Here is a 144,179-nt window from a genome sequence, read left to right as displayed (position 1 = left end):
TTATCAGACTGGTACCTATGCTGGTTACAGGCTGCAAAAAACAGAGATCAAAACAAGGCAAAACAGAGCAGAGAACCCCAGCTGCACAAGGCCTAACTGGATCAGCGCAACCTCAACACAGGGGTTTTGACATTCAGCGCAGGTAGCCTTCACGGGACCTACGTTGAAATGCAGAACCTCTTCACAGGGTCTATGCTGAAGGAGAAACGAGAGTTTCTCACTGGGTTCTGGGTCACAGTTTGCTGATTAATCTACGGTTTCATGCCAAATAAAAGCAACAAGAAAGGTATAATCAAAGGGATGCTTTGAGGGAGTACTAAGATCTATCACAAAGGATCATCAAATCATTTGTGAGTCCATTGTTCAGATCATAGACAAATCCAGTGATTGGATCAAAGCAGCAGCTGTTTACTTTGCATCTGAGAATAGTAGATGCAGTTCGATTGTTGTTGTTGAGTCTATGAAACAAACAATGATAGAGACACAAATAAAATGACTAAACAGATGTCCCTAGCGGAGTCGCCAATTTGTTGTGGGGAAAAATGCCTATGCAGGACGATCCTATCCACCTAAGGTGTGACAGTGCCTTAGCAACAAACAAAGACAGTTATTCTAGTATTCTTCCTTTATGAATTAAGAATGAAGAGAGATGGATGGACTAACCGGTGTCTTCCGTTTGTCCCTCGATCCGGTTTCTCTTCTCTTTGAGGGTTCCCAGCTACTTGCCTTCTCGCTCGCCCAACTTCAACAGGTCTCTGCAAGATCACAAGAAGAGAACACTACACAAAGACATGGATTCATATTCATAACTAGTTCAGGATTAGAAATAAACTAAACATACTAATGCAATCATACATCGAAGATACACCAGTATATAGGAGAAACCAAGATACCTTTATTGATGAATAACAAGGTTCAGGAAGAGATACAACCAAGAAGGCTCCAATCCAGCATCTCCTTCCCAATAAATGGAATTCCTATATTCACCTCCCTTCAAAGCATTAAGCACCCAATGATTCCAGTCTCAAACCAACAGCAATTCTTTGCAATAACAAAATTCCAGCCTCTAGATCTCATGGAGGAGAGATCCATATATAGATGTTTGGAGAGAGGATGAGTCAGCTTGAGATCTGACTAGTGTCCTCTCCCTCTGTCAGTTCTTGATTCCACTTGGAGGTTCTTGCTTCCACTTGGAGATTGAGAACCTCTTACTCATCACCAGTCGAATTCACTGAGGCAAGTGTCATTGAGGAAGATTCTGGAAGCTTCCTGGGCCTTGACACCTTGTGGAATGAACTTGCCATTTGTCAACTCTCGCTCAGCGCACCCTGGTAGTGCTTCTACCTGCGTTGTAGTGCAGGTAGCCAGTGTTGACTTTGCATTTCAGCGCAGACAGCTAGTGGAGCCACTGAATTGATCCTGAATTGACTTGTTTTTGAGCAGTTTCTGGTGGAGAACTTCTGTGAATTGCTGTGGTTTGTTAGCCTTGTTCCTCTAGGGGTAGGAACAACATGTTTAGGGACTTTGGATCCCTTAGATTATGGACATTTCATGCTCAATGCTGTAAGGCACAAAAATGTCTATAACAATAGCCTATAATATAATGCCTGAATTTGTTTAAGGAATGCGCGATATCTAGGAGTTCCTTCTCGGTCACTGTATAGTTTAACTCTGCCTTTGACAAGTTTTTGTTTATAAAGTATATGGCATAAAGTAACTTTTCATCAATTTGTCCCAGGGCTGCTCCTATTGCTTTGTTTGAGGCATCTGTGTGAATGTGGAAAGGTAGGGCCCAGTTTGGGCCTCTCAAAATTGGGGCAGTCACGAGCTTGCTCTTCAAGGTATCTAGGGCTTCTTGACAGTTTTCCGACCATATGAACTCGACATCTTTACCTAAGAGGCCAAACAAAGGAGAGGCTAGCTTGTTGAAATCTTTAATGAATCTCCAATAATACTCAGCTAAGCCTAGGAAACTTTTGACATCTCTCACCTTTTGAGGAGGTGGGACCCTTTGGATGATGGCAATTTTGTTGGGGTCCACCTACAGTCCTTGTTGAGATATTGCATGACCTAGCACGGTCCCTTCAATCATAAAAAATTCACATTGTTCCAGACTGAGGGACAGGTTCATCTCAATAAACTTGTCTAGAACTTTTCCTAGATTAGATAAAGCTTCCTGAAATTCAAAGCCATAAGGAGTAAAGTCATCCATGTATATCTCTACTGCATCATGAACTAATTCAGAAAATATACTCAATACCGCTCTTTGGAAAGTGGTTGTAGCATTACAAAAACCAAAAGGAAGGACCCAGTATGCAAACGTACTCCAAGGACAAGTGAAAGTGGTCTTATCTTGGTCTTCCAGGCGGATTTGAATCTGATTGTACTTGCTAAACCCATCTAGGAAAGAGAAAAATTGTTTCCCTACCAGACCGTCTAACACTTGATCTATGAAAGGTAAAGGAAAATGGTCCTTTTTAGTGGCTTTGTTCAATTCCTGATAGTCGACATAGATTCTCCACTTACCATTTTTCTTTGGCACTAGCACCAAAGGAGAGACCCATTCACTGTCAGAGATGGGATAGATGAATCCTGCATCAAGCAATTTCTGCAGTTCTTCCTTAACAATATCTTTAAGTGCTGGATTCATCCTCCTTTGAGGCTACCTGACTGGCTTGCAATCCTCCTTGATGTATATATGATGAGTACATACTGAAGGGTGCACTCCCTTCATCTCCTTATAACTCCAGGCGAAGGCATCTAGGTGTTTTCTCAGCAAGCTACATAGTTCCTTCTCCTGGGAAGTGGATAGGGATGGATTGATTTTCAAGGTTCTTTCTGGGCTGAACTCTATATTCTTAACACGGAGAGGAGTGGAGTCGGCCACACAGAGATCAGTTGAGGGGTTGTTTTTGGTTTCTCTTACTATGTCCTCTAATGGTGATACACTGGGAGGTGGATTTTGAATCAAATTTTCAATCATATCATCCTCATCTTGCGGTTTCCCCCCATGGCAATTTCTAATGCACAAAGCGAAGTAGAATAGACTTCATCCTCATCCTCCTCTTCCAACCAAAGAGGTAGATCATGTTCTATCTACAATTGGGCAGGAGGATATAGTATTAACTGTTTGGACATGTGCCCATTCTTTATGGTCATGTTCCCAGCTCGAGAGCTGATGTAGGCATCGACGGTAGCCAACCAGGGTTTTCCCAGAATGAGAGGATACCCAGTGAGCTTTGCCTTTGGCTGGAGAACTAAGAAATCAGCAGGGTACTCACAAGAGTCAATGGAGACCATCACAATTTCCACAATCCCCTCAGGGGTCATGGTGGAGCGGTCTGCTAGCTGTAGCATGGTTGTGGTCTTCCTCAAGGAGCCCTAGACGTTGAGTTTAAGCATTGTGTCCTTTGTCATCACATTAATGGCAGCTCCCAGATCAATCAAGGTGTGTGGGATCATAGTGCCATTGATGTGGACATCAACTACTTGGCTTCCAGGGTCCAGATATTTTGGACAGATTACCTGCCCTAACATCAAGTTGGACAGTTGCCCTTTGACATTAATGGTTGGGGCATCTCTCTTTTGCCTTCATGGATGCCTAAAGCACTTCTTTTTGATCAACCCATTGTAGATATGAACGTATTTTATGGCTTGGAGAAGTGGTATATTTACACATAAATGTTTCAATTCTCCTAGGAGTTCAGTTTCTTCTGGGGTATGCTGGACTATCACAGATAGTCTCTCAGAAAAGGATGGAATTGCTTTTGGTTCACTTTCCTCTTTGTCTTCCTCAACCTCCCTAGCTGGAGGCTAGCTATCTGGGAGAACTTTCCCAGATCGCAAGTTAATTTCCTGAATCTCCACAGCATAAGTTGGGCATGATGGTTCCCCACTATACACTTGCTAAGCCTATCTGTTGTTCAGGTTCGGATTTGGTTGGGCAGGCATTTGGGGTTGCTTTGGTGGGCCAGGATGTAAGGATTGTGGTTGGGTAGGTGGTGGAGGCAAAAGAGTGGGAAGAGAGTTTTACTGGGGCCTCCACCCCTGATGAGGTGAATTCCACTGAGGTTGTGGCTGAGCATAGGATTGAAATGAATGGGTGGCTAGTTGGGCTTGATATTGAGATGTGAAGGACCACGGAGGAGGCGTGGACTAGGAAGGATGAGCAGGAGGGCCCCAAGAACGTATGGAAGTCACTTGGTTGGGGTTGTAGTATGCCTGAGATGTCCCTTGCATCCCCTACTGGTATGGTCTAGGTCCATGCGGCCTCCTTTGGTTTACGTAATACATCTGTTCAGTGACTCCCTCAGCCCCTTGATATACATCTTTAAGTCCGGGTAAGGAAGGGAACTTATCTGTATAATGATTTTCTTCACAGACTGAACAAACCTCTATAGAGTTCAATGGGCATTTGTTCCTAGAATGCCTCCTGGTGCATCTAGGGCAAAAAATGGCCAAAGCCCTCTCTGCTTCCTCTTATTTCCTTTTGATATGCAAGGTATCCATTTGCATGGCAAGAGTCTACAACATCTCACTCTTAAAGTCTTTCAGCATGTTTCCAATTTCTCCTTTAATGGATGAGTTAGAGGAAGAGGTACTGGCTATGGGTTGACTCCCCCTACCTTTCTTTTTGGCTACTCTAGAATGGTTTCTAAAAACAGTCTTTATGTCCTCATAGGATATTTGGTAGATGTATCCCCCGGCCAATAGATGGAGGGTGTCTAAAAGATCTTCCCGGATTCCCCTGAGTAGGACCAGCTTTAGAGACTCATGGTCAAGTGTACAACCGGCCCTTTTGTAACTGAGTTGGAACCTCTCTTCATATTCCTCCAGGGGCTCATCACTTCCTATGGTCATTCGGAAAATTTCTTCTTTAGTATCTTTTGACCTACAATAGTATCGATACTTGTTGTTAAAGGCTTCCTACATCTGAGCCCAAGTTGTGATGCTATTGCCAGGTAATCCCATGAACCAGCACAGTGTTGCATCCTTGAGAGTAGAAGGGAACAGTTTCAATTTTTTCTCATCTTCTGCATAGTCATAGGTTCGACAAATAACATCAAACTCAAACAAAAAGGTGTTAGGATCTTCTATAGTCAGACCATGGAAATGAGGTAGGGCAGAAGGGCTTATATTCTTCATTTTGGTGTCCCCATTGGTCTCTCGAATGGGAAAGGTACCCTCTATTCTCTCTCCATTCCCCCTAGCATTTCTATGTTCATCCATTGTCTCTAAAGGAATGTTTTCTTCTTCTTCTTCCCCTATAGGTTCTTCAAATATGTCTGGCTGTTCACCTAAGGGTTCTTCTTGATCGCAGCCACCGAAGAAGAGAGAAGGTTGGCTGTGTGAAGCAGTGGGGGTGTTGGGAAAAAATTTTCCTAAGTTATCTCTATTCCTACGAGGCATGAAAGGAAATATTTTTGGTTGGTTTTTTGTTTCTTTTCACCACACTAAAAGTACTTGCAAAATTGAAATTGATTGAATAAAACAAATTGCAACTAACTGAAATGAACTTGCTGAAATGAAATTTGCATAATTGAAGAGGAAAGCAAGGAAATGTAGAACTGAAGGAAAAGAAGGACTAGTCTACTTTTGCTGAAATGAAATTTGCAGAATTGAAAAGGAAAGCAAGGAAATGTAGAACTAAAGGAAAAGAAAGGACTAGTCTACTTTTGCTGAAATAAACTATTAGCATAATGTTGCAATAAAAAAAAAAAAATAGAAGAAACCAGTAATCACAGAATACTCTGACACTTCCCCGGCAACGGCACCAAAAAGTGGTGAGCACCAGTATTGCAGCAATAATGATGCAACTCCTAGGCTGCCTACTTTACTCTTATCAACCCAGTAGTTCGTAACAAACTTGGAAGCGACGGTGATGTATGCACAAGTACTAGTTCTTACTGCAGGTTGTCACTTGGTCAGTCGGCGCAAGATCACTAGGAGCTCAAGCAAACTTCTATGGATTTCAGAAGAAGATCTATATGTGATGAAAGGAGAGAAAGACTACTCTACAGCTACTACTCTAACTGCAGAAAGGAGAAAGATTGAAATGTAAATTAAACCAAGTAAATCCTAATTAACCAACTAACACTACTTTTGTAGAAAGCACTATGAAAACCACGAAAAGAATTCCATTATCTATTCAAAGAAGTAAACAACATCTAACTAAGCTATTTTTGGAAGTAAATGAGCAGAAAACATCTTTTTGGATTTTTATGTATTTTTATGTGAATTTGACATGTATGCAATTTCTTGGTTGTGAATGTGGCAGCGAATAGGTGGCGTTGGAGGGTGCTTTTGGGACTTCAGAGGATGTAGGATGGTGTGGTTGGGTCCTAGGAGGTCTCAGGTGGCCTTCTGGAGGATTTTCCCACACTCGGCCCTCAAAAGAAAGCCTATAGGAAAATCTACAAGAGGACATAGGAAATCTATAGGAGGAAAAACAATGTTCTACAGGAGGCCTACAGGAGGAGGCCGAGAGCATTTTTGGTTGTTTTGAGGGTGTGAGAGTGGGTGCAAAAGGTGGTTGAAGGTTGGAATGAGGTGTTAGGGCACCTAGGGTGTACCAAGAATCATCAGGAGAGAGAAATATGATTGGATTTTCTCAAGGAGAGGAAGAAATTCTATGGAAAATGCAGGAAACTAAGGCAGAATTAAGGGGAGACTTGGGCGACCTATAGGGCATGGATCAGATGGAGGATGGGATGGATGATAGGCTGGCCTACTGCTAGAAGAGATCTGATGCATAAACAACTGACAGTCAACCAATAAGATCAAGCAAGCAATGAAATAACTGCATCTAGGAAAACAGAGTTTTGCATCAAAATAGTCTGATCTATGATCTATGAAAGGAAATGCTGAGAAATGTTGCAAGAAAGGAAAGCATGAAAGAAGACTATTCTAAAGAAAGAAGTGAGCATGATGAAGAAGTTTTGAAGCAAAGCAAAACTAGACTATTAACCAACTAAAAAGCTGCAAACACTAGAAGTCCTATGAATGAGGAAAATCTATGTTTTTGGGGCAGCAAGAGGGTCTTTGCCTCAAATCATGGTCCTAAAGGGAGGAAGAGAGGTCAAGGCACTATTGTTAGCCTTTTGAATATTTTCTTTATCATTGCTTAACCTACTATAGAAAGCACAAATGGAAGCAAACTATTGAATCATCAAAAGCAACCTATTCTTAACCACAAAAGAAATACATCTAACAACAACCTAATCTACAAACTGAAATAAAACATATAAACACAAGTAAAGAGGTTCTTGGCTGCTTGGATTGGGCCCTAACCGAAAAAATTTAGCCCTCTAAGGTAACTTAGTGCTAACTCAAAAAGGATTCCATCTTTATTTCAAAACAATAACAAGATTACATGAAATTGTCACAAAATAATAAGCTCGAAGTTGAGCAGAGTTTACATAAGAAAAAATCCAACAAAAATCCAACCCTAGTGAGGCCCTAGGCCTCTCTACTTATACAAATGAAGCTACCAACATCTTCCTTAAAATCAGGGAGGCTTGGCTCCCAAAACTCGAGATAATCATCAGTCATCCTCCACTTGCTCGGCTGCCTTCTAGTGCATGATTTGGCTGCTTGTACTCCAAGCTGAATGAAGGGGAATTCGAAGTGAGGAGTAATAAATGAGGGGGGTTCGCTCCTATAAGTCCTCTCCTTTCTCCACTTCAAGTTATTTCTGCCATATTTCCACTGGATCCTTGACTTTGACCTCGCAATTCATCAATTATCTGCATTAAATACACGTTAGACCACATGGCACAATAACTAACTCAACTAACTCTATAAGCATAAATATAATCAGAAAATCATGTAATAAGCTAAGAGAATGGTTGATTTGACTAGGTTAGGAGGTAAAATGAGCCCATATAATTACCCATTTATGAGGTTCATCAGCAACCTACGTGAAGGCAGGAATAAGAGGGAATTAACCGACATCACAACCATCTCAAGGTGCGGAAACTTGGTTCCAGCATCCCCCCAAACTGCTTCAGGTGAGATTTCAGTTCGCGCTCCACGGGCTGATGCCGAAAGGGCCAGTAGTGTAGGGATTTGTTTGGCTAATTAACATTGAACCTGGGTTAGGCACCCTCAAGCCAACAAATGGTTCTGTTTTTGGGACCGGAATCTGCATAAGAGATGCGTGATGTCATATCACTGGAATCCAACAAAGAAGGTGATCGAACACTGGTTGGATAGGAAGATCCATGAATTCGTGGCATAGGAGAACAGAAACCTGTGACTAATAAACGAACAGTGGTTGGACAGGTACCTTTATACTAAGATCCACGAGATCTTTTTCTACTCTTTTTTGGTTGAGCTATACGAGTGGATCACAAAGCTAGCAGATAGCCAAGGAAGGTGGAAACTTGACGGTCCTATTGTTTGAACTCCGAAGCTAGTATGGAAATCGGAAGCATCTGAGGACAAGATCGCCCACACTGTTGATCATTGGCTCGATCGCGTTATAGGAGGATTTTTGACTGAATTCACGGTTGACACCTCAGTCAGCTACAACGATGCGAAGTGGCACTTTTTCAAAAGACCACGAGGTAAGTACATGAAATCTTTGAATAACTGGATTAAAATGCTATTGTGTGAAAAACGGGTTATGCAACTACCTTGATGTTCAGAGCTATGCGAAGCGGAAATACTTATAGGAACGAAGGGAACAAGGGTCTTGAATATAGTCCATTAATTTCACCTCCGTGAGGTGACGAAGAAGGATAGCAAAGGTTTCTCCGTGAAGTGCTATTCAGTTAATAAGACAAGGATTCCCGCGAATACCACCTCCACCCACACCACCTCCAACTTCACCACCATCACCTGCGACTTCACCCGTACCACCTCCACCTCCACCACAGTTCAGTATGGCGAATTCAGTAAAGTTTCCTTTGTTCAAAGGCTTGGGGAATGAGGACCTAGACCAGTTCTGGTTCATTGTGAAAGCCATGTGGGAAGCTTAGGGCATTACAGATGATCACATAAAGAAGGCGACATTGATTAGTGCTATGCATGATCGCGCGCTAACCTAGTATATCAAGTACTCTAATGATAACCTGAATTTTGGAGTGGAAGACTTCGAGAAAACACTGAATAGAGAATTCAGTAGGCCTAAATCCGAGGCACAGTCGATTGTGGGATTCAAAGAAATCATGATGCAACCAGGTGAGACACCTTGGGAACTAGATGAGAGGTTGAAGTTTACCATCTACGAAACCAACATGAATTTGACAGACAGACAACATCGCGAGTGGTTTGTGGCTTTGCTACTGCCACACTTAAGGGTTGTGCTTTCGCAGCAGAAGATAACAACTCAGGCAGAGGCCTTGGAGATTGTAATGAGACTGCATGAAACACCGATGCAAGATCCAAATCTGGGGGTTCAACAAATCCATGCATAGTTGAAGAATCTATGCCTTGAGATGCAAAATCTGAAGTAGGACAAAACGGATCGACCAAAGGTGCGCGAGGAGGTATGGTGCTAGAAATGCAAGAGTCAAGGGCATGACAAGGACCATTGCTCAGTATTTGCAAACTACATTGTAGGAGTAGGATCAATGCCTTTGAGGCCAAAAGCTCAAGAAGGACAGAGTGCGGGGCCTGCATTGTGGTGCGTTATATGTCATGTAGCAGTAAAACATGCCACATATAACTGTGATTTGCTGCAGAAGTTTGTACAGACACCGCAACAGTTGTTCTACAACTTTTTTAGGTTGGTAGGGCATGATGACCGTAATTGCAAGAGTTATGAATTGATGATGGGTAGAACTCCGGATGAGCCACGTGTGGTACGAAATATTGGCAAGCGCAAAACAAGGATGGGAGGGGAGATGAGATTGACTACATAGATAGGAGAGTATGAAATGGATCGGGTTATTTTGGACCTAGGGTCAGATGCGAATGTCCTGCCAAAGCAAACTTGGGAATGGATGGGGAGACCCATGCTGTAATGGTCTCTGATTCTGTTAAGGATGGCGAATCAACAGAAGATCATCCCCATGGGGTGGGTGCAGGGGGTAACTATGGCTATTGGAGGTGCGAGCGTGCTAACTAATTTTGAAGTAATAGAGATAGTGGATGACAACAATCCCTATGCTGCGCTCCTGGGGATTGACTAGACTAATGATATGAACGGGGTAATCAATCTAAAGAAACAAAAGATGATATTTGAGAAGAAATTGCTATGCGTAATAGTACCCTTAGACCCTACTGAAGCATCGTGCTATACAGAACCAGTCCGCGATTATGAGAGTGATGACGATCTGGACAGCATCTATAAGATAACAGCGCAAGAACAAGATTGGGTGAATCCCACCATGGATGGACGAATCACATGGGATTGCGAGAGTTCCTGCACTTCTAACTCCAATGAAGAGTTAGAGCGCTGGAAGAATTGGTTACATGAAGTGACTACGCTGAACTGCAACATGCTAACCCAGTCGTTGCGCTACGTGTCCTCTGAGGTAAGAAATATACCTACTTATGATGGCCTGAATGATGTATATATCCTTTTGGATGCATTTGAAAGGGAGGTACCAGAAAAACAACGCTTCCAGGCGTTGGACTGGGCACTGCGCGCTATGCCTACAAGATGGTGGGGTGCGCATAAAAGAAGCTTTGATGATTGGCGTGAATGTAGGAGGATGATGAGAACACAATTTTGGAAGTCTAAGATGCAAATGACAAAGAAGTATGATGGGCAGGATGATCTGCGTGCGCATTTGGCCAAATGGGCCTTGGCTTATGGAGAAAAGCCCCAACCTGAATGGGTGCACTTTTTCTGTCACACTTTGGATGTTGTCCCGATGAATTAGTACGTAGAAATAAAGCTCTGCCATGGTGCAGGTGAATGGGATATTCTGTGTGAGGGATTCATAATGACATTCAGTTTCAAAGATGATTTTGACTATATCGATGAGGCGCTACAAGAGGTAAAGGCAAAAAACTGTAGGATACCATAAGATCCTTTGGACCTGATTCAACCTAAGTGGGCTACTCAGCTAAGTCACGCACTGGAATGCTATAATGTAACCACTGAAGAAGAGGATGAGGATTCGCGAAAGATTAACATCCCTAAAATAGAAGGTCACTGTGAGGTTGAAGGACCACAGATTGAGAACCCTGATATAACCATGTCATTGAAAACGAAACAAGTAAACATTGGTACTGAGGCAAAACCCAAATTCATGAAGACTGGAGACTACTGGGACGACGTGACGATGGATAAGGTCATTGAATTGCTCCGCAAGTACCAAGATTTATTCCCTACCAAGTTTACAGCTCTGAAGGGGATAATCGAGGACCTAGGTATGATGAAGATCATGCTGACACCCGATGCAAAGCTAGTTAAGCAAAGACCTTACCATCTCAATCTGAAGTATAAGGAGAAGGTCCTCTTAGAGCTAGACAAGATGCTCGCGACAGGCATCATTGAACCTTTAGAAGAATTTGACTAGGTAAGCCCAATGCTGGTAGGAGAAGAAGCAGAAGGATGAAATAAGGATATGCATGGATCTTAGAAACTTGAATGATGCTTGCGTACATGATCCTTTCCCGACCCCGTTCACTGATGAAGTGTTGGACAATGTAGGTGGCCAAGAAGCATATTCCTTCACTATTGGGTTCTCGGGGTACCACCAGATCAAAATCGCACGGAGGACAGGAGAAAGACAACCTTCGCAACTGAGTGGGGTTGTTTTCAGCACACTGTAATGTCGTTTGGATTGAAGAATGCACCTGCGATCTTCTCGCATGTAGCATTGCTGTGTTCAAGTAATTTATTCATAAGTTCTTGGAGATATACTTTGATGACTAGACCGTGTTTGGGCTAGTAAAATGCCATGTAGCAAGCTTGTGCCTGATGCGAGATACCTGTCGAAGATACCAAATTGTGCTCAATCTAAAGAAGTGTATGTTTTGTGTTCCTTTTGGGACCCTGTTGGGTCATGTGGTTTGCAGACATGGACTGATGGTAGATCCTGTGAAGATCGCAATGATACTGAACTTGGAAGCACCGAGGAGTGTGAAGCAGTTGCGCGCTACCTTAGGACCGCGCCTATGGAGAAATTGTTGAAGAAGGACGTTACATTATACAGGAACGAGGATTGTAAGAAGAGCTTGGATATATTGAAAGAAAAGATGGTCACCATGCCGATTCTAATCTTCTCGGATTGGAAGAAGGAGTTTCATGTACATGTCAATGCGTCATGTATAATGCTGGGAGTAGTCTTGACACAAGCTAGTGGAGGAGACTTAGACCATCCTATCACATTCGCAAGTCGAAGACTATCTAAAGAGGAGAAGAAATATTCTACCACCGAGCGCGAAGGTTTAGCCATGGTGTATGCACTCCAGAATTTTAGGAACTACTTGCTGGGAGGCCATTTTAAGATGTATATGGATCACTCCGCGCTGAAGTACCTGGTCAATAAGCCTGTGTTGGGGGGAGAATCTATAGGTGGCTCTTATTGTTCTAGGAATATGATTTTGAAGTTATTGTGAAGCCTGGACGACTGAACACGGGACCAGACCATCTGTCGCACATTGAAACAGGGGAAGAGCCCACTAATTTGGAGGAAGGATTGCCTAACGCGCAGCTATTTGCAGTGTGTGTCGTAGATGGTAATTTTGAGGATATAATACACTTCCTAACGACAAGAACTGCTCTAGAAGAATACACTGTCCAGTAAAAGAAGGAATTAGTGGTGTGCATGACAGATTCTCTGTCATTATTGGGCATTTGTACAAAATGGGGTATGATGAGATATTGCGACAGTGTGTACCTGAGTTTGAAAGAAGCAGCATCCTTACAGACGCTCATGGGGGCACCACGAGAGGACATTACATAGGAAGAGAAACTGTGTAGAAGATTCTACGCGCAGGGTTGTGGTGGCCAACCCTCCATCAGGACTCGAAAGCGTATTGCAAGGCATGTGATGTATGTCAAAGGACTGGAAGGCCATCACGGAGGGATGAGATGCCTTTGAATCCACAGATGACGTTGCAACCCTTTGAGAAGTGGGCGATAGATTTTGTGGGACCCATTCAGCCACAAGGAAAGACAGGAGCAAGGTACATTATCACCGCGACAGAGTATTTGACTCGTTAGCCAGAGGCACAGCCTATGAAGGATTGCACAGGCGTGACCATTGCAAAGTTCCTCTTTGAGCATGTACTAACGCGATTTTGTTGTCCAAATATCTTGATGAGTGATCGCAGTATGCACTTTCTGAATGAGACTATCAACGTACTGATGGAGGAATTTCAGGTATATCACCAGAAGAGCATGCCTTATCACCCGCAGGCTAACGGGACAGTGGAAGCATTCAATAAAGTGCTCGAAACTGTGCTGACCAAGGTTTGCAATGCTCAGCGAAGTGATTGGGACCTATGCATACCTGTAGTACTATGGGCTTATCAAGTGACACGCAAGAAGTTGACTGGATAAACCCCCTTTAGGCTTGTCTACGGGGTTGAAGCAGTAATGCCTATGGAATATATTGTGCCTAGTCTGTGCATAGCGGCGCTCACAGGTATGACGGATCATGAAGCCCTGGAGGAAAGGCTCGCATAGCTCGATGAACTTGAGGAAGATAGATTTCTAGCTGGATTTCACCAATAGGTCCAAAAGCAGCGCGAAAAGGCATGGCATGATCGACACATTAAGTTGCGCACATTTAAGGTAAATGACCTGGTTTTGTTATATGACTATAAGTTTGATAGATTTCCAGGGAAATTCAGAATGAATTGGTTAGGGCCTTATGTCATTAAGGAAATTACCGATGGAGGAGTGGTACAACTGGTCAAATTGAATGGAGAATCCTTCCCAGGAAAGGTGAATGGCAGTCGCTTGAAGCCATACACCGCCGATCTGACCATGTGACTAGATAAAGGTAGCACAGTCTTAGAACTCTAGGCAGCTGAAAGGAGGCATGGGACTATAAACTACACTTCCCGAGTTGGGGATCTGCGCGATTGGAGGATGGTGCGAAGCAAGGAAGTGTCACATGGTAGAAATCATGCAGGTCGGCCGGAAAGTGACCGTTAAAGTCACTGTTCATGATTTAATGGCAAAAGTAAGGCCAAATGGAGTGAACAACCAGCATTTAAGATGAAATTTATGGCTTAGATCCTTGAAAATCTGCCGCCAATCTGGCATTAATGAACCGAATTTGGGGGGAGCGGTCAGATTTGAATTCAAAATGCCCTATAAATTACAAGTGACTACCCAACAAAAAACACTTGGCATTTTGAGAATTGAGTTGTTGAGCTCTCAGACACCCATGGACCGAGAATTCTTTGAGGCTTTCAAAGAGACTCCTGCATTTGCAAACTTGCCAGAGACGTTGTGAGCACTATTAGAAAGCATTATGTCAGCACCCGCAGAAATTATAAATACCGAACAAGTAGTAGAGGAGCCGACATAGGAAATGGAAAGAGAGGCAGAAGTAGCTACTCCAGAAGTGGCTGAAGTATTGGCAGAAGTCCCTAAATCGTTGAGGACGCTGAGACCAAAGCCGACCCCAACCAAGGAAACCGTGAAGGACAAGAAGGGTAAGTAGCCTACCATACTGGTGTGTGCATCACCAAGGAGAAACCCACCAAAACCCACTACACAAGAGAAAGGCAAGGCCATAAACTTAGAACCAAAGGAGGAAGACATTGAAGACATCCTAATGGATGATGAGGATGTGGGAGCTGAAGTGGAGGAGTTTGAAGCCTAGGGTGCAGACCCTATTACTCAGTTGCCGGAGTATGTCCCTCCACGCAAGCCTAAGACCAATATACCAAAGAACATCGATGAGAACAAGGCTCCCCTGCAAACCCCTCTGCTACCGGACGAAATTGTTTTCGATGGTCCGTGCTTGGCACGAGTGCCGCTACTGAAACTTGAAGACTGGGACTTGGCGGACCATGAGAAGTTCCCACACCTGGTGACCGAGCAGCTGATGTGCCGCATCATTGATATGAATATGGGAATGACCGCATTAGAGCTGTGAAGTTGGCTCAAGGGAGTAGAAAAGGCAGGGTTTCTCAACCTCCTCTGGGTGCCACACTACAACCGCACCCCGATGACAGTTTTGGTCAACAAGCAGCTGTTGTGCTTCATGCATGATGGGTGTTTGTGGTTGGAGGAGCCAATACCCATCACGAATAGGTTGATTCACTGGATAACGCGCCTACTGTACACAGGAGAGAATCTAGCCATGATCTTTGGCAGAAAAGGTGGCGAGCAGGCTCTCGCATAGTCAATGAAAGAAAAATTTAAGCTGGTAAAGAAGCCATGCGGATACGCTATTTCCAGCATCTGTGACACCGCTGTGAAGGTAGCCACATAGATCTTAACGGGGAAGGTAATGACAAAGTGTCACGCTGATGAGGTGTCGGTGCCTGTCGTCACGCTCGTAGCACAGTGCGCTGAAGGAGTCCAGTTCAACTGGTCAGACTACCTTCATGGAGAGTTCCTGGCGAACTGTCGTGAAGCACAAGAGCTCAACAAGACGTTCCACTACACATGGCTCTTGCTGTCAATTGTGCTAGTAGCATGGGAGCTGCCAGAGGACAACCAATTCCCTTCGGTCGCGCTAGACCTCCCTGAAGCAGCGAAGTACGCTTCGATGTGGGCGACCAAGGACGTGTAGCAAGTTAGGGACATCAAGATCTTTTGGATCTTGATGGAGATGAACATCTAGATGGCCATCAATCGCAAGCTACTATTGTCTCCCACGGTGTATGCCAACCTGCAGGTCTACGTTGAATTCCAAGCCGACTTCCATCGAGTATCCATCAGGGCATGAAAGGACCCTGTGCAGAAATGGTATGACTTGCCCTATCTGGCAACAAATGACACCATTGGTGTGGTGCTTGATCAATAGCCTACTGAGTGGCGCACTACCACGGACTTGGCGGTGGGAGGGAGCAAGTCCTTCGCGCAGAAGAAGAAGGAGGAGACCAAACTTAAGATGGCACAGCTACCCAAGAAGAGGAAAAAGGAGGCCGTTGATAAGGCCCAGGAGGAGCGCGAGGCCACGCAACAGACAGGGAAGTAGACAGGTGAGACAGAACGAGGCTCTCACAAAGGCACAAGGTCACCTTCACCTGAGACAGAAGAGGAAACATAATAGAACGGCGCGGACCCTTAGGAGACGTCCGCCCACATCAAGCACCCAAGAGAGCTGGAGAAGGGAGGGTCCAGGAAGAAATCAAAGGTGACTAAGACCTCACTAGACCCCATCACATTAACAGAGGGTGACTTACATGATATCGGTGACACAGTCAGGGATGTCACTACGGAGGCCTTGCAATAATTTGAGTAGTAGCAGCAGATTATCCTGGGGGCTATCCAGATAGGGTTGCAGGAGCTGCAGACCCATGCGTCGCAAGCTGGCACAGTGTCTACCAGCTTGGCTATTGGCACTTCAGAGGCTGTTGATATGCTGCGCACGAAGGCTTCCAATGCGATAGTGTTGTCAGATGGAGCACTAACCACAGAGAATGAAGCTGATAGGCCCACTTTCAGTGCCCTAAAGGGAGTTAGGTTGAACCTGGCAGCGCTTCCATGTGAAGCACTCCACCTATTGCAGGATGGAGTGATTACAGAGCTGAGGGCCCGTGAGCACCGCGCTCTCCAAGTGATCAGTGAACAACAGATCAATAACAAGCAGATGGCCCTACAGAGAAATTCTTCCACTGTCGCTGAGAGCGACGCAACCAATCAGAGTAAGCGGATTATGTAGGTCGTTGAGGAGGCATGCCGAATGGTCCCAGAGTTGGCCATTCTGGAGGAGGAGCTAGTCAAGGTATGCATCCATAAGTTGGCCACAGGGGTGCGTGACACTCAGACTGAGATGGCGCGGGTTCAATTGGAGTTGAACCTGCAAATTACAGAGTTACAGTTGAGGGCACAGCCTTCAACTCCACCAGAAGTCAAGGAACAACGAGTGACTGTTGTCACAGAAGCAGTAGCAGCGGTGGATAGTGCTGTAGCAAACTGCACGCAGTTGTTTGAGTAGTCATTTGAGGGCTTGACTAGCTTGCAGGAGGACCCCAATGTACAGAGGCTAGAGATGGAAGCATGTGAGCTCTAGCAGTGCTATGACGAAGTTAAGGGCATAGCATGAACCGTCGCTCTGACACAAAGACTAGCTAAGCTGCAGGATGCCAAGCAGCTGAAGGAACAGGTGGATGCAACATTGCACAAGGAAGCAGTGCTCAAGGCGAGACTAAAGCCCTAGATGGATGAGGCTTACACAGTGACAGGAAATATCGAAGGCAAGCTTGCGACTCTGTAGGCAACGCAACAAAAGCTTCAGGCTAACAGCGCAGGAGCAATGACCGAGTAGACAGTGGAAGACACGAAGCAGGTGGCAGCTTAGTGCACGGCCGAGGTTGCGGTCATACAGGTCAAGCTGGAAGGACTTCATGTAAAGATCTACCTACCGAGTGACTCGAGGGTGAGTCACAATGTTTGTGTTGGGGTCCTGTTGGGAGTGGGATCCCCCAAGGGAAATTTTGGGGTTAAAAGCCCATGTTTGAGTCAAATTTTATAATAAACTTGTAAAGACTCCACATTTTATGGTTACGAAGCGCGAAGGTGTCGTAAGTCATAAAGGGTTGTCCGCCCTTAGTTTTGTAAAGTAAAGTCAGCTATAAGAGATCTATCCATGGTCAGCAGACCATGGGATTGTATAAAAAGAGCTAAGCTCTAAGTAGTTAGAGATAATCAATCAAAAAATGCAAGAGAGACATAGCTCTGAAGTAGAAGTCTAAGTTTTGGGTCGTAGCGTAGGTAGAGGATATGCAGCTGAGTGCGTAGAGGCCTAGGGTGGAAGTCCGTAGCTAAGTGCGCAGACCCCTACAGCTGTGTGCGCAAGGTGGATAGAGTCTGTAATCACTTGGAAGATATCAATAAAGAGATATATTCTGCAATTTCTGTGTCTTTGTTATGTTAATGCATCTTGTCACCTTATGTATGAATTCCCTTTATTATTCTTATATGATGCGCGAATGAATGCAATTACATTGGAAAACTGAACGCAATTAAGGATATTTGTTTATGCGGTGTTAACTATAATTTTTTGATAAAGATAAGCAAGTCACTTAGATTAAGTAGGGAATCTGCATAGTACACTGCCTTAGCAGCGTGAAAGTGTCTAGATCAAGGGTTAGGGTTGTGCGAAGGTATTGAAGGGTAGAATAGGGGGCTCGTCTGGCAAGCCCTAGAGGGAAGCGACCTGTGCGAAGGCAGGAATAAGAGGGAATTAACCGACATCACAACCATCTCAGGGTGTGGAAACTTGTTTCCAGCATCCCCCCATACTACTTCGGGTGAGACTTCAATCCACGCTCCATGGGCTAATGCCGAAAGGGCCGGTAGTGTAAGGATTTGTTTGGCTAATTAATGTTGAACCTGGGTCAGGCCCCCTCAAGCCAACAGCCTCTGAGGAGTCATTTGCATCGGACAGATCTTCCATCTCTATCCTAGAAACATAGGCTTGAAATACGTATAGGGTGGCAAGCGGCCTCCATTACCTTCATACTGGGGTAGCACAAGGGATTATTCACCATGATGTGAAGACAACAGATATTTTGCTGGATGAGAATCTTCTTGCTAAGGTGGAAAGTTTTGGTCTGTCAAAACTAGACATACATTAGACCAGACACATGTGAACACTGCTGTGAAAGACATTTTTGGATACCTTGATCTTGAGTATTTCTGAGGGCAATGGCTCACTAAGATGTTTGATGTCTATTCTTTTGGTGTGGTTCTCATGGAGGTTTTATTTGCAAGGCCTGCAATAAATCCTACACTTCTAAGAGAGAAAGATAACATTGTAGAGTGGGAAATGCATTGGAAGAAAAGAGGAATGCTTGACCATATCATTGATCCTCATCTTGTGGATACAATAAATCATGGCTCCTTGTGAAAGTTTGCAGAGATAGCAGAGAAGTGTTTTGTCAAGCAAGGTATTAATAGGTCGGTTATGGGGGATGTGTTATGGAACTTGGAGTATGCCTTTGAATGATCTGTTAGAGTGAAGGATTTTCTCCTTACCGAGTATGCAATCCTTCCATTTGGTGATAGACTATAGAATTCAACAGAATCACAATCATAAGATTAACGATTGTGGGCAACGTCATTGAAGGTTTTTGAGTGCTGTGTAATGGGATGACTAAACTAGATTAAAATTGTTCCCATTGCATGCTTAGAAGCAATTATTTGGGTTTCAAATGGCTATTGTAGATAAGGCAGGTATAAAATTGGGTGTGAAGCACAATTTGTCTTTGAGTTCTTCTAATGATTACTGTTATATTTGATTCCACTTGAGAACTATGTTTGATGCTACTCAAAATTTGGTTTGGAAAAGGTGACACTAAAGGCAACCAAGATGAATTTATAGTAGAAATTTGGCCATGCCAAGAAAAATAGTTGCTTAAGAATGTTGGTTGGGGTGGTTTTTGATTGATCTATATCTTCTATGGGTTGATATGAACTATTGTGTCCTGAAAAATGTATCCAAGGTAGTGAATTCCCTTTATTGAGAAGAAACATTTTCCCAAATTGGTGCAGTTTGAGTTTTCATAGAGTTTATGAGATTTGCACAATATGTTGTATGTGCTAATCCCATGTTTTGTTGAAGATTGTCATTGAGGTAACCCATGATGAATTTCGTTTCCAGCTATTCATATAGACCATAGTTTTCCTTGAATGTAGTTTTCCAAACATCTGAAGGTCAACCAGAACCTAATGATGCCCAAACTTTAGATCAATTTTGGTGAAGTAATTTGTGCTTCTCGGGCAAACCCCAAAGGTAATGTGTGCAGTAGAATAACAATTCTTTACTTTGATTTTCTTCAAGGTGCAATGATCATGCAAAGGAACCATGGATTGTCTTTCTGTGCCATGAGCACAATGGGGCTTCTATAGGGTGAACTTCTCAAGATGATGTAACCTTTCTGTATCTATGCCTAGATTTGGCACTTGATCTTCATGTTTTCTATGATGCATTTTCAATATATTGGTAAATTTGGCAATGGAGCTCTAGGGATATATCAACTAAATGTGGGACATGTTATTCTAGAAGAACACTGATAGGGTCCTTGTTAGTGTATTCCTCTAAAGTCACATTGTGCTACTTCGACTGCATAGATTACGTGACAAAGGATAGTTGGGTCTCTGCCATGGTATTTTTTCCGGAGAAAAATCTGTAACCTTTTATTAAAAAATGAAAAGTTACAATTGCAGATGCATGATGCATTTCCATAAGCTGCCCAATGGGCTCGAGTGCCATGGCACCCTTCGCAGTGTTACATAACTAACGTGCAAACAATGATGAGAAAAGAAGAGAAAGAGAGAGAGAGGGGGAAAAGGAGTGAAAGCAAGAAAAAACTGAATTACATATGTGAGTGAGACTCACGCTTCAGGTTTTTCTTCCTTTTTTCTTTTCGACCTTGCGCCACTCTCCTTGAGTGGGCTCGATCGAGGCTATGACTAATTGTGTTTCTGCTTTCTGCGGACCTAATTCCTTGTCTGAGTCTGATGTGTCTGATTGGTGATGCCGCTTAATCCCTCCCATGTTCAGGTCATCATTTGTCTTCTCTGCCTGATTTGGGTGCAACTGTGAAGCCTTGGTGTCTGGTGTGGTTTCCTTCTGAATCCCCGTTTCATGGGAAACCTCAGCTTTCTCTGTGGTAGTATCTTCCTCTTCAGCTTCTGATTCTTCATCTTCTGAGACTGGAGGGGAAAAGAACCATCCTTTCTTCTGCTTTCCTTTCTGCTTCCTTTTGCTGTTTACTTTTTTGGCTTCTGGACATGTGCTTTGCAAGTGTCTTGTTTGTCTACAGAGCCTGCACCTGAAAGCAGTATTTTCATAGTCTAGTGCTTGCAACCAATTTTGTTGTTTGTAGATCAGCCTTATGTTGTCAGGCAGCCCTTTACTTAGATCCACTTCCACACAGATTCGTGCGAAAGTGAAAATCCTTTCGTCGATCCTTTCCATATCTGTTTTGATGTATTTCCCTATGCTGTTCCCGATTCCTTCCAAAACTCGTTCGCTCCAGAAGTGTAGAGGAAGGTTATGTAGACGAACCCAGACCGGCATTTTGGAAACTGTCATTTTGTTTGGATCGAAATCTGTAAACCATGGGGTCATGAACAGGCCCGCCGTTCCCCAGAACCAAGGCCCGGCATTGATGATTGATTCTCTGACTTCCCTGGATGCAAACCTGACTATGAAGAAACCTTTGGAGCATAAGTGTATATCGCATTCCATGGTCCAATTGGAAAAGATCCAGTGAAATAGATTCGTTGGTGTTGGCCAGAAACTGTTGAATCGGCATATTAGGGCCTATGATTCATATGACTTAACATATTCATCCAGCCCTGTGGAGTCAAAATTAAGGGCTGGAGTTTGCCCTAGCTGGTCTACTATGTAAGGCCTAGGAGTATATCTGCCTTGATCTAGAGAGGGCCCTGGATCTCTGCTACCTTGAAGGATGTTTTTGTAGGAGGGACCTCCCTTAGGTTGATGCTGAGAAGTTGACTTTTTCCCTTTGTCTCCTCCTGAGCTGCTAGGCTGGCCCTGAGGAAGGGAACCTCCTCTCAGTCTGAGGTTCACAAAAATGGTTTCTCCAGAGCTGATCTCATAGCTTGCCAAAGTTCTGTTATCCTGGAGAGATCTTCTGCCATTTACCAAATGTTGGATCTGACCAGGATATCCAGTCAGAGCCCAAATTTGCTGCTTCAGCTGCAGAACATTACTCTCTCCTTGTACCCATACTAGAGAGGATTGCTTATTTGGGGTTTTAATGAAAATTTGAAATCGAGCTTTGTTTACCTGATGGCTGCGTTTTAGCTGAGATCCTGATCCTGGGCCGGTGTCGTTGCTGATTGCCTTGCGATCTGACTGTAAGCAGTACTCCAGATCTGGGCTCTTGTTGGGATGTTCCTTCATTTGCATGTCGCGATCTGCGATCCCTCTGTTGAATCGATGTGTAGATCCTCCGATCTGCAGCATGGGTTCTTGGGAGTCTTGAAAACTGCTCGTGTCAGGTAGATCTGGCCTGGATCTGCAAGGATGGGGCCATGCATTTGAGTGAAGAGGCAGATCTGCCTCATACGATACCCAGTCTTTGCATGCAATAAGCGCCTGAGGAGGTATCCGCCTGGCGCACAGCAAACTGGCCGATCCCGTGAAAAACAGTCTGATCTCTAACTGTTTCCAGCCCCCAGGATGGGTTCTGGGCCCCAAGACAAAAAATATCTGCAGATCTCTGACCTCGGTCGACTTTACTAGCTTCTCTGTCAGATCGGTTTTATTTTGCCCATCAAACAGTAGATGATTTGGACGAGGGGTGACTGCTGCGTCGAGGAGGTCCGATTCTTCCCAGTCGATTGGCCTCTTGCTCAGGGCGTTTCCGATTTCTTGAGAGGGGTCGCAACATACCAGCATCGTGCTCTGAAAATCGTTTCTGTGAGGAGCGAGGGCTGCATCCTTCCCTCCCACGCCGCCTTCGACGACCGCAGTGACGAGGGTTTCCTCCCCTGCACAGAAAAAACTCTCAGTGATGGCCATTACTTCGATCTGTGCCATGGTATTTGTGTGACTTGTGGGAAGATAATCAACGCGTTGAACTTTTGCAAATGAAAACTTAACTTGCATCATTATTTAGCAGAAATTAAAGATACTTCAACATTTGAGATTACCTTGGGATCTCTGTAGAGTTGATTCACAATGTTTAGGATGATGCTTTGAGGTCACAACTTGTACCTTCCAGGGTGCTTTGACACAAAGAGTTTTCCATGCAACAAATCATAGATATCCAGTGGGGTCACATCATAGGGGACTTTATCCTTGCATGCCTTGATGTTACACTAATATATGCATTACTATGTCATCAATAGTTCCTTACATGGATTCAACAAACCAGTGGTGTACGATTGAGGGTGCAGTGTTGTCACTAGGTTGAGTCACTTGAAAGTTGCCATATAAATCATAACCTTTAAACATCCATTATCCATGATTCCATGGTAGATTGCAGAGCATGTTTATGTAGTTAAAATTATGAGTGGAACAAGCACTGTTTTTCTTCCTCTATGTTAGCAATATTGGTTGTCCTGGAATTGTTTATGTAACCAATAAAATTGTTCCTAACCCTAAATCTATCAAACACCATGAGTGATCAAATAACTCGAGGTGCAAAAACTTGAATAAATGTTTGTATATTGAGGGATTTGATTTCTCTCAACTTTTGTTATACCCCGCGTGATATGGATCTGGAATGTTTATTTATTAGTTTATAAAGGGGACTCAAACTATGCATCACTTCTATTTGGAAAGAGGAATTATGGGTACTAGCCCTTTCAGTAGAGTTGTTAATTTTTTTTTTTTTGAAAATGATTTGTGGGAAATGTATGATGATGTTAGCATAGCCCATGAGACACATCTATTGTATATTGGGTTGTAGAATGAACCTCTTGGTGTAATGAGAACTAAGACATTGGAAGATTCATGCTTGTGACAACATGCTTTCCTTTGTCCTGTGTTGGACAATTTGGTTGAATCTGTGCTAGAAGGGTTTAGCATGCATGACACTCATCATCTGAGTCCATTGTTGCCTTTAGAAATAACATCATTTACTAGACTACTTTTTCTATTGTTGGCAATGATTTCAGTGTGATTCTTGGTTGTGGTTGGTGTCCTTGTGCAACTTATCATAATTGTGTGTTTGATTCTTTAGCACGGGATTGTACCTGTTGTTGTATTCCTTTTTTATGTTGGTTAGTGGGTGGTCTCTTACCACTATTCTTAGCACAAAAGTTTTCTTTTTTCTTTGCTGGAAAACAATATGCATGCCACGAGAGTTATTATTGAAGTAATTGAGCTTGATTTAAATGTAGTGATGTGATGGACTCCAATACTTGGGGATTTTATTGCATTTGGTCTCCTATCTATCCAAATAAGACATTACGTCATGGAACTTGTTTATTTAGTCTTGTGTATACTAGTCATTGCAATGGTGCAATGGTTTCCATTGGGTATACCGAACCTTGTTGTGACAAAGAGAATTGTGTGTGCACTATTTGTTGTGAGACTCCCACCAACCAAATGTGGTTATTGTTTGTTTGAATGTAGCAAAGGCAATCTTGTTTGTGTCACTGAAGTGGTTGACTACAAATAAGGTATTGACCTTTTGCAACCATCCATCCAATTCTTCAATGCTGATATTGACTTGAAACTGCAAGATGTTGATTTTCACTTGAAATTTGAAGGTATTGTGTTCACCAAACAGATCAGATCTAGTGTTCACAGATGTAGCAATTATTATCGACAATTGAACTCTGTTAAGAATTTGGGAAATTTCTCATACATTTCTTTGTGCAGGCATCATTGACAATGATAGGATCGTTGGGTTTGAGATTTCCTACCACTGAAGATTGTGTGGAGTGTGGAGAGTAGGATTGAATTTGTGCTTCTTGTACTTGGATATCATCCATGTGGACATTCAATGCAAATCATCATTGGTGCTTCAAAAATTGCTACTGTGGTCCAAAGATGATTGTACTTGTCAGAGAATTTTTTGAGCTTTGATAATATGATCAAGCTTCAGCAGCAATTGAGCCCTTGAAGGAAGAGAGGGAACTTTGCATTTGAGAAGATCATAGTCCTATGCAAAATTGTTAGATTTGCAAAAGTGGCTAAAAGTGCTTAGGCAAGGAATAAAGCTTCACATGGTAATATAATGAACTAGAGAATTGTTAGAGAGTAGTGCATTTGTTGTGTGCACAATGAAATAACAGTGTATAATGCAGTAATCTCAATAAACTACTTAATTAGATAATTTTGCACAACATAAACATTAAATCAGAGGATAATGCAGAAATATTTAGAAAGTTGAGTGTTAGAGGGTAAACTAGAGAGAATCATGAACATCCCACAATGAGCATTCCCCTAGTGACAAGATGTAGCTCAAATTTGTACAATACTATTTCTAGTTCAAAGGAATAAAATCAAGCGACTATAGAGTTGTGAAATAGCCATGTGCCAGATCCTTGTGATGAAAGATGTCAGGCAAGCTACGCTATAGCTAACTACTAAAGAGAATGCTAAGAGAGAAATGGTGATATGATACATATTTATACAATTCAAGTGATCATTGATTAATGTTGTAACAAAATCATTAAAGGTGGATTGTAATGGTTGGCCCTAGGCATTGTATGTAAGGTTGGCCTTGGGCATTGTATCTAAGGATGACTGGTGCCTCGCTCCTTGTTTTTAGGTCTATTATAGCAAGTCTTGACTGAGTCCAAGTTGATTAATGGATTTGGCATGGATCTGATGTTGACATAGTCAGACTTGATCACCAATAGTGGCATTTGTGTGGTATTACTAGGATGTGTGTTGGCACTTCTAGGCATGCTGGCATGTTTTCACGGTTGCACGGGGATTCTGGCATGGGAATCTGGTCTTGACTCCTTGGCATAATTTTTTTTTGTGCAAGGAAAAAATCTTGGGCACTTTCACTGACATTGCCTGGGCTCTGTTACATGATTGACATAATTGAGCTAGAGATGGATCATATTTATTTCTGACTACTTGACTATTGAAATTTTTTTTTCTCGGGTGGTTCTTATTTTTTATTTGATCTTGCTAACACCTGGAGTCATAAGACACAAAGTATTTGAGGTACACTTATGAAATTATACTACTTTTTCCATTTCCATTATTGCTACGTGTTGAATTGGAATCTCACTTCTTGTTTTGCAGGAGTGAACACATGCAATTTTGGACAATCTTATCAAATTTTTCATTATGGAACAATTTTTTGTCTTGGTTGATGTCTGGAATATGCTTTGCATCAATAATATTTTCCAAATTGAAGTGAGAAGATTTTAAAATGTTTCATAATTAGAAGTGCACATCTAAGGTTGTACACCTGTCTTTTGGATTCAGGTCCTCCAAAATGTCATGCTAATGATCTAGTTGAGAATAACACTAATCACAATGCACAACTTCTTCTTCACTTCACCGAAACAAATACTTTTGATAACATTATAATTGATAAGGCTAGTGAAAAGGGAAGCGACCAAGAATCAGAAGATGCAACAACAAGTGAAATTTTCTCGTAGTTGGTGAATCCTCAAGGAAGGTGAAGGCACAGTAAATAATTTCAAGGGCATGCTAAACAAATGTTGTTCATTGCATTGGCTAAACCAACTAGTCAACCCTCAAAGATCTTAAATGCTCTTTTTGGTCTTTAATGTTAGAATAATTTCCTCTAAATTTTCTACATTTCTACAGACATCTTTATTTAATGTTCTATATGTAACCTAAGTGACCTATCCTATCACTTTAGGTAAGCTCTCCTCTGGTGGCAACGGCCTAATAGGATGACTAAGACCAAGCCTTGAGGCACCAAGTGAATTTGAGAGTAGCGTGTTGAGTGGGGGGTTATATTGCTTTAGGATGATAGGTCGGGTTCCTAAAGCCAATCAAAATCTCCAATAGAAGGTTATTCCCCATAAATTATTAGGTGAGGTATCTCACAAGAATCACTATTGGTGTTGAAGGGTAGCATAGCGAAGAAGCAGAGATTGCATCTCTACGACCTGGAGGGGACTCAACTGAGGTAAGATGTTGACGTCTACCTTTTATATTGTAACAAGTTCCATTTCAAGAGAGGTAAGTGGTGAAGGGTTCCTTCCAATCACTGCACATGGAAGGAAAGTGAAGTTGTACTTCCATGATCGAGCAGTAGCGAGAATGATGAACACATCGACAAGCGGTAGCGAGGATACTATTCAAGAGGTGTTCTCCTCGATAAGGACTTTAACACTTGCCATAAATCTTTTAAATATGCATTCTTCAGTCACTCTAAACCACATTCTGTTACCTTCTTCACTGATTCAACATGAAGTTAAGATCCTATAGTTTAATATAATATTATTGGCCTAAAGCGGGCTAGTTAATTGTTGGCTCTAGCTATTGGGCTAGCTGTTAATTGTGGTGATGTTGTTGGTTATGTTGTTGGCTCTAGAGGTGGGTGGTAATGTCTACTTTGATAACTGACCTACTAGGATGGGTAAAGAAATTGGGCATGGACCAATTTATATGCTTATATGTAAACAACAAGGTTTAATCTCTTTCATCTGGTGGACCAATCGGTGAAGTGAGATGTTATCGCTTACCTAGTGGCATATATTCGTTTGTGTTACCTCATAGTGTCACCTATCTCATCGTAGCACATATTTTTCTCCTTCCCATTGTTGCAAATATTCGTTCCCAAGCCATCAATTCCAGCCAACTATGAAAAAGAGCAAAGCAAGTGTGGTACCATTAAACCATCTCGTGGAAAGAGCTTTGCCCAGATGGAGAGTAGAAAATTCTATATGCCCTAGCCATAAACTAACTAGGCTCGAAACTAACAAACTATAACCACCTATAAAACTTACCAATAATGTTGATCCAAGCAATTACATGATCCAAATCTGAGATGCAATGTCGAGGCTAACAACGTTGATTCATCAATTATCGATTCACTCGATCAAACCACCACATGTTGCCATCAATGATCTAACACCAAAAGGTTCAAGTGAGATACCATTAATTATGCTTAGTTTTCATCTATTTTTCATCTTTCTTCCATTAGGCTAAAACCCTTTTTTGTATTAGACATGTCAAATCTTTCTAACATATTGTTATTTTTTAAAGCCAATCTATTCATTGAGAATGTTTATTGGTCATTTACGATCCGTTATGTCTCTTGATTTCCATCCAAACAATGATATGCTCTACTCTTGTGATGGAGAAAATGAAATGCGTTATTGTAGTGTTAATCATGCTATTTGCACAAGAACTTTTAAGGTGGACAATTCATAAAGTATATGTTTTTTAGCTCTGTGTAATTAATAGGGATGAATGCACTATGCTAGATGAAATGTTGTACACATTAAATTTTGTAAGACATATTCTGGAATTCACTTACTTCACAAGGTGGTATGAGTCAAGTGCATTTTCAAATATGAGTTGGTAGACGTCTTGCAACCCTTGTAGAAAGTAGGAGTTGGTATATTTCTTGCAGCCCCTGTAGAAAATAGGAGTTGCTAGACTTCTTGCAACCCCTGCAGAAAATAGGAGTTGGTAGACTTCTTACTTCACAAGGTGGTATGAGTCAAGTGAAATTTCAAATAGGTGTTGGCAGACTTCTTATAATAGCTGTAAAAAATCTTGTATCAATTTTTGATGTTGAGACTGAGCACAATTTGCATTCTTTACATGTATGTTTTGTGTTATCATGCATTCACATTTAGTCTTTTGTTATGCACACCAAAATTCTAAGTAATATTGGATGAAGATTCTGAGTTTTTTGATTAAATTGGTTTACATAGAGTATTTGCAGTTCCCACATGTGATGCCTATATATTCTAATTTTTTAAATATGTTCTGGAAATATCTTCAGTGGTTGTAAACATTGATCAGATTTAGATAAATAAAGGCTTGGAAATGATTAGTATCTTTATTTATTATTTCTAAGGAATACAAAACCCATGCACTAAGTTTGTTGGGACACAAGTGGAGAATATTTTGTTGTTGTAAGAGAAGATTTTGTTAGGTTATGGTATTTTCATTCTAGAAAAGAAGGTGAATGTGCACATGAACTGAGCTATAGCGGAAATAAATTCCATGCATGTGTCTTTCATCAAGGCTATCCAAAAATTTTGGTAATTGGATGTCAAGTATCGTTTTTCCTTTAAAAAATAAAATATGGTTCAATTATCCCCTCTCTAATAATGCCCATTAAGCGACTTGCAAGATAGGTTTGCTTAAGATATTAGCAACACTTTTGATATATTGTTGCATCTTTCTAATAATCAAGGGAAATGCATGGTAGGTTTTCCTGGGATCCTAGCGGCATAATTGATATATTTCTGCAACTTTCTAATACTCTTGTCCTCTTAAACTTTGAAGATGAACAATTCATCCTTTCACTAAATGATGCTTGGCTTTTTCATTGTCTTTTTTATTTTTGTGACTTAATGGGCTTATAATTTTGTTTTCCTCTAAATCTTAGCATTGCTTTTGTCTAAGTACACTAGTTTCTCGATGATATCCATCTAGCACCTGCTACCACTTTCATTGATTGGGCTACTTTGGTACCTTCTTGGCACATGCAAGCATTTGATAATTTTTTATTTTTTTAATAGATTTGGGTGTAGGATTGCCGTTATAAGTTGATTTCATCCAAGCATTTACTCAATGGGCATTTTGTCTTAAAGAGTGGTGGCTTCCAAGTCTTTTGTTTGATAGGTCAAATCATTCTAACATATTGTTATTTGTTACAACAAAGTTATTAATTAAGAAGGTTTACTAGTCATTTAGGAATTTTTATGTCTGTTAATTTCCATCGAAACAATGATTTTCTCTACTCTTGTGATGGAGAAAATGAAATGTGTTATTGTAGTGTTAATCAACACATTTTCATAAGAACTTTTAAGGTGGAAAATTTATAAAGTATAAGCTTTTTAACTGTGTAATTAATCACAATGAATGCACTATGCTAGATAAGATGTTGTACACATTAAATTACGAAAGGCTTATTCTTGATTTCACTTACTTCACAGGGTAGTGTGAGTCAAGTGTGATTTCAAATGGGAGTTGGTAGACTTCTTGCAGCCACTGCAGAAAATGTTGTATCAATTTTTTATGATGAGACTGAGCACAATTTGCATTCTTTACAGGTATATTGTGTGTTATATTGCATTCACATTCAGTGTTTTGTTATCTACACTAAACTTATAAGCAATATTGGATGGAGGTTATGAGTCTGTTGATTCTCTTAGTTTCACTGAAATTGGTTTACTTAAAGTATCTGCAGTTTCCACATGTGATGTCTGTATCTTTTAATTTTTTAAATATTTTCTGGAAATATCTTAAGTGGTTGTAAACATTTATCAGATTTAGATAAAGAAAGACTTGGAAATGATTAGTATCTTTAATATATTTATTATTTCAGAGGCATACAAAGCCTGTGCACTTAGTTTGCTAGGATACAAGTGGATAATATTTTGTTATTGTAAGTGAAGATTCTATTAGGGTATGGTCTTTTCGTTCTGGAAAATAACGTGAATGTGTACATGAACTAAGCTATAGTGGAAATAAATTCCATTCATGTGTATTCCATCCAAGCTATTCAAAAGTTTTGGCAATTAGATGTTATCAAGTTAGTTACATTCAATATTTGACTTAAAATCTATTACTTATTTAATATGTATTTTTTTCCTTGTAAGAGTTGTTAACTTTTGGTAATTGAATGCTATAAGTTTAGTCACATTCGGTATTTGACTTCGAAATTATTACTTATTTAATATGCACTCTTTCCTTGTAAGAGTTGGTAATGATAGACGTTGTGATTGAGATATGTGATATGCTGATCTTTATTGTGTTTGGTTGCAGTCATTGGAGCTATGGAATATGGTAGAAAATAGGAGTATGACCCTTCCTGCACATGATACCCAAATAAGAATTGAAGAAAAAGGAGAATAATAACACTGAAGTGACAAATGCAAAAAGAGAGAGAGAAGAGAACCTATCTAGTGATACCCTTAAAGCCAATATCCCACATCTAGAGTGATGGTCAAGCCTTTAGAGTTAGTGAATTCACCTGCAATTCCTTGGAAACACAATGATAATGCTTTGAAGTGATAAAACAATATTTTATGTGTAAATTGTAGTCCAACCGATATTTAGTTGGAAACTCATATTGTAATACTTGGCATTTCATATAATATAATTTATGTGGTTGAAGTTATTTATAGTTGTATTTGATCTTATTTAGTATTGTAAATAACATATGTAACTTTGTGTTTTCATATTAGACGAACATGCACATTGTATGACATTTTTTTTTAATTTTAGTTGCAAAATAATACAAATTAATTTATGTTGATTAATAATGAACATATAAAATCAATCTAGAACTACTAAATTAGTAATTTATATTGATTAATGATGAACACAAATAAAATGAATATACAATGACTAAATTAGTCGTTTATAATGATTATTAATGAATGTAAATGAAGTGAATATAAACTACTAAATCAATCATTTATATAATGAATATGAAACTACTAAAAAAAGATAAATGATTAGTATAAATGATAAATTTGTGATTACAAATGATGACTAATTTTGCATATATATGACTATTAGTAGCTAATTTACAGTATCTTATAACACGACCGAAATTTAGTCATATTTCTTTGGTCACTAATTGGTTTCAAATGATGACTAAAAATTACATATATATGACTATTAGTAGCTAATTTACAGTATCTTATAACACGACCAACATTTTGGTCATATTTATTTGGTCGTTAATTGGTTTTCTCGGGTGATCATGTAGTAGTATATTTTGTTGTGTATTTGGTCATTAATTATGGTAATTAATGACTAAATCAATGACTAAATTTATGACAAAATTTATGACTAAATATACTACTAGATGATAAATTGAGACGACCAATTAATGACTAAGCTAAATATGACTAAAAGTTGGTCGCATTATAAGATACTGTAAATTAGCCACTATTGGTCATCGACTAAAAAATGGTCATTTATATGCAAATTTTAGTCATTTTTTAGTAATTAATTAGCCATTTTTTACTTTCGCTTAATTCAAAAGCCTACTTATAGGCCAGCACATTTTCACACGTGTTGTAACTGTTTGTAAGATATGTCTTAAACACTTGTAATTCATGTTGCTTTAGCATGTGTTTAATACTTGAATTCTTTCAGTTGATCTAATACATATATTAATGAAAATGTGCTATATAAGTTATTAATGTTGTCCTGCTTGTGTTGGTTACCTGTCGGAAAATAGAAAAAACCTTTCACGTAAACTCAACATAACAACTGTCACACTGAGTGTTGTACGTGCTATCTTCCCTTGTGTGTTGTGGCTGCCACATCCGTGTGGATTGCTCCTTCGGAAGCTGCACATGTCTTGTTATGTTGTGTGTTCCTAACAAAGTTGGGCTTCGGCCCATCCGACTTGGGACTCACTCCCACCCTCTCTCTCGCGGTGAAAGAACCTTAACACAAGTAACACTAGCATTCACCAGGCACACGAACCTCGATGTTCAAAGACAAAGCAGACCACTCTCAAGTGCTAACAAGAAAGAGCTAAGGTATATCTTTAAGATAATGGAAACTGGTCCATCGTATCGGATGGGACTCCTACAATAAACGATGTGAGGTCTATTTGGGACTTCATATCGGGGAGATCTTCTGAGGTTGGCATGCCATTTTAAAATCCACAAGGGGGCTTAAACAAGGTTGCACATTGTCCCCATTGTTATTTATCCTTGTTATGGATGCCTTCAGTAGAGGGATCAATTCCAAGAAGGAGGCCATTAGCACAATTTGAGGTTGTGGGATCTCCATAAAAATCAATTTGTCTCACCTAATGTTCGTGGACAATGTCCTATTCATAGGGGCAACTAAAATCTCTTAGTGGGACTGCTTTTACAAGATATTTGAGAAATTTGACAAAGTTTTCAGAATGGACATTAATAAAGAAAATACTGAGTTAATTTTAGATGATGGGGACTCAATTGAGTTACTCAAGATTGCCACATTATTTGGGGTCAAAATTCACCCCATTTGTGTAGGCTTTAATTAATTGTGATGCTATTTAAAAGCCTGCAAATACAACAAAGTAGATTGGGAATGGCTAGTCACCAAATTTGAAAAGATGTTAACCCATTGGGACCACAAATGGTTAAAACTGGGGGGGAGGGTCATTATGAAAAAGGTGGTAGTACAAGGAAATTCGATATTTTGAAAGCACCTATTTCATATCCCCTAGTTAATCATTCATAAAATTGACTCAATAATTTCCAAATTCCCTTGGTTCGGCTCTGGTTCTAATACAAAGATTCACCTCCTTTAGTTAAGCTTGATATCTAGACCAGTCAAGAAGAAAGATTTAGACTAAAAATACAAATTATGGATAATTATGTTGTCGTTTTAATGATATTTTTTGCAAAACTATATAATGTCGTATAATATGTCATTTTTCCATTAAATGAAATGTTTTTCCTTGCAATTTTTCACGCATCTTAAGAGGTATGTGTATTCACATAGCATAACTTAGTCTAAAATGTTTAATTTTATATATATATATATATATATATATATATATATATATATATATATATATATATATATATATATATATATATGTTTGTGTGTGTATATATATATATATGTTTGTGTGTGTGTGTGAGCATGATCTACATGGAGAGAGCTAAGTTTTCCATATATATATATATATATATATATATATATATAGATATATATATATTTGCAAAAAAAAATTATTATTTTTTGAAGTTGGAAAAGTAATATTTCAATTGCATTTTGCAGACACATGTGTTCGCGTAAGGTTTTGTCAACTATTTAAATAAATTGAAAAACCAAAAGTACCCTTTTAAATAGGACTTGTAAACAAATATAGTGGTATTTTTTGAAATTTTTTCGTTGTGTATATTTTACGATATTGATTTTTTATTCAACCTCTTTAAAATAGTTCAAAAAAATTTCAAACATTTTGTTAAATGAAATTAGATGAAAAATATCATATGAATTCAAAATTTTCAAACTCATAGCCATTGGATAGAGGATTATTTCATGAATCCATTGTGATCAACTCTGCCAGCTAACAACAAATTTAGCCCTAAGTCCGTTAGGGTACAAAATGGAGTTGCAAATTTTTTTCAGAAGGGGTGTTGAAATTGTTGATTTTAGGACTTAAGTGGCTCGATCAAGCGCTTTAACTAAATTTAAAATTTAAATAGCTCACTCGAGGGTTTCATAAACCCTCGATCAAACCATTTGCATCATTAATAGGGGCTCAATCGAGCACTATGGCTTGATTGAGATATATAGCTCGATCGAACCTCTATAAAAAAAAATTAATGATCTAAAATTAAACTTTTACCTCATTTTAAAATTCCAAATCTTATTAGAATTTTTGTTATAATGTCATGTAAAAACCTTATTAAATTTAATATTAATATTAAAAGATTATTATTATTATTATTTTTAAATTAAATGATGAAATGATATTAATATATTTTAATGTTAATATTAAATTTATTAATTGTTGATTAATATAATATTATTAACTTTAATATAATATAATTTTTCTTATATTATAATATATACTAGCACAACCACATTAATAAATGTGGTTGATATATGCCATAGGCATCAACAAAAGAGTCATTAACACAAAAAAAGTCATACAAGCTGACTCAATATATGTTAATTTTATTTAACCTAGTTTTTTTTTTTTTATAAATCTAACATAATAAAATATATAATATTTTTAAAATCTTGAAGTAATCATAACCTAAAGTTACCTTTAAAAAAATAAAACCTAAACAATTTCAATTAGAAGATATGAAACACTCTATGTATCTTTGATGGAGGTAGAAGGAACATTAATATTTTGGAAAATTTTAGATAATATTTCCATGGAAAATTATCATTTCCCTCCAGGTGATTGTACAACACACATTTGAAATCTTGCATTTTAATTATGTGTTGTATAATATAAAAAAAATTGTTGTGCGACATCAAAATTATATATATAATATTTTACATGTCAAAGTATTTCTATTTTTTTGAAATATAGAGTGAGAGAGAGTGGGAGAGAAGGGTAAGAGAAAGAGGGGGGGATAAATATGGGGAGAGAGAGAGAGAGAGAGAGAGAGAGTATGTTTGGGGGTGAGATAGAAAGACAAATAAGGTGTTGGGTAAAATACTGAGAGGGGAGGGAGGGTGAATCGGTATTTTAAAACTCACTTAAACTTTTATTTTCTTATTCAGATTTTGTACACTACTATACTGGAACCTGCGTATGTACATGACTATATTGAAGTAAACTTGCGTGTGTACGTGACTACTATGAAGAAAACTAGTGTATATCCAATTAACTTACTTTTCAATTAATTCATCACATGTTTAACATGAACCAATGTATTAGTACATCAATAGGAATTAATTAAAAAATAATCATGTGCAGTGAGAACAGAATAAACCATCACACATAAGAAACACATCAACACACATGAACATTAGGATTTTTAGGTGGAAACCCAATGTGGTAGAAAACCATTGTTGTTGTCAACTCTATTTTTATCTTTTATTATAAATAAAACATCTTACAATATTGTACTGGCGCAGACTCACACCAGCACACACGCACCCACCTGTAGAAGGCTACAAACTTATCTCGTTCTCCAGAACCCATTAGAAGGGAGCTTCAACCCCCTGATCTCGTTTACCGACACCCACTGGAAGGGAGCTCTAACCCCCTGATCAGATTTACCAGCCACCACTGGAAGGAAACTTCGTCTTCTTTACTAAATGATCCAATCCTCAACACCTCTATGGACCACATTTCATAATTTTCATATTGGATCTACCTGAACCAAAACATCACATCTGTAGGCCACTTTTCATCAAAATTTCAGATTGGACCCCTTACCATCCTTTAAGCTCAATATTAAATAAAATTGAAACTAATCATCATATCAAATCACTTAATCACTATACCAACTAAGACCCAAATCAATATCAAACAACGAAAGCAGTTAGATCATTGTAAATCCATTCACCAGAATACCAATCCACATATTGTTCATCACAGAAACCATATTTTGTCACTGCAAACCCTTATCAACCATATATAAAAATATATATGCTACTTTTCTTAAGCATATCCATGTATATACACACTTTCCATGAAGCATACTAGCGTACATATCTCAAAACACTGAACCTTGAAACTGAATCACTGTCATACTGAAATACTCACTAAATCACTTACAAAACAAATCACAAATCTCTTAACCACATACAGATAGTAGCATCATCACAATTCAAAAAATCATTCAACCTCAATCATCACTGTTAAACCCAGATCATTATGAAATACTTCATTGATAGACAACAACAAACACAACAAGACTAATCAAACTGATCAGACATCACATTCAAAAAAACCCGAGCACATGTACAGGACCCTTACAAAACACTTTCTCTTATGCACACACCTTTCATATTTGATGCCTACGTATAGATATGTCCATACTACATAATTGATATGCTACTACTCATAATCTGATCCGTATATGTACACACTTTTTCTAAAACAAACCTATGTACAAATCTGTAATTATTGACTCATACTTTCGCTTCAAAACATAACTTCAGTCAAACCCATACATAGTAACAAACACGTCAAAACATTATCATCACATATCAAACCAAACCATAAGCATATTATTCAATGTATAGTCATTTCATATCTATTAGATATGATCCATCATCATACTCCCAGTGCATACTTATTTTAGATCAAACTATTCACTAATAACCAGTAACCTTCACACTAAACACTTTGATCTTCATCTCCTTATATAGCTTAGGCCTTATCCAATAGCACGGGTCAAATCGTTAGTAATGTCGATGGTATTTCTGGTTGGGATCAAATATCCATTATCACACTCATTACTATGGGCTAATACCATGGAAAAGATCCCTAGTATTTAGGATACCATGGTGCATAAACTGTATGCATTTTATCTTCTCCATACCCGCGTGTGTATGTAGCTTTGCTTCACAGATTCCATGTGTATTTCTCAAAAAATCATCTTTATCATTCCTCTTTCTGTGAACTGATATTCCTTTGTCCAATCTTTCTATACTGGCCTAAATACTCATACTTATAACATCATGTTGACATATTTATTAAGTAGGTTTCCTTTAAGGACAACACATTAACACATTTTTCATAATGCTAATAATCTCCCCCTTTGGACTTGATGGCAACTATTTTGGTGTTTGGTCACCATCACCTGTAGATATTTGTAAACACACCAAGTTTCTCTCCCAAGTCACCAAGCATTCCCCGAACACCAAGCTTCTCTCCCCTTTTTACATCAAGGGAAAAGGGCTAACCAATGTTGAAAAAAAGATTCTCTCCATTTGTTGACATGATCGTTGTAGAACTGATCGACTGAGAACTCTGAATACTAACCATGCTCCTCCTGATCACATGCTAAATTTTCTAAAGATATATAAAGAAGTACATGACTCTATGACTCAACCAGACATGACCTTTCCTATCACCAATGACTCATGCCTACATTGATCACCCAACATAGTGGGGTTACATATTTAACTCAACATTACACCACATGCCCAAAATGATGGGATTGCATGACTTGACCACAATAGTCCATACATGACTGAAATTTACAATGATTTATAATATAGGTCTTTACATGACCTTTACATCAAGAGATAGATATGGAATTTATAACCAAGACCAAAGACCTCAATAAGATCATGATATTCATCATCAATCATCATACACCATATGGGATCTGCACCATAAGAAACATGAATAGAAATATGCACATTTTCATCATCAATTTGCAAGATAAGACAATGTAGCTTTAATAGCATCAACTTGTGACCAAGTATGCAACATCAAAAACATAATATTTTTCCGTAAAGATCTTCTATCAACTCATCCTTTTGACCTCGTCATGTTTAGATTTCTCTTTCCCTTCATAGGAAAAGCCTCAATCCATCTTCATTAAATTCACATAGATATTTTGCAAGACAACAACATATCTTTTCATGCATCAACAAAATATGTGATAATCAAGCATATCATCATAAATTAATATAGGGTAATGTAGCATCATTCATCAACATCATCAATATGTAACTAAATATGCCATGTCTCTATGTATCATCCAAAAGATGTAGCAATATTATATTAATAACCATATATTCATGAAACATGCAGCAACATCCAAATTCTTCATGCAAGAGGAAAGACAACTTCATTATTATGCAGTGTAATTAATCATCCATAAGATCCCTTTCTGTAATTCATCACCATCAACTACTCATCCATGTGATCCCATATCATCAATATCATCATGCTTGGAACCATACTCTTCTAGAAACATACCATTTGCATCATAACATGTACATGTGACAAGTTTACGGACCAAGAAAAACACCATATGATTCATTCATGACAGCATGATAATCATCAAATAATCATAGCATGAGATAATAGTCCTCAATCATATCATCACTAGAGAGTCTTCTATCATCACAAATCTGATCATTGGCTCAAACAATATATAAGCATAATCCATAATTTCACCAAAAGAAACTCATGCATTATGACAATAGCATAACATTATTCAAAAACTTCAGTAACATGAGTATCTTCAGCAACATCACCAATGATAAGCATCATTATGTACCAAGGAATTCTCAAGAAAACATAATGCCAACAATGCACTATTAGAAACATAGAAAATGCTCCCCCTAAACCTGTGCCAACTATTCATTGTCATGTATGATCACATCAACTCATCCATCAGTAAGGTCATCAAAGCAACTTCATCAATCCATAAATCCACGTCATCAATGTCATATTGAAGCAATTCATAAACCATCATTAGGAAATGCCACTTCTAAGTAGCATCCATAGATTGTAACCATCAACATTAGAACAAGAAAGCAAAATAATAATGGTTTGAAGCATATCATAGCCTTTCCCTGAGTATGTCCTATTGTTTCTTCACCATAGGAAAACATATGTGACTGTCTGTTATCCAAACTTGTGTATATACATGACTGTCCTTCATAATATCTGTGTATAGAAAGTAAAATGCTAAAATTTCATAACCACAACTCCCCCTGAGCCTGTACAGTCTGTACCTGTTCATTATTAATACATCAGATGCACTATAAGTAATGTACGAAACATGAATATCAAAAAAACCATGGGAGTCACCATGAAGACAACATATGTATTACTCCCCTTAAGATTACACATCACTGATCCTAAGGAGCTGATAGTCATCTTCTGCTCTCATGAGGTCATGTACCTCACATCACTTCTGCAGTCACTATTAGAAGTATTACTTTAAGAATGATGGACTGGAATGGCCACCATCTTCTTTTACTCTGAGTTTGAATCCTCCTCATATCTATGAGAATTCAGTTCTTTAAGCACATATAATTTTTCTGGGTTTCTATATCCTTTTGTTATGACCTTTCCAGATTCTTCATCTATAACTTTGCATTTGGTTGATGTAAACAAAATTACATTTCCTTTATCTTCCATTTGACCTATACTTAAAATACTTTGCTTTAGCCCTTGAATTAATAAAGTATTAGCTACTCCTCTATGTTTATTAATTATGGCTCTACCCTTTCCTAGAACTTTTGCTAGAGCATTATTTCCAAAAATAACCTTACCATATTGGTTTTCCTTGAGAGACTACATCTTACTCTTATCTCCAGTCATGTGAAGAGATCATCCACTATATATGTATCATTCATCATCTTCTTCAAATGATTAGAGAGCAAGACCACACCTTATATGTTCTTCTTCTTTCTTCTTATTATGAGAAATGTTGGTGGATCCATCTTTTTCAGGTCTTCTGACATCAATATTATTATATGATTAGTTGCCATGTTGTCTAAGGTGATCCATAGATTTGTTCTTGCATTCTTTTGATACATGCCCAAACTTGTTACAAACATAACATCTTATATGAGAAAAGAAATTATAATATTTATGTTTTATATTCCTTCTATTGCAATCAATAGCTTTGTGACCAAATATATTGCAAGAAAAACAATATCCCTTAAAGAAGCCTGAGTACCTGGAAGCTGATGATCTTTCTATGAAGTGGTTATTTGCTTTTGATTGAAACAATCTACTTCTGAAATTGGCTGCAACATGTCCATAATTATGACATATAAACATTCAACATTATTGATCAGAGGAGAGAATCTATTAACATTTATATAGTTAGGAGTAAATTATTTTCTTTGAAGATTCACTTTCCTTGGTTGTTGATCAGGTTGAATTCTTATCTCTTTGTTGAGAATTTCAGGTTTTGCATTGTTACCCTTTAATTTCCTTGCATCATCTTGTGAACCAGATTCACCTTCAATAGTTTCATGAAAAAAATACCAAATTTGATGGCGGCAGACCTTTGAATACTAAGAATTTTATCCAAAAGCTTATTACTATCTTGAAACCTAAAATGTTTATCTTTTTCTTCTAATTTACCTTTTAGAATGTTTACCTCAACCTCCATTCTTTGATATTGCTTTTCCTTTTCTAGATACTACTTCTTCATACCTTCTTCAACCCTTCTTCTTCTTCCACTTGCTCCTTTAATTTGAGAATCTTTTCTTTCAACCCATTTTCTTGTTCTTCAAATGCTTGAAGTAGTTCTTCATTCCACTTATCTGATTTTTCAAGATCTTCTCTTAGAGAGACGATCTCAACTTCAAGACCTTCACAATATTGTTTAGATTCCACAACAAAATTTACTGATTTAATATGATCCTTGTTATCATATGCCTACAACTTATCTTTAAGATTAACAATATTTTTCAAAGCAAGATCAAGTTTTGTTCTAAGATCAAAAATTTCTTCTAACCTGTCTTCTTTTGAATCAACAAATCCATCTGACATAACAAAGGTTGTTTTGTTATCATGTTCATTTTTTGACACATTGTTAGGGATATGATTACCTGGTAGTTCCCCTGATGAGGAATCTTCCTTTGGGATTTATTCATGGATTTCTTGTAGCTTATCCCACACTTTCTTTGCAGTTGTATAATGCATAACCTTATTTAATGTTGAATCGGACATGCTATAAAATATGTCACTTAATTCCTTACTGTTCTTTTGCACTTCTTTGTCTGATGGATGCATTTTGGTGTAGCCATTGCATACTAAATACCAAACATCCCAATTCGTTAGATTAGACTTCATATTTTCTTTCCATTGTTGACAATTCTCTTTTCTTAGCTTAGGCACATATGCCAATTTCCATTGTTTATGTCTTTCCTTCATCTTCTGCATCTAGAGGCATCATTTTTTGAGTGCTTACTTTCACTCTTACCCATGAGTGCAAGTTCAATTGTTTCACTGTCATCATCACTATCATTATTGCATAGACAAGGAAATGGACCACAGTTAGAAAAAAAACCCATACCTGATAATTATTTTTTATCATCTTCTTCATTCTTGATCAATAGGAAGCGAGGTGCTCTCAAGCCTGAATATTTACTGACATCTTGAATTGTCACTGCATCTGATATATCACAGTCACAGTTTCTGAATCCCACCTTCGAGTTATCTTCTTCTTTCCCATCATCTTGACGAATCTCCTTCAAGCAATGAAGCTTCTTTTGAAGGGCCTGTTGTGATACCAATTGTTGGGGAAAATACTAGGGGGGTGGGGGGGTGGGTGGTGAATCAGTATTTTAAAAATCACTTAATTTTTTTTTTCTTATTCATATTTCTATACACGACTATATTAAAGTAAAGCTGCATATGTACACGATTGTTATGCATCTAACTAGCGTATATCTCGTTAACTTACTTTTCAGTTAATTCATCATCTATTTAACTTGAACCAATGTATCAGTACTTCAATAGGCATTAATTAAATGGTAACCATGTGCAGTAAGAACATAATAAACCATCACACATAAGCAACACTGTTATTGGGAAAACTAGTGTCCATTCAGAGCTGCTCGCCCACTAAGACGGGTAGCTATCTTAGAAACAAACAAACTAAAGTTACTTTTATTTTCCTTTATGAGAGGTAGATGACAGAGAAGCAGAGAGTACCAACCTCAGTCTTTCGCTTGGCTCCTTGCTTGTTTCCTCTCCCCTTTGACAGATCTTTGCTACTCTTTCCTCGCTTGTCCCGCTTCAAAGAACACTTGTACAGTCAAAGCAGCATAATACCATCAAAGCATAGAGATCTATAATCACAAACAATATAGGATCAGATATATATCGACCATACAAATGCATATATCAATACAAGATTTAGATATACATAAGAATATAGAGGAAAACTCAAATAGCTTTATTGATAGAAGTAGTGGAAGAGAGGATTACAACCCATTGGTCTGAACCAGCGCCGTCCTCCCAGCATGAAAGCCCTCTTCACCTCATGAAAAGCTTAGATCACCCAACAATACAATGCTTGCACAGAGAAACCAATAGCACTTCCTTACAAAATACAAAATTCCAGCCTCCGGATCTCTAGGATGAGGGATCCATATATAGATGTTTGCAGGTGGGTGAGTTAGTTTCTGGGATTTTGATTAGTGTCATCTCTCTGATAGTTCTTGGTTCCACTTGGAGATTTCATGATCTCTTACTCATCCCTAGGCGAATTCAGAGAGGCAAGTGTCAAATGGGCAGTTTCTAGAAGATTCTCTGGGTTTCCACCTAGCCAACTACCTCCGCCATTTGTCTACTCTCGCTCATTGCAACCTACAGAAGGGCTTTCCATTATGCATCGCACTTTTTGCATGTGGAAAGTGAGATGCATCGCACCCTTAGCACTGAGCAGTCTGTATGGTCCTGTTTTGACCAGTTTTGAGTAGTTTTTCAGGGAGAACTTCCAGGAGATGATGTAATCAGCTGACCTTGCTCCTTTAGGGTATGAAACAACACTTTTAGGGACTTATAAGCCCTTGGTTTATGGACATTTACGATTGGGGTTGCAGTGCCCAAATATGTCTATAATAGTTGTCCCCTAAAGCATGAGGTCGTAAATCCTTTTGATGTCGGGTGAAATGCTTTATCATGAGGATCCAAGGTTTTTCGAACTGGAAGGTGACCTGTAATAAGATACAATATAATAAATTATCTTCATAATATTTTCATGATCTAGCTGAGGTAGGCATTCCCATGCTCAGCTTTATAAATTCATTTTCATGTACATAGGACAAACAACCGTCTGTGTGGCAGACTGATGATTCTGGTAGAGCCATCATCCATTGGCTTGGATGATTATCTGTGCAGCAATGATGTACATTTGATGTCTTTATTTTCCTGAATATATTGCAGCCCGGATGGATGAAACTAGATCCGGGGTCTTCAAAACTCATTCAATCTTCGCCCGAAGTACAAGTCGATCCATGTGAAAAGATGTTCTGGCATCGAACATGGAAAGACATCACCTGATTACCAGCCAATGATGTAAGCTATTAACAGGCACGAGAGGAATCACCGATAATGATAATGACCCTCAAGGTACTGTAGTACAATTCACGTGGTGTGAATACATGAGTTGATGTCGAACACCACGCAAAATCTTTCGGTTGAAGGCCATTAATGTAAACCTGTCGCCGGAAGTGAGAAACTTGCCATTGAGGCATGCAAGCTTCAAAGTACTGAAAGGGTTGTTCCTAGGTCGACTTCTTGGATGATGAGCTGATGTCGACAAGAAGTGACCCGTCGTAGGAGGGCCTTAATGAATCCCACATCTACAACATGAAATGGAGCAAATGATTTTGTGGAGGTGAAAACTATCTGATGATACAAGGTTCAGGGTGGCGGTCATGAAAGAATGAAGCGTGAAGGTATTGTAGCGGATGAGACATAAGCTGGGTTGGTGAATTCTCTGAGCGAATTCTCTTGAACATATCGGTGACACTGAAATGGATTGGTAGCGTAAACCCCAAATATGGATGGTATAGAGGACCAATGGTGATATGACCGATGAACGGAATAACCCAACCCGACTCGATCATGGTGATGGAGTGAAAGTGTCATGTTCAAGAGCGACTTGCTACCAATAAAGTTTCTTCAAGTTTTCTTCCCAATTTTTCCTTAGTTATTTCTTACCAGTACCTCTTTATTTTTGTCAAGCTTGAGGAGGATAACATATGCTTGTTCTATAATTTGCCCTTCGGGCAAACCTGTCGCTATGTTTTAACGAGCCTAGCGACAGTGAAACTTGCTCTTGTCTGCTTGGACAAGTTTGTCGCTATTGTTTTAATAAGTTTAATGACAACGATAACTCGGTTCTTTTCAATTTTAGAGAGTCTGAAAAGAGACGGAAAGGAAACTCCAATATTCCTTTTTCGTAATATAATCCCTTAAGTCCTAAAAAGTGTAAAATAATACAAAAGGGATGACTTTTCGATAGTTTTAACGAGCAGAACAAGACAAGCCCTCAATCTTTTTGTGTAATGATCCCTCAGGTCCAAAAAAATTAAAATCTAGAGGAGGGATGGCATATACAATCACTTTAACAAGCTGGAGAGGCCAATTGCTCGGCTATCTTTTCATATTTTATGAGTCAGATGAAAAGAGCTTAAAGGAGACTCGTTTTTTGAGGAACGAGTGATATTTTTGGGTAGCAGCTGGTTCCAGGTAAGGTTTGGAACTTTTCAATCACAGTAGTGTAAAGAAGGTGGCTAATAGAATCACTCGTCGCAGCTGTTCCTCGAAGGGGTAAACAATCAAATGGAGGCGTATGATCGGCTAAAAAAAAGTGGAGGTGATGGTAAGAACACGACCAAGACTCAAAAGCTGATAATTATGCGATCGTAAAGATTATTTACCAAAGGTGGGTTCATTTTTTAATGAGCTTAAACTCTGAGGGAACATTTGCTCATTGCTAGGTTTATTTTTTAACGAGCCTGAACTTCGTGAAAAACTGCTCATGCTAGGTTTATTTTCTAACAAGCTTGAACTTTTGCAGAAACATTGCTCGTCTTCGGTTTCATGTTTACACAATCTTAAAACAAAAAACTATGCTTGTTATAAGTTCGCATGCCCCCAGCATAATGACGAAAATCGAGGTGCATGCCCCCCAAGCTTCATTGCATTCAACGTAGTGGTTGGAATGAAGGTTTACCTTCGAGATCTTTGAGAGACTCGACTTGGATTTTACAAGATCGTAATCAAAGACTCGATTTGGAAAGGGAGTTGTTTCATTTTTTAATGAGGTTGACACGGGATAGGAACCATCCTCGGAATCCACCGTATTTACAGTATTTGATAGAAAATCAAAAACTAAAGGATGATTAAGGTCGCTGGAATAATCTTCGTGGTAATCTGGAAGATGGGAACGATGGTGGTAATCTTCCCATGGTGCCTCTCCTATCATCATTGACTAAATGATTCCTTCGTCTGTAGAATGTACATGTGACCAAGGATCTGAAGAGGTACCATATTCCCTAGACCTATCTATCCAAACAGTTGATGAGCGTTGATTTGGGTTTGCCCCCCAGGCCAAGAAAATTGATTGCTACAATATTTCTATTGGGCTTGGGGGCAATACCTGGTGATGATCCATGCTGACAAAATGTTTGGGAATCTTCTGAATCTTTTAGATATAGAAGATATCATATTGCAGGTTTCCACCATGGCCACTTCTGCCAGATTACTCAGAGGCGGTAGGGAAAAAGTACCCATTAAAGTAGGGTCTTTTAGGAGGCCTACTCCGATATTTTGAAGTGAATGAGAGCTTCCATGGATCATTGGAATGCTTCCCATAACTTGTGAACTGTTGGGGAGGAAGGTTTGTTGATCAACGATTGTAATTCCTCCTTGAAAAGGAAATGCAATCTTTCTAAAGTATGTTGACACAACTGCAGCCATAGCATAAATCCAGGGCCTTCCCAGTAGGATGTTGTAATTGAGGTTTCCATCGATAACTTCAACATCAATTTCTACTATTTTGCCCCCCAGTTCAACTTGCAAGTTACTTAAAATCCTGTACGGGGTGTATGTTCATCCATCGAATGCTTTTAATGTCATTGACGATCACGACAAGGGTGGTGAGCCTAAAGTTTTCCAGCAACTCATTGACATAATGCATGTAGATGCCCCCTCATCAATAATTGTTCGATGAACAGTTTTGTTGAGGGCTTTCACTTGTATGAGGAAAGCGAGTTGAGCCGGTAACTGAGGTTTGTATCCTTTATGATTAAAGGCCACAAGATTGGAATCTGCTGGGTCAATCCCACCTATTGCTAATAATAGGGCCTTCTTTTGGGAGGGGCAATTTTGCAGTACTTCAAGTGTCGACATAGCGGACGGCGATTGGGCTAGATCCTCTACTATATTATAATTTTGTGCTGCTCGAGCATGAGGATTAAATGTCGATTTGTGTACTACTCCCTTTGGTGGCTTTATCGTTAGGTCAGGAATAATGGGTGGCACAACTTCAGTTGAAGTTGTTGTCGAACTACTAGGTCGATCTGCAGCCTTGTTGTTTGACAGCTGTGGATTCCCGTAATCCTTATTCCTTGTCGATATCAAAGCATCATTTTGTTGTTTCGAGATGGAAAACATAAGCACTTGGGATGGGGAAGCATTGTTGCTAGCAACTATATTTGTTTCTGGGTTTGGAAACAGGTCAGTCAATACTGCTGAGGTTTTTGAACTCTTAAAGAATTTCTTAATCTCAGCTTTATGCTGACATTCTCTCGTCCAATGGTCTTCATCGCATATGAGACATGGCCCAGGAGATTTCTTTTGCCCATAAGGGTTTTCAAAAGATTTTTCAGGAGACGAATCATCCTGTTTCTTCTTTTTGCCTTTCTCTTTCTTCTTTCCCCTTGGTTGCTTCAATTCTTTGCCCTTGTCGGTCGACACAAGATTAACCTCTGAGGCAAGAAATTCTTCATTTGCATTTTGACCAAAAACCTTACGAGCTTTCTTAGATGTAGCCTTTGTGGATTTCGTGCTGGTCGTACCTATCACACCATCGCCGGCATGAAAGTCTTTGTTTGATTTAGGAGGAGGAGGAACAGAAAACTCTGGTCTAGGAGCATCAGGGATTTTGTCACAGAGTGTTCCAGACTGAGTATAGATCAAGTCTAGATATTGTGCACGAGCAATGACTTGCTCTTTAGTGAAAACCCCCCCTTTAGCCACATCTTCTGTAATAGAAGGTAACAATGACTTAATAAACCATTCGGCTAGCAGCTGATCAGGAACATATGTTTTCACCATTTGACGACGATGTCGCCACTCATGAATATGATCAAATATGTGAGTGGCTTTTGTCTACTTAAAATTGGTAAGAAGCTCTGTTCCTGTTTCATACCTTATGGGTAACTGAAAATGGGTTAAAAAGGTGGTGGCAAGGGCGCTGAAGTTATTGAATGAAGCTCTAGGAAATTCGATGTACCATTTTTCTGTCGGACCAGTTAACGTTCACTGAAAGAGGCGAAGCCTAATCGAATCATCATTTAGAGTGTTGGACGAACACCACAGATGAAAGGTCATCACATGATTCGATGAATCTTCACCCGAATTTCCATTGAATTTAGGAATATCTGATAGAAGTTTATGAGGAATTTCCGGCCACCAAGGGGCGTAAGAAATTGGGTCATTTATTAGCCGATTGAGATCTGGTAATTCTAAAGTTGCAACGAAAGGCAACTATTGATTCAGGGTTGGTGAAGCATACCCAGGATAGGATGGGATTGCCTGAGCAGTGGGTCTTTGCATACCAACGTAATATATTTGATGCTGATAACTTTGATAAGGTTGATGGGCATAACCATTGTAATATGATTGTTGATAACCATTTTGAGTGTACGACTGCCCATTACCTACAAAGCTTTGTTGCTCAGGTCCTTGGTAAGCTTGCTGGAATTGCAGTTGTTGATATTGCACCAGCAATGGCTGTGAGACCATTTGCTGTTGCCCAATACTGGATGTTTGACCAAGATGAGGGGTTATAGTACCCATTTGAGCCTGAGTCGCTTCAGTTAAGGAGCCACTAATCAGTGGTTGTGATTGTGTCATGGAGACAAGAGGCTGTTGTATTACGACCTGAGAGACTTGAGGTTGACATACAACAAGCAGCACTTGTACTTGCGACACCGTCACAATAGCCGGTGTAGTGGGAATGTTCGACACAGGTTGATTTTGTTGCATTGAATATACAACTCTTGGTTGTTGAGGCAGTATTGGTACCCAACCACTGGATGTGATTCCAGCTTGACCCGAATTCTGTTGTGAACTCTCATATGGTTGTTCTCCCGGAGGGAACAATGAAAAGGCATACTGCCCCCCATATGGTGGCAATCCAGTGTTCAAAGGGAAAATTGGCCTTTGGAGACTGGACTACCCAAATTGATACTGTTGCGAAGGATCAATTTGCTGAGACTCAACATAAGAAATTCCAGATAAGGTTCCAGATGAACAAATAGGAACAGACCATACTGTCGAAACAGTCCCTGGGTGGACTTCATCTAGTTGTTGAGAGCTAGTTGGGACAGATGGTAGACCAACGAACATCGTCGGAGTGGTGGTAGGAGGTTCTGCTGCTGCTGTATCGGATGACACAGTCCTAGATTTCAATGGTTGTTCAGACATATTTAGTCTATCCAAAAGACTTCCTAGCGATTCTACAGGAACTTGCGATGAAAAATGACTAACTTTTATAGTAGAAGGATATAGGTGGATCCCAGTTCCAAAATGCAATGGGGTACTGGATGGAAGATCCTCCACAATCTCTTCTATAGTAATCAGTCCAGGTGGAAGAGGTAGACCATCAGGTCCGTAAAATATTTCTGGTGCCGGAGAAGGTACACACTCTACAGCGACAGATGTTGGAGGGGTGATACCTTCCGACTTAGCCCTAGATGGAGCTGGTTCAGGAATAGGAGTGTTTACCATTACACTAGGATCAGTTCTAATGTCCTCTTGTAACTGCAGAACTTCTTCTGTAGAGGCAGGGATACTAGAAATAGTTGGAGTAACTGGAGTCTCTGAGGATGTTGAAACACAAGTTTCAAACAAACCAGGAGACTTTGACCCAGTTAAATGAGTTCGCTTGGCCCAGAATGGTTTCGTTTCCGGAGTCAAAGACGGTTGACTCGTTAGTCTCCGCGAACAACGAGGTTTTGATTGACTTTCTTCCACGATTGCGGATTACTTGATCAACTCAAAATAAAAAGGGAAAATTTGATTCTGAATTTAATGAATTTTATGATGCTTTGACACAACTTGCTTTTTCAATTTTTAAGAGTCAAGAAAAAGCTAAAGATGACTCTAGTTGCCTTCGATTTTTAATGAGCCTAAAGTGACAAATGCTCAGATGGACCTTTTCTTTTAATGAGTCTGAAAAGGAACGAAAGTGACTACTCTAGAAATCTAGACAGAGGGATTACTAAACCAATGGCAAAACTGCAGAATACTTTTTACGGTACGGTAGTCAATCTTCCCGAATGCTGTGTTTAGTGCATTGCGATCGATAGGGTGGCAGACATGGCTTCCTAAGGATAAAGGATATAGCCTATTGTTGTCTCCCAATATATACTCGACGATACGTGGGAGCACAAGTCTGTACTGGCACTTGTCGTCTCAAAGAGGAGGAATCACCCAACCTACGATGAAAGCGATAGTTACCAGACTTTACGACACTGGAATACGTCTCTAGCCTAGACTTCTAAATGTTGTGCATTAGGTTCCAAAGCGTTTTTATGTTCATTGAGATGTATTTTACAGTTGATATTTCTTAAGAAATTTGCCTTTAAGGTTCACTATGTGATGTAGATATACAACTCCTAAATATGCAATCGAAGATGATAAACAGTCGTTTACTTTCTTTTTGCAATGAAAATCCTAGCTACTAAGGAAAGAGAGGCGAAATTCTTTCAACATAGAGCAGAGAGAACACACTAAGATGCATTGTCCTAAATCAATCTCTACAAGCAGTCTAAATGCAAATGCACATGCATGTATTTGTTTTTTTCTTTCTTAATGTGTGAATGACAAAAACAATACTAAGTATAGATCTGAACTATTTTTCTTTCAAAGCGACAGTACTAACAATTTTCTTTTCAAAAACAAAAGGAAGACGAGGATGACACTTTGCGATTTCAAATTCAAAAAATGAAAGGAAGACTAAGATGATACTTTGTGATTTCGAATTCAAAAAACGAAAGGAAGACTACTTTGCGATTTCGAATTCAAAAAATGAAAGGAAGGTTAAGATGACACTTTACAATTTCGAATTTGAAAAACAAAAGGGTGACTAAGAGCTACACTTTCAATTTCAATTTGAAAATTGCTTTTGACACTCAAAGAAATGATGATTCAAATCAAAAACAATGGCAAAAGTGTAATCAACTATCAGAAAGAGGAAGGCTCTTTTCTTTGACTGAAAACGACACTTGCGACACTTCCAAATCAAAAGACGATAGTTCGATTAAACTATTGTTTGTACAAGAGAACTGTAAATGGCGAAAAATACATAAAAACATTCACAATTCTTTATACAATGGAGGCTGAATAATGCAAAGGAAGGGAGTTTCAACAGTGATTTATGGACATATGCGATTGGGGTTGCAGTGCCCAAATATGTCTATAAAAAACACATCAACACACATGAACATCATGATTTTTAGCTGGAAACCTAATGTGGGATAAAACCTCCATTGTTGTCGTCTCTCTCTCTTTATATTTTATTATAAAGAAAGCATCTTACAGTCTTGTATTGGCACAGAATCATACCAGCACGTAGGCACCCACCTGTAGAAGGCTACAACCTTCTCTCATTCTCCAACACCCACTAGAAGGGAGCTCCAACCCCCTGATCTTGTTTATCGACACCCACGGAAGGGAGATCCAACCCCCTAATCAGATTTACGAGCTACCACTAGAAGGAATCTTTGAATTCCTTACTGAAGGCTCCAAACCTCAAAACTTTTGTGGATCAAGTTTCATAATTTTCATACTGAATCCAATTGAACCAGAACATCACATATGTAGGCCACATTTCATCAAATTTTCAAACTGGACCCACTGCCATCATTTAAGCTCAATACCAAATAAAACTGAAACCAATCATCATATCAAATCACTTAATCGTCGTACCAAATGAGACCCAAATCAATCTCAAACAACCAAAGCAGTTAGATCACTATAAATCCATTCACAAAAATACTAATCCACATATTGTTCATCACAAAAACTAGATTATGTCACTGCAAACCTTGATCAACCATATATCAAAATATATACGCTATTTTTCTGAAGCATATCTCTGGATATCTGCACTTTCCATGAAGCATACCAGCATACAAATCTCAAACATTGAACCTTGAAACTGAATCACTGTCATACTAAAATAATCACTTAATCACTTACAAAACTAATCACAGATATTTGAACCACATAGAAATAGAAACATCGCTACTATTCAATAAACCATTCCACAAATCATTCAACCTCAACTATCACTATTAAACCCAAATCTTTATGAAAGAATTCATTGATAGGCAGCAACAAACACAACAAGAATGATTAAGATGATCAAACATCATATTCAACAAAACCCTAGCATATGTACATGACCCTTCCAAAACACTTTCGCGTATGTATGTGCCTTTCATATTTGAAACCTGCGTACAAATTTGTCCATACTGCAAAATCAATATGCTACTAATCAGAATCTAATCCGGGTATTTATGCACTTTTTCTGAAACAAAATTGTGTACAGATCTATAATTATTCACTCATACCTTCGCTGCACAGTATAACTTCATTCAAACCCATAGACAATAACAAACATACGTCAAAACATTATCATCGCAGATCAAACCACCCCATGAGCAGATTATTCAATGTATAGCCATTTCAGATCTATTGGATCTGATCCATCATCATACTCCCAGTTCATACTTATTTCATATCAAAATATTTACTAATAACCCATAACTTGCATACTAAACACTTTGATCTTCATCTCCTTATATAGCTTAGGCCTTATCCAATACCACATGTCAAATCCTTAGTAATGTTGATGGTATTCCTGGACGGGATGAAATATCCATTTCCATACTCATTACTATGGGCTAATACCGTGAAAACGATCCTTGGTATTTAGGATACCATGCTGCAGAAATAGTACATGCTTTCTCTTATCCATAGTCGCATGTGTATGCGGCTTTTCTTCACAGAACCTGCATGTATTTCTCAAAAAATCATATTTATCATTCCTCTTTCTCTACACTGATATTTCGATGTCCAATATTTCTATACTGCCCTGAATACTCATCCTACAACCATCATGTTGACATCTTTATTAAGTAGGTTTCCATAAAAGATGACGCATCAACCCATTTGTCATAATGCCAATAGAAGGACTCTAGATAGAGAGAAGGGGGAGAGATAATGAGAAAGGGAGGGAGAAAGTCAAGAAAGTTTAAGGACAAATCTCAAGAGAGAGAGAGAGAGAGGAGTGATGTGGGGAGAGACAGAGAGAGGTGTGAGAGAAAGGAAGAGAGAGAATACTTGAGAGAGAGGGAGAGAAAGAGAGAGATGGAGTTGGAGGGGAGAGATGGGAGGAAAGAAGAAAGAAATATAGAGGGATAAAGGTGGAGAGATAGAGAGAGGGATTGGCAAGGGAGATGGAGAGAGAGAGAGAGAGATGGAGTGACAAGGGAGAAGGAAAGAGGGAGAAAGGAGAGTAGGATGGAAAAGAGATAGAAGGGGAAACAAAAGGAGAGAATGGGAAGGAAGATATAAATAGATATGGAGAAACAATGTGTATGTTTGTGGGGTGATATAGAGAGATGAAGAAGGAGAGACAAAGGGAGATAGAGATATAGATGGAAGGGGGAGAGAGGGAATAAGGGAGAGATAGAGGGATGGAAGGAGAGATAGAGAGATATGAAGAGGGAGAGTGTGTGTTTCTTGGGGGGTGAGATAGAAAGACAAATAAGGAGAGATGGAGGGAGATATCAATAAATGGAGGCGGCAATGAAAGGGAAGAAAATGGCTTTCACTAGATGCATTGATTTCAATGTACAAATTTTGATTTCTAATCCTATTTGATTTCTTGTGAAGTAAATGCATTGATTTCTGTGTAGATGTTGATTTCTAATTCTATTTCATTGCTTGCATTAGATGCATTCATTTCATTAAAGACGTTAACTTATAATCTTGTTTGATTGAGCTTGCATTAGATACAGTGATTTCAGTGTAGATATTGATTTCTAATCCTATTTGATTGGTTGCTACATTAGATGCATTGATTTTGGTGTAGATGTTGATTTTTAATTATCTTATTTGATTGTTTTCATTAGATGAAATGATTTTAGTGTAGATGTTGATTTCTCATCCTATTTGATTGCTTGCATTAGATGCATTGATTTCAGTGAAGATGTTGATTTTTGATAAATCATGTAACTAGATATATGGTGTACATTAATTTTAAGGTAATTAATTTAACATTGTGCATTGATTTCAATGTAAGCACAAAAAAAATTTGATGACGTGCAATATGACTAAGCTTTTGTAGATAACCTTAAGAAAAATAAAATCAAATAAGAATTGTATTTGTAACTTTTACATCTCCACATCTTTTCAATTTGAGTATATAACTTATTTCAATCATATTTGAGTTTTTAAAATTTGAATAAAATTTAAATTTCCATCATAAGGAATTGATTGAATTACTTGGATAACTACTTGTAAATTTAGGAAAGTTGATAACGTTATATAAAATTATAGAAATGTTGTCATCTATTGTTGTTTGACCTATATATTGAATTTCAATACGATTGACTTATATCATGTTATGACTAAGATCTTGCAGATAATATCAAAATAAATAATGTTGAATAAAACCTATTTTTTGTTTACATGACATCTTTTAATATTAAAATTGAATAAAACTTATTTCAATCATATTTGTGTTTTTTAATTGAACCTTGAGATAAGAAATTGATTGAAATACTTAAAAAAGTTGTCCATGCAATGGTATATGGGTGGGTCACAAAAAATTTCATATATATATATATATATATATATATATATCGATGAATTTATAATTCAAATAATTTATTTTTAAAATTGAATTGTAATAACATACATGTTGATTGCACTAAAAGACACTTTCTACAAGCCAATATGAAGCATGAATGGAATTATTTCTATGTTCAACATTAAATTATTGATACATGATATATTTTAGTTGATTTTAAGTATCAAAGTGACTTGCATCAAAACTTAAGATTGTACTTATTTTCTTAGTTTATGAAACTGGAAATCACATTTGAACATATATTTAACTAATAAAAGTTATAGTATATCGAAAAATTATTAAATTAGTGAAATAATTTTAACACATACACTTAAAATTAAAAAATTAATGAGCATTGATAAACATGATTAATACAAATCCATAAATTGAAATAGTGAATACATGTATCAATAAACTATCCATATCACAATATATTCAAATTACAAATATCACATGAACATCCATAAACTGAAATAATAAGCATCTATAAAATAAAATAATGTCCATGATGTACATCCATAAACTGTCCATGTATGAAAATATATAAATTCTGTATCACACATGTGAATATGACCTATGAAATGAGCCTGAAAATATACAAACTATGGCACTCTAAGTACCACCAGAGCTCTTATGTGAGTTCTACCACGCAAAGTAAGTGTCCATAATTTGGTATGGTAATATAACACATTCAAATTCAAACTAATTAGATCATTATTTGTAGAAAATAAACAATATGGAAATAAATTATATTGAACCACACTTTGAATTACATATACATGAGTCTACTAACCTCATTCGAGTCCAAATGCAAGTCCAATATGATGGAGGTTTGATCATGAATCCAAGTTTGGTGCTCCCCTACTTGTGGCTCGATGATTGGGGCCTGCATCGATGGAACCACATCCCACTCATGTCTCCACATAACAGTGGCATAAACGTCAATCTGCATATGGGCCATGTACATAATGGAAAGAAAAAATTATAATTAATCTACAAATTAATTAACATATTTATTTAACTTAAAAAAAGAAAAATAATGAAATCTTAGGAACAAAAAAGTTTACCTCAACTGTTGGTCCATGTGGTTGTACATACTTACTCTCCACATTAGTGAATATATAAGGTGGAGGTGGAGGTGGAGGAGAATCCATGGAAACATGCTCTGGTTGAGGATGCCTTGGCTAAACAATTTCCCCCTCAAATGACCTCATAAGCTCATCCATGTAGTTGGGACATGTCTACATGTTATCATGAACTTATTAATATAAATGCAATCTAATACGAACTAGAAAGTTTAATATAAATAATTATGCATAACTTGACAATAAGAGTAAAAAAATTTGTATATATATGTACCTGGTCTATGTCACGCAGGCCATTCACCCTCCAAGTCTCATGAATGGAATCATGATGCATAGTATCAAAAGTGGTCAAAGGGTAAACTCATGAGAAATGCATCATCATATAAGGGAACTAGTGGGTCACGCGGTAGTGTTGGTGTTCTCCCAGTCTCTCCATCCAATGTAACACACGCACTAGCCAATGATGCCTGCATGTTGTCTGCAATAGTCTCCCACATCTCACCAATAAGCTGTTACAACACCTATAACTCTGTCAATAATACCAAGCTCTGAGACGGCAGTGGAAAGAATCTCAGAGGTGGTGGCACATGCCCAAGGTCCCTACGAGCCCCCTCGCGCTCATAGCTATGTCCCATGTTGGTACCATAAATCTCAAATTCGGTATCAGTGTAATCAAACCTCATATCTAACACAAAATTTGCATATAAATTCTTAGAAAAATAAACGGTGACCTAGTCATGGTTGGGGAACTTGCCCAAAGATCCAATGAATCTGTCATACACAAAAGGGGTTGCATGACCATTGCTAAAATATTTTAGTGGGATTGGCCCTTTATGTCTAGTAGGGGGATTCAGATTGATGTCGAACTACTCCCAACAAACATCAATTCCTCGGTGGCCTCTTTCACCACCTCCCAGGAATCTGAGCCTCTAACCTCGTTCCTCCTGACCCTATGTATGAACTGTAATATGTGGCTATGTGGGACTGACCTCCAGTATGTCTGGAACAAACTAGTTATGCTATCCAACATCAAAGACAATGCAATATGATTCAATGAATTGGAATGGATCTTCTCTATCTTTGCTGTGATCTGTGTATAACGAGTCATAACGTCCTCTAATCTGAACTGAGTTTTCGCATCATCCCATGGAGGGATCGATGTTGCACTCTGATCCTTAGTTTCATCCTGCTGAGGACATGTAAATCATAAACATAATTTAACATATATATAATTAACAAACTAGAAGCATAATGACATATACATTAAATTCAAACACATCGGCTGAAGACAATTTAAAATTAAAGACAATTTCAAGACATAAACACATAAAATTTAAAGAGGATTTTAAAATGTAGTAGGTGTACCTGAAATGGGAAAAGAAGCCCCATTGGATGTAGCATGGTCATCAACAGAGACATAAACACTGCCTCTGACACTCTGAATGGTGTCGAAGGAAGGCTCTATGAGGGGAACATGAACTCTCAATGGGCTACGTGATCTATCACGAGCCCGACCACGTATAACAGAACCTCTCACACTATGATGGCCTGCAGTTGGGGCACGTATATGGGATGCCTCAACATATTACATATAATACATATAAAATAATCCAAGAAAAAAATGTTGACAAAAAAACCATTTCTAAACTCAAGAAAAATAATCTAGTTTGAAGTCCTAAACTTTAGAGTCCATTTTTTGATAATTTATCAACCAAAGTAGATTGAGTTCCATGTAAACACAATCAAAAGAAGTGATCAAATCTACCCTCACACTTTTTCTCGTTTCTAAATAATTCATTTTATTCATAGCGCATAAATATGTAAAAATATATGTAAAAATTTGAAATAAACCTACTTACAAAACTAATAAAATTTCATGCCAACCAAATACTATAATAGACTTTACGTTCTTAATGTTTGACTTTGACACATGACATGTACTAGGTGCAAGCACATGAAGACAATGTTTCTTGTACAACACACTACATAATGAAACAATATGGTACAAATTAGAAAAAAATCTAAATGTTTTTATTCACTCAGCCAAATGCACTTTTCATAATGGATTTAATGTATCTATCAATGATGCATTGTTGAAACATGAACTTATATATAATAGTTAAATTATATATCTAGTTATATAATTATGTTATGAACTATCTAGTTATAAATACATGTTATGTTATGTTATGTTATAAACAATATATATAGAATTATAATATATCTAGCTATGTGATATGTTATAACTTTATAACCTAATTAAATATATATAGTTATATTTAAATAATTATATAGTTAAATAGTTACGAAATATTTATAGTTATGTTACATGCTATGTTATATATGTGTTATGTTAAATAACTTTATATTATACATGTTAAATAATTATATATTTCTATGTCATAACTTTATGTTATGAACTAAATAGTTATAGAACTATGTTATGTTATAAAATAAATAAATATATGCGTGTGTGTGTGTGCGCACTATATAAGTAAGTTATAATTTAGTTAAATATATATAATTATATAGTAATTATGTTATGAACTATAGTTGTGATTAAGTTGTGACATTATATATATATATATATATATATATATATATATATATATATATATATATATATATATTATGTTATACATTTTATGTACATAACTATAATATAATAGCTATATGATGTTATACTTAAATGATATGTTATGTTATATAGTTATATATATGTAAGGTAAAATGTTACAATTATATACAGTGACATTATATATATATATATATATATATATATATATATATATATATATATATATATATATATATATATATATATATATATAATTTTTGAGTTTAGACTTCTGTGATCCATATTAATAATAACAAAATCTTTTGGAAAAAATCACATAGGAGTAATATCATCGACGTGTTTCGAACCAACTAGTGTGGTTCATCTTCAGGACAAGATGATGAATCAGATCCAGGCAATGAAATAAATAGATGAAGAGAGAAGCTAACTAGCCGTTAGAAAAAACAGCTAGTTTGACTAAAAATAATTATTTATTTATTTATTTTTATTTTTATTTTTATTTTTTAAGTTTTAACCGAGATTAAAAATAATTTTAATTAATATTTTTTTAATTAGGTTATATTTTTATTTATATAATTAATTTAAGTTATAATGCTATAATAATAATTCAAAAAAAAAAGTAAATAATAATAATTTTTGGAAAGTTTGAATTTTAAATAACATCAAATAATATTTATATTATAATAAAAATTAATATTACTATGGAGGTACTATTAGGGATTAGTACTTTACTCAGTTTATTTAGTTATTAAAATACTAATCCCTAATAGTACCTCCATAGTAATATTAATTTTTATTATAATATAAATATTATTTGATGTTAATTAAAATTCAACTTTCCAAAAGTTATTATTATTATTATTATTATTATTTTGAATTATTATTATAGCATTATAACTTAAATTAATTATATAAATAAAAATATAACCTAATTCAAAAAATATTAATTTAAATTCTTTTTAATCTTGGTTAAAACCTATAAAATAAAAACAAAAATAAAAATAAATAAATAATTATTTTTAGTCAAACTAGTTGTTTTTCTAATGGCTAGTTAGCTGCTCTCTTCATCTATTTATTTCATTCCCTGGATCCGATTCATCATCTTGTCCTCAAGATGAAGTCGACGATATTACTCCTATGTTATTTTTTCCGAAAGATTTTGTTATTATATATATCATGTCACTGTATATAATTAAATAACAAAATTTCTTTTTTTTTAGTTTTTTTTATTTTAAAGATTAATATTTTATTTTTAAAACTAGAATCGTACTATATTTATTAGTAAGAAAATATTTAAAATATAAATTAATTTAAATTGAAAATAATAAAATAAAGTAAAATTTCTTATTTTATAAATAAAGGTTTACTGTGAGCAACCATATTCATCATGTCAATATCAAGCTCCTAATTTACTTATTTATTGGTTATAGTTTCGTTGTTTTTTGTTTCGGAGTTTTTTGGGGTATATTTTCAGTCAAATTTGCTAGAAATTTAAAATGTATTTTAAATAACAAAAAAATTTTAAAAAATGAAAATTTATTTTACAAAATTCCTAAAGAAAAACTTTAAAACCTAAAATAATTAGGAAAAAACATGTTTTTACCATTCAAAATCAGAAAATATGCATTGAATACACAAAACATTGCAAATAAGAAACAAATTTAAAACCTAATTATAGTTTTTCTTGTGGTTTCAGAGTGTTTTCCGAGTTGCTTTGAAGGGTTTTTTTATAATTTTCTAGGTTTGTTTTGTGGTTTTCTAAGTTGTTTTGAAGGGTTTTTGTTTTATGGTTTTCTTGGTTGGTTTTGTGATTTTCTAAGCTTTTTTGAAGGATTTTTTTTATGGTTTTCGTATTTTTTGTATGTTTCTTTTTTTTTTAATTAATTGTTTTTCATGGTTATTTTTTTGAATTAATTTGTTACATTTTGCAAAAAAAAAAAAAAAAAATTAAATAAGAAAGAAAAATGATAGAGTACCTACCTTTGTTTGAGCCTTTGCGATGTTGGCAAGGTGGTTGGCGAGATTGATTTGAATGCTCCATTGCTTGATCAAGTTCCAATAATCTCAATCGAGCTACTCTCAAACTCTCAGTCGAGCTCACACGGTCTGTGCAAATGGTGCGGGCAGACCACATGAGTGGTATATATTTAAAAAAGGGGCTTGATCAAGCCCTAAGGTTTCATCGAGTGCTATAGCTCGATCGAGCATTATAGCTCAATCAAGGACTAATTTTTCACCCTCGATCGAGCTACCTTTTTATCGCCCAATGAGCTCGATCGAGCGCTTAAAAAAGGCTCAATTTGAGCCATAGTTTTTTCCACCCAAACGTGTCTTTCGCCAAAATGTGTAACCCAACTCCATGTTTTCATCCTATGGCAAAGTATCATGTTTGTGAAATACATACATCATCAGGGGCTAGAGGAGAGGGTTGTTTCAAGGGCTCCATCGAATTCTTGTGCATCAACCATTTGGCATAGACTTAGGCATGCGATCCCATGGCTTTGTAGTAACCTTCGTTGGTTGGTTGGAGATGGGCATAGAATCCAAGTTGGGATGGACGCCATAAAAGGAATGCCTGAAATTCATCTCCTTTCGGCTCTTATCACCAACATCCTTAATTGGTAGGTTATTCATAATCTTGCTAGCCTTTGGATGGGCTATCAAATGCCATCGTTTATCCCTGCTTGGCCTCATGCTTGGCAAATCGGGATCCCAAAATTCTTGGAGGGCGAATGGGAAGGCTATAGCAGCCTCCTCTGTGAGGCTGAAATCACATTATCACAGTGGCAGGATCGACTGGTTTGGGGCAGTCATATCGTCAATGGAAGGATTGATGATGATGAATTATATGAATACATCACCTCCCACATCCAATCTTTACCCTATGCAGATTTCATTGCTCTTCTATGGGGTTGGGAAGTCCCACTAAAGATTAAATTCTTCACTTGGTTAGTTTTTCATAACCACATTTTAATATGGGATAATTTGATGAAGAAGGTATTCGTGGGCTCTGATAGATGCTCCCTTTGCAGGTTTGATTTGGAGGATTTCCACCATATATTTTGCAATGTCCCTTTGCAACCGTCATCTAGGCAAAGGTTTCCACACTCCTAGGGGTCTATTTTATCATAGAATGCTCCTTTATACCTACATGTATTCACTTTTGGGAACGTCAAGAAAAATATTTCAAGGCATGTTAACAAATGTAGCAAGAAACTCTTAATTTGATTTTTCCTTGATTAAATTGAGAAAAAATGAATTTCCACGTCAGTAGACAACTTAGATGTAGTTAACTGAGGTGTCATGGCTCTTGTCACTCAGTTATCTCAGTAAATTTGATTTGGAGGAGTTAAAGTTTAGTTGAGCATGTGTGATTACTATTTTTTAGCAATCAAGGTCAGTTATCTCATGTTGTTTTTAGTTAAACTAGTTCTAACTATTGTAGGAACTAGTAGAGGGTCAATTAAGTAGTGGGAATTCAATCAAACTCAGTGATCATCTAGTTAACTTAGTTGTAGATTAGTTTTAAGTGTATAGGTGTTGCATGCAGTTACATGATCAACCCATGGAATTGCGTAATCCATTTTGGAGAAATTCCTAAATAATGGGAGCCTAATTTCTCAAGGAATTGCACAAGGAAATAGGGGCTCAAGTAGAGGTAAAAAATTACTAAGTCTAGATCAGATCTTATTAGTGAGTAGAGAGATAGGTTATTCACTTACAGGTTGTGCTTATATGAGAAAAGAAATTATAAGACATATATATTCATCATATTAATGCAAGCAGACATTGGGGTTTTTAGCAGATTTATTTCCCCGGAAAAATTAGTGTGCGCATGTGTGTTATTTCTCATTCATGTTTATGATTGATGTTCTAAATTGTGAATTCAATTTCATGGAGCATCAGAGTAGGTTTGTGTCTTGTGATTTTGAATAAAACTTCATAAGAAGTTGCAAATCTACATCATAAATTTTACATGGTATCAGAGCAGGATTCACATTAGAGTAGGAATTTTGAAGTTGTTTCTCAAGAGGTTTGAATTTGGATTTCAGTGCAGCAAGATCTCTTTAGAGATGAGAAGATGGCCTTCAATGGACTGAGGCTAGAGTATGCCTTGGAAGACAACTCTAATTTTGTTGCATGGAAGGATCACATGGAGTCAGTATTGGATGACAATGGGCTGCTAGAATACATCAAGACAAATGTTGTAAAACCAATGGAATTTGATGCTTGGAACCTTTCTCAATATAATAAATATGTACCTAAGGTGAGGAGAATAATATTAGAGGGAGTATGAGATCACATTGTCTCAAATTTCCACCGGAAAGATACTTTGTTCGCAATGTGGAAAGCACTAACATAATTGTTCAAGAATAGTAGTGACCACAGGAAGTTGGCGCTCAAGGATAAACTTCGAAATATCAAGATGCATAAGAATGACACTATTTTGTAGCATATGAGTAGGTTCACACAATGTCATGATGAACTTGGTGGGGTTGGTGTTAATTTCCCTGAAGATGACCTCGTAAGTGTAGCCCTTCTAGGCCTTCCCAAGAGTTGGAATAGCTACCAAGATTCAATGAACGGGAGGGAGACATTACTGAATTGGGAACGCTTATAATCCGATTTGGTACAGGAGGACATAAGGCGGAATACCAGATATGGGACTTCATCCAAGGGCAAGGATGGAGAAAATTTTGCATTGGTTGGAAATGGAAAGAAGGAAAAAGGGAAGAAAACTCAATCCAAACCAAAGTCCAACCTAGGGGGCAAGAAGGAAACTTTTTCTGAAATTAAATGCTTCCATTGTCATGAATTTGGGAACTATGCCATGAAGTGTCTGTTATCACTCAGGTTGTTCCCTTTGACTCCCAAGGGAATACGGCCGAGGTAACCACAAACCAATCTTTGGACTGCAGGTTCTAGCCCACCTGTAATCAGAGATGGCTCTCTCTTAATGATTTAGCTTTATTGATGATGATTTTAGGCTAGTTATTGAGTTCAAGGGGTTTTGTTTGAGTTCTGGTGGGAAGGATGAAGCTTTTAAGTAGAGAGGTAATGCATAGTATGATAAGTTCAAACCATTGGGCGTGGAGTCATGGAGTAGGACTGCTGGTGCGTTTTCTTGGTCACAAGAGGAATATGGAGCAAGATAGATACACATGAAACAACTTTCAGGCTAAATGGAGATGGATTGAAGGCTAAGGAATGAGAGGCAATTAAGAATCTCTTATTCAGCTTAACAGAGGGAAGTTGAATGAGCTCTATCTAGGAGCAGTAAAGAATCCCTAGATAACTGTCAAACATGGGTGAATTAGGAGAAATATGAGCCAAAGGGAATTCATATTCATTACCAATTCAGAGGAAAACATAAAGAAACAGTAGAAATTGAGCATAGAGTGCAATCAAGAAAATTCTATGCTAATCTTTTTATCTGCTATTTAGATGGTGACATATGTATGATATGAGAATATATCAATGGAAAACAGAGGTAGAAATCACTTATTGAGTCGTGTTGCAGCACAAGAATTCCATATTCATTCTTTAAAACATTAATAACATAGCACACAGTCCATCCTCCAAGCTTTTCAGCAGTCTTTGATTAATGAAAACATCAAGTATACAAAGCGAGTCTCTCGTCGAGCAAATCAACCAACCAACCCTCTAAACAGTAAATTAGGGTGGTTTTATAAGCAAAATATCTACAAGAATCAAATCTGAGACAGATCTGATGCAATAAGTGTCTTTAACCTAACATATGTTTGAAATAAATGCTCAAAATATCTATCTAATGCTGCACCGGGGGCAGCTGCCTCAAAAATGAGTAATTATGATGTCCTTAGAGCCTTGCGCTGGCATTTGGCCATAACTGTGCTTTTATTTCTGCAGCGCTGCCCGTAGGTGGCCTTATGCATTAACTTTGATCAGGTGAGCTTTGATGGCCCAATACTTCTTTATTGACTTTGATGGGGGTCTCTTAATGTTTGTCTGCTTTGGAAATACGGATTTCCACCAAAAATACTAACTGATAGTCTTCGCCGCTTCCTCTGATACACTTTCACTGAACCTAGGCTCCTTGTTGTCTTATGACTGCCTTAAAGTGTCCCATCGACATTTTATGGCTGTTGTTCGGCCCTCTGTTGCCTTTAGAACTGTCTTTGCCCCTTTTCCGAACCTCTGTGAAGAAATTCCTGTCAATTTGCGAATTTCGGGCCCTGCTGGTCACCGTGCCATGAGAGGGCTTCCATTTTGGCCTATTTCCCTTAGCGATGTGCAATTAGCACTAAGCGCTAGTGCTAATTGCGCATCAAAAATTGCCTCGGTTTTTCATTCGGGGCATCCGTTGCTGCAGATTTTGCGCTTCGCGCCCTTTTTGATGATGACGTCAGCAGTGGGTCCCAGTACGGCAGTGACGTGGCAGGGTGACATCAGCAGTACAGTAGGGTGACGTGGCGGTGACACAGTGGCAACGACGTGGCAATGACGTGGCACAGGACATAGTGGCAGGAGGCCGACGCAGGCTGATGACATCATGATGACGTGGCGCTGATGTAGGAGGGCAGAAGGCGGTATCCGATTTTCCCCCGCACCACTTTTCCGCGTAGGTGGTATTGGGGGAGCGGCCTCCGAACACATCGGGAGGCTGACACGTGGCGGGGGTACGATGGGGAAACCGCCCATCCCCCGGACGTTAAACTCCGGCAGATCAGCATATGAGAACACCCGCCCACCGTTGATCTTGGGCGCTGGCCATCGGATGACTGGCGGGGTAGGTGAGGTAGCGGGAGGTTAGGGACGGGACCCGCCCGACATATTTAAATAAAAACGCACCGAGGGGGTCAAAAAACTTGGTTAATGTGGGTCGCGGGTTAATTTAATGTTTAACCAAAACTATTAAACATTAGACATTGGGGAAATGACTGCGGAGGGGTAGGATTATAAGGTTTTGAGGGTAAAGGGGTGGATATAGGTTATTAGCCTAACCAGAGGTTTAGACCAATCCCAGAGTTATGACATGGATGGGCTCCTAACAGTCCCAGACGGACTATTATATCCCAGAACTGTATGTACATAGCTATAGTGCTATAGGGTGGGATATGTAATATTTTTGGGGTTTTATATAGTTTTTTGTGTAATAGGGGATAAGGAGATGATCTAGGGAGCTAGATAGTAGAGTTAGGAGTTAATATAAATTTGTGAGGTGAAATGTAGGGAAGAGGCTAAGTTTGTGAGCTGAAACTTAGACATAGGAAGTGAATGGACTGCGGAGACATGATTTTTACACAAGAAATGGGGCTTCTTTTCACTAAAGAAAGTCAAAGCTTCACTTGGTATTTTACAAAAATGAAGTGATGACAGGACTGGTTGGGCAGATCCCAAGGTCCTCAAGGGGATGTTAGTGAGTGGTTTGGAGATTTAGAAGAAGGGGAAATTAGACATGCCTCTCTTGAGCTCCTCCAAAGGGAAATTGCCTTGTACCTGTGATCTGAAATAGATATAACACTTGAAAACATGAAATGGATCACATAGCTTGATTCTGCAACCACAAAACTACTTACCCAGCCTACTTACCTAGCATTTTTTCTTCTTTTTTGCATGGGTGCACTTGGACTTGCAGACCCTGATTATCCTTTTTTCTTTTGACTGCCCTCCTATCTAAATGTACACTTATTTCTTCCAAGGGCCCAGATTAAGCAGTTGGGCTCCTTTGTTTCTCTACCTATCTACAAATCTGCCAAGATTAAACTGTTTAGACAGATTTTCATTCTCTACATTCTAGAACAAGAAATTGAAACCTAGGGAAGCCAAGAGTAAGCTGTTTGGCCTTCCCTTAACAGAAAATTCTTCAAAAAGGAATAACCCATCAAAATTGGAATACAGCAGTGGCATTTAGACTGGCACACTTTCATGGCCTCTTCCTTGGCCTCTTTTGGAAATATGGAGCATTGCAGCATGCAAAGTATGACATATTTGGCACTTTCAACTGTCAATCATGAAAGATGAACACCTGTTGCAACAGGAGGCTAACAGTGGCTCCACTTGGGGATGGTTTTTCCTTGTGAAAAGCCAAGAACAGCAGGTCAAACTGCCTTGATCTTCTATTGTTGCTGTAGACTGAAACTCTCCTTGTGTTGGCTGTCAAATGATTGAAACTTTGAAACCTGAACACAGCATTCTCATAAACTGAATTTTTATACAATAGCAGCACTGCCTGCTTTCTTCTGCATGCTCTATCATTACATGCACCTGTGCCTGAGAACCTGCCTTTGAAATAAACACATGATAGGGGAACAAAACTGGAGCACTTCCCTTGATTCTGTCTTGAAAAAGGGTGTTGATGTAAACTGAAAATCCTCCTCTCTTTTAATACTATTGACTGAAAAACTACCTGCTCTTTTGCTGAGATTAATGCAATGACAGAGATCTAAATGGAGGACTTGCTTTGGTTCTACTTTTAAAGAGCTTTGCTACGTTGTTCCATTATTCAGCCTGCTATAAAAACAAAGTGCTGAAAATACAAGTATTTATGTACAATATAATACAGTTGCGCTGTGTTCAACAACAAGGATCATAATAATGCTTTAGCATTCGGCCATTTATAGGGCCTTCTTCAGTTATGTCGTCCTCTACAGATTTGAGGAAATATGTGTTATTGCCCTACACAGCGCTGATAACAAATGGACCCTTCCATAGAAAATCAAATTTTGCATGTTTTCCCTTGTCTTCTCTTCGTGAGTCCCACCTTAAAACTTTGTTGCCGACACAGAAATATTCAGCCTTAGCTCTCTTATCAAACATCCTTTTGAGCTTCTCTTGCGAAATTTGAGCTCTGTCATAGACCTGTTCTCTTGTTTGCTGAAGATGAATGGTCTCGTTTATTCTTCGTTGAATATCATTTGGTTCAGCTTGGATCTCTTGTAACAGCTTGATGATAGGAATGCCCAAGGAAGATGGAAATCTGGCCTCCATGCCATACACCAACTCATAAGGGCTCATCCCAATGGATTTCTTTGTTGAAAGTCTGTCTGCCCATAGGGCATTTGTGAGCTTTTTATGCCAGTTCTTCTTGTTTTCTTCTAGCACTTTCTTTATGATGTTGATGAGGCTTTTGTTGGATGATTCGGCCAAGCCATTACCTTGAGGGTAATAGGCTATGGAGTGGCCCAAGGTAATGTGAAATTTATGGCAAAAATTGATCATCTTTTTGGATTTGAAGGCAGCGGTGTTGTCAGTGATGATCTTCTCAGGGCATCCAAATCTAGAAAGGATGTTGGTCTCAAGGAATTGGATAATGATGGAGTCATTGGCCTGTCTACATGGGATGGCTTCAATCCATTTAGTGAAATAGTCGGTGGCTGTTAGAATCCACTTATGCTAGCCTGAGGAAGAGGGGTGGATTTCTCCAATGAAGTCAAGACCCCATTGTTGAAAAGGCTTCTCGATTGAGATGGGCTTAAGAGGCAAAGGTAACAGCTTTCTTTTTCCCTCAAAGATTTGGCATTTATGACATGAGATAGCAAACTTCTTTACATCTACAAACAAAGAGGGCCAATAGAAACCAGCCCTTAAAATTTTATCAGCAGTGGACTTCCAATATAGATGTCCTCCGCAGTCCCCTGCATGGAATTCTTTCATGACATTGTTAGTTTCATTCATGGTTAAACAATTAAGCAGTATGCCTTCATGATTTTTCCAAAATAAAGCACCATCTATGACACAAAACTTTGAAGCTTTCATCTTTAAAAATCTTTTCTTGGTTCTGGACAATCCTCGGGGAGCAAACAGGTTTAACAATACAAAGCATATATTAGCATACCATGGGGATTGCAAAAAGGTTTCACTGATCTGTGGAGTCGCCAGCTCCTATTCATTGTCCAGTTGGTTAATGTCTAAGGCTTGAAAGTTTGTTTCGGACATCAGTTTGGTTAAACCTTGTCCCTTTATGAGCTTGGTTGGTTTTATTTCAATGTCATACTCAAGGATGTTAGCAATCCACTTGCCTCTTTTGCCTTCTAACCCCTCTTGGGTTAATATGTTTTTTACAACAGCATTTGGGACATAGGCAATCACATGTGAATATAAAATGTAAACTCGGAAATCTTTGATTGCTTTAACAAGGGCATAGGCCTGCTTCTCCATGATTTGGTACTTCAAAGGGGCATCTCTTAAGGCTCTGCTGAAAAAAGAAATTGGCTTTTCAGCTCCTTGCTCATCCTTTTGCAAAAGGAAAGCAGCTATGGTGTGCTCAGATGCAAAAGAATGATGAAATCCTTATCAAATTGAGGACTTTTGAGGACTGGGGCTTGGGTTAAGGCAGTTTTGATACTCTCAAAGGCTTGCTTGGTTTCAAGAGACCATTTTACCTTGGCATCCTTTTTTAACATGTTGCTTAACAGTCTTATCAGCTCGGCTAGATTTGGGATAAATCTCCTTAGGAAATTGATCTTTCCAAGGAATGCTTGCAACTCTTTTATGTTTCTTGGAAATGGGATTTGAAGGATGGCTTGAATTCTTTCAGGATCAATTCTAATCCCATCTTTTGAGATGATATGGCCTAGTAATTTACCTTCTTCAAGGCCAAAGAGAGACTTATACTAGTGATTACCCCATTACTATTGTAGTTATACCCCTTATTTATATTGTTATGCCCCTATTACCCCCATATTTTTATTTTTGTGCCCCATAGAATCCCTCCATTGTTATTTTTGTGGCTTTATATTATTATTGTTAGGTCGGCTGGATTATATTGTGACTCCTTAGACTCCTATATATAGAAAGGAGGTTGTGTCATTTGTATCATCCAATAATTGTTCATTGATGTAATGTAAAAGAGGTTGCCCCCTCTAAGAGGTTGAATTCTAAGGCGTTGATCTATCTTTTCTATCTTTTCTTGAGCTGGTTTCATAACATTTGGTATCAGAGCTTTGGATTGTAGGGTTTCGCTGCTCCAAACAGGTCATCGTGGCATGTTCGCTATAACTTTTTTCTGTGATGTTTCAGAAGTCTAAAAAAAAACCCATTTGAGAAGAAATCGCGTTGAATCTTGGGTTTGAATTTCAGAGCTTTTCGCGCGATATTTGCAGAGATATGATCTGAGGAAGTTGGTCTTTTTGCAGACTCCTGAATTACATTCAAAACAGGTGACCTGGGGAAAATCTTCATAACTTTCTCTCTAGGAATCAGATTGAAATTTCGTAAGAAGTTACAGAAAGAGGACGGACTGTAGTTTCTTGTATATCGTTTTCAGAACCAAAGATCGAAAATTGTACATGTGGCACTTCATACAAGTTCGCTCTTCTGGAAAGGTCTATAATCAGGTCATCTTGGGAGATTGTGCATAACTCTTTCTTGGAGAGTCCAATTTGGATCAGACTGGTGGCATTGGAAAGAGGACACAGAGAGCTACTACAGGTCACAAATTCAGAACTAGATGATTGGAAAGTACAGAGATACATCAGAGGCAATATCAAGCTCCTACAAAGTGAAAAAAGGTGTGTAGATTTTTTTAAATTTTTGCTTAAGCTTGGTTTGAAAAATTATTTTGAAGGAATTCAAAGGGCATAGTAGAGCATTATTATCGGTAAATGATGCCCCGAGGAAAGAAAATGCAAACACCTAGTAAGGAACCTGAAAGCTCTAGCATGACTCATGAAGAAGAGGAAGAAATGCTACATGATATATCAAAATTACAAGAACAAGTGCAACAAATGTCACGCTCACAAAAGTTAACAGAAGTTAAGATAAATGGCATGGAAGCTAAGATGGACAATTTGAAGATAGATTTGAACACAAATTTGAAGACAGGCATGGCAGATTTGAAGACAGATTTGACAAATTTTCTACAAGAAATACTTACTAATGGTGAAAAGGTAGTAAAGGAAACTCATGATGAGAACAAAAGAAATGTTAATCATGATTCCATAGACGCTAATGTTGGATCAAAGAATCACCATATTCCAAAAATCGATATGAGGAAGTTTGATGGCAAGGATCCCGCCACATGGATATTACAGATGGAGCAATTCTTCGATCTCAATAATGTGCAAAACACACAAAAGGTACGTATGGCAACTGTATATTTGGAACCAAATCAGTTTGTATGGTATCAATGGCTTTGTTCTCGTAAACAATTTATCACTTGGGCAATTTTTACGGAAGAATTGATAGCACATTATGAGGATACAAAAAGCAACACTTTTTTTAGCCAATTGATAAGTCTCAAACAAAAGGGTTCAATAATGGAGCACATTGAGGAGTTCCAAAAATTGAACATAAGGGTAAAAGATATTCCAGAGGAGCATAGGATTGATGTGTTCATAGGGTCTTTAAAGGATAATATCCAACATGATGTTCGCCTTTGGGAACCTGATTCATTAGAGAAGGCATTCAGGTTAGCAAGAAAAATGGAAAGCAAAATTATGGCAACTAGGAAGCATACCACTCACAACTATAAAGACGGAAGTGTTGTTGCCCCTAGTCTTCCACAACCTACAAGGTTGACACCACAACAATTGGAAGAAAAAAGAGCAAAAGGGCTTTGTTACAATTGTGATAGCAAATACACAAAAGGTCATAAGTGTGCTGAGAAGAAATTATTCTACATAGATTGTGAAGAGGAAGAAGAAAAGGAGCAAGAAAGGTCAAAAGAAGAGGATATACTCCAGGAACAAAGCCTAGATGAAGAACAAATAAATCCGACCATATCTTGTAATGCATTGGCGGGAATTACCACTCCTCAAACCATCAAGATAGAAGGACAAATCAAGAAGAAAAAGGTAATAGTGTTGATTGATTCAGGAAGCACCCACAATTTTATTCATTGTAGGGTAGCAAAAGAATTGAATTGCTTCCTATATCCAGCACCAGAGTGTCAAGTGATGATTGCAAATGGAGGAACAATAAATTGCTCTGGAAAGTGCCATAATATCAAGCTATCCATGGGAGAATATGTATTGACTAGCCCAATGCTTTCCATTCCAATGGGAGGTGCTGATGTTGTACTAGGAGTCCAATGGCTACAATCCTTGGGTACAATAGCTTTTAATTTTCAAGAACTTTTCATCAAATTTTCTACGGAAGGAAAGGAAGTTGAATTAAGGGGTATTGCAGGGAAACCAGGAAAGATAATCAGCTCTAATGGCATGACAAAGCTTCTAAAAAAGGAGCAAAGAGGTGTAATTGCACAATTATGTTCGCTAGATGTTTCCACATTGGAATCATCTATTTCTCCAGATCTCCAAAAAGTCCTGGACAATCATTCCAAGGTATTTGAGACTCCCAAAGGTCTCCCACCTATGCGTGATCATGATCATGCTATTCATCTGATTCCAGGAAGTGTTCCTCCAAACATCAGGCCGTACAGATATCCCTATGTCCAAAAAAGTGAAATTGAACGTATGGTTGCAGAAATGCTAGAGGCTGGTATAATTCAACCGAGTCAAAGTTCTTTCTCAGCTCCAGTAGTATTGGTGCACAAGAAGGATGGATCATGGCGCATGTGTCCAGATTATAGGGAGCTCAACAAGCTCACTATTAAAGATAAGTTCCCCATTCCTGTCATTGATGAATTACTGGATGAATTGCATGGATCAATTTACTTCACCAAGTTGGATCTTCGTTCGGGATATCATCAAATCAGAATGAAGATTGAAGACATTCCGAAAACGGCATTTAGAACTCATGAGGGTCATTATGAATTTTTGGTCATGCCTTTTGGCCTTACCAATGCACCTTCAACATTTCAAGGTTTGATGAATTCAATTTTCAAACCATTCCTTAGAAAATTTGTGTTAGTATTTTTTGATGATATACTAATCTACAGCAAGTCTTGGAAGGATCATGTTGAACATGTTGACAGGGTGCTACAACTATTGGAGGAGAAACAATTATATGCAAAAAGATCCAAATGTTTCTTTGGAGTCCAGGAGGTGGAATATTTGGGTCATATTGTATCTCATGAAGGAGTTAAGGTAGACCCTAGCAAAATTAAAGCCATTAAGGAATGGAAAATCCCCACATCCATAAAGCATCTGCGAGGATTTCTTGGGTTGACAGGGTATTATCGCAAGTTTGTTAAGAATTATGGGAGAATAGCAGCACCTCTAACAACATTATTGAAGAAAGATTCATTTTCATGGACTCCGGAAGCAACAAAGGCCTTTGAACATCTTAAAGAGGCAATGTGCCAAGCACCGGTCTTAGCTACACCGGACTTCACAAAAACCTTTATTGTGGAATGTGATGCTTCAGGAAATGGAATTGGTGCTGTTCTAATCAAGGTCGTCCAATCAAGGGAAAGTTTTTAAGCAAAGCTATTTATGAGAAGGAAATGTTGGCAATACTCCATGCACTTAAGAAATGGCGACCCTACCTAATGGGAAGACACTTCAAGGTAAAAACGGATCATGATAGCCTTAAATACTTTTTAGAACAAAGATTATCCTCTGAAGAGCAACAAAAGTGGGTCACAAAGATGTTGGGTTATGACTTTGAAATCATCTACAAAAAAGGGAAGCAAAATGTGGTGGCAGATGCACTCTCAAGAAAGGATGAGGATGTGGAAGCATTGTTGTGTGCCATTTCTATTATCCAACCAGATTGGATAAACGAAGCAAGGGAGGAATGGAAGAATGACGAAGAAGTGTGGGCACTTATTCGAAAGCTACAACAAGATTCCAGTACTTCTGATACATTTAGCTGGAAAAATGATTCGTTATGGTACAAAGATCGCTTATACCTCTGTAAGAATTCCCAGCTAAAACAAAAGATTCTTATGGAATTGCACACTTCTCCCTTAGGAGGGCACTCAGGATTTTTAAAAACTTACCACAGGGTTAAGAAGGAATTTTTTTGGGATGGCCTTAAATCAGATATTCAAAAGTTTGTGGCGGAATGTTTGGTTTGCCAACAAAATAAAGTTGAAACAATTAAGACACCAGGTCTATTACAACCTTTATCCATTCCAAGCCAACGTTGGGAGGAGGTTTCAATGGATTTTATCACAGGTTTACCCAAGTCTGAGGGAAAGAGTGTCATCATGGTGGTAGTTGACAGACTTACCAAGTATGCACACTTTTGTGCATTATCACATCCATTTAAAGCCAGTACAGTTTCTACTGCATTTATGGAAACAGTTCAAAAGCTACATGGAAACCCAAAGATTATTGTAAGTGACAGAGATCCCATTTTCACTGGAAATTTTTGGACAGAATTATTTTCTTGTCTTGGTACTCAGTTAGCTCATAGCTCATCTTATCATCCTCAATCTGATGGGAAAACTGAGATAGTAAACAAATGTTTGGAAGGATATCTTCGTTGCTTTGTATCTGATAAACAGACACAATGGGTCAAATGGTTGCCTCTGGCTGAATGGTGGTATAACACTTCCTTCCATACAGCAACAAAAATGACCCCATTTATGGCACTTTATGGGTATCAACCACCATCCATCACATCATATTTAAGAGAAAATTCTAAGGTTCAGGCAGTGGAACATCACATCGAACATCAACAACAAGTCCTCCAACTCTTAAAGGATAACCTCGTGTTGGCACAAAATAGAATGAAACAACAGGCAGATCAACATCGCAGTGAAAGAAGTTTTGATGTAGGTGATTGGGTATTCCTACGGCTACAACCATATAAGCAAATGTCCCTAAAGCAAGCTAAGAAGGATAATAAATTATCACCAAAGTATTATGGTCCGTACAAGGTGTTGCAAAAGATTGGTACTATGGCATACAAATTGGAGCTTCCTGCAGCTTCTCGATTGCACCCAGTTTTCCATGTTTCATGTTTAAAGAAGGTTATAGGCGACAAGCTCCCAATTCAAACAATATTGCCAGAACTTGACGAGGAAGGAAAAATTATATTGGAACTGGAAGCAGTCACAGAAACAAGAACTCGACAGCTACGAAATCGATCAATTTCAGAGTATCTTATCAAGTGGAAGAACTTATCCGCTGAAGATTCCACATGGGAGGATGAGAATTTTATGCAGAAGTATCCAGAACTACTCAAGCGTTGAGGACAACACTTTTTTGAAGGAGAGGGGCATGTTGGGTCCCTATAATACTAGTGATTACCCCATTACTATTGTAGTTATACCCCTTATTGATATTGTTGTGCCCCTATTACCCCCATATTGTTATTTCTGTGCCCCATAGAATCCCTCTATTGTTATTTTTGTGGCTTTATATTGTTATTGTTAGGTCATATGGATTATATTGTGACTCCTTAGACTCCTATATATAGAAAGGAGGTTGTGTCATTTGTATCATCCAATAATTGTTCATTTATGTAATGTAAAGGAGGTTGCCCCCTCGAAGAGGCTGAATTCTAAGGCGTCGATCTATCTTTTCTATCTTTTCTTGAGCTGGTTTCATAACATTTAACAAGGGCATAGGCCTGCTTCTCCATGATTTGGTACTTCAAAGGGGCATCTCTTAAGGCTCTGCTGAAAAAAGAAATTGGCTTTTCAGCTCCTTGCTCATCCTTTTGCAAAAGGACAGCAGCTATGGTGTGCTCAGATGCAAAAGAAAAAATGATGAAATCCTTATCAAATTGAGGACTTGTGAGGACTGGGGCTTGGGTTAAGGCAGTTTTGATACTCTCAAAGGCTTGCTTGGTTTCAAGAGACCATTTTACCTTGGCATCCTTTTTTAATATGTTGCTTAACAGTCTTATCCGCTCGGCTAGATTTGGGATAAATCTCCTTAGGAAATTGATCTTTCCAAGGAATGCTTGCAACTCTTTTATGTTTCTTGGAAATGGGATTTGAAGGATGGCTTGAATTCTTTTAGGATCAATTCTAATCCCATCTTTTGAGATGATATGGCCTAGTAATTTACCTTCTTCAAGGCCAAAGAGAGACTTCTTGGGATTCAAGGAAATGCCATATTCCCTACATGTCATGAATATTTGCCTTAGGTGTTTGAGGTGCTCTTGATCAGATTTAGAGAAATGGGTAAGGTCATCAAGATAGACAACCAAGAAATCATGGATTTCCTTGGCAAATGCAATGTCCATGGCCCTTTGAAAGGTAGCACCAACGTTTTTAAGTCCGAAAGGCATCTTCACATATTTAAATGTTCCCCACGGTGTGGTAAAGGCTGTCTTGTCTTGGTCATCTGGGTGAACCAGTATTTGATTAAAACTTGAAAAGCCATCTAGCAAAGAGATTGTAGATGACCCCACTACTCTTTGTAGGATGTGGTCCATTTTTGGCAATGGGTAGTGGTCTTTTAGGGAGACTTGGTTTAAATTTCTTAGATCTACACATAGCCTAATCTCACCTGTTTTCTTTCTTGTGGGAACAAGATTGGATACCCATTCAGAAAATCTGATGGGTGCTATGATACCTGCTTCAAACATTCTTTTCACTTCCTTTTCAATCAAAGGGAGAAGCACAGGATTGATTCTCCTTAGTTTTTGTTTGAAGGGCTTTTGATTTGGTTTTAAGGGAATGGTGAGTTGGATCACTGAGGTGTCATAGGACTTCAAGTCATCATAACTCCAAGCAAATACATCTTGGAATTCTTTAAACAAATCAACATATTTGGGCTTTTGATCGTGTGGCAAAGTTTGAGATAGTTTGATCATTTTGGGCTTCTCTGCTGTCCCAATGTTGTGTTCTTCTATAGCAGTGTTTAAGGGTTGCATTTTTGGTTTTTGGGAACATCATTTGCATCAAACATATCTTCTAACGGAGTGAGACCAGCAGGGAGAAAGTTATCTTTTAGATCAACGATCTCAGCCTCTGTTTTGGCTATTTCCTCCAAATGCATCTGTTTTAGCTCTTCTATGTTTGCATTGTCAAAAACAGTTGGGTTTAACATTTGTTTGGTTGTTACAGCTGTTACAGCCTGCTGATTTTCATTTGTTTGCTATTGTTCATCCGTCATAGCATCCATGTCAATGTTAATATTTGAAAACTCATGCTCAAGAGTGAGGAAATTGTTAATCTGGGCATCATTTTCAAACACTTGCCAATCTTTAACATTATTTGGGATAGCAGGCCTATGTTTTATCTCAATAGTGAAATGGTGATTTGGCTCAAAGGGAAGCTTGCATGTACTAGCAAAAGTGGCTAGGCTGTGTGCATGAATGTTATGATCTCTTGAGATCTTGGCAAGCTTGGATTCAGTGAATGCATTGAGTATATTAGTGGCAGCAGTCCTATAGGCCCTCATTCTATTGTCATTAGTAACAAAGTTGCCTTTCATTTGTTGTATGACTAAATCTGAGTCACCTAGAATGGATACTTTTGCAACTCCTAGAGCTTTGAGTAGTTTAAGGCCTAAAAGGAGAGCCTCATACTCTGCCATGTTGTTGGTGCATTTGAAGTTTAGTCTGTAGGCATGGCCTTCTGCATGATTGTTGTGTGTATTGTGAATCCATACACCTGCCCCTGCTCCTAACTTGTTGACAGAGCCATCAAACTCTAAATACCATGTGATTTCTTGCTTGTGGTTAGTATCAAGAGTTTCAGTCATTCTTGCAGTGGGCAGATTTGAATTTTCTATTTGGGGAGGTTCTTGTTGTATGCTGGTTGCCTTGATTGTTTTGACAGTTTCATCAGTATGGGCAACCGATTCTTCATTGATGTGCGTGTCCAGTTCTAAAGCCAACGGCTTATCATCAGTGGGGGGACTTGTTTCATCATTAAATAAAATAAAAGAATCCATATCAGAATGGATTAAATAGATAGGGAAGTTTTGGGGTTTTTCCTCACTACTTACCACATACTTCATCAGTGTTTCTCTATATAGTCTCTTTGGTTGCCCAAAGACAGATATAGTGGCATAGGAGAGGTCTAGTTGGAGAGATCCTTGGAGTTTTTCTCCCCAAGATCTTGACAATAGCATGCCATACTTTGGTGGAATGTCAGCAACCACCACATCCATGAGGATTGTCTTGTTTGGGTATTGGACTAAGGAGACACATAAGTCTTTGATTAAGCCTAAACACTTAACCTGACTTGAGTCAAAGGAGAATAAGTCTTTGTAAGGTCTTGTAACATCAAGGTTTAGCTTCTCCATTATAGCTTTGGGCATAAGGTTATGTGAGGCACCTGAGTCAAACATAGCATTATGCAATACTTTATCATGAATGTGCAAACTAACATAGAATGGTAACACAGCTCCATGTCCTGATTTACCGTTGACTTCAGGACCGAAAAGGAGTTCAGGTTGATTATCTAATACATTCACATCATCCCTATTTTCTGGCATTTGCAACGATTTTTTGATTTGCTGCCTATAGATATCATGTTTGGCAAGTTCAGATAAAGGGATGGATATCTTCAGTTTACCTATTTCTGCCTCTAAATCAAAAGGTTTTTCTGACTATGATTTAGTATTGTGACTGGCAGATTTTCCCTTTTCAATTGCACTTTCAGCGGTTTTCTCTTGCTCTTTGTTGATTTCTTGAACTATTTCTGATTTGGAAAGTTTTTTAGGAGAGTTGTTCAAATCTTCTTTTGAGGAAGAAGGTGGTAGAGGCTGATCATTAGAGGGCTGCATGTCTGTGACATCCTCTATGGTGACATCCTTTGGATTTGGGACTGTTTTATCAGCAGTTTCTATGACGGCGGCCTTTTCTTTAATCTTCTTAGGCTGTTTGGTATCACTTGGTTTAACCTTTTCGGGCACATCTATGGTTCTTGTCCTTAGCTTATACTGTTTGTGGACCTCATAAACAGCTGAATCATAACCTTTCTTAAAATCAAAAGATTCTCCTGACTTAGTCTGAAATTGATTTATCTCATGGTCATCTTGGTCTTCTTGGGTTAGGAAAATTTGTTGCTCACCCTTTAGATCCACCAAATTCATGTGAGTGTCTTCTGTCTGCTCACTAGATGTGGATGCTTCTGTGTAGTTCTCTTGGAAAGGAGGCCTTATATCATGGTTTGGGCTAGACCTACCAGCATTTGTGTTCTGAGTTTTCCTGAAATTTGGGTTCCTTATGGTATTGGGCTGTTGTCCTTCCCATGTAGTTTTCCTTTCAACGCTTTCCACTCTATCTCCCAGCCTGTGCATGCCAGTGATAATAGCATCCAACTTTTGGTCTAAGGCTGAGGGTTCTTCCTTAAAGGTGGTCCTTCTCTCAGTTCTAGCTCTGTTTCTTTTGGCAATCAGATTTGCCTCTACGCTAACAGCAACATATTGCATGTCTGCTAGGCTTTGAGGGGCTCTTTCCCTTAACTGATAAGCCATGTCAGTATCAAAACCATCAGGGAATTTATACAAAGCAAGATCAGGTGGAGGTCTTAAGTTCTGAGGTATTGCATTATAAACATTATTAAATCTCGCACAATAGTCTAAGACAGACTCTTGAGGGCCTCTTTTGATGGTGTCATATTCAGATAATATGTGCAAGGGATCTTTCTTTTTCTCCCATCTATTAAGAAATGTTTGGTAAAGGGCCTCTGGGTTAGCTATGGAATTTGCAGCAAGGCTTCTAAACCAGGGTCTTACATCTCCTGTTAAGCTTTGGACAAAAATCTTCATTCTCACACTATCATCATCTATCTCGTAGTTCTCAAAATAGTCTTGCATCTTCTTGGTATGCTGAAGGGTTGTGCAAGAACCAGTACCATCGAAGTATGTGATTTTAGTTTGGTAATCCTGAGGCATAGCCCCTGGATTAGCAGGCAACTGTAACGGAGCATATCTATTCACCATATTCACAAGGACAAGTGGAACGACTCGGATAAATGGAATGACTGGAACAGCGGTAATAACAGTGGTAATGGGAGTATGTGCAGTGAATGGAGGTGTGGAAGGAGTGCTTTGAGAGGTGGATGATGAACAAGGGGAGGTAGGGGTTGAACGAAATAAAACTTTGACAGGGGTTGGAACACAGCTTGGCTGGACTGTTTCAAGACTAGAATCAGCAAAATCTTCTCTTCGCTCTAGCTTCCTAAGATTCCTTGGGATTAAATTGGGATTTTCAAAAGCAGCAGGGGGATTTGGGTCTGGATTTGACCTTGTATAATGTGAGTTCCTTTTGGGAGCCAGATTCTGAACTTGTTTTGGTATTTTCTGTGAATGTTTCTAGAATTAGCAAGGAACTGATCAAATTTTGGAATAGCTATCTATAGCTTAAAATCAGCATGAAGATTGACTGAAGCAGCTTTTATTTACTCCTGTAAATGCAAAGCAAGAACAGTTTCAAAGGCTCCCTGGCTGACATTCAGGCTTCATCTGTAGTTTTAAGGAATATATAGCAATTATAAAATTCATTGGTTTCCCCAGCGGAGTCGCCATTATGTTATCACTCAGGTTGTTCCCTTTGACTCCCAAGGGAATACGGCCGAGGTAACCACAAACCAATCTTTGGACTGCAGGTTCTAGCCCACCTGCAATCAGAGAGGGCTCTCTCTTAATGATTTAGCTTTGTTGATGATGATTTTAGGCTAGTTATTGAGTTCAAGGGGTTTTGTTTGAGTTCTGGTGGGAAGGATGAAGCTTTTAAGTAGAGAGGTAATGCATAGTATGATAAGTTCAAACCATTGGGCGTGGAGTCATGGAGTAGGACTGTTGGTGCGTTTTCTTGGTCACAAGAGGAATATGGAGCAAGATAGATACACATGAAACAACTTTTAGGCTAAATGGAGATGGATTGAAGGCTAAGGAATGAGAGGAAATTAAGAATCTCTTATTCAGCTTAACAGAGGGAAGGTGAATGAGCTCTATCTAGGAGCAGTAAAGAATCCCTAGATAACTGTCAAACATGGGTGAATTAGGAGAAATATGAGCCAAAGGGAATTCATATTCATTACCAATTCAGAGGAAAACATAAAGAAACAACAAAAATTGAGCATAGAGTGCAATCAAGAAAATTCTAAGCTAATCTTTTTATCTGCTATTTAGATGGCGACATATGTATGATATGAGCATATATCAATGGAAAATAGAGGTAGAAATCACTTATTGAGTCATGTTGCAGCACAAGAATTCCATATTCATTCTTTAAAACATTAATAACACAGCACACAGTCCATCCTCCAAGCTTTTCAGCAGTCTTTGATTAATGAAAACATCAAGTATACAGAGCGAGTCTCTCGTCGAACAAATCAACCAACCAACCCTCTAAACAGTAAATTAGGGTGGTTTTATAAGCAAAATATCTACAAGAATCAGATCTGAGACAGATCTGATGCAATAAGTGTCTTTAACCTAACATATGCTTGAAATAAATGCTCAAAATATCTATCTAATGCTGCGCCGGGGGCAGCTGCCTCAAAAATGAGTAATTATGATGTCCTTAGAGCCTTGCGCCGACATTTGGCCATAACTGTGCTTTGATTTCTGCAGCGCTGCCCTTAGGTGGCCTTATGCATTAACTTTGATCAGGTGAGCTTTGATGGCCCAATACTGCTTTATTGACTTTGATGGGGGTCTCTTAATGTTTGCCTGCTTTGGAAATATGGATTTCCACCAAAAATACTAACTGATAGTCTTCGCCGCTTCCTCTGATACACTTTCACTGAACCTGGGCTCCTTGTTGTCTTCTGACTGCCTTAAAGTGTCCCATCGACATTTTATGGCTGTTGTTCGGCCCTCTATTGCCTTTAGAACTGTCTTTGCCCCTTTTCCGAACCTATGTGAAGAAATTCCTGTCAATTTGCGAATTTCGGGCCCTGCTGGTAGCCGCGCCATGAGAGGGCTTCCATTTTGGCCTATTTCCCTTAGCGATGCGCGATTAGTGCTAAGTGCATCAAAAACTGCCTCGGTTTTTCATTCCGGGCATCCGTTGCTGCAGATTTCGCGCTTCACGCCCTTTTTGATGATGATGTCAGCATGACGTCAGTGGTGGGTCCTAGTACGGCGGTGACGTGGCAGGGTGACGTCAGCAGTACGGTAGGGTGATGTGGCGGTGACATGGTGGCAGCGACATGGCAGTGACGTGGCACAGGACACGGTGGCAGGAGGCCGACGTAGGCTGATGACGTCATGATGATGTGGCGCTGACGTAGGAGGGCGGAAGGCGGTATCTGGTTTTCCCCCGCACCGCTTTTCCGCGTAGGTGGTATTGGGGGAGGGGCCTCCAAACACATCGGGAGGCTGACACGTGGCGGGGGTACAACGGGGAAACTGCCCATCCCCCGGACATTAAACTCCGGCAGATCAGCATATGAGAACACCCTCCCACCGTTGATCTTGGGCGCTAGCCATCGGACGGCTGGCGGGGTAGGTGAGGTAGCGGGAGGTTAGGGACGGGACCCGCCTGACATATTTAAATAAAAACGCGCAGAGGGGTTCAAAAAATGTGGTTAATGTGGGTCACGGGTTAATTTGTTTAACCAAAACTATTAAACATTAGACATTGGGGAAATGACTGCGGAGGGGTAGGATTATAAGGTTTTGAGGGTAAAGGGGTGGATATAGGTTATTAGCCTAACCAGAGGTTTAGAACAATCCCAGAGTTATGACACGGATGGGCTCCTAACAGTCCCAGATGGACTATTATATCCCAGAACTGTATGTACATAGCTATAGTGCTATAGGGTGGGATATGTAATATTTTTGGGGTTTTATATAGTTTTTTGTGTAATAGGGGATAAGGAGATGATCTAGGGAGCTAGATAGTAGAGTTAGGAGTTAATATGAATTTGTGAGGTGAAATGTAGGGAAGAGGCTAAGTTTGTGAGCTGAAACTTAGACATAGGAAGTGAATGGACTGTGGAGACATGATTTTTACACAAGAAATGGGGCTTCTTTTCACTAAAGAAAGTCAAAGCTTCACTTGGTATTTTACAAAAATGAAGTGATGACAGGACTGGTTGGGCAGATCCCAAGGTCCTCAAGGGGATGTTAGTGAGTGGTTTGGAGATTTAGAAGAAGGGGGAATTAGACATGCCTCGCTTGAGCTCCTCCAAAGGGAAATTGCCTTGTACTTGTGATCTGTAATAGATATAACACTTGAAAACATGAAATGGATCACATAGCTTGATTCTGCAACCACAAAACTACTTACCCAGCCTACTTACCTAGCATTTTTTCTTCTTTTTTGCATGGGTGCACTTGGACTTGCAGACCCTGATTATCCTTTTTTCTTTTGACTGCCCTCCTATCTAAATGTACACTTATTTCTTCCAAGGGCCCAAATTAAGCAGTTGGGCTCCTTTGTTTCTCTACCTATCTACAAATCTGCCAAGATTAAACTGTTTGGACAGATTTTCATTCTCTACATTCTAGAACAAGAAATTGAAACCTAGGGAAGCCAAGATTAAGCTGTTTGGCCTTCCCTTAACAGAAAATTCTTCAAAAAGGAATAACTCATCAAAATTGGAATACAGCAGTGGCATTTAGACTGGCACACTTTCATGGCCTCTTCTTTGGCCTCTTTTGGAAATATGGAGCATTGCAGCATGCAAAGTATGACATATTTGGCACTTTCAACTTTCAATCATGAAAGATGAACACCTGTTGCAACAGGAGGCTAACAGTGTCCACACAAAAAAGCAAGAAACAAGACCTTAGGAGGAGCAATATGTGAATATTTGGCTTCACAGTTTAAGTTTGAATTTACCCTCATCACATGCATGTCCAACACAGTCATGGGAAGCATGTTGTACTTGGAATCAGGTGCATCATTCCACATGACAGGGTGTAGATAGTTTTTCATTGACTTGGAAGAAAAATATTTGCATATGCACATTGAGCTAGGGGATGACGGAATATATAGCGCTACTGGGGTTGGTACAATCACCTATTAGAGGGAGTCAAGCTCCCCTCTCAGGATCAAGGATGTCATGTTCATTCCGGGCCTAAACAAAAATCTCATCTCTATTGCAGTTTTGGAAGACCATAGCTATGATGTGATCTTCAGTGTGTCTTCAGTAAAGAAAATGTGTTCCTGATACACATAGCCACATGATAGGTGAAGCAGATCAGGGTTTGTGTGAAGCATCTATATAAGATAGATGTGGATAACTATGTTGCATTAAGCACTAAGGTAGGGAAGGCACAGAGCCACGATGTCAGTGAACTTTTCCATAGAAGCCTTGTCCATTTGCATCATGGCACCCTCAAGATTATGCAATAGATAACCATAGGCCTCCCCAAAGGAGCAGTTGAGCAGTAGGATGTATGCAAAGGATGTACCTTAGGGAAGTACACAAAATCCGCATTCCATGGTTGGGACAGAAAAGCACATGCAGTTCTAGAAAGGATCCACTTTGATGTTTTTCGACCTTTCTTGACATCCTCCACTGCCAGACATAGATATTTTTTCATTTTTATTAATGAATTATCATGGAAGTGTTGGATCTTCTTCATGCGGAAGAAATATGAGACATTCACCAAGTTCATAGAACTCTATGCACTGGTTGAGAAAGAAACTGAAAGGAAGGTGAGTATCTCATTAGTGATAATGGAGGTGAGTATGTGTCGAATCAATTCAAAACAAAATGTGGGAAAGAAGGCATTTGACAAGAGTTGAAAGAACCCCACAACCCATAACATAATGGGGTGGTTGAGAGAAAGAATCGTATCATTGAGGGAGCAGCAGGGATGTTGTTGCATGACCAAGGCCTACCACTGCACTTGTGGGCAGAGGCATGCAACACAACAATCTATTTGCAGAATCGGAGTCCTCATCAAATTCTGGACATGATTACACTAGAGGAGGTTTTCTTGGGGAGAAATTCGGATGTGTCGCAATTCAAGTTTTTTGGAGCCTCTGTTTACTACCATGTCTCCAAATAATCAAGGAAGAAGCTTGATCTAACAACAAAATTGAAGGTATTTGTGGGTTAGAAAAAAACTCCTCACAACTACCGTGTGTACTTTCCATCTCTCGGAATGACAGTCGTGCAAAGGGATGTAAAATTTGATGAGGAGAAAGCGATGCGACGCTCTCTTGAGAGGAAGTTTCAGATCCCACCATAAGAGGAGCTTTTATCTCCAAAGTAGGAGCCTCAGGAAGTTGTGGAGTAGCCACAAATTGATGAGTAGAGAGTGGAGATAGCCACTTAAGTAAAACCATCCAAAGAAGGCAAGAAAAGAACCAGGGAAGTTGGGAGACTTATGCAGGATGTGGGTGAGAATGTGGGTGCTCCTTCAAATGTGCACAAGTAGAGAAGGTCACTAGATTGGTACACTGGCTACATGGCTCTAATGTTCGTTCTTGTAGAGACTAATCCATCCTTTTTCGAGGAAGCACCATAGCAACCTGTGTGGGTTGATGCAATGGTGGAGGAATAAAAGTCCATTGTAAAGTACAGTGTTTTGGAAGTGGTCCCAAGACCAGAAGATAAATCAGTAGTGGGTTTGATATGGATCTTCAAGGTTAAGGAGAGAGCAGACAAATTCATAGAGAAGTATAAGGCTAGATTTGTGGCCAAGGGGTACTCTTGAGTTGAGGGAATTGACTATGAGGAGACCTTTTCTCTGGTATCAAGGTACTCATCCATTAAATCAATTATTTCTCTGGTTGTGCAGATGGTGTTGAAGATCCACTAGATGGATGTAAAAAAAAAAAATCTCAATGGGTTTATTGAGGAGGAGGTGTACATTAAGAAACCGAAAGGATTTGAGACTTTTGATTGAGATTCTCATGTGTGCAGACTCAAGTGAGCATTTTACGGTCTCAAATAATCATCTCGTTCTTGGTACACCAGGATCGATAGTGATCTCATCAGTTTGGGATTCACCAAAAGTGAAGTAGATGCAAACCTCTATGATATCTTGGTAGAAGATAAATTGATCATTATTGTCATATATGTTCAATATTTGATTGTAACTGGTGATGAACAACTGATCAGATCTTGTAAGGAGGACATTGCAATAAAATTTGAAATGAAGGACATGGGTCTCATGCACTACTTCCTAGGGTTGGAAGTATGGCAAGGCAATGGGGAACTATTTGTATCTCAAGGAAAGTATGCAAATGAGATACTATAGAGATTCTGCATGGATATTTTCAAACCCATGGAGACAACCTTATCGACCAACTGGAGAAAGGAGGGTGCCACTTCAGGTGAGGAAGTGGATGCTACCATTTATCGGTAGCTAGTGGGTTCACTAAAGTACCTTGTGACCACACAACCAGATATGTGCCATGCAGTCAACCAACTGAGCCAAGATATGTTTAGGCCAACCAAATTATTTTTGAGGTCAAGTAAGCATGTTTTATGGTACCTCATAGGTACTACCATTAGGGGAATTTTGAGGTCTAAAATGGGCCTACTAAGGAAATTATAAAATAATAGTGGAAATAATAAAATAATATTAGATTCCATCATCAAATTTTAGAGGGAAAAAAGAAACAAACTATTTTTTCAACTCGTATTTTCAACTTATCTCCCTATGGGTTTACTCAAATTTTGAGTGGCAACACTCGTTGGATGCATAATTTGATTCCTCATCCAAGGAGTACCCATGTTCCTTACTTTCGATGGACCCTGCTGCATGAAAAATGAGAAATACATGAAAAATGAGATTTCAATCACGTTTTTCATGTATTTCTCATTTTTTGTGCAGCACAGACCATCAAAAGTATGCAACATGGGAACTCATTGGATGAATAATTAAATTTTTTATTCAACAAGTACTCCTGCTTGAAATTTGAGTAAAACCTTAAGGAGATAAGTTGAAAATACAATTTGAAAAAGTAGTTTTATTATTTTATTATTTTTTAATCTTTTTTCCTTTTTACTCCAAAAATGGTGAATCATCCCCCATGGTTGACATCATCATGTTTAATCCTATTAGTTCTTATAAAGTTTATTTTGATTGTACAATTTTCTTAGTAGGCCCATTTTAGACCTAAAAATTCCCCTAATGCCAGTTTGGACTACAGTACATAAGGATAGAGGGAGTGAAGTTGTGTGGCTTCATACATGCAGAGTGGGTGGGGATTCCATCAAACCGAAAGAGTACATTAGGTGGATTTTTTCTCTGTTGGTTCAACAATTGTTTCCTGGTATAGCAGGAAGCAAAGATCTGTGGTGCTCAACTCAACAGAGGAATAATACATGGCTTCCAGTCAAGCAACATGTGAGGTGATATGGATGAGAAAGATACTTGAGGGATTGTTTGGTCAATTGATGGATCCACTTATGATCTATTGCAATAATTAGAGTTTCATCAAGCTCTCTAAAAATCATGTTTTCATGATCGATCCAAGCATATAGATAAGTGGTATCATCATTTGTGGCACTGTTTGCAGAGGCATATACTGTTTCTTCAGTACCTTCCAACAGAGGAACAAGATGCTGAAATTTTGACAAATTCCTTGTTAAGAGGGAAGTTTGAGTTCGATAGGTGCAGTATAAGGGTGGTTGATGATCCATTTCTTGCTAAGAGGGAGTGTTGAAAAACACAGTAAAAAATTCTCAATTTGATTTTTCCTTGATTAAATTGAGAAAATTTGAATTTACACATCAGCAAACAACTTGGATGTAACAACCATGGTCAAAAATCTATGTAAAAATTAATAAAGGTAAAATATGACCTTGGTCATGGGACACATATTCCAAGCTGAATGTTAGTAAAAAACATAGTGATGGGGATCACTTATGATTAATTAATTGATAAGGAAATTGGCAAAGGCAATGACAAAGGATTTGGAAAGGCATGAGGCATTTATTGGGTTTTATTTATGAAAATAATGGAAATTAGGAGAAAAATGACGAAAAATAATGGAAAATGAAGAAAATAGAGGTGTCATTGATAAAAAGGCTTATGAGGATTAGTTGTTAACTTTTTTTCAGTTTAACATTTTGTTAGTTCAGTTTTGGAGCTCTCTCTCTATTCTCTCTCCATCTCATACTCTTGGACACTTAGATTTTTCTTGGAGCACTATTGGAGGAGTGTGGCATACTTGGAGTTTGGATCAAGAAGGAAAATGAAGAGTAGTAAAGTAAAAGAGGACATCAGGATCAACAACTACAATGGTTTTGGTTGTAGGTATTGAGTTGCATGTATGTTTTCCTCACCAATGTTAGCATGCATGGCATATGCATGTCGTTTCTTGTTTATGATCTATCATTGGAATAGAGGATTGCTTAGATTGATAGTGTATTTGCCTAGTCTTTCCATTTCTTGGATAGACATGGTGTTATGGGTTCTTTTCTTTTCTTTTCTGGTTTGTTTGCATGTTCCTTTAGTTGTGGGTTGAGTTACTATTTCCTGGAAAGCCTTGGTTGGACAAACGCTCTGGAAACCCTATAATAGCTTGGGTTGAGTTACTATTCTTGGGAGCCTTGGTTGAAAAAATGCTCTGGAATCCCTAGGTGGGTTGAATTAATAATCCTAGAAGTCCTGGTTGGAAAAATTATCTGGAATCTTGGCAGCAATTGTGGGTTGAGTTACTAGTCTTGGAAGCCCTGGTTGGAACAAACACTCTAGAGCCCTTGATAGCTTGGGTAGAGACCAATTTGGTGACAATTAGTGATGTCCAACCGTGAGGTGGAATCACTAATTGATGGTTGAGTGGTTTGGCCTTTGGAAGCCCTGGATGGTCTTTTTTTTTTTTATGAGATCCCACATTCATGTTTGCAATATGGCATGGGGGTGACTGGCTGAAAGAAATATTTGGTTTAGACTAGTCTACAGTCGGGTGGTTCGTGGAAGTCCCATACCTGGTCGACCTATGCAATCATCAATAAGGGATCTCTTTCTCCTTGGTATTTTATGGGTAAATATACTTGTTTATATGTGGCTTATATGGATGTTATATATTTTATATTTCTATTAGTTATATGCTCGTTATGAATGAGTTTTATGACAGTGAAAATGTATGGCTCTCATCATGTTTTGGTTGATCATTGAATGTACAATGAATATATGGCTTAATCTATGGAAATGCATTTATTGTGATGTTGCATCAATGATTCTTAGTGATTCTTAGATAAGTATGAGACCCCTATGCTTAGATCTATTATTTAAAATTGTAGAATGCATATCTGTGACATGTTTGACGAAATGTTTGTCATGGCTAGTAGAGGTCCAATCAATTCCTTATTCAAGTAATTGCATTTGTATCATTTTTTCGATGTTATCTTTAATTTCTAAAAGTTTCATGAAGTTCTTGGTAGTGACTTGAGCACTGGCCCTGAAATAGTGGCACAAAATTCAGAGTCACAGGTACAAAACTACCTAGGAAATTCCCCAGTCACATGCATGCCCATGTTGTGGGAGGGACTATAGGGTTCCAACCGCACTCTTGACAATGTTATGGGAGCGACTGAGGGTTTAATGCAATAAAAGGTCAGTTTGTCCTAGGGGCTAGTCACCTGGAAGGTTTGGATGGCTCCTAGGGGTTCTGCAGTACGTTGGAAAGTCTGTGTAGTGTGTTCTGTTGGTTCCACTTCCTTAACGAACACATGGGGAGTTGAATCATATCATAGTAACTCTTCATCACATGTTTACCCTGGTTGGTCGTTTACTTGGGTAGATGTGGGAGGAGGGTGGTTTCAGAGTGGTATCAGATCATGGTTCACCCCTCAGACTGGATGGGCGATATGTTGGTCATGCATTCATGTCAATTGCATATGTGTTACTCATACGTGTGGTCTATGTGCTTATTGCATATGCATGGTGTTGATAATGGTTGTAGTGGTGTTGCCATGTGAAGGTTGATGGTGTTGTCGTGGAATGTGTTGTCATGAGTGTATGTCATTTATGCATTGGTTATGCATATTAGTGCTTATATATCATAATGCATAAATTGATATGGTTGTTGTTTTCATACATGAGGTCATAATGTGTAGTTGATATGGTCATTGATGGATTACTAGACTATGGTTAGAATGAAGTCTATATGTTGTTATATCTATATGATATATGTTGTTATATCTATATGATATATGTCTATATGTTTTTATGACTATGTTTATACATGTATCACGCTAAATCAGTTGATCACGCAGATGAGATATCATCCCATAATTATGATAAGGTACATTGGCTTTTTTATGATTTGGTTTAGCTGACATAAGATGCCTTGTAGGAAACAGATCAAGATTACTAGCAAGATGGTAGACTACAGTTCACGAGATTCTCCTTATGGATCAGAGTGGGATCATATGAGAAACCTAGTGTTGGGAATTCTTCTAACTTAGTAGACACACTGAGAATCTTAAAGGCATAAATAAGGAGTTGTAAAGTAAACAATGACATAATCATGTAGGAAAAAGAGAAACAAGCATAAGTCAATGCAGTAATCATTTAAGAGTTTGTCAGAATTGGAGAGACAATGACCACTTTGGAGTAGCCATGGGGAGGAGGATAGAACTAATGGGGCATATGGAAGTAGATCTCATGGTGGGTATAGGTTAGATAGAGATGACGAAATCAAGGATGGTAGGTTATTGGATACTCCAGATAGGAGAGGTGATGGAACAAGGTATTATTCTAGTTCTTGTTCTGACAGGAACTATGATTTTCATCATTATCATCCTTACAAGAGGAGTGAAAAGGGATATTTTCAAGATAGGTTAAAGAAAAAAAAGGCACATACATTTGATGGAGAGATGAATAAGTCACAGGATGCAGAAGCATGGTTTCTTGGAATGTATAATTTCTTCAGATTGCACGATTATTCAGATAACATGAAGGCCAGAATAGCTACATTCAGCCTTAAAGGTAAAGTAGATATCTGGTGGGAAGATGTAAATAACGTCAAAGATATTTATGAGGAGGATTTGACTTGGAGTGAATTCGAGAGACTATTCAAGAAGAAGTATCTATCGAAGAGGTACTATGATGACAACCCAAAAGAGTTTTATGAGCTAAAGATGGGATCTATGACCGATGAAGGGTACACTAGAATATTACTAGATTTGTTAAGGTATGTGCCTTACTCAAAGGAGGAGAAGGCCAAGATTCAGAGATTCATCAGTGGGTTGCCGATAGCATTCAAAGACAGGATTGAGTTTGATGATCCTAGATCATTGGAGGAGGCCATCTAGAAGCTAAAGCATTGTTATGAGCAATCAAAGCACAGATCTGAGACTAAGATGGACTGGAAAGGTAATACAAAGAACAAAGGAAAATGGGAAAAGAAGTGAGTAAGGCCTCAATACACAAGTAACAAAGAGATTGCAAAACCACACAAGAAGTTCAATGCATCTAACAAAGGACAGGGACTTCGATCTGAGGAGCATAATAAGGATGAATGTTGGAAGCCTTTGCAGTGTTGGACTTGTGGAGGAGAGCATCACATGATAGATTTTCTACAACATCAAGGCAGTAGACCATAGATCTACAATGTTTAGGAGGCACCGACAGTGGGAGATGTTGGACAGGGTTTTCCTAGGATCTATGCAACACTAGATAACAGTCATGCAGATCACCAGGCGTCTATTATTGAGATGGATGGTAATCTTTTTTATCAATTTATTCTTATTTTGATTGAACCTTGATCTAATTATAGTTATGTTAATCCTGACCTGGTGGAAAAGTGTGGGTTGAATAAAGAAGTACATGCAAATTCTTGTTTAGTGCAGTTGGCTACAGGTACAAAGAAGAGAGTTCATCATTGGGTAAGAGTTTGTCCATTTGACTTGAATGGTTTTCCTACCTTAACACATTTGAATGTGTTTCTGTTGGGATCATACAATATGTTGTTGGGTATGGATTGGTTATATCTTCATATGACAAATGTGGATTTTATGACAAGGCTATTGAGTGCCTAGATGATAATGGAGAACAAAGAGTATTGTAGGGTAAAAAGAAAGCAACATCAGTGAGAATGGTGATATCTATGGAGGCCAAGTGTAGTTTCATGAAAGGGTGTTTGCTATTTGCAGTGCATGTTTCTAGTGAAAAACGTAAGCAAGTTGAGGATGCAGAAGTTTTGAGCAGGTACATAGTTCTACAACAATTTCAGGATGTATTTCCCATAGATATTTCAGAGTTTCCACCTCATAGGGGAGTAGAATTTTCTAGTGAGTTGGTACTAGAGGAAGCACCAACATCTAAGGTGCCTTACAGGATGAGTACATTAGAGTTGGTAGATTTGAAGCTCCAGTTGAAGGAAATATTGGAAAAGGGATACATTAGGCCAAGTGTATCACCTTGGGGTTTAACGATGTTGTTTGTAAAGAAGAAGGAGGGTACTCTCATGTTATGCATTGAATACAGGTAGTTGAACAAAGTGACCATCAAAAATAAGTACCCGTGTCCGAGGATTGATGACTTATTTGATCAGTTGAATGGAGCAACGGTGTTCTCAAAGATTGATCAGATCCCTATATCATCAGGTATGCATTAAATATGAGGACATCTACAAGACTTCTTTCCAGACTAGGTATGGACATTATGGGTTTTTTGTAGTTTCATTTGGTTTGACTAATGCTCCACCTACTTTTATGTGCTTAATGAATAGTGTGTTGTATCCTTATTTGGACAAGTTTGTTATTGTGTTCATTGATGGTATATTGGTATATTCTAAAAATGAAGAAGAGCATGCCGAACACTTAGCATAATTATTGAGATTGTTAAGAAAGCATCATTTTTATTCTAAGCTCAACAAGTGCAGGTTCTTTTAGATAGAGTTACATTACTTGGGACATGTGGTTTCCAAGGAAGACATAGTAGTAGATCCAAAGAAGATAAGGGCTTTCATCGAGTGGGAAACTCCTAGAAATGTAGATGAGGTAAGATCATTTATGGGGTTAGCAAGTTATTACAGGAGGTTCATCAGGAACTTCTCACAGATTGCATACCCCATCACAGTATTGTAGTGAAAATGTAAGAAGTTTGAATGGAGAGAGGAATGTGCAATAAGTTTTGAGCAGTTAAAGAAGTTGTTGACACATGCTCCAATGTTAAAGATCACATATCCATCCAAAGAGTTTGTGATATATACATATGCTTGCAAGAAAGGGCTTGGTGGAGTACTTATGGAAGAAGGAACAATAGTGTGTTATGAGTCATGAAAACTAAATGAGAGTAGAACTATCTGACTCATGATCTTGAGTTGGCAGCAATCATTCATGCATTGAAGATGTGGAGGCATTATATTCTTGGTAAAAAATTTATATTGATGAGTGATCACAGTGGATTGTAGTATCTATTTGACCAAATGAATCTGAAAGCCAGACAAGCTAAATGGTTAGCCACGATTAGTGAGTTTGACTTTGAGATCAAGTATATTAAAGGTAAAGAGAACATGGTTGCATATTCTCTTAGCAGGTGGATATAGGTGAACCACATAGTAGCTATGAGTTCTTATGGGACAAAATTATAGGTTGAGATCTTATAGGCATGTCAATATGATAATAGATACATGGAGATCAGTCACAAGTTACAACATAGTATAATTAAGGGAACAAGTGTAGGTATATGTGCACAGGATGTGGACTATTGTCTCACGACAGATGGATTGGTCAAGTTTAGAGACAAGATATATGTGCCAAACAATAGTGAGCTCAAGAAGGTGATCTTGAGGGAGTTTCATGTGAAACCGTATTCAGGTCACTTAGGATATCAAAAGACACTGATGATGGTGAATAAGTTTTACTATTGGCTGAATTTGAAGAGAGACGTGGCAGCATTCGTGGCTAGGTTCTTGGATTGTCAGCAGGTGAAGGCAGAGTGCAAGCACCCAGGTGGACTACTTTTGCCGATTCCGATTCTAGAGTGGAAATGGGAGGTCATTTCCATGGACTTTATCAAAGGTTTTACAAGAACATCTAGATGACATGATTCCATCATGGTTGTGGTGGACAGGTTGATGAAGGTAGTGCACTTCATTCCAATGAAGTTTTCATACTCAGTGAATGAAGTAGCACAATTCTTCATCAAAGAACTGGTGAGATTGCATGGTGTTCCATAGAAAATTTTGTTAGACGGGGATGCGAAATTCACTTCCAAGTTTTGGAATGATTTGTTTGAAGGATTAGGTACGAAGATGGCCTTTAGCACAATTTATTATCCGCGGACAGATGGACAGATAGAGAGGGTCAACTAGATATTGGAGGACATGTTGAGGATGTATGTGATGCATCATCAGTGAAAGTGGGAAGAATATATTCCACTGGTTGAGTTCTCTTACAAAAATGGGTATCAGGAATATTTGAGGATGAGTTTGCTTGAGGCACTCTGTGGGTGGATTTGTAATACTCCTATTATTTGGAGTGATCCAGTAACAGTGTGTTTATTGGACTAGACATGTTGGTGGAAATGGAATACGAAATGCAGGTAATCAAGAAGAATCTAAAAGAAACACAGGATAAGAAAAAGAGCTATGCAGATCAGAATAGTTTGTTTAAGGGGTTTCAGGTTGGGGAGAAGGTGTACATGCGCATCAAGCCGAAGAAGAGCTCCTTGTGGATTGGATCGTGTGCCAAGTTGTCACCGAGTTTTGTGGACCTTTTAGGATTCTTAAGAGGATTGGACCAGTACCCTATCGACTTGCACTGCGTCTGAAAGTGAAAGTACATGATGTTTTCCATGTGTAATTTCTTAAGAATTATGTTAAATATGTTGATCATGTGATTGATTGGTATGTATTACAGGTGGGGCCAGAAGGAGAATTCCATATGGAACCTTAGTGCATTTTGTAGAGAAAGATGCTCATGCTTTGGAACCGAGCAATTGAGCATGTTAAAGTGCAGTGGAAGCGCTTTGGGCCTGAGGCACCTACTTGAGAAATGGCGGATCAGATGCAGGCTATGTATCCTTCTCAATTCGTTGGTTGAGCGAATGTTTTGGTATATCTATTTGGTATATGTTTTGGTATATGTTTTTGTATGATGTCTTGGTATGTGTACATATGTATATGGACGCAAATACTACCATGAGCTATGTTATAAAGCTCCAATAAACGGTATGGGTGTCATGTCATTACGGTTGTCATGTTGCTATGTTGTCACATTGGTTTGCTTCTTAGCAGGTTGATCATTGTAAATACTCCAACAAGCTAAGTTATAAAGCTTCGTGGTTTTTCTTTCAATAGTCTTGTGGTTGTAGGTGTCGTTGAACACCAAGGATGTTGTCCCCCCAAAGGGGAGGGTTATATAACATCCCTGGTAAAAAATCCATGTAAAAATTTAAAAAGGTAAAATAAGACCTTGGTCATGGGACACGTATTCCAAGATGAATGTTGGGAAAAAACATAATGATGGGGATCATTTGTGATTAATTTATGGAAAAGGAAAAGGCAAAGGATTTGGAAAGGCATGAGGTATTTATTGGCATTTTATTTATGAAAATAATGAAAATTAGGAGAAAAGGGAGGTGAAAGGTCACATGTTGCATGTGAGGAGGAAAATGAAGGAAAATAATGGAAAATGAAGAAAATAGAGGCCTCATTAATAGAAAGGCTTCTGAGGATCAGTTGGTAACTTTTTTTCAGTTTAACCTTTTTCAGTTTAGTTTTGGAGCTATCTTTCTCGTACTCTTGGACACTCAAAGTTTTCTTGGAGCACTCTTGGAGGAGTGTGGCATACTTAGATTTTGGAGAAAGAAGGTAGAGGAAGAGCATGAAAGTGTAAGAGGACATCAGGATAAGAAGGTACAATGGGTTATTCTTGCAAGTACTAGGTTGCATGTATGTTTTCCTCAACAGTTTTGGCATGCATGGCATATGAATGTGGTTTATTGGTTATGATCTGTCATTAGCATGGAGGATTGCATCGATTGATATTGGATTTTCCTAGCCTTTCCATTTCCTGGATATCCATGGTGTTGTGGGTTCCTTTCATTTGTTTTCTGGTTGGTTCTCATGTTCCTTTGGCTGTCAAAAAAATTACTAGTTCCTAGAAGCCTTGGTTGGAAAAATGCTCTAGAAGTCCTGTAACATCTTGGGTTGAGTTACTAGTCCAGGAATCCTTGGTTGGACAAACGCTCTAGAAGCCCTTGGTGGGTTAAGTTACTAGTCCTGTAAGCCCTGGTTGGACAAACACTCTAGAATCCCAACAACAGTTGCGGGTTGAGTTACTAGAACTGGAATCCCTGGTTGGAACAAATAATTAGGAGCCCTCGACATCTTGGGTAGAGGCCAATCTGGTGATGGTTAGTGATGTCTGACTGTGAGGTGGAATCACTGTTTGAGGGTTTAGGTGGTTTGGCCTATGGAAGCACAGTATGGTTTTGATTTATTTGTTTTATGAGATCCCATATTCATGCTTGAAATATGGCACAAGGGTGACTGGTTGAAAGAAATATTTGGTTCAGCCTAGTCTACGGTCGGTCGATTCATGGAATTCCCATACCTAGTTGACTTATGCAATCATTAATAAGAGCTCTCTTTCTCCTTGGTATTTTATGGTTAAATATACTTGTTTATATGTGGCTTATATGGTTGTTATATCCTTGATATTTTTATTCGTTATATGCTGGTATTGAATGAGCTTTATGATAATGAAAATGTATGGCTCTCATCATGTTTTGGTTAACAAATAAATGTACAATGAATATATGGCCTAATAGATGGCAATTCAATTATTGTGATGAGGCATCAATGCTTCTTAGTTATTCTTAGATAAGTATGAGGCCCCTATGCTTAGATATGTTGTTTAAAACTGTAGAATGAATATTTGTGACATGTTTGACAAAATTCCTGTCATGGCTAGTAGGGGTCCAGTCAAGTCCTTGTTCAAGTAATTGCATATGTATCATTGTTTCGATGTTATCTTTAATTTTTAGAGTTTCTTGGAATTTTGGGCAGTGACCTACGCCTTGGACCATAAAAAATGACTCAAAATTTAGAGTCGCAGGCACAGAACTACCTGGCAAAGTCCCCAGTCGCATGCATGTCCATGCTATGGGAGAAACTATAGGGTTCTAGTCGCACTCATGACAATGTTATGGGAGAAACTGAGGGTTTAATGTAGTAAAATTTCAGTTTGTCTCAGGGGCTAGTCACCTTGAATGTTTGGATGACTCATGGGGCTTCTGTAGTATGTACGAAAGGTTTTTGTATTGTGTTCCATTGGTTCCACTTACTTAACTAACACATGGGGAGTTGAATCATATCATAGTAACTCTTCATAACATGTTTACCCTGGTTGGATGGTTACTTGGGTAGATGTGGGAGGAGGGTGGTTACATTGGATGCAATTAACTGAGGTGACATGCCTCTTATCACTCAGTTAGCTCATTAAATTCGAGTTGGAGGAGTTAGAGTTCAGTTGAGCATGTGTGATTTCTAATTTGTAGCAATCAAGATTTGTTATCTTAGGTTGTTTTCAGTTCAACTAGTTCTAACTGTTGGAGGAATTAGTGGAGGGCCGGTTAAACAATGGGACTTCAATCAAACTCAGTGATCATCCATTTAATTGATTAATCAACCCAAAAAAGCTATTGCATGTAGAGATTTCAAGTTCCCCAAACTTGGCGGATATTCCAAGGTAGTGTAACATCAGTTGTAGACTAGTCTTGAGTGTACAGGTGTTGCATGCAATCAGATGATCAACCCAGGGAATTGTGCATTCCATTTTGGAGAAATTCCTAAATAACAGGGGTCTAAGTTCTCAAGGAATTAAGGAAATAGGGGATCAAACAAATGCATAAAGTGACTAAGTATGGAAAAAATCTTCTCAGTGAGTAGAGAGAGAGGTTATGCACTTGTGCTCAGTTGAGCAAAGAAATCGTAATACATATCTATTCATCAAATTAATGCAATCAGGCATTGGGGTTTTTAGCATATTTCTTTCCCCAGAAAAATATTGTGTGCATGTATGTTATTTCTCATTGCATGTTTGTGATTGATGTTCTAAATTGTGAATTGATTTTCGTAGAGCAGTAGAGTAGGTTTGTGTCTTGTGATTTTGATTAAAACTTCATATGCAATTGCAAATCCACATCAAATTTCTACAAGGCAGTCCTCTATATGTCCAATGAGGAATTTGGCGCACTCGAAATGTGTATATTTTCTAAGGCATTTATCCTGATGTTAAGATTTCTTCTCCACAGATAATTGGTCATTTCCAGGAAATTGGCACCTGAATTCCCAAGGCCACTTCCTGGTCCATTACACTTGTTGACTTGGATGAAATCTTTCGGATATTATATTTTGATGGAGCATCCCATGGTGGGAGTTTCGGATGTGGAGTTTCTCTCCTTATTGGCCCCTCCTTACTCTATCATTTTCATTGGTTTGGAGGCTATGGGGACAACTGTATAGTTGAAATGTTAGCTTTATGGGGAGCCCTCCAATGCTCATTGTGGCTTAGCATTGACAAAATCCTAAATGTAGGGGATTATCTCTCCATGATCCACTGGAGCCAAGGGTGGAAAGCTTTGGAGGTCCCCTATCTTTACAACTGGATGTAGTTGATTCGGGATTTAAAGGACTCATTCTATGAGATCACTTTTCAACATGTTTATAGAGAACAAAACACATAATCTGATGCCCTCTCCAAACATGCTCTGTCTCTCCTTCCCGTACATATGTATTTTGAACAGCTTGTCGATGGTTTGATTTGTGGCCAGGGTACTTTTGAGATCAAATCTTTTTTCACGTGGAAATTTTTTCCTGCTTTCTATGGTATTTCGGTCTCTATCCTCTTTTCTTAGCAAAGCAGTTCATCTGTGTTATCTGATTTTTGTAGTTATTCGCCTGTGGGTATTATATGTTTTATTTCCGAGATAAGAAGATTTTTTTTTGTCTTTACATTTTGTCAAGCAACACTCTAGGTTTTTTGTTGGATAACAGACAAGCATACTATCATGATCATGAACTAAGATCATGTAAAAAATTCTCTAATTAATATAGGAACATTTCGTTAAAAAAGAAAAAAATAAACAAAAAAACAAACTTCGAGTAAAATTTCCTTCATCCAATGATTTTACTTACATTTAACTTTTTCTTTTATAATTATGCTAATATGATTGTATATTTTAGAATTAAAAATGATCTTTCATATTAAATAATGAAGTGCATTCTATCCCCATCATCTAACATTAAATTTGTATAAGAATTAACAACTATCACCATGTTATATGGCCCTTGTTCAAAGTCTCGTCCATTTCCTCTAAAAACATAATACAAAATGTCATCCCTCTCATCCTTTTCCTCTACAAACAAATGCCAAAACTCGTCTCTCTCATCAATTTCCAATTGTCACCCTTCCTAATTCTCTACTTGCGAGCACAATGCCATATTTGTCTCTCCTATCATTTCCCTCTGACATCTACATTCCAATAGTTGCCTCTCACTAAAATTCAATACCATGAGATTGATGGTCAGGTGATTCATTTTAATGAGTAAATGAATCTAAATTAAAACCAAAAGATGGGAGATTTCGAGTCGTGCATCAATGTGTAAGAGAATTTAGAACAATGAAAATATGAGATAAAATTATGCAATGTGCAAGTTTAGTTTCAAATGTAAGAAAAAATGATATATTTACTTGGAAGGGATGACATTTAAAGTATGGAGCTTAAACATGCGAAATTTCAATTGGTGTGAAAATCTATGCACATTGGCCTTTAAATCAAATAAATACTTTGTCCCTTTGTTTTTGGGATCACAATGGCAATGGTTTTATTCAACATGATGAGATCGACTATCAAGGCAATATCATTTAAGGAAAATAATCACCCTTGGAAGGTGGTTGAAGTAGGGTGTTTTGGAGAGTCTAGTTTCATCTAATCGAGAATATAGTTTCCCTCTTTCAAAGTGATTCGTCTGTAATGAGATTCTAATATTTACCCTAATTTTCGCTAACTTGATTCTTACAGTTTTCTTTATTTCTTGCATAGGGGTCTTGCTAACCTGATTATCACAGTTATCTTGGCCTTACTGAAATTTTTTGCGTTCATCAGCAATTTCATGGACCTATCTTCCTTAATCAACAACGAATTAATTATATTATAACTTTGGTGGAAGGTCTCCGTTAATTTCAATGAGGATCTAGCTGAGAGAGTAAGTAAATATATTCCTTCACGAAAGGTTTCCACCAATTTCAATCAAGTATCTAGCTGACAGAGTCTCTCACCGATTCTAATCCAGTATATGACTTACATACTAAAGTAAAGATCTTCCTTCTCAGTCTCCCACTAGTTTTCATCCAGCATCCAACAAGTGGATATTGATCAGTAGAATCTATTGGTGGCCTGCATCGAAGCAGCGTTGCAATAGAAATTTGAGTACTAAGAGTGTTCTCATCTATAAAGTTTGGAAAATTTACTTCATCCATGGATTTGGATTTAATTTTAAAATGGTTTTGTTTCGGGAAAGTCGATATGTTATGCATTTGTTTACTGCAATACTAGTTTGTTGGATGGGGTGGCTGTGTGGTATTTCATTTGGACAAGTAGGTGAATTTTTAATAGCTTCTACTAATTTTCCAGATATAGGACTCACATGCATTGGAAATTTAGTGACTTTCCTTACATTTATTTTACGATTCAAGTATTGGTATGATTATATGTATAGAGGCATGGAGGCTAGCCAAATATGCAATAAATGGAAGGACATAAATCAGTTGAAAGTCCTTACCATGAGAAAGGGAGAAGTACATGAATGTTGTGTCATAATGTTATCATTTCATAAGCCCATTTCCATTACTTTTATGAAGCAATTCATGAGGCATATCTCCAATCTTTATTATCTTCAATCTCTCTCTCTGCAATGCTTCCCTTTACAATCTGTTGTAGAGGTAGCTATAGTGATGTGCAGAGACACCTACACAAAAAGTGGAAAGGGTAGGTGCAGATGCATTGTATTCAATACATTGGAATACATCACAATGGTTCTTGCTCGTCGGATGTCCAGAACACTAGAAAAATTGTATGATTCTCGGAGCCTACTCCCATCTTTGTGCTTCTTGAGAAATGTTTGCCATGGCTGCAACCAACGGTTGTTTTATGTTGAGAATGGATGATTAATTGAGGGTGACTCCAAGATCGAATCCCCTGTTTTTTTTTGTGAAATACTTGATCAACTTGAATATGTCCATAAAGTGAGTGCTAGCATCTATGTTCCAGTGTGTTCAGTGAATGATGATGAGTGGAAAAATAAGCTCATGAAAAATTTGAAGCCTAAGGATGAAGAATTCAGAGGATCCATAATCAGAAAAGGAAGAACCAATTCTTATGTTGCACTCAAAAATTACAATAATGGGAATGGAGAATGCGATGCAGATTAAAAATACAAGTTTTCTTTATTGGAAACAATGTTAATACTGAGAGGGGGGTGAATCAGTATTAAGGCTAATTTAAACTTTTATGCCAATTCATTTTTACTCATTCAAACTTGGCATACATTATATGAGAGCAACCATTAACAAACCATAACAACAACCATATCAAAGAATGCAAGCATACACATCATGAGTAGAAAACACATGAGACATTGAGGTTTTACGTGGAAACCCTTTCGGGAAAAAACCACCAAATCTTGTTGTTGTTATTGATGTAAAAATAAGAGCACCTACTCTATTACATCAATTTGTTTGTGAGCCGCCACTCACAGGAAGCAATAACTCCCTTTGATTATTTGATAGCACCAACTCCCTCCTTTTGTAGACACCTGATCAACCTACGAGAAGCACCATATGAAGCACCAACTTCATGGATTGTTTGCAAGCACCAACTTGCAACTCCTTGGATTTATGAAAGCACCAACTTGAAGGAAGCACCAACCCCCAAGCCTTCCCAGACACCCACTAGAGATGGAACCATCAACTCCCTGTATGTAGGCTCGAACCCACACTCAAAGAGGAACTAATGTTCTTTGTAGATGGAAGCTACTCTGCCTGATATCAGCATTGTCCTCCTCAGCCATTTTTTCCCACGCAACACTCTGTCCTTTTCTCACTCTACAACAACTTGTTTTTCTGCTCAACAACATTCACTAAGACACAACTCTCTCAACGCTTTGTCCACACCACAACATCATACTATTCTCGGCCTTCTGCTCTCAACAACATATGCTCAGCTCTTGGCCTTCTTCTTCTACTCTAGCACTTTCGACCTTTCGCACAACAACACAGGCTATCTCAGGGTCTCTTTTCTCTGCCTAGGAACTCTCATCCTCTTCTCTGTAGAACATGATCACTTGGCCTCACACAATAATGCACACGCACCCACATAGCTCTCCACACAACTCACTGGAAACAATGTTTTCGGGCCCCCACATTTCTCAACTGCAATCCTGGGTTTTGTTTCACTCCTGCATTGTCTCTGTCACCTATCACTCTACCATTCAAACTATCTGAGTGTGCTCCTAGCATGGTTCTCCATTCTGTTGTTACGTCAAAAACTTGACCACTACTCCTACATTAAACACTGGGAATGGGATACTGGACATTTCTCCATACTGAGAATTAATTCTCAGTCAAAACTACACATCACAACTAGGCTCCCCATGCTAATTAATTTCTCATAGAGATTGAAAGGTACTTCAACATGGTTTCTATGTTCTTCATTTAATTCAATGAGGAATGGATGGGAGATCATAGGTAGCTTATTGCAACTGCGAGACAAGCCCAACACCCTTCCCTGAACATCGTGGTCCTCTTTTCCCTTGACTCAACGATCTTGACAGCCTCTATTTATTCCAGTGACCAACTCCTCTACATACATTTTCTCTTTCTTCCAACTCATTCATCCTACATACACCTCTATGCTACAATATCATAACCCCATATCTCGTAACTTTATTAAGACAAATGTTACGAAACCGTGAGATTCTGAGCCCCTTTTTCTTAGCCTCTTTTCCATCATAGGAACACTACCTGTGACTATTGGTATAACACTTAGGTGTTGCAATCTCGGACACACAAATTTTGTAACTTTTGTGAAGGTGACATTACGAAATTTCTAGATTCTGATATTAGCCTTTAGCCCCTTTTGCTTCACCCCTTATCACATTTCCACCATAGGATCGGGTGTCGCGACCGACGACATAGAATTTAGGTGCTAAGCTCTTCAAAATCCTTTCAGGGGCCTATCTTTTCGTGTTCCTTCTCTCACCCTTAGTTCTCTAGGCTTCCACGACCAAGCTCTAACAACATCGGAGCTCCTGATATCAGAACTTTTTGAAATTGCATTTACAGAGGAGTTACGAAAACTCCAACCTCTGATATTCTGACCTTCGAAATGTACTTAACACATGGCATATTTACAACACTTATGTTCTAAGCCTTTCTCTACGCCCTTGGTTCTTTGGTCTCCCATGACTAAGTTCTAATCAATATCGAAAGCCTCTGATATCGAAACTTTTTTCAAATGCAATTAAACAAGATTTAAGAAATCCCAACCTCCAATATGTACTTCCCGAATAATACCATGCTCTCATCATCATCTCCATGTGGCATCTCCTTAGTGGTGACACGATTTATTCTATTAGGCCACCTAATATTGCTGAATTTGACTACCACATGTCCTTCGTACAACCACGTCATGCTGACGTCATCTTCCACTGTCAACTCTTGAGGGCCAATCAACTACCGCCATGTGTATTATCTGAGGAGAGAGAAAGTGTCCTTGGTTCTTTGATTTTGCATACGAATTCCTTTGAAATCTCTGCTCCCAGCAACCAAGCATAGAATTCTCCTTGGTTTCAGAACTCTTAAAATATTTCATTAATAAAAACTTATGAAATTTCAATGTTCCCAAGTTCCAGACCTTCAAGGTTCTAATATTCGTCCTTCCGAGGTTCTGATATGCCAAGTTTCTGATATTCGTCCTTCTGAGGTTTTGATATGCCTAGGTTCTGATATTCATCCTTCCCAGGTCCTAGGCCTCTGACCCTCTGAAATTCGGGGTTCCAAAATTCTGCCTACTCCTTTCTATGTCATCTCGGTTCTCTTTTGAATAGACCCCCGAGGTTCCAATATCTTGACCTTCCTAGGCTCCAAGATTCTGACTTCCTACTCCCATGGAGCTTTATGCATAGGCTCCGCCACCATCTCCGTTGAGTTTGGAATTACTGCCAACTTTTTCTATGCACCAAGACTCCTCCAATCACCTTTTAACTCTGCTATAATGGACTTAAGTCACCAAACTTTGACTAGGAGTAACATGCTATCCGAGAGGCCATTTTTAGACTTCCACATACCGTTGCAAAGCTATTTTGAAGCACTAAACAACTATGATAACTCTAAGGGTATCTAAGTTTATCTCTTGAGGCAGAATATCTTCTAAATCATGGGACTCCCAACCACCATAGTCATCATATTTTGGCTTCTCCAATAGGCCTGCTACTATAGTGATTCTCTACCAAATACTGCAACAACCATAGGACTCACCCTAAGCTTATCACATCAACCATATCAATGCTAACATCTGCTTCCACAAACATCCATGCTTGTCTATTTGACATCAATTCTAACACTCTTGCCAACTATCAGACAATGCTAACTACCCAACACATCTCCCAACATAATTGTTGACATCAATGCCAACACTCTTACAGCCAGTAGCCATCCAGATAATTCCAACTATCCAATAATCTCCCCTTTTGGCATTGATGAAAACACCTCAACCTCATCACTTCTTCACTTTGATGGCCAATCCTTATGTTTCTTCCACACTTCTCCTAGCATGAGCCCCCAATGGCTTTCTCTCCTCTAGATGGGCCATCATAGCTTCTCTAATAATTATCTTCCCCCTTGACATCAATGGAAAAGAGCTACAAGCTGCCATTTTTTTCATGCAATCACTAGCTATCAATGATAGAGGTTTTGGTTGCTACTGTGCATTTTGCTCTGTAGACTTCTCTTTAAGGGTTAATAGCTACTACTACTCTATAAATTAGAAGTGTGTGATATGCTCCCCGTGAACATATATTACCTCTTCTTTGAATTTCTCTAGTTTTGAATGCCTTAGGTTGTTGGTTGAATTCTCTCTCTGTCGCTGATACATATTTTGTATCAATTAAAATGAATTGATACAAATTAAAATTGCTCATGGTATTGCTACTACTACAATTACAATCCAATAATGATTCATTTCGGCATGCTCTTCAACATTTTTATTGCTTCATCCTCTATTCTCAATTATCCTGAGAATCTCAATCACTTCTCCCCCTGAGATCATACCTCAAAATATGGACCACTGCTTAAACAATACCAATTGCACTAAGAAATAGATACAAATGAGATAATGTACCATACAAACTTTTATAGCTCCTTTTTTTTCCAAAAAGAAATGCTCACTTGCAAAAAAGGTTACTCCATATGAGTGCAAACTATCAACTAACATAGCGCGAGCAATTGAAAGTTAAGGTGTACACACAACTTATACCAAGTGTGTTCATGAACATAAGACTACTAGGAATAATCAAATTCATAACTTAAATGAAATAAGGGTATTCCACCCAAGGTGAAAACCTTTCATTTAGTCAGAAATATTTCTTCTCTCTTTCAATGCTGATGCATTTGAAATAAACAAATACATTAATGTAATCAGCAAGGGGACTTGACCATGCCTTCAATAATGAGATGCACCTCTATATTCTTGTCTTCTATCTTCCTTCATCTAACTTATTCAACCTCCCTTGAGGCCATTTTCTTCCTTTACTGAAGAGAGATAAATGATCTACTCCCCTTAGGAAGATCATCCTCCTTCTTTTTTCCAAAATTTCAATGACCGAGTCCTCACGAAATCATTACCTTTAAGCTTCTTCTTTGCCCATGTTTGGGCTTTCTCTTGGCTGCACATGGCTAGAGGAAACTTCTTCTTCAACCAAGTCTTCTTCCTACCTTTTTTCCTTACAGATGGGTCTTCTACAAGAGTAGGAGGATCATTCTTCTAATTTCCTCCTCCTATTTTATTCTTGCTCTTTTGACACTAAGAACTGAAGAAAAACTTATATTCCTCAACTCCATTATTTCTTCTTGTCTTGAAATCCTAAGTTGTTACATTTGCATGCTAATGCTGAGAAGCGTGCCATTTCTTCTCATATTTGCAACTTTCTCTCTTGTTCCCAAGATTGCCACAATTGTAGCATTCGATCTAGCCTAAGAATGGGGCAAGGGAGTTACTATTATTAACAACAATCTGTTAAAACTCATATCGATTACAACATGCTTTCTTCTAGCCTCTTTATGCATTCTTGGGTTGATACTACCAAACACATCTTGTTTTCTTGCATGCCATCTACATTCCATGGCTTTATGTTTGAAATTATTGCAAGAAAGACATTAAACATGAAATGGATTTTGATGACAAATGTTACCTTTTCTTTGAAGGCTTTGTCTTTGAGGGGGTGAGGGCTTATGTTGGTTCTTTATGTGCCTTCCATGGAAGTTTTCATTACGTCCTTTCATTCCTTCTTACTACTACTTGGATTTCTTCTGCTTCTCTCCTTGTTGTTGTTTCTTACCATTATGTTGTTGCCTTTTCTTACCTTTCATATGCTTCCCAACAATTTATTTCCATTTGTTGTTGTTGGAACCTCGAACTACCTTTTCCTCGGAAGTTGACTTTTTAGCCTTCACAATCTCGAAGATTTGTTTTTCTTTGAAACTAAAACTAGCTTTGATGAGAGGGGATCTCTACTTAACAAGCATCTCATTCAAAGACTTTCTGGTCTCCAAAAGCTTTTGGTATTGATACAACTCTTTATTAGCCATTTCTAGGTCATGTCTCAATGAGTCTACTTCATTTCATAATCTCTCACAGTAAGCTTCTCTTTCACCTAGTTGAATGGTTAACCTCCCATTCAATCTGTTAGCCTCTTCTTATTGAGCATTTATAGCAACTATTGTTTTGCTCAACTTTTCATTCTCAATCTCGTAAATTTCCAATTTCTCTTCTTGATTGAGATTTTCCTTTGATAGATCCTTGACCTCATTTCGAGCAGAGATCAACTTATTTCTAGAGTAGATCCTTTCATTAATATCCTTCTCTTTGCTATTAGAGGTGCTAGCAGAGTTACCGCAAAGATCGAAATTCCTCTATGTGTCCATGGAGTCTTCCACAAGTCTCGAGGATATCCATTCTTCATCACTACTATGGGTACTCTTATTTTATCCTATGGATGAGCACGCTTGGGACCCCTCTTCTTCTTCAAAGGACACCTCTTTTTCTATTGCTACTAAAGTAGGTATATCTTCATTACTACTACTAGATGCATGGTTATCTCTATCCTCAAGTGATTCACATGAACATATAGATAATGAGTGACCTATTTATTTACATTTATCACAAAGCAATAACTTACCTTTTGAGTCGCATGGCCTCTCATCCAGGTCTTCTTCTTCACCATCCTTGGATTGAAGATCAATAGTTTTCTCACATGAATAAATATCTTCAATATTTTGAGAATATTTCCTTTTATATGCCTTCTCCTTTTTCTTCCTTTTCTTCTTATCACTAACAACTACATGTTCTGGTTCACTGCTTGAGCAGCAAGGTTCTTTGACCTCCTCTTGAGTTGTATAGCTTTCTCCTCCATATAGACATTGCAATCTGTCCAACATTTCATTTTCTGACTCATAATGCCTCACTTTATTAGCATATGGCTTGGATAACCCTTTCATGATGATTTCCTTGGCTTCTGTATTAAACTCATTCCTCTCTCCATATACCACACACAACCAAATGTCTTCATTGACTATCGTCAAGTAGGCTTCCATTTTGATCTTCTAAAGCTCATAGTCTTATCCATTTAAAAATGGATCTCCTTTTGTTGTTAGCCAAAATTGATTAGCCATTGTTTCCTTATGATCTACCTTCTAGAGATTAAGTTAGTCCTAAGGGAACCAGGCTCTAATACCAATTATTGGAAACAATGTTAATATTGAGACGAGGGTGAATCAATATTAAGGTTAATTTAAACTTTTATGTTAATTCATTTTTACTCATTCAAACTTGGCATCCATTACATGAGAGCAACCATTAACAAACCATAACATTAGCCATATCAACCAATACAAGCATACACATCATGATCAACAAGCAAATGAGACACGGAGGTTTTATGTGGAAACCCTTTTGGGGAAAAACCATCAAAGGTTGTTGTTGTTATTGATGTAAAAATAAGAGCACCTATTGTATTACATCAATATGTTTGTGAGCCACCACTCACAGGAAGAACCAACTCCACTTGATTGTTTGCTAGCACCGACTAGCAGGAAGCACCAATGCCCTCCTTTTGTAGATAGATGATCAACCTACAAAAGCACCATACGAAGCACCAACTTCATGGAACTGTTGTAAGCACCAACTTGTAGTAGCTTGGATTTATGCAAGCACCAACTTGCAGGAGGCACCAACCCACAAGCCTTCTCAGACACCGACTAGAGATGGAAGCACCACTTCCTGTATGCAGGATCCAACCCACTAGATGGTAGTTACTATGCATGATATCAACTCTATTCTCCTCATCCCTTTTTTCCCACTCAATGCTTTGTCCTCTGCTCACTCTACTTTAGCTCGTTGTTTCACTCAACAACATTCACTAACACACAACTCTCTCAGCACTCTGTCCACACCATAACATCATACTACTCTTGGCCCTCTGCTCTCAACAACATACACTCAACTCTTGGCCTTCTTCTTCTACTCTGGAACTTTTGGCCATTCACACAGAAGCAAAGGATATATCTAGGTCTCTTTCATCTGCATACATACTCTCGGCCTCTTCTCTGTAGAACAGGCTCACTTGGCCTCACACAACAATGCACACACACCCACAAAACTCTCCACACAACTCACTAGCAACAATGTTGCCTTCCCCCACATTTATCAATTGCAATCCTAGGTTTTATTTCACTCTTGCGTTGTGTGTGTCAACCATCACTCTGCCATTCAGACTGCCCAAGTGTACTCCTAACATGGTTCTCCATTCTGTTGTTACGTCAAAAACTTGGCCACTGCTCCTACATTAAACACTAGGAATGGGCTACTGCACATTTATCCATAGTGAGAATTAATTCTCAGTCAAAAATTCACATCACAACTAGGCTCCCCATCCTAATTAATTTCTCACAGAGCTTGAAGAGTACTTCATCATTGCTTCTCTATTCTTCGTTTAACTCAATGATGTGTGCACAGGAGATCAAAGGTATCTTATTTCAACTCTGAGACTGGACCAACACCCTTCCTTGAACATCGTGGTCCTCATCGCCCTTGACTCCACGATATTGATAGTCTCTATTTATTCCAGCAACCAACTCCTCTATGCACATTTACTCTTAGCTACCCAATGTCGAATCATTCATCCTGCATACACCTTTGTGCTGCAATATTGGAGTCCCATATCTCATAACATTATTAAGACAAATGTTACGAAATCGTGAGATTCTGAGCCCCTTTTGCTTAGCCTCTTTTCTGCCATAGGATCGATGCCTGTGACCAGCGGTATAAAAATTAGGTGCTGCAATCACAGACCCCCACATTTCGTAACTTTTATTAAGGCGATATTATAAAATCTCTAGATTTTGATATTGGCCTTTAGCCCCTTTTTCTTCACCCCTTATCGTACTTCCACCATACGACCGAGTGTCATGACCAACGACATAGAATTTAGGTGTGAAGCCCTTCAGAATCCTACTGGGGGGGATATATTCTTGTGTTATTTATCTCATCATTAGTTATTTGGGGTTCCACGACCAAGCGCCAAAAACATCGGAGCTCCTGATATCAGAACTTTTTCAAATTGCATTTATAGAGGAGTTATGAAAACTCAAACCTCTGATATTCCTACCTCCAAAATGTACTTCCCACATGGCATGTTTACAACACTTAGGTGCTAAGCCTTTCTCTATGCCCTTGGTTCTTTGGGCTCCCACAAGTGCCAATCAACATCAAAATCCCCTTATATCAGAACTTTTTTCAAATGCAATTACACAGGAGTTACGAAATCCCGACCTCCGATATGTACTTCCCGAATAACGTCATGCTCTCATCATCATCTCCACATGGCATCTCCTTAGTGGTGACACATGTCACCAAGATTTACCCCATTAGGCCACCCAATAGTTTATAATCTCACTTCCACATGTCCTAAGTACAGTCACGTTAAGTTGATTGGTGCTTGGTCATGGGAGCCCAAAGAACCAAGGGCATAGAGAAAGGCTTAACACCTAAGTGTTGTAGATACGAGGACAAATTCCTTTGAGGTCTATATTCCTCAAAACCAAGCATCGAAAGCTCCCTGGTTTTGAAAACCTTAAAATAATTCATTAATAAGAAATTACGAAATTTTTATGTTCCGAAGTTCCGGACCTTCGAGGTTCTAATATGCCGAGGTTCCGATATTCGTCCTTTCAAGGTTCTAATGTGCCAAGGTTCTGATATTTGTCCTTCCAAGGTCCCCATATGTCGAGGTTCCGATATTTGTCCTTCCGAGGTCCCCATATGTAGAGGTTCCGATATTTGTCCTTCTGAGGTCTTGAGCCTCTGACCCTCCGAAATTCTGGGTTTCAAAATCCAGCCTACTCCTTTCCATGTCATCTCGGTTCTCTTTTGAATAGACCTCTAAGATTCCAAGGTCTCAACCTTCCGAGGTTCCGAGATTCTGACTTCATGCTTCCTCAGAGCTTTGCGTAGAGGTTCTACTACCATCTCCATTGAGTTTGGCATTGCTGCCAACTTTTTCTATGCGACAAGACTCCTCCAATCACCTTTTAACTCTGCTATAATGGACTTAATTCACCAAACTTTGACTGGGAAAAGCTCCTGATCCAGGATTCCATTTGCAAACTTCCACACACCGTTGGAAAGCAATTTCATAGCACTAACCAACTGTTCTAACCCTAAGAGTATCTATACTAATCTATTGAGCAATAATATCTTCTAAAGCATGGGACTCCCAACCACCATAGTCATCATTTTATGGCTTCTCCAATAGGCCTGCTACTATGGTGATTCTCTACCAGAGATTGCAAAAAAAATAGGACTCCCCCTAATATTGTCACATGAAGCATATCAATGCTAGCATCTGCTACCATAAACATCCATGCTAGTCTGGTTGACATAAATTCCAACACTCTTGCCAACTGTTAGACAATGCCAACTGCCTAACACATCTCCCAACATGATTGTTGACATCAATGCCAACACTCTTGTAGCCACTAGCCATCCAAACAATGCTAATTGTCCAACATGCTTCTGTAAGTATGGTGCCAGATTTGACAATAACATTAATCATCCTTTACCTAAATTTTTGGCTTAAAGTAGATGGCTTCTCCAGCTGGTTGCTAGCGCTGATGGCATTGGAACGTTTTTGTGAAAGACTCAATTCTGACATTTGTCCCCATTACTTTCTAACCAGAAGCTGCATCAAATCTAATGCGAGTAAGACCAACATATGCGAAGTGTTATTCTTTAGAGATACACTTCAAACAGGTGTACACTTAGTCAATTTGCAGTTGTATGTGGCCTGCATTTGTAGTAACAATTGGATGGTGCTTATTGGATTGGAAGGAAGCGCTAATAAATGGTATCATAAGCATTCTATGTTGCCCTTTAAACCTAGGATGGTTGTGATATTATTGGGAATTTTTATTTCTTTGGTAATGGATGGCTCTGATTTGAAATTATGTTGGAAAATGAGAATAATGTGTCATTTTAGGGGAAGAAATCATAAGAAAATTACTCTTATCATTTGTGCAACCATTTTTTGGGAATACTTTTTATTATAGCCTCCAGTGCAATAGCAAGAGTTGTGGGCATGGAATATTTTGGGAGATGGATATATAGTGCTTTGCAATGCCTATATTGGATGGAAAGGATGATAGGCCTCCTTATCTTTCAAATTCGTCCATATTTACCGAAAAGAGAACTAAACTGGTGGTATGATAGTTGTGGACTGTACATCACCTGTTCTATAGTTTTTCTTAATGCGATCTTAGCTAGAGTTCAAGCTAAATGGGAGTTTTCATAATAATATGACTTAGACTTATATATATCTGATGGGTCGAAGGCTAAAATCTCAATGATTTTCACCTTTACCGAATAGTTCTTAACACTGATTCTATTCGTTACATCCTCTGACTGCCAACTCATCCAACTAACACCTTACAATGATTCTAGATGATTTGCATCTTCCAACTACTCCATTTAAACAAATGGTATGACGATAACTCATTTCTTCAACTGATGTGACAACAAATTTCAAATGATGGAATTTATGGTGCATGACCTACATCAGTTAAGGTTCAATATCTTTAGTAATTCGCTCCATGCCCAATCCTCATTCCTGGAATTTTCAAAATTTCCTGGCCAACTCCCAAACAGGCTGAAGCTTGGTACATGGAGAAGGAAACAAGGTAATCTACCAAATGTCTCAATTCTGCGTTTAACAAGTGTTCAAGCCTTGTTGCTGAAGATTAACCTAAATTGAAGGGTTTATCAGGCAAAGACTCATTTACTTGCAGTTAGATCCTCATACTCCATTGGTTTACCTAGAGTGAAATATTCATAATCTAATTTATGAAATTATGAAATTTCAACGTTATGTCAATGATTTACATTGTATAGAGCTCTCTACATTTATTTAGTTTCTATTTTTGTTACTTTTGAATTGAATTTTCTTAATGTCAGTTGTGTATGGATTCCCTAATATCTCAGTTGTTTAGGCATGGAGGTATGGGATTTTGAGTGCAATTATTTTGGGGTTTTAATTTTGAACCCCTATTGCAACAAAACATTTGCATACATTATTGTGTTTTGGGAGAATTGTTTGAATTGAAAAGCTATGGCCTGCCTTTAAACATTTATTCAGTCTTTAATGGAGAAAATATTGGGTTATCTGCAAGTTTAATATGTTCTAGATATGAATATACAACCTGGTTATTAGGTGTTTCTTAATTTAAGCATGTCAATTTTTTGCATAATTTGGTTATTGAGGAAATCTCTTGGGTAAAAAGAAAAAAATAAAATAAAAAACATATTTTCCCCTCTAATATATTTCCTATTATTTAAACAGTGATACGTTATATGCAAGAACTCAAATTGAAATTCAACAAATAGAATCACAAGTCTCATACTTGTTATAGGCTTCAATTGATTGGCATATAGATGCAAAATCAACATTTTAGTCTAATTCGGACAAACCTATTGTTTGCAGTCCTGATTCATGCTCCGCCATTCACAACTTAGATAACCCCAAATATCTCTGCACAATGGCACGCTGCCCATTTGAAAGTATTGACATGCATCCCTGCATGTCATCCCACCTAACATTTTATTGTGCCTATGGGGTGTCATCTTTATGGGTGAGCTAATGAGAGATAGGTTGTCAGTGCATTTAGCCAAAGGCAGTGCTTAAAAAATCGCATATTCCATTCACTATCATAGTCCATATATGTTGCAAGATTAGATCGAGGAGTCTTGGCCTTTCACAACCAATTAGGTGAAGTGGGGAACAAGGGATTTTCCTACTGCTTTGTCAGCCATAGATTTTATGACAATCTCCATGTTTCCAACACTTTTCTGTCTGGAGTCTACAATCCGCAAGCAAGGTAAGGTCCACGTGACACCAATGATTAATAATTTAAAAGTATCCTTATTTCTACTACTTAGGTATTGAAGGAATCAACACAAAGGCCTAGAGGTTCAAACTCCCATATAGACCGACTAAATTTTGCAAGGAAAGGAATGGTGACCTGATTGTTGATTTTGGTATGGCCTAGACCATGTTTCCTACATCTCTGATAGAAAGTTCTTAAAACAAGATCAAGTCTACAGTTTGGTATAGATGGTCTCTTGACTATGAAGCCGCTTCGGGGCTAGATCTCTACTACAATTTTCCCACTGCATAGATGTCTTTTATTGTGTTGCCAACCTTTTCATTGCACTCCAAGAACAATTCTACAATGACACTTCTTGTAGAGAATTGTATGTTTATAATGTATGATTTGAATGATGCTACTACAACTTGTACTAGTGCTAGTATCGTTGCTACTGCAGTGAAATGCCTAATCATATTGAGCAATGGAGATAAAATGCATGGACCTGCTAGAGTTTTGGGTTGCTATCAACAACAAGTCCTTCATGATTTCAACCAAAAATTTCCTTCATAATTTCAACCAAAAAAGTGTATCCCAACAACTTCAATCTCAAATGCACAATTTACTGTCATTTTCAATTTTGTATAAGTGAAGCTCTAGGCTTAAATTGGATTTCAATGGTTGAAAATCTTCACATGACTAGAAGGTTTAGGCAAGTTATTTACAAATTCTAAATCATCATAGTAACTTAGATTGCATATATCATGTTTTTTTAAAATATAGTTACACCAACACAAACATACATTACATCCACAAAATTCTTCTTTGATAAAACATAATTTATTTTGATCCCAGAGTTGTGAATAACATGAAGTATGAAATTATATCACCTACAATTGGCATAGTTTAACGAGGCGAAGGAGTTGCCCAGAAAATTATGGAAATTCCAATCATATTTAGAGAAAATCCCGCAAGGATTTTTGTAAATCCAAGTTATAGTTGTTAAACTTCAAAATTTTAGGTGTCCTAGATGTTTTTGATGGTGCTGAATCCATTTCCATCATCAAAAAAACGATTTAAGCACTCCCTCTACAAGATTTTTTGAATTTTTTTGCCCAGATTCCGGCCACTTTTAGTCGTCTGGGCAATTCCTCCACCTCGTTAGACGACTCCCCTACAATTTACAATAAATTGTAGTGCATTGCTTTCTACTTTCCAATAAACTTTGGCATTCGTTTCAAGAAAAAATGAAATAGAATTTCTTGGATAAAGCAGCTTTCAACTGGCACTAGATCAGAGTTGGGCGAGAATAAAGATATTTAAATTGCAGTGCATTTCTTCCTATTTCTAATAGAAAAATTGAAATGGGGTTTCTTGGACAATGCGTCTTTCAACTAGCACTAAGTAGAATTGGGTGAGAATAAAAATAGTTAAATATAAATTTTTATTCACAAACATGAGATTCTATCACACAATTACTCCACCCTACCATATTGGAAGTCTAACTCGATTTAATTTTAATTTAAAAGTTAACTCAATTTAAAAGTTAACTTTGTATTCTTTAACTTTTATAAATGTTATGTTTGTATTTATTTTTAAGGTTAAAATATATATTTTGTATTTACTATTCTATATTTACAGATCCAAATTGGCCTATCTTATCACAAATATTAATATATTGTGGATAAATTATTTATACACTAATAATAAGTCTCAGACTAAAATATAATTATCATATATATTGAATCTCAAAATTTAAACCCCACACATATATAATTTTAAAATAAAAACCTCTCAGTTGAATCTAATTACTCAAATCAAATATATTAATATTACTAAATGCTATTGAGAGGTAGATATGTAGTTGTAATTTTCTCTAGAATTGATGCTTTTTATGTATATTTTTTTATATTTCATAGTTTTTAAAATTGTGAATTTTGAAATCGAAAATGGAAACTATTTCCATCATAATTAAGGTAGGTTCATGAATCCATGTATGTTTTTAGATGATATAAACAAGCGAAGGAAATGAGATTTTGAATAACATGTATGAATCTTATTTGCTTATGTATATGTATATTTATGTATTTGTGCGAAAAGATTCTATTACACTATGGAGAATACATATGAATTTCATTTCTCTTTACTAATTAAAGAAAAAGGGTTGATGTCTTACAATTAGATGTTTTTGCACCATAAAGGATATATATGAATCTTATTTTCCTGTGAAATGAAAATTAAGGCAAGGGAGGGAAAATATTAGTGGGAGTTTTTATTACATCATGGAAAATAGATATAAATCACATTTTGTTTTTATATATAAAAAAAAAATTATGAAATGTTCATCACCATTTAACCTTTAATTAAAGATGGAAGTATAGAGTCTATGTATGGAGTTGGGTTACATTTTTTAGTAAAAGGAGTGTGTATTTAAGTGAAAAAATGGAGCTCAATCGAGTCCTTTTAAGTGCTTAATTGAGTCATTTTTATGCATTCTATTGGGCTTCTCGAGGGGTAAGTAATAGCTCGATCGAGCGTTAAAACAAACCCTCGATGGAACTCCTGTGTAACCCGAGGTACAAGAGCTCTATCGAGCCATTACTTCTTATTAAAAACTCGATCGTGATCTTCTCAAGCTATTTTGTGAAAACCATGAGGAAGAAGGAGATCAACTAAGGATTTCTAGCTCGATCAAGATGGAGGAGCTCGATCCAACTGCCCAGCGACCTCGTTAATGTCCCATATGTTGAAGCCAAAGTAGGTTTCTTATCATTTTTATCTCTTTTATTGATTTTTTCTTGCAAAATAAAATAAATTAATTTGAAATAAAACCCACCATGCAAAAACCACAAAAAACCACCAACAAAACCCTTGAAAACTACAAAAAACAACCTAGAAAAACGAAAGGAAAACTCTTGAAAACCACCAAAAAGAACTATAATTTAGGTCTTATTTTTTTTTCATTTCATTGTATAATTTTTCAATAATTGCAATGGTAGCATGTTTATTATGATTTTTTTCTATGGTAAAAACTTTATTGGGCTAAGAGATGCTCTCTAGCCCAATATGGAAGTGATGGTATAAGATGTGATGTTATGTTATATAAATATTTTGAGTTGGTCAACTTACATAAGAATAAAAAAGAAATAGAATACAATTAAAAAATAAATAAAATGGGTGAACGCATGAAGATGGGTTACACTTTTGGGTCAAATGTGGCGATGAAATTTCAAGTTTTTCCTCTTTTAGTGAATTGTAGTCCTCAAAATTCATATAAGAATTATCAATTTTGATTTGAAGTAAAAAAACAATATGTGGAGAATTATGTTGTTGTCCTAATGATATTTTTTTGCAAAAAAATTTAGTGTCGTAAAATCTCTCAATATTCCATTAAATGCAATGTATGTCCTTGCAAATTTTCGCAAAACTTAAGAGGTATGTGTATGTTCACGTAGAATGACATAGTCTAAAATGTGTAATTTTTAAAAAGTATATATATGAGCATGATATACACATAGAGAACTAAGTTTTTCATATTAAATATCTATTTTTTTATGTTAATTGTTATTTTTTTCGAAGGTAGCAAAGTAATATTTCAATTGCATTTTGGAGACATGTGTGTTCACGTAAGATTTTTTTCAACGCTTTAAATAAATTGAAAAAACAAGAGTACCCTTTTGAAGAGGACTCATAAACGAAGATAGTGGTATTTTTTGAAATTTTTTCGTTGTGTTTATCTTAGGTTATTGATTTTTTATTCATCCCCTTTGAAGCTTTCCAAAAAAAAATTCAAGCATTATGTTTAAAAGAAATTAGATGAAAAATATCATATGAATTCAAAAGTGTTAAATTTATATGTCATTGGATAGAGAATTCTTTCTTGAATCCAACATGATCAACTCCGCCACTTAAGAACAAATTCTGCCCTAAATTTGTTAGGGTCGAAAATGGGGTTGCAGAGAAATCTGTAGAAAGGATGCTAAAACTATAATTTTTAGGACTTCAGGAGCTCGATCAAGCATTTAAATTCAAAATTCAAATTGCTTAATTGAGCATTAAATTAACCCTTGATAGAGTCATATATATGGTTAACTAGCAACTTGATCAAGCCACAAGTTCGATCGAGCCATTAAAAAGCCTAACATGCCAACCCCCCTACCAACTTTTATTAATGTTATCAATGGTAAAAAATATGGCTCAAGGGCTTGATCGAGACTTTAGATGATGAATGACATTAAAATATTTTTATGTTATTAATAAATATGTCATGTGTCAGTTTGATATAAAACATGGAAAAAGTTACACACACGCTTCATATTGGAATGTAAAAGGTGCAACAAATTATATATATATATATATATATATATATATATATATAGATATATCATGTTATGAATATTAAGTTTTTTTAGATAACCTCAAAAGAAATAAAATCGAATAAAACTTATTTGTAGTTTACATCTTGTCATCTAAATTAAAATCATTGTAATTCAAATTGATTGTGCACTAAAAGACACTTTCTACAAGCCAATATGACAACTAAAATTGTTATTTTGTAAAATTTTACTTCTTGAATGTTCTTAATTTAAAGTCTTAAGATAAGAAATTGATTGAAATACTTGAATAGGCAAGTCAATTTAGGAAAGTGCTTAGAATTATAGAAACATGTCATTAATTGTTTAAATTAACATACATTGGCTACACTAAACACACTTTCTACAAATTCAATATTAAATTGAGGGACATGATATATTTTAGTTCGTTTTAAGTATCAAAGTGGCTTGCATCATATTAAGATTTTACTTATTTCTTTGGTCTATGAAACTAGAATTCAAAATTGTTATTTTGTAATATTTTACTTCTTGAATGTTCTTAATTTAATTTTTTAAGTTAAGGAATTAATTGAAATATTTGGTAGCCAAATAAATTTCAAAAAGTTCATAAAATCATATAAAATTATCTAAAAACATGTTATTAATTGTTTTTTGGTATATTGAATTCCAATGCATATGACTTATATCATGTGTTATGACTAAGCTCCTGTACATGACCTCAAAAGAAATAAAATTTAATAAAACAAGTTATTAGTTGAACATTACTAGTTGAAGACACCTTTTAAAATTGAATTTAAAATGTATTTCAATCCTATTTTTGTTTTTTAATTGAACCATGAACACATATTTTAGTTCATTTTAAGTATCAAAATTACTTTCATCATAGACTAAGATTGTACTTATTTTCTTAGTTTATTTCCTAAGAAGTCAAAATTGTTATTTTCTTAGTTATGTATGATAATAAACTATTCATATGAAAATATATACAAATTACATTATACACATGAACATCCACAAACTAAAATAATAAACATACATAAACTAAAATAATGTTCATGCATCCATAAACTGTCCATGTATGAAAATATACAAAGTCTATACATCACATGTGAATGTCCCCTATGAAATGGGCCTAAAAATATACAAACTATCTATGATCCACTCTAGAAATATCGCTTCTAGAACTCTTATGTGTGTTTTGATGCACAGAGTGAGCGTCTATAATCTAGTATTGCAATATAAAACATTCAAATTCAAATTAATTAGAACATTATTTGTACAAAATAAACAATTTGGATATAAATGATTTTGAACTATGCATTTAAATAGCCCCCTACCAGTGAATCAGTTGAGTACAAATGGAAGTCATGTGGGATGGAGGACTGATGAATCTGGGTTTGGTGCTCCCTTGCCTGTGGTTCAATGGCTCCATACCCAACATCTCACTGATCCAAATGGGATCTAAAAATTCAAATTCATCAGATTTGATCGAAACCCATCCCATCGCGTAGAGCTCAAAAAATTGATTCCAACACAACTTGAATAGGAAAAATCAACCCATATGCAGAAATTTAAAGGTCAAAGTTATGGTCAGAGAAGGTCAAAATCAAAGTCAACTCATGCTTCCGGGTAGTCAAGGGTTATGGTTTCAGCAGTCACATGGCATCAAGAGAAAGGAACAAGTGGCAATTTATGATTGGAAGAAGAGAATCAATGTAATGTTGACAAATGGAGTGATCATATGTCACTTTATTGACAAGGAGAAGCGGGGAGCAGCGAGAGCAACGGAGGACGAAAAATCTAGGGTTTCTAGGCTGTTGCAGGGGCAGTTCTCCATGGAAGGGCGCAAAGGAGGGAGCTCCACTCCCTCCTTCAAACAGGTTGTGACCAGCAGGGGAAAAAAACCTATGGAATATGATAGAGGCCCTTCAAAGGGAAGGAATAGGAACAGTGAAGAGGAACAAGATGGACAGAAGTCAAAGGAGAATAACATTACTAAAGAAAATGAGGAAGAAGACAAGGAACAGGGAACAAAAAACAAAGCACACATGGGCCCATGTAAGCCCAAAGCTGTTGTTACTCCCAGAGTTGTTTTAAATGAGCCTGCTCTGCAGGCGCACAGGGACCATATGCAAACCTATGCAATCATTTGCAAATTCATGGGTTTATGGCCCACTGAAAAAGCCTTACAAATGTGGATAAGATATCACTGGAAACCAAAAGGAAGCATTGACCTACACCTAGGGTCAAAGGGTTTCTTTACTGTGGTATTTGCAAACATCGAAGATAAGGATAGAGTTTTTGAAGGCGGGCCCTACTTCTATGCTGTAGCAGGTCTCTATATGAGACCTTGGATCATGAATTTTGTCCTGGAACGTGAGACCTTTACTTCGGTCCCAGTTTGGGTAAGACTTTATTCTCTTCTGCTTGATTATTAGCAAACAGAGTCCTTATCAGCCATAGGAAATAAGTTAGGATGGTTTGTCAAAGCTTCTGAAGCCACTAGGAGGGGAAAGTACACTTCCTTTGCTAGAATATGTGTGGAGATGGATCTCTCTGGAGCTCTACCAGATGAGGTAATCTTGGAAGTTTTTGATGAAGAATGGGTGCAAACTATGGATTACGAACATATTCCATTTAGATGTTGCAAATGCCATGAGCATGGGCACCTATTCAGGGATTGCCCTCTCACTAAAATAGAGAATAAGAGTAAAACTAAAGCAATGAAAAACTTTGAAAGCTTTCACAAAGTGGCAAACAAAGGAAAAGGAAGCAAGAGGGGGTCTAAGACACAAAAATCTGAAGGACGACAAGCCAATCAAAACAAGTTCCAAGTTTTGGAAGAGGAAGAAGGGATAACGACTACAAACCAGACGAAGGGAGAAGGTTTAATGGAGGAAGGGAAAGAAGAGGACAGGGAACAAACACCAGATAAAAATCAGCAGACAGAAACAATGGTGAGTGATGCAGAAACAGAAATGGATCATGAGATGACCCAAAGTGAGATGGAAACAGAGGACCAAGAACTTTAGGCGATTCTTGAGAAAGAGAATCTAGATCTGAAGGATTTCTTGATTCAAGGAACCAAGGAAGGGATAGACTCTTTACCTCCATAGGAGTTCAGTAGAGTCCAGCAACTATATATATGGAAAACCCAAAACAAAGGGCCGGAGAGGCAAAGAAACAAGGAAAAGAAGAGTAGCGAAGGGGTAAAAATGGTGAAATCCACACTAGGATTAGCACCCAGAAACCCAGGGAAAAAAAGAGGCAGGAAAAAGTAGAACGAATTATTGATGGAATGTGGAAAGCTAATGATAGACTTAGGTAAGATGAAAGACCTAACTAGCTACTCCTTTACCAATCTTTAATAATGAAGTTTACTTCTTGGAATATTAGAGGTCTAGGTAGTAAAAGAAAACAGAGACTAATTAGTAATAGAATGAAACAAACAGCTCTGGATGTGATCTTCATCCAGGAAACCAAATGTTCCATTCAAAAAATAAAAGAGATTCATAGTAAATGGCTCAATCGTTATGAGTTTCTGGAAGTCAAAGCAGAGAATACAGCAGGTGGTATACTCACCCTTTGGAATCCAAATAAAATAGACATTTTAGATGCTGAGGCATCTAGAGAATATCTATCAGTGGTCATACAGCCTGTAGGAGATAAGGAAACCTACCTAGTCACAAATGTGTATGGCCCCCAAAGACTGGAGGGTAAACTCAAATTTCTAGACTCTCTCGAGGAACTTAGAGATAGACATTGAGGCATGCCATGGATATTGGGAGGGGATTTCAACATGATTAAATCGCTTTTGGAGAAAAAGGGTGGAACCAGAGTTCTAAGTAAAGACTCTCTCAAGTTTCAGACTTTTACAGATATTATGAAGTTAGTGGATATCGTAAAAAGTAATGGCATATTTACTTGGAACAACAAAAGAGGAGAGTCTCAGGTGGCTTCAAAATCAGACAAATTTATGATATCAGAAGACCTTATGCTCAATGATAAGGAAATATTAGCAAGAATTCTACCCTTTGGAGGCTCAGATCACTGGCCGGTTCATCTGGAGGTGCAGAGTATTGGTACTCCCCGGAATAGACCTTTTCGATTTGAAAACATCTGGCTTTCCCATCCAGATTTCACCAGCAACATTACCAAATGGTGGTCAGAATATTTGAACATTCAGGGCACAAGAATGTTCCTTCTTCAGAAAAGACTAAAACACATCAAGCTCCAGCTCAAGGATTGGAACAAGAATGAACATGGCAATATTTTTGAAGCTAAAAAAGCAGTAGAGGGTAAAATGCAGGAACTCAACCAAGCCCTTATCACAGATGGCTTCGATGAAACCAGAAATGATCAGGCCACCAAATGTAATCAAGAATGGGAGAATTTATGCAAACAAGAGGAAATATTTTGGAGGCAAAAATCGAGGGTTCAATGGCTCAAAGAAGGAGAAAGAAATACTAGATTTTTCCACAGATCCACTATGGCGAACAGAGTTCACAACAGAATTTCAATGATCAAGGACGAGGAAGGTATTCTTCACAACTCTCATGCAGAGATAGAAGAAGTACTTGTTAAGCACTTTCGAGGCATAGCCAAGGAAACATGTTATGACAGAGAAAACTCCATCAGAAACTTCACAAGACATATACCTAGGCTAGTGTCCAGAGAGGACAATTTCAACCTTAACAAGCCAGTAACCGAAGAAGAGGTCAGTGAAGTGCTCAAAGAAATGCAAAATGGTAAAGCACCTGGCCCAGATGGTTTCAATGTAGATTTCTTCAAGGCTTGCTGGAATATTGTAAAACAGGATATTCTGAATGTTGTAGAAGATTCTAGGATGAATAGAACTATTTTGAAAGCTCTGAACACATCCTTCATTGCCTTGATCCCTAAACAGGAGGTGGCCCAAACTCCTGACAAGTTTAGACCGATAGCTTTATGTAATGTGGTTTACAAGATTATATCAAAAGTGGTGGCCAATAGACTCAAACCTCTCCTTCCTACCCTTGTCTCTATGGAACAATCTGGATATGTGGAAGGAAGGCAAATTCTTAACAATATTATTCAAGCACATGAGGTGGTACACTCTCTGACTAGTAACCGAAAGGCTGGTATGATCATGCAATTGGACATTTCTAAGGCCTATGATAAATTGAACTGGAATTACATCAGGAAAATTCTTATTGCTTTTGGTTTTGATCACAACTGGGTGAGATGGGTCTTAGCCCTGGTCACTTCCTCCAGCGTCTCAATTCTAGTCAATGGCTCTCCATATGAAACTTTTCTTCCCTCTAGAGGCCTCAGATAGGGGGATCCACTCTCTCCCTTTCTCTTCATCCTCATGATGGAAGGATTGGGTCGGTCTATCAAACATGCTAAAGAAGTCGGTAAGATCAAAGGTCTCCAACTTTCTGATAGGGGACAGGCTTGGACACATCAACAGTTTGTGGACGACACCATGCTGCAGGGAATCCCCACAGTCAAAGAAGCTCATGCATACAAACAAATTCTAAATGACTTTGCCAGGGCTTCAGGTATGGAAGTTAATCTCTCCAAATCTAAGATTTTTTTCTTCAATACTAATATTGCCATTCAGAGGAACATTGCTAAAATTCTGGGCTTTCAAAGAGATTCTCTCCCCTCAAAATATTTGGGGGTCCCTCTAACTGCTAAGCCTTTACACAAGAGCATATGGGAGTCGGTGATTAATAAACTGCAAGACAAAATAAGGAAATGGACTATGAGGTCCTTAAACTTGGCTGGCAGGTTGGTGCTCACAAAGGCTATTCTGCAATCTATCCCAGTTTTTATGCTTTCCACTCTCCCGACTCCTAAAGGAGTCTTGCAGCTATTCAGAACCATACAAAGAGACTTTCTCTGGGGCAAGGGGGAAGAAAAGAAAAAATGGGCCTTGGTAGCTTGGGAAAAACTCTGCAAACCTAGAAAACATGGGGGTCTTGGATTGGATGATCCTGAAATTTTAAGCAAAGCTTTAGGGGCTAAATTATGGTGGCGCTAGCTAAAAGAACCAAAGGCTCAGTGGGCTACAATTTGGAAAGAAAAATATGCCAGCTCATGGCAAAGTGATGACCATATAAGAATGGATGGAAATATTAAGGGATCACACATGTGGAACAAGGCCTGGGATAATAGAGGTCTAGTCCAAGATAATGGCTTCTGGGAAATTAGAGAGGGAAACTTAGCTCTGTTCTGGGAGGACAGATGGCAACAAGAACCCATTCTTTTAAAAGAGGAATTGAAGGAACTTAAGGCAGAGGCAGATGCTAAAGGATTAACCAAAGTAAAGGATTTCTGGGATCAAACCAACAGTGTAGGAAAGTGGAGAATATGGAGGAAATTTGATTTCAGGGATGACAACCCCTTAAAAGCTAAAGCTGAAATGCTAATGCAAGAGTTAGATCGAAGGAAAATTTTAGTATCAAAAGGGAATGACCAGCTGAGATGGGGCAACAACAATGAGGGCACCTTTAATCTTAAGGAATCTAAATTCATTCTCCTTGGTTTGGCCTCCCAGGCTCCGGACAAAGCATGGCAAAGACTATGGAGGCATCAAGGTTGGATGAAAATTAAACTCTTCATGTGGCTAGTCCAGCATAGGAAGATTTTGACTTGGGACAACATTCGGAAAAGGGGTGTTTTGGGGCCTTCCAGGTGCCAGCTATGTGAAGCTCAAGAGGAAACAATGGAGCACCTTCTCAACAACTGCTCCTTTTCCTCCAGGTTGTGGGATTCTTTTGCCTCCATTTTCCAACAGTCAGATAGGGACAAAGGGAGCATCATCAACACCCTAAACAAGTGGAGAAGCAATTTTTCAAATAATGAAGTCCTCAGCACTGCTTGGGCTCTAACGCCGGGCTTCATCATCTGGAACATTTGGAAAGAAAGGAATAACAGAATTTTCAAGGATGTAAAAAAACCACCCCTTTACCTTTTAGATCAGATCTTAAAACAGCTTCAAGAGACAGTGGGTTCTATTGTCCAAAATCTCCCTAAGAATCCTCCTTCGGTACCAGATTTGAGGATTCTCTATCAGCTAGGGTTACAGGGTCTCATTCCTCAGGGCCTGGAAAGGAAGATTCTCATTAGAGACTCTGAGCTTGATTTTTGGCACCCTCCCCCCAAGGGTTTTTTGAAGTTCAATATTGACGGTGCCTCAAAGGGCAACCCAGGTATTGCGGGTCATGGCAGAGTTTTAAGGGATGAAAGAGGGAACATCCTGTTCATTTTCTATGGTCACCTAGGGAGAGCCACCAATAATATGGCAGAAGTTATGGCTATGGAGCATTGTTTAGAATTCCTGATTCAGGATAATCGACACAATGTGATTGTTGAAGCAGATTCTGAGTTAATCATTAACTCGGTCAAGAGAATCAGCTGGGGTACGGCGCCGGAAAAGGCCTCAAGGAATTGGAGGTTGATCCAGATCTTTCAACGGATCCACAACCACCTTCTATGCCTCCGCACAATAACTTTTAAACATGTTCGAAGATCGGCCAATAAACTGGCGGATCTTCTGGCTAATCAAGGAGTGAACTGCGTAGAAAATAGGTTTGCAATGAAATGGCAAGAGCTACCTCAGCACAGTCTTAAGGCGAAATGCCAAGACTAGGCTGAGGAAGATTGGTTGGTGTTTCGGAGCAGGACCATGGAGGGCAGCATAGATAACTCAGAAGCGATATGAGCAGAGGAGTGCACATAATTGGTTTTATAGCGAGTGATGTGCTTCGACGGTTTGTTGTTCGGAGAATCATGCTCAAACAGGTCATCAGTGGTGGTAGAGCGAGAGTTTTATTTCTAAGGGTTTCAAGCAGGTTGGCAGAAGCCTCTTCTCACAATGTCACTGGTAGAGCAGATATAGCGAGAGATCGGAAGCTGGGAACCTGTGGCGTCCCCGATAACCTGAAACTTTCGCCTCTGATCGGAATACCATGGCCAAAGCGGTTTTGGGGTGATCGCATGCCTCGCGAGCGGGAAGCAATTTTCCCTTTTTTGCAGCGATCCCATTCAGTGAACAACACGTGGTAGTGGGGCCGTTTGGAAAACCGCCTTGATCGCATGCTAAAAATCGGCATGTTGGGTTGTGCGATATTCATTTCAATCGTCGGATTTTGTGGCAAGGATCAACGATCAAGATTGATCGTGCAATTTTGTGGGGTTGGGGAGTTAAGTTCTGTTCGCCTTCTTGGTGCGTTATTCATCTCCGCCGTCGGATTAAGACGTGGATTAGAAGGCCACGATTTAATAGGCAGGTTGAGTGAGTGCTGACGCGGGCAATTGCTCGGCTAGGCATTAGTCAGCACGTTTAGGGTAGGTATCCTAAAGGGTCTGTCGGTTATTTGTTTTGGGTTGAGGGTTCTTACCATTGACGGTTAGCACCCTTGTTTTGAGTCCACTCTGTTGAGTGGATAGTTGTAAAATATGTAAATTATTTTTGGCTTAATGATATAGAAGGATCGTCTTTTGCATCAGCGACAATGTAATGTTGACAAATGGCAGATTTTTAGTTGATTCATAAAAAAAAACAACGCCAAGGCAACACGTGGCCTTTATGGATTGTTCAGAAAATTGTGTGGTCGATAGAGCGAACTCCAAAGAATTCAACCACATGACCCGTTGAAAACAAATCTGGCTCTTACGGTTAGACTGTTACGTTGCTTATATTTAAGGGATATGGATGATTATTAAACAACAAAAAATGGCAGGAGCCCGCCAAGATTGGCGACCCCCTCCATGCCTTATCCGCCGCTTCGCCATACTTACTATAACTTCTAACTTAACCCACATATAATATCGTGAGTCTTTAAAGGCCACGTATAACATATTATATGCCATGGGATATGGCTTATTAAAAGCCATGAATTTTAATGGGCTTTGTAATGTTTACGTGGAGGGTTGTTATTATATGGAGGTGTAAGGATTGTTATTATATGGTGAGTATGTTGTACTTAAAATGTGGAGAAGGTGGATATGGTATAACATTATATTTTTTTTAAATTATTGTTATAGAGTTTTTAACGTATTATTAAAAGAGGCGCGGGGAGGTTGGAATTTGATCCTTGAATTTTTATATTTAGATTGATAAGTTTTGAATCAATTAATCTCAGATTTTCATCTATTTTTCCCGTGGAACCTTCTTTTGCTAAAACCATTTTCTATCGGTAGAAAGTCACTTAAGAAGAGAAAAATGGAATATTAATTGGGAACCCGTACAAAAATAAAACGGAGTTCGGTTTTAATAAAGCTGATGCTGTTGATATGCGGTGATGGTGGCAAATCGTGTAAGTCTCTGAAGCGTAGAGGGAGTTAAGTAAATTCGGTGATTCCCTTTATGGAATTATTTAGTTAAATGAAAAAAGATAATTTGGTTGATTGAAATTAGGGTTAATTTTTTTGTGTTTTAGTAATTTTAATTTATTTAAAAAAATATTTTATTAAATACAAATTAAAATAAGTGGAATAAAGATCATTGTTTTGTTTTATAAAAAAATATTAAAATTAAAATTCATTGTTTTTAATTTTTTCCATAAAAGAAAATATTATTTATAGATTATAATTTTTTAAACAAAAGTTCATATTTAAAATGGTTTATTATTTATTATTTTTATTAAAAAAAAATCTTTATTATTTTCAATAATAATAAAAATTTATTTTTTTCTATTATTTTAAAAAACTAATTTAAAAAATATTATATTATAGAACTTTTAAACTACAACTTTAATTATATGATGAGTATTAAAATGTCAAAAATATATTAGTGCTTTTGATTATTAAAAATATTCACTATTTCTTTTATTTAAATTATATTTAGGTTTTAATCTTAGAAAACACCTAAATAAGAAATTAATTAAAAGGTGGTTAATTTCATAATGATAATTTTAAACATGAATTAGATTTTTTTTAAATATTTAAAATTAAAATTAAAATAAATCATGCTAATTATTCTTAATTATATATTAAATTTCCATTTATTTGATAAATTATTTTGTGGGGTGAATTGTATTACTTTCGGAAACTAAAATTTACATAGTGAGATGTATATAGTCAGGTCAGTCTCTCATTGGGGGACCTCACAATATCCAAAAATATATTGTCCTTAAAGAGGAGAGGAATAACTGAGTCCACCGACTTTCATCATCTGTCGAGGACCTCTCAAACCTTGCCACTTGTATCTTATATGCAACCAATTATAACCTTCCAAGTATCATCCAAAAATCTCAATCCCTATTGGTCTTTGCAAGAGCATCCTAGATACTACTCATTGCCTCTTAAGCATTGAAGCTCCTATTTTCGCTACTTGTACTATACATTTTGCTTTATTTTCATTGCCTCGCAATCATCACCATTACCAATGAAATTTTGTACTTGGTCTTTCTTTTCATTATCCTTGTGATCATCATCATTATCAATGCAATTTTATACTTGGTCTTCCAACTGAAGATCCCCATAAACTTGTTGACAACATTCACATCACCAACTTTAATGCCAACTCTGATCTCATCCTCTATTCCTGAGTTCAATGTGAATCTCAGGGATACTTTCTTTTGGGTCTTGATATCTCTCATGAATTCAACATCACCATACCTCGAGAAAATCATGAATGATGATTGATACTTCCTTTATCAAATGAAGTATTGATCTCAATTTTGAATTCTCTGCTAAGGATTTTAAGGTATCGAATGAAAATTACAAGAAATCAAAAGAGTTTCTTTGGCAATTTTGTACATTGAATCATTTGATTGCTTATATTTTGATACTTGTATGAGAGAGGGAATCACACTTACATACATTGTTAATATGTTCATTATGTTAACATCGATAAATTTTTATTGGTATAAGTATATATGTTATCAATCGATTAAGAAGGTTTGATTTACAACATCATCTTTATTATCAATCCATTTTCGAAAATGGCATACTCACATATCTAAAATATTTTGGAGCACTATGTCTATAACTAAAGTCACAGTACCATTGTATTTGTTTCATTTGACTAAATTTGGATGCTAATAAACAAAGCTATATATATAAATATATATATATATATATATATATATATATATATATATATATATATATATATATATATATATATATATAGATATATCTATATATATATATATATATATATATATATATATATATATATATATATATATATATATATTGATATTGAAAGACACATGGATATGCCCCCACCTTTTGCAATAGTATTTGCTTTTAAAAAAAGGCAAGATAGATGGAGGTTTTCCATTTTGAGTGAGGAATGCAAAATTGGATTTGGCTCTATTTAGTTGCAAAATAAACTTGAATATGAGACTTTACCGAAACTGGGTTTGACAACAATCAATTAGTCCATAAGTTTTTGTTGTCATATAATTAAGAAAATATTAAGGTAGGGGAAAGTAATGCATTCATCAAGAGATTAAAGTTAAATTAGTTATTCCATGTTTATCTCTTTTTTTAAGGAAATGAAAATAAAAATTTTAATAACTAAAAAATTCTGAAGTTTTGTTTGTTTGCGAGAGCTTAAAGTTTTTTTCACTTATTGTTATCCTATTATCATTTCCTCCTCCAACATGCACTAATTTCCTTGGGAAAAAATTGAAATTGAAGCAAAATGGGGTCGAGCCACCAATGAAGTTTGAGTCACCTAATCTCAATCTCATCCCACCATTGTTGTCATCCATCCACACAACTTTGGAGAGTTGCACGAGGCATTTCCAAGCTTTTGGATCGCCAAATTTTCATCTGATAATAGACGATTTTGGATCCCCCAATCTTCATATGATAATAGACGATTCCCTTGGGAAAATATCTTCATTGATAAGTTTGAAGGGGTTTGATGTAAGTCTACATGAAGGTAGCAGGATTGTTCATTTAGAATTTTAGGATATATGAAATTAGGATTTTAATATGTGTGTGTGTGTGTGTGTGTGTGTGGACAAGGCATCAGGGTACTCATGTTGTTCATTTAATGGGGGGCACTAACATTGGTGAAACCTTGCAATTCAGATGGAGCAACACTGGTTTACTCACATGTTTTTATGGAATAATATAATTTTTTTGAATTGCCTAAAAATTGGAAGGAAAAATGTTTGTAATGAGATACTCTGTCTTTATATTTGACTCTAATTAAATCGTAAAAATTATGATTATAATATAAATTATATTTATAATGATGAAAATATAAAACCTAGGTAAATGATTTCCAAATGATGCCCATCAGTGTTTCTCCATAATTTTAAACAATAAGGGTGTATTTTCTTATGAGTGGAAATATGTTCCACTTACCTTTGAAGTGGCAAATTATTTTTTCGGTAGTGTAAAACATTAGGTGAATACCATACTAGAGAGTTCATACAAATCTCCATGCATCTACGGGCTCATTAGATGATGTAGAATTGTAAAAGTTTCCATTGTTGGCAATATAAGAACCATCCTTTGAATAATTGTCACATCTTATATTTTCGGTGACAAGAAGATCTCAATTCTCATTTCTAATGAAAGTGTGCATATGGCACCATCTCCTATCTGATATGTATAGACAAACTATGGGACTTTCATCATCTCATTATTTCAAATATTATTTTAATTGTGTATTTCCAACTTAACATAAACACACTAAACAACCGAAATATAATACAACAATTATTATTTCAAACCAAAGTACAACTTTTCCAATTCAACAATTCCAATTTAACAATCCTATTGACCTCTCTTTGCACCTTTTGGGGCAATTGCTAGTTAATAAAAGTACATATCCAATAAATATATTCCCATGTTTTGAACATCACTGAGATATAGGTGACGTGATAGAGGTAAGCCAAGGGAGGTTGGAAAAGAGCAAGAGTTTGAGTTTTATCAACCCTGATTGGCTTCCAGATTCAGGATTTGATAAAGGGAAAACGAATTGAAGGTGGGTCTCGGTTGTTTACCAATATTGATGATGATGGCTTTTTGTCGTTTTTCTGGTTTTGGTGGTGGTGCTAATGGTGTATCTGGTTTTTTCATAGGGGAAGAAAGAATAAAACATGTGCAATGGGTTTAGGGTGGACAAAGTTTAGAACTTGTTTGAAAATATGGATTTGGAGGATTGTGTTATGACCAACTTGATGTCGATGTTGATGAACTTAAGCTTTTAGCACATTGTTGTCGCGGAATTGTAAACTTAATATAAATTTATTAATATATATTAATAGTTTACTTTAAATTCTAATTTATATAAAAATTACATTTAAAATTGATTTTATAAACCATAGAAGTGATTAGATAATCAATAAAATGTTCACATTATGTTCTAATATGGAAAATATAATTTAAAAAAAAATAACTTTGGAAATTGTGATTTAAATGTAATTTTATAATCAATTTTAAAAGCAATTTTATAATGAATGAAATAATAATATTATCTTCTAATATAGAAATAATAATAACAATTGAATAACTAAATTAATTTTTCTTAATAATTGAATAAATTAATTTTTTAGTAGTTAAATTTTTTTTAATATATTTTTATTAATTATATTTAGTTTAGATTATATATATATAATTTTTCATTATAAATATAATGAAATTATATAAAAAAATTATTCTCTTATTTTATTTCTTGAAAAATAATTATCACTGCCTTCCATGTTTCCCCACTTCTCATTTCAACGTTGCTTTACACCTCTAAATACAAATGCTAGTTATATTTATATCCAATGGGAAACAGTTCACATCAACCCGTTGCCATCGACCCTTTTTCTTTTATAAAAAATTAAATTCTCATGTAGATATAATTAAATTTTATGGGGCAAATACAATGAACACATGCTTTTTAAACTTTTCTTATCAATTTCTAAGCCTCGACAAAAATTGGACATTGATTCTTTTATTCTAATTTTTATTTTTTATTATATTTCTAATCGAAAGATATTTATAAAACCTCCGAATCCGTTTTTATTTTTTTAAATTTAAAAAGATTAAAAAAATACAATCTCAAAAATTTAATAATTTTATTTACGAATAAATAACATTTTTAAATATCATTTTAAAATAAAGATTTTAAATTTTGTTATTCGGTCAACAAAAGAAACCGCGGACCACCAGCCTGTTATTTCAGGTGGCGTGGTTTTCCTTGATAACAGTGATGTGTTAAACTAACATTCGCGGATAGCAGCCAGAGATGGCTGTCCTCACTGTTGGTTTGACAAAATTGAGCCCTTACGGACCACCAGCGGGTTATTTCAGGTGGCGTGGTTTTCCTTGATAACAGTGATGTGTTAAACTAACATTCGCGGATAGCAGCCAGAGATGGCTGTCCTCACTGTTGGTTTGACAAAACTGAGTTTGATAGATTTTTCCACCTTTTGAAAAAAAAAAAAAAAAAAAACAAAAGAAACCGCGGTGATAAGACTTTGGTCTTTTCTTGTTGTAACACTCCTATTTTAAAGATTTCATTTGGATGGTTTTGCATGGAATTAACAGATAAATTCAATTGGTATTTACGTATAATTATAAAATAATTATATTTTAAAATTTTAAGTATAAATAGTGTTTACTTAATTTTTAAAATTGTCAATTTGGTGAGAAAGTTAAAAATTTAATGATATTTATATATAAGATTGTTAGCTAGGACATCACATTATGTGACACCCACGATGTTAAGATGTCAAGATGAGATTAGTGTTGAGATTTCAAGATAAGTGTAAATTACTTTATATTGGATCTTTATATTTGTTAATAGTCTTCATCTCCACTCACATCATGCAATTTAGTACACACTTAAACCTAAATGTTGAACATTGAAGCTTGAAGCTCAAATCTCACAACCTATAAGGATAGAGTAATCAAACTTAAGGGTATTTTAGTTGGTCTAATAGAAATAATAGAATTGGATTTTCTTGTTTGTATGGGTGAAATAGTGTTTTTCTCTTTGATTTTGAGAATTTTTATGTAGTTTCTTTAGTGTTAGTACATTGGTGATAGATCTAGGCTTCTATAAAATGGATCTATTCATTAGTTTGATTAGAATATAGATTTATTTCATGTTGGATATGCAATCTCAAATGTGTGGTTACTAAGGCTATCATTTGTTTGATTTGTTCATACTTTAATATAAATGTAATTGGGTTTGGGTCTTTCAAGTGTTTGGGTCACTTGTGAGAAGATTATGAATTTCTTCAAAAATGCATAACTTGTCTATTATTATCCCTTGAAATGTTAGAAGTCTGTCAAATTCCTATTTAAAAGTAGGTCCAAACTTATTTTATTACTTGTAAGATCTTCCTTCATTCCAACTCATCATGTTGAATGTTGAGATAAATTGTTCATCTTCAAAATACATTATAGTTAATGGATTGGACCAAGTTATTTGAGAACTGTAGAATTTCCTTGAAATTTTGCAACTACTTAATGAATAATTTTGAAAACTAGTTTCTATTCATAAAGACATAGAACTTCCCTACTTATTTGCAGTGGAATAGAACAAAAATAAAGCATGGTCACACGATAGCAATACACAATATTTTTCTAGGAAACCTAACTGGGAAAACCCTCTGCTTGTTGTAGATTTTAATGATAGAGTTATGAGTAATTAGATCAAATAGAGACAATTGTTTCAATTGAAAACTCTTTTTTCTCACAACTATAGTAGCTAGAAACACCCTACCTGCAACCTTGATCTTTGCTCGTACTTGCCTGCAACGTGTTTCTTCCTATTTCCTAGCGTTGGAATAGGATCCTATGATTTTGGAAAAACCTCCTAAATCCTAGAACACATTTGGTTGCAAAAAGTCTCTCTATTCTTTGTGTATTGGCTACTTCAAATGTACGCTCTCACTACAAGGCTATCACACACACAACATGTGCCCTCTATTTTCTTGTCTCACCAAATCGTGCTCATAAAACAATGAACAATTTTGTGCCTTCATCCTCCTTATAAGATTTTTGACCCATCTAAATTTGGCAAGTTTATTTTTGGAACTCTAACATGTGATTGACTAGTTAACTGAGTCTAATTTACTCATTCGACTCATCCTAGCCACAAATAACCTTTGAGACTAGTCACTTTTCCTTTTCCAAAGCTAACTCACACTAGGAGACAAACAACTGAGCCTCCAACTATTTGCATGAGTTAAATTGCTTCATGAACCTTCCCTAACTTTTAGGAACTTGTCCTAAATTATAGGTTCTTGTCCTTACTTATAGGATTTTGTCCTAGCTTATAGGAACTTGTGCATGTTAAGGACATGCCTGCTTGTGGTCTCTTTGACTAAGGCACAAGTCAAAGAAGACCTTCACTCACTACTTTTCAACACTCCCTCTTAGCAAGGAAGGTGCTTGTGGAAGAACTTCATGCACCTAGATCTGTCTCCAACACTACCATATTCTCCACGGTTGCAACTACTCCCTTTGAACTATAGTATTTCCTTGCTTTCTTCCACGAAACCTGATCTGAAGACCTATTCTTTCCCACCATGCTTTGCGAGTTCATCACTTCAGTTATAAGTGTCATGTACCCTATGTACATATGTGGTTGTTTCTTCAGACTGAAGGTGATACTAGAAGATATAACTCTCTCTTGATGTTCCTTAAATAAATCATCTACACTCTTGGCTCGAACCCTCCCTATACTAGGAGTCACCAATTTAGTGGCCGCCTCCACTCACCTTGGATTATGGTCCTCATCATATGGCTAGTCAACCCAGCTGTCAGCTAGCTTAGACTCAAATGAGATATTGGTTGAGGCTCCATCTTGATAACTCTATCCTTCTCTCGCTCAACAACCAGTTCTTTACTTTGAGCTTTCCCTTCCTTTCTACTCAAAGCTGCACCTATCTCTACCTGCAACATGTAAAGATTATTCACCCTCACACCTATCTACTTCTTACATCCAAAAGTGAAGTGTTAGAGGTAATCCTTACCTCTGATGAACATGACATCATAACCCTTATCCTCAAGGGTAGCTATCGAAACAAGGTTTTGCCTCTATCACGTAACATAGAGAACATCTCTAAGATGAAGAGGATTACCTGGCTTACTCTAGAAAATAAGACTGCCAACTCCTTTGGCTGCATATTGATCATCATCTCCTAGTTTTATTTGAAATACCATGTCCTTCTCCTTCAGGTGGATGAAATTCTTCTTATTCCCAATCATGTGGAAGGATGCTTCGGAATCAACATACCATATATTGTTATCTATTGTGCTTATCATGCAAGAAATCAATGAGAAATATTTCTTGAACTGGGAAGAAAATGCATCTACCTTTGTTGATGTAGCTACATGATCCTTACTGGACTCCTCAAAATCAAAACATCATGACAACGTGACAACATACCGCATATTGGAGCTTTCTAACATAACTCATTACGATATTTACAATAACCACATATACACATATGCACATTTTCTCAACCAGCAAATAAAAGAATACAATGCCCGCATCCACAACAAGGGAATCCAGAGGCTCACACCTCCACCCTCAAAGAAATACCAGGATCCACCTCCTTCCCAAGAAGTCCAAAATACATTGCAAAGTCAAATCTACATCCAATGTCCAACACTATAATCCCGTGCCACTCGTCCTCTTAGCGAACAGTTACCAGCTCATTGTTCTAGGGCACACTCCCAATGTGCATCTAATTCCATATGGAAATGCTAATGACCAAAACAAATCCATCCGTCACCTTCCCCTCTCTGCTACACAGCCCCTCGGGAATCTAGTCACCGCTTCCATACAGTCACTCACCTTCTAAGTTCCGCTACCACTCCCATCCCGGGCAGTCTATCCCTTGGAAAGGCTTCCTAGCATCGGAAGATACAAAAACCAAGGCATATACCTGCCTCAACACATCATATCGATCATAGCATGCTCATGGAAATCAATGGACATTATTGGGTACCAGTGTCCCACACTGGCCCTTCTCCTAAAGTGCTTTACCAGCATGCTACTACATGTTCCAATTTCTTTCATTGTTGTTGCTAATTCTTGTAGTTGATTTCAACTACCCAACCGAGCATGTTCATGCTTCCTATACTACACACCTCTTCCATTATTTTTGAAATAAATTAAAATAAATTCACATCATACCTCATTTGTAGCTCGTTAATAAGGTACATTTGCAATCTTGTTCACTTCCTGTAACAATAAGCCAAACTAACATATTTGACTAAATCAACATGTATGAAATATCACATCCGATTAGCTTGAAACATACCCATCAAAATCATAAATCACATGTAAGCATCATAACCAAAATCATAGATCACATGGAATCATCATAAACCAAAATCGTAAATCACATGCATGATAAAATTGAATGGTATCTCTCCAGTGTTGGTGAATAGTTTGAATGTTACAAATGCAACTCCTTTTATAGTTTTTTACTCTTAAATTTGATTGGTAGAAAGGATTGGCATGGATTATGCATTTTGAATGTGTGATCTAGTGATCTAATGGATGGGAATTTGTTATGGATAATCCATGTGCTTTGATCTCATTTGTTTTAACTGTAAATTTAATGGGTTGGGTGTCATTTATTGAATTGTTGAATTTTTCACAACAATTATGGATGACATAAATCATTTATTTAAGTGTGGAGGTATGAATGTACATTTGGGATACATAGATTCAGTTCATTTCATTGGGGTTGAAGTGATGGGCACTTTGTACTTATGGAGTATACCATTTTGGAAGGATTTATAGTTCTATTTGTTTTATAGTTTGGACAAATATTTTGTACTCTTGGTATTTAAAATACTATTTATGGACATTTGTGGGCCCGGTATGTATTTTGGGAAAATTTGGACATAAATAAAAAAGATATTTGCACTTAATGTTATATATTTTTGTTTAAAAATCGGTTGCACATCTCTCAATTTTTGGTGGCTTGGGGGGACCAGTACTATAGCATCTATTGGTCCCTACACAACATTAGACATCTCTCCCCTATGTCATGAAAGAATTAAAACATGATCATGATGCCCTTTTGGGTAATATGATTTAAGTGTCCTATATCTAAGATATTAGGATTTCAATAGAGACAATTTAAGGAACAATTAGATTGTGAAAAATTCCATTTATTTCAGAATTGTCTACCATGGCTACAATTTCATTAAGAAAAAAGTTTTTTTTGTTCCCATCAAATTAAAAAAAAAAAAAAATTCAACTGTGGGAATGTTTAAATCAATTTTTTGATGGTAGAAATGGATTTAAAACCATAAAAAACTCTTGGACACCCAAAATCTTAAAGCTTGATGACTATAACCTAGATTTTCAAAAATTTCCGCCAAATGTTTGTTAAAATCATACCCAATTTTCTATTGTTTTCGAGGAAAAATTATAACCTATTTAAACTACACATAACACCCCTGGCCATGTAAATAATCAGCATTTAATTTTACTATGCAAGACTTGTTAGTTAAGTTAATTCGCAAGTAATTTTTAAATATGTTACTTTATTAAAAATTATGGTAAAAGGAAAATTATGCATAGTTAGGAGATGGCTATAGTAAGACTGGTAAAAAGAAAATCTTGATTCCAGATAGTTAAACAATTTTCTTTCCTTCCTAGAAGAGATTAAAGGAAAATATTTTAGGGAGAAAGGCATGTTATGGTGGAGAGGAGTGCTTGAAGGAAAGAAAGGGAAAAATTGTAAGACATGACGCTATCAATAAAACAAACTGGTTGTTTTTGGATCTTCTTGAGCTGTTCAGAACCAGTGGAAACCCAAATAAGACATTCTAGACTGGATTGGGAGTCCTAAGGTTACAAAATAATCACCGTTTGAATTGCTCTGGTAATTAAGAGGCTCGGGGGCAGGACCTGGACGTAATAGTCGGCCTCACTAGTTGGGAGGAACGAGTCTTTCTTTGGTTATTTTCTAGCAAACAGACAAACATATAAGTATTAATATTGATTATAAGGTGTGAATCGAAATATTTTGATGTATAATTGTTTTTATAGATAATTATATCTGCTGACTGAAAATAAAAGAGATAGAGAATATATGTACATATCAAATCATTGTATTAACTTATGAAAGCTTTAATGAATACTGTTAGTAAGAAAGCAAAATGAGTTCTTGAGAAAAGTCCAGTAAAATTTAATGTTAAACTTTAATGTTTGGTTGTGTTCATGGACAAAAATCTTATCTATGAAATCTGAGCTTTCAGGTTAGAGTAATATTTATGTAGAAGGAAAAAGGGGTATTATAAGTTTGAATATGAGTTGGGAGATATGTGTTATCATATCTTTATAAGTGAACATTGCCCCAATAATATAGAAGAACTAATTAATATCCAATTTCTAGTCAACGGTTTGGATGAAAACCGTGAAGCTATAAATTAATAATCATGCATTCCAAAAAAAAAAAATCATGCATATCTGTGAGTATTATGCACAGGTGAGGAAAAATCAACTACCATCAAAAAAAAAACCTCAAGTAGAGGAATAAATCTATGAACTAAATCATGAATTAATATCATGTATAAATGGTAGAAATTGGGTAAGGAATCGGGTTAGTATCCTCATCAAGGAAGGGACCTCGCTAGGAAACAGTCCCAGATCTCTTGTTAAACAACCCAGTATCTAGAATTTTCCCAGTAAGTAAACCCTCTCATTCATGTCATTGCCACAGTAAATAAAAACCAGAATTCCATACGGGTAAAAAAAAATGTAACCACATTTTCAGTGAGAAAAAATAAAATATATCGGATGACTGTACAATTTATTTACACAACCCCTCTAGGGTAAAGCAGAGCCAAATTCAGACAAACAACCTGAAATAAATGATGATTGTAACACTCATACAGAAGGAGTTGTGAACAAAATAACCATGAAATAACATTATTGTACCTAATACATTGAGTCTGTTAAAAGAACAGTGGTGCATTTGAGCAATAGTGCTCTCGGGGCGCTTATCATCAAAGGAAAGTACCAAAATACATTTTGAAACAATTCTTATAGGCCTATGGTAATAATCATAATACATTTTTTCCAGAACCATAACCAATTTAGCAAGGAATACGACATAACCTTATGAAAGCTTTTTGGGTTCTTTTAAACAAAAACCCTAGGTCTAAATACACAGAATGTTCCTCAAAACTTGTAGCATCATACTTAGAAAAGGAATACATATTCAAGTTTTAACCCTAGTTGTTCAAGCTCGAGTAGGAAAGGAATAGAACCCAAGCACCTAGACAAAGAGCTCGGTGTAGTCAATGCCGTAGTCAAAAAAGATAAAATTCAGAAAACCCATTTGAAAAGTTGCAACTGGGACTCTTTGACGCAGGAAAAACTGCCTAAAGGCAATTTCCCTACTTTTCATAATCACCTTACGTAAACCTGTGGGTTATGGCCCACCTATACAAATCAGAAGCATTACATTGGTAGGTTTTAAACAAAACTTGACCAATCACCCAACAGCTCTTTAGCATGTAATCCGCCAACGAATGCTGGTCCCACCTGAATGCACAAGACCAGACTCCAAATGAAATAAACCCGCATCCATAAACTTCTCAGGTCCGCTCCTTTCCCACAAATCTTATCGGATTAATTCTCTGTCATTGATCATAACCCTCCAATCCGATGGCTGATAGTACACCTGATCATCGCACATTGCAAATCGAAATTTCTTCCGGCCAGGTTTCATTCACTCGTGAATGATGCGATTCGATATTAATCCAACGATCAACATCAGCATTGATCCAATGGTTTGTGGCCCTTCAACTAGCCCATAGATTACCAAACAGCTCAACCCCTGTAGTTGACTGTGACATAAGCATTTGAAATTTAGATCGACGGTTGTGATTGAGTGCGGTCCTTCAACTACGATCAAGACACTCATACACTCCTATTCCCCGTGGTATATTCCTTTGTTGTTAATATCCATCGATCTAACGATCTGATAGATCCCTCTGCGCTTGTTCGCTTATGATGGATTTCACATTTACACCCAGATGAAATCTGCCACACTCTGTTTAAACACTCACGACACTCATACAACAATTAATGAGTTTTATCATTGGATCGCCATCTATCCTTACAGTGATCGATGGTCGAACAACAAACCTATAAACGAGATTTAATTCTTTCAATGCATAAACAATATACAACCACACAAATTTCACATAACACACGTATTTATATCATACACAGAATTAGATTACATTTTAAGGCTTTTCAACCTTAGTCATAATTTCTCTATCGATTACATTGTACTCTCATTCTCTGTCTATGCTCTCTGTATTAGAACACGCAGGTTCATAATATATAGAAATAACTATAGAATCATGTATCCTTCCAGATCCATGATCTTCTCCTAAAATCATTCAAACAATCCCTAAATCTTTCATTATTCATACATGGCAGATAATTACATTAAATTAAGTCTTCTTGAGACTTATCAATTCCATCAAATTAGCTCATTTTTAACATAAATTTGCTCTCGGTTTACATGATTGTCCACGTCTCCTCCTCCATAGCTTTGACTTTGAATTTTGATTAAGGGTGGTTGGATGCTCCTGCATTAGACTCCCGAGGCACAAAAATTTATGACCTCCAGGTCATATGCTTCTCCTTCATCCCATAGAAATTCTACCCACTTCCTCAGTGGAACTGCTTTCATGATCTTTCTGTGAGCTACAACAAAACCTCTGCAGTAACAGTCTTCTCTGCTACACGATACCTCACCAAGCTTCCCTCCTGGCTTAGTCTTTCGGCATCTCTCTGGTTCTCTCTTCTGGAACCAATTGATCACTCCTGGCTCTAGGTTGCTGCAAGTTTTCTCACCTTCTTATGCTGCTACCTGCATAACAACATAAAGATCACAAACTCACCAATCTTCACATAACTGTACCTCCTCCTTTCGCTTAAAATGATGTAGGTGGTCAATTGAACAACAATTGAACAACAACTAAACAGCAATTGAACAGAAACTGAATAGCAATCGATCCCACGTTGCCTTTCCCATTTTGCACACAAAATCTTCTTTCTACTCCTAGGAAACCTTTCCCTGCTATGATACCACTTTGACGCAGGAAAAACTACCTAAAGGCAATTTCCCTGGTTTTCATAATCACCTTACGTAAACATGTGGGTTATGGCCCACCTATACAAATCGGAAGTGTTACATTGGTAGGTTTTAAACAAAACCTGACCAATCACCCAACAGTGCTTTAGCACGTAATCCGCCAACGAACACTGGTCCCACCTGAATGCACAAGACCAGACTCCAAATGAAATAAACCCGCATCCATAAACTTCTCAGGTCCACTCCTTTCCCATAAATCTTATCGGATTAATTCTCTGTCGTTGATCATAACCCTCCAATCCGATGGCTGATAGTACACCCAATCATCGCACATCGCAAATCGCAATTTTTTCCAGCCATGGTTCATTCACTCGTGAATTATGTGATGTGATATTAATCCAACGGTCAGCATTAGCAGTGATCCAATAGTCTGCGGTCCTTCAACTAGCACGCGGATTACCAAACAGCTCAACCCCCATAGTTGACTGTGACATAAGCATTTGAAATTTAGATCGACGGTTGTGATTGAGTGCAAGCCTTCAACTGCGATTAGGACACCTGTACACTCCTATTCCCCGCGGTCTATTCCTCCATCGTTAATATCCATCAATCTAACAATCTGACGGCTCCCTCTGTGCTTGTTCACTTATGATGGATTTCGCATTTCCACCAAGATGAACTTTGCCACACTCTGTTTAAACACTCACGACACTCATACAACAGTTAACGAGTTTTATCATTGGATCGCCATCGATCCTTATAGTGATCGATGGTCTAACAACAAACATATAAATGAGATTTAATTCTTTCAATGCATAAACAATATAGAGCCATACAAATTCCACATAACACACGTATTTATATCATACATAGAATTAGATTACATTCTAAGGCATTTCAGCCTTAGTCACAATTTCTCTATCGATTACATTGTATTCTCACTCTTTGTCTATGCTTTCCCTATCAGAACACATAGGTTCAAAATATATAGAAATAACTGTAGAATAATGGATCCTTCTAGATCCATGATCTTCTCCTAAAATCGTTCAAACGATCCCTAAATATTTCGTTATGCATACATGGCAGATAATTACATTAAATTAAGTCTTCTCGAGACTTATCAATTCCATCAAATTAGCTCATTTTTAATAGAAATGATGCAGGAGAATCTAGGCCTAGCCAATAATGTGATGGTGTGGTCACATGTTGTGGCTAACGGGAGTTTGGAAGAATAATTGGTTACTTAATTTCTATAAATTGCAAAGTATGTAAGTAGTTATATTGTTGCCAAATATTAAGGAAAAGAGAGAATAGGTGGCAAGTTGATCCTCCCTGTGTGGAGATCAAGCCAAGTAGTTTAGTTTGTTCAGATTAGGATAGGATTTGATTTCTAAATGTATAGTCTATCCCTTCAATTGTGGAGGAGATGGTTAGCTTAGATATATTGTATTTCCTTTCTTTTCTAAAAGGAGAGAGAGGGAGGATTCAAGAGGATTCATGAGGGAATTGTAAGCCTACGGGCAGATTAGAGGAAACAGAGGCTCTAATTAGAAGAATCAAGCCAGAGAGGGATGGAGAGCCTCAAATATGTAATTATGTGTTTATATGCTATATACAGAGAGTTAATTCTGAGTGTGGACAATGTGATTCAATATGAAATGATAAATTCTGGTTACATTAGTGATTCTATGTAATATATGTATCTAGGTGGAATTCGACGAATATAGAGAGACAGAGGAATTGTGTATTTATGCATTTTCCAGTTATGCTGTGCATATGCGTTAATCATTTAAAATTCCATCTGTAGGCATGTTGAATAACCAAGATATCATAGTTAATCGTTATATGGATGTCGAAACAGAGTATGGTAGAGGAAGAAGTTTTAACACAGAAACCATCAAATGCGAATGAAACCAAGTTAATGAGGAAAATGGCAGAGTAAATAGATGTCAATCGTCTGATCGACAGATTAACAGATCGACGGTCATCACATGGCATAGACGTGAGGGTGTTAAGAAGCGAAAGAGGTCTTCATAAGGTGGTAAACGGATTATCGGGCAACCTCAAAACCATAAGTGGTATTCCCAAAGATGGACCCAATTCCATACACAGTGACATGTAGCAGCGAGGAGGAGAGAGGAAACCGCTTTTTCAGGCGGGTAATTTCCGTGCTATTTGTCCACCCGAAATCTTTGACAACCGTCAGATCCATTGAACACAGATCAACAGTGGAGGATTGTCGTGGAAGTTGTTGATCGATGATCAGAGATAACAAAGGATGGCGGAGCACAGTGGAAAGGTGATGAACTGGACCTGATGATTTATAGATGCGGTGTAATGCATTTGAAGTATGGCTAAGTGTTTCAGAGTGGGGTTTCCCGTGTATCCATGGTTTTCGTGTATTTTCGATAAAGTTGTGTGACCCTATTTTTTAATGAAAAAGCATAGATATAAAGCTTCCGATTTAGATAGGTGGCCATAACCCACAAGTTTACGTAAGGCGACTCGAGAAAGCAAGGAAAATTGCCTTTAGGTGGTCTTTCCTGCATCATTTGGTATAAGAGCAAGGTTGTCTTACTTACGAAGTTATGATTACAAAGGTATGACAGTAGTAGTGGTTGAATGAATGACAACATTTGGCATAGGACTACAGCAGTAACACTGTAGGAAGAACTTTGGGAAGTTCTTAGACATTGTAGCAAAACCTCATTCCAGCTGAGGCTTGGAATAGATAGGGACAGAGGAGTCCTTAAGAGTAGTGAGTGTAGCAACCAGAGAGAGAGCAAGATTGCTCAGTGCAAGTTCTAAGGAAAGAGGACTTGGAGACCAGGCAGAGGAGAAGCTTGGTGAGAAGATCAACTTAGAAGGAAGTTGATTGGTTGCAGGTGTAGAGCTCACACAGAAGAGAAGATGGCTATGGAAAGTCATATGGAAGGTTCAGAAGAAGGCTACAAGATGAAGGAGAAGGGTGCTCAAACAATCCGTAGGAAATGGATGAGTCAAGCAGAGCTTGACAAGGAAATGGCTGAGATAAGGGAAGAACTCAATGCGTTAGTAATGCTGCTAGAGGAGAACCAAAGACAAGGTTGGGTCTTGAAGAGGAAGCCAGTGAAGTGGCCTAAGTTGCAAAAAAGGCTACAACAAAGACAAGTAAAGTGGTTGATGGAAAACCTCAGAGAAGCAAAAGCAGAAATGGAAGTTTCCATTTGTAGACCAGAACAGGGAGAAATTCTGGGTGAAGAGGATAATGAGAGGTCATCTGAAGATCTCATGAACTATTGGAATAGTTCAAAACAATTAGAAGATATGTTGACAAGGGAAGCAGATGAGGCAATGAAGCCTTGTGATTTTAATTCTCATAGTTTGTGTATGTTTGCAGGATATGCAGAGGATGATGGATAGTCTGGTGAAACTGTCACAAACAGGAATGAAACTCTTGAGGTGAAGTATGATGGAGAATGCCTTTTAGAGGAAGAAGGTGCTGATTTATTGTAGCAGAAAGAGTTCATAAATGAATTTCTGTTTGGTGTAAGATAGTCAGATGAAGTTGATATGGACCAGAAGCCTAATGAAAATTCCATAGTGATGTTCCAACAAGGTAAAAAAATGAATTTGTTTGATGGAATTGATGAAAGAACTTTGCAATATGATAGTGCAGAAAACAGGATAGCTCAGGAGGATTTCCAGGAAAAGAATGAAGCTGAGAATGAAAGTTGTGATGAACTGCTGGAAAGATTTCACATGGAAATAGAGTTCTTGGAAAGATTTCTCAAGGAACCTGAAGGAGAAACGAAGCTTTCAGAACCTGATAAAGAAGAGATTATGGTTACCATGCATAATAAGGATGAAATGTCTCAAACATTTATAGAGTTAAGTAAATGTTTAGACTCTTCAGTTAATGATGTGACTGTAGGTATGGAAGACAACATTAATAAATATGATGCTGAAATCAAAGAAATTGAGCAGAGATTATTTGAAGGTGAAATGGAAGATCAGGAGCAAAAAGAAAGTTATATCCTTAAAGACATGAAGGAAACAGAAGTATTAATCTAGCAAGATAAAGATGGAAGAAACTAGAAATTTTAAAAAGATGATCAACAACATGAGAGTGAATTTGAGGAAGGCATTAGATTGCAGGAGTATAGCAACTAGTAGCAGAATGAATAACAAGAGATTAATCTGGCAATAATGAGAGGAGGAGTAAATATAATAATAGAGGGCCTACAAAGAAAAACAAGTGAAGACCGAAGATACGGATGGAGAACAAAGAAATGGGTCAAGTGGAAGCTATTGCAATAGAGGTGGAGTGGCAAGCTGATAAACGAGTTCAGGGAACTTGAACAAATTCATATTGATTTATTAGAGAAGGAGAGACTCAAAGAAATGGAGTCACAGCAAAGAGGATCTGCTGAAATCCAAAAGATCTATGATGGAAGATTGGTGCTTGAAGCATCAAAAGAGGATGAAAGGTATTGTATTTTTAAAACTGATGATTGTTGTGTGCTTGCAGGTCATGTAAGCTTAGGGAAAAACAAGCAATTATTGGAAACTGTCATATCAACAGGTGAAAATATGACTACCCACAGTCATATGAAGAATAAAGAGAAAAGTTACAGTCAAGTGAAGGAAGATATCCAGTCAAATGACACCCAAAGAATAAGTGATCAGACTGTGCAACCAGAACTGAATGCAAATGAAGAAGTTGTCATGGATGACAAATATGGAAAAGAAGTTGTCAGAAATGTTGGCATAAGGAGGAAACAGGGTAAAGTATTTGTGTTTAATGAATTGAATAATTCCGGTGAAGATTTATATGTAGAAACAAGGCAATGTGAATTCAATTTGAAACAAGGAGTTGATTCTGAAAATCAGATTGAAGTAAGGAAGGGTGAGATCAGAATGTCTCAGAAATATGGAATGATGTTGAAATTACAGTATGGAATTGTTGAACTGGAGATGAGTTCAAGGGATGATAGTAACAAGAATACTATTGTGCAATAGGGAGTTATTGATGAAGAAGAGGCTGAAAATGACATTTCAGAAGCAGACAAATATGATGCCATAATCATTAAGGGTGCAGAAATTAA

This window comes from Pinus tabuliformis, chromosome 7, assembly GCF_031772625.1.
Source record: "Pinus tabuliformis cultivar Carrire ecotype Pingquan chromosome 7, CPIR1, whole genome shotgun sequence".
NCBI classification, from domain to species: Eukaryota; Viridiplantae; Streptophyta; class Pinopsida; order Pinales; family Pinaceae; genus Pinus; species Pinus tabuliformis.
This window is presented reverse-complemented; position numbering follows the sequence as displayed.